Here is a 128767-nt window from a genome sequence, read left to right as displayed (position 1 = left end):
CTGGATTCCAAAATCTAAAAACAAATCTTACAACCCCCACTTTTTAAAGGTAGCGCATATTTACCGAACATGAGTTAGGATGCAGAGTACAAACTTCTTAAATAGACCATAGAAAAATTCCCATTTTTGTCTCAACACCTACTATACTAAGCATAGAAAACATCACATCTCTGCTGCCACACTTACTTTATTTTTTTAAAACAAATTTCGTATTTCCCTTTTCCCTGCTCTTATGGGAAATTATTTTTATGTTAAATGAATGGGCAGAAAGGATCACATATGGTTCTGGTTCAGCATACAACTCAACGTGCATGATGTCTTAGAGATGGCCTTGAACTGGGGAGAGAAGGGCCCCATGTTTAAAGCTAGAATAAATACTTAAAGACGTGATCTGTGAACACCAGCGGGACAACTGGAGTGGCTAGGGTGGCTGTCCCTGGAACCACCTCGTCCACACCTGGAGCCTCCAGACCCTCGTCCCGGTGCCTCGGTCCCTTCCCCCAGAGCGTCCCATTCACGCAGGGCTTCAGCCCCGGAACCTTCAAAACTGTGACGCAGACACAATTCCTAAATTACTGCACACCTGTATCCTTCAAAGGCCCACCAACAAGACAAGACTGCCCGATTCCTGACAAGAGGAAATGGCGAGAACACTAAGTAGGTAGCCTAGGGAGCCAATCGAATTTGGCGCCTATGTTCCTCGCGAGACTTCATTGATGACGTAATCCTCACGTCTTCTTCGATTCTCATTGGCTGCCTAATGCTTACACTAAGCGTCGCTTTGCAGGAGCCAATCCCGGGCAGCAGCAGGGGAGGCGGGGGGCGGGACACGAACCCGGAAGCGAGGTTCGCAGCGGAGACTTTGCCTTCTGGTAGGTTGGCAGCTGTTCTGGGTTCTGAAACGCGCTTCCTGGTAGCGGCTTGCGGGCTGAGACCTGCCAGCGGGCACTCGCGAACGAGGTCGGGCTGCGTCACGGACCCTAGGTAGGGCCGAGGCGGGAAGGCTGCAGGCGGACTCCGGGGCTGTGAGCGAGCAGCGGGTGGCGGAGTTGGCACTGGTGGGCTCCTCCCGCTCTTCCCGTACCTTTGTTCCCTCCTTCCCGGCTCGTGGCGCGTATCCCGGCGTCCCCGCGTCCCCGCGTCCCCGCGTCCCCGCGTCCCCGCGTCCCCGCGTCCCCGCGTCCCCGCGTCCCCGCGTCCCCGCGTCCCCGCGTCCCCGCGTCCCCGCGTCCCCGCGTCCCCGCGTCCCCGCGTGCTGCACTGAAGACAGCGCTGCACTTTTGAATGAGCAGATCTGCCTTGTGCGCTGCGCCGCAGGGGACTTGACCTCGGTGAGTTCACCTGGAAAATGGGGCTCCCCCGTCAGTGACTTGCTTGTGAATGCAATGTGTCTTTCAGTCAGCTGGAAAACACCCTAAATAGGAATCGTGAACGTTTCTTTTAAACCTTGATTCATGAAGATGCTACTGAATTTGACATCTTACATTAAATATACCAGCAAAGTTTGAGGTATACTTTTTCGCGCCTTCAAACAGTAAATCCAGAACTTATATGAGGGAAGATTTTTGTTGTTGTTGTTTTTATAGAAAGGAAAGACGGTGGGGAGAGATCTGTGCTATAAGGTTACAATATTTGATAAATTACAATTGATCCCAACATTGTAAATATATGAATCGATCATATGACCACTTGCCAGAAAATAGTTTGAGAATAAAGGATAAAGTACAAAGTTCAGGAGGACTAATAAAACACAAAGCAGTAATGATGGGGTCTCTCAGTGGACTGGAAATCTGGACGGGATATGAAACCCTTGAGTTACAGGGCCAGAGAAGTTACTGATCTTGAGTGACAGATTAATAACAACATTATTAATTAATATTAATAATAATAACAGACACTAATAACATGTAGTACATTATGATTGAACACTATTGAACTTGTGAAGTGAGGTAGAACAAAATCAGTACCTTGGGGATATGACTGACAGTCACTACATCATCTATTTCTTTCCAGCAAAATTAACTGACAGGGCTTTAATTAAATCTAATGCTACAATTTTTTTTTTTCAGTACTGCAGATTGAATCCAGGGCTAAGCAGGCACTCTACCACTTGACCATGCCCCTACCCCTTTTGTTTGTATTTTGTTTTTAAAATAGGGTCTTGCTAACTATCTGCGCTGGCCCGCAATTCTTCATCCTCCTGTCTCCACCTCCACTGGGATGCACCAGTACTTCTGGCTAAATGCTACAAATATTTCATAATGCTTGCTATATACAAGTGACAAATATATTAGATATGATCCCTGCCATTAAGTTTAGAATCTTTTAAGGAGCTAAAACAAAGTTAATTGTGAAACAAGATGAAACAGCAAAAAGAGGAGAAAGCAGAGAGAGATCTATTTGGGAGAATCAAGAAAGTATGAAACAGATACCATTTAAAAATAGCCTTGAAAGACTGGTAAGATTTCAACAAATATAGAGACTGAGAAACGGTATTTTAAAAATAACTTACTGTCATTATCTTTAGCTGATTAAGGCTTATATGCTGTGTAACACTTTTTTTGTTTCTGTTGTATATCTATGTGTCTACTTTATTAAAATCTCAAATGTACCTGTATTTATTAGCTATACTTTAAAACTTTCAAGCTTTCATCACTCTTATAAGCCAACAGATTAAAGTAACAGTTATAGCCATAGAGTTAGTAAAAGAAAACAACATAAAAATAACAATAGCTACACCATAAAGACCATGGATGGCTGAAATCTATCAAGTACAATATTTAATATGTTTAATGAAGATCGTGAGAAAACCTTCAGAGTTTTGATAGAGTTTATTTGTACATGTTTGCAAGATTGTTATCTATTGTGTTGATAAATCCTCAATTACTATTTACTGATAATCTTCATGTTTTTGTTTTCAGATCTTTATGAGTAAAATAAAGCAGATATAATTAATCTCTAGAAACATACCTTAGCATTTGAATTTTTTTTATGTAGAATAGTACTAGAAATGGAAAAAGAGAAAATAAATGATGATGAAAAAACAGACCCAGAGAATTCCTTGGGTTTTTCTGAACACTTTAACCAACTTGAACTGTTGGAAACACATGGACACCTTATCCCCACTGGTACTCAAAGTCTCTGGGTAGGCAGTTCTGATCAAGATGAGGAACAAGATGAGAAAAATGAAGAATGGTATCAACTGCAAGAAAAAAAGATGGGAAAAGATCCAAGCAAATTGCTGCTTTGGGCTGCTGAAAAAAATCGGGTAAGAAAAAGAAAAGAAAAGGAACCATTACATAAAGCATTGGGTTTGGAGATAGAAGACCTGCCCCTCTGAATCTCTTTCTGCTCTGTATCTCTTTCTGTTCTGTATCTTTAGGAAATGCCGCCATGTCTGAGCCTCTACTTTCTTATCTGTAAAAATGGCCATTATAATGTCTGTCTTTTTATTCAGGATTGTGATAATCAAATGAAACAATGTACATGAAAGCACATATTAAGTTACAAACTGTCATTTTAGGCATTGTTTGTGGGATTGAAGGTGATTATAAAGATAGCAATTAATGGTCTGTTTTAAATCATTTGTACCAAGTCATTAGGACCATCTTACAGTTAAGCATCATTTAGGATAGGTAGCATGAAAATTAACACTTACTAAATACTGACTTTATCAACTGCCTTACTACATTGTCTTACTTAATCCTCACCAATCCCTAGGGAAAGGTAAGGTTTGTTTTCACAGAGCATCCAAGTACAACTAACACCAAAAATCAGTTCATACTTTGCCATTTCCAATTCATTTTACTTGGTTCTCCAATGTCTATGTTGATAAACTAAAACGGTTTTAAATTTTTGTTCTTTTTTGTTGTTGTTTTGACAGTTCTGGTGTATAAAGGCCTCACGCTTGCTAGGCAGGTGCTCTATCACTTGAGCCACTCTGCCAGCCTAAAATGTATTTATATTTTTAAAAAGTCTTTTTAATCCCAGAGCACAGTACAGCACAACATAAGTCATAGATGAAACTGAAAATCGCTGCCTGGTGGCATGTTTCTAAAGTTATATAGAAGGAATTGAGCATTTTAACCTCTGGATTTTGTTGTCCTTTTATTCTTTGGTTAAAATAAGTATTAATTTTAAAACTGTTTTCTTTTGTTTTAGCAAGGATTTACTTTAGGACAACAGTATAAAGTAGTGAAGGGGGGGTGGGGGGGCATTTCCTGCTCTCCACACAGTAAATGGGAGTAAAGACTACTTAAAACTCTTATATACGTTGTATATTGGTATGATAGTACTATTATAAAAAAAGTAATTATGTTTCTTTACATAAAATATATAAAATACTAAATACAGGTGTTGCCTGCATTGTTGTTCTAGGGCCAAAGCTTCGGGAAGTAAGCCTTAATTGAACCATGAATAAATGTATGGTTTTATATTCAGGCAATTACATTCTTTGAAGCAACTGAGTGTAGTTAACCCCAACTTGTTCATTATTAAATCAGATGCCCTCTGCCAACAAAAAGGAAATCTTAAATTATTTTCATTTTAAAATCATCTACTAACAACTTTTTTTAAACTAAAGTGGATCTGAAACCACAGTACAATTTAATTTTTGTTTATTATTTCACTTTGAGTTGGGTTTGTAAAAGACCTCTTTTGTTCTTCTCAGCTTACTACAGTACGGAGACTCCTTTCTCAAAAGGCCACTCTTGTGAACACTAGGGATGAAGATGAGTATACCCCTCTTCATCGAGCAGCCTACAGTGGACACTTGGACATTGTCCGTGAGCTGGTGGCACAGGGGGCAGATGTTCATGCAGTGACTGTGGATGGCTGGACCCCCCTGCACAGTGCTTGTAAGTGGAACAACACCAGAGTGGCTTCTTTTTTACTTCAGCATGATGCAGATATCAATGCTCAAACGAAAGGCCTCTTGACCCCTTTACACCTTGCTGCTGGGAACAGAGACAGCAAAGATACCCTGGAACTCCTCCTGATGAACCGCTACATCAAACCAGATCTGAAGAACAACTTGGAAGAAACTGCATTTGATATCGCCAGGAGGACAAGTGTCTATCACTACCTCTTTGAAATTGTGGAAGGCTGTACAAATTCTTCACCTCAGCCTTAATGGTTCTGGTAATTTTCTTAGGTGTCTAAATACCAGTGCCTCCTGTGACGTATGAAATATTCCCATAATACAAACTTGACATGAAATGTCTCACTGCAGAAGCTCCTGGATAATCTAATGTGCTTCCAAGTGAATTGCCTGACCTCGCTGTCAGTATGCATTTGACAGTTGTTTGCATGCATCTTCAGTGATTTTTGTAGAGCTCGTGATCTTTATTAGAAGTAATTTTAACTTACCTATTGACATGGGTAATACAGAAACTAAAGATATTTTTTGGTGCTGATCCCAGGAAATTGTATTTTTAAATATTCCATATCCTGGGTTTTTGTTGCGTATTTAGGTGGTCGACATGTATTTTTATAACATAACTCACAATTTAAAAGTCTTAAATATACTGGTACAGTCCAGCTCTCTTCTCTACATTATCACATTCTGTTGGTTTCATTCTAAACAAGAGAAAGTAATATATTTGTAACTTGAATCAGTATAATTTTTTAAAAATTGAAAAGCCTAGATCTTTGTATTTTAGAATATAGACCATTTTCAGGAAAGCAGTTAGCTAGGTGTTTAATCCATGAATGCTACGAACTGCCTTCTCTACCATAATTTGCACAATTCTGTAAACAGTCCTACCTCACCCTTATCAACCTACATGGTTCTTACTCTTATGATAGGTCACTTTGACTTTTAGACATGCACACAACTATACCTTAGTATAGGAGATCAAAATAATGTTATTGAACTGGTTTTAGCTACCTATTCCTGCTGGGTTCAGTACTGCTCTTAAAGACTCTTAAGTTCCAGGAAAGGTTGATTTACCAAGGTCATCATTTTACACAAACTATCACAGAGGCAAAGTGACAAGGAATAAGGAATTCTAAGAGTGACGGACAATTATTTTATAGGAACTAGAACCCAAAAGTAGCTCATGCTTTCTTACAAAACCATTATGTGGACAGTGACCGAAAATAAAGTGCAAATTCTGACAATAAAAAGGCATGTATTCTCTTTTTAACCTATGTATAACTTTGCTGGATACACAGCATATTTATCCAAATACCTTGCGTTTCTTTAATATGTACTCTCTTGGGCTCTCTGGTGTAATTTTCCATTATCTACATAGACACACTGGCTATTCCCAAAGGGTCTTCACTTAACTTTTCCACAGGAGAGCTAAAATCCTAGGGAAAGGAAACAAAATCTGTTGTCTTTCCTTCAATATATTTTTTAAAGTCTTGAGCCAGTTCATATGACTCAATCACATTAGACTAAATAATAATGACATCTAATCAAATGGATGTGACAGTTTTATGGTTAGAACAGTATTGGATCATTTCAGAAAAACTATAAGGTAATACATGAACTGAATCACTGTGACAAACAGGATCTCAAATGTTACAAGAAATTCAGTTATTTGGTTATCTATTGCTAGGACATTCTTGCTTTCAGAGTATTTGTATCTGTGATACAAGGGCCTTGGCAGAATGTGAAGAAAGGCTAATCTGGCCCAAGTAAAAGATACCAAATAATAAGTACAGGCAGCAGATAGTGACAGTATAATAGGACCCCATCTGTCTGAAAGTCATTGAGCCTTTTACTCCATTCTTACTTGGGAATGTGCTGCATCACGATTTTATCCAAACTTTCCATGCAAGTTTGGGGCCAAAGACCCTACATATTTCTGATAACAAATTGACATGTGACTGCTGTTGTTTTCAGGGCTCAACACTCACCATGCCTATGAGCAAACTGCATAAAAGAGAATTCGTTTCTCCTGGAGGGCAGAATTTGTATAGTTTGCTTTCTTTATGCTTCCTTGGCATTTATAGACACCTCTGTCCTTGGAAGGCACTCACTAATGGCACTTTTGGTTATATTACACCTCCCTATATTTTCCAGTTCACATAGGCTAAATAGTTCAGTTTACAAGCCAGATTTTCTCTAATCTTGGAACGTATATCCAGGGACTTTTTTAAAAGTTAAATCCGTTTTTCGTAACTTAGAGCTAAATTTTGATGAACTATATGCTTGAGGAAGAGGTGACTTTTATTATTGCTCAAGGAAGTCATAATTCCAAGACCCATAGAGAAACTAATTGGCTGTGCCTTTATAAATCTCAAATACATTTCTCTGGGGAGCCTTATGGGCCACAATTCAGCACAGGGATAGAATTTAGAGTCTTTATACTAGAAATGGGAGCACATGCATTTATTTCTATTTGTTGTATTCATCACTATGCTAGGAGATGATGACCAAAAGAACTGCAGAGGCTACCCTGAAACTTAGGTTTCTTACCAAAATGAAATCTCTGAACCCAATCTGTATTCCCCATCAACACATGTATCATCTTCTCACTACCACAAATGGTTCTGTGAATTTATGGAATTACCTATAAAATATCACCAAATCACCAATTATTTTGTTACTGAAATTAATTTATCATTAATTTGGATGCATTAATACTTCCGGGATTACTAGATGGCTATTAATCTTTATGGTGCTTTCTCTAAATGGAATTTAAGATGTATGTTTACTAAATTCAGGAGACAGGAAGAAGGATTGAATGTAGCCTATTGATGTTTTGAATTTCTGGGTATTTCCCTTAGAAACCCCCAAATTTTACTTCTGATGATCTAAGTAGAAATTATCTAAATCAGTGCTGTCATATAGAAACATAATACTCATTAAACCACAATGAGTAAAATTAATTTTAAATATCTAGCAAAGTATACCCAAAATAATCATTTCAACATGATACATATTTGAAAATTAGTAAGATATCTTATATTCATTTTGTAGTAAATCTTCAAAGTACAGTGTATATTTTACAGCACATTTCAATTCAGACTAGCCATGTTTTAAGTTCCAGATAGCCAAATTTGACTAGTGATTACTCATTGAGGAGCACAAGTCTAGATGACCGAGACAGTCCCTGGAGACATTAAAAAAAAATGGTTAAGATAAACATGAAACTTTGAAACACATGAATTTGGGTTTAAATCCTGATTGCCAACTATCTGTGACTTGAGCTAATAACCTCAGTTTTTTCAACATATAAAATGAGCAATATCTTGTTGCAGTGTTGCAAAAGAATAAATACGCTATAAAGTGAATAAAGTACTTACTACATGGTAGGTATTCCAGAAGTAGTACTGAGTGGTTTCCTTACCCAATACTTTGAGCAGAAATGCATTCCTGTTTTAGGTATTGGATCCTTGAACATTGAATTAGGTAGCTGTCTCTTTACAATCCTGTAGTTCTCTCTCACATCCACCCAGTGAAATTATCAACAAACAGCTTTTTCAAGAATGTAAGCAGCTCCATTCTCAGAAAAAATGCCTACCTAACTTTCAAAGGTAGGCGTTAAAGGCCAGGTATCAAAGGTCTCACTTCAAAAGAAGAAAAAAACTCAAAAAATAAGCAAATCAAGCAAAAGAATTTGAGGAAATAATTGCAGTAACTGGAGGGAAATGAGATTCTGAGAGAAAACAGTTCCAGACCGAATCCCGAACCTTGAAGGTTTATTTCTCATCCTATATCCATCTTCTTGGTGCCTTTTAAATGAGTTCTTTAAATTCACACCTATTTTTTTTTCCTTTTTCAAGATAAGTTCTTTATTATTCATCACTTTCAAATGCCATCAAATTCTATAGCACTTTAAACAGAATGCAGTTTTAGTACGTTAGTTATATTTCAATGAAATTGATTTTTTAGTGGTTTTTTTATGACATGATCTCTGTAGCCCAGGCTGAGATCCTCCTGCATCAGACTACCAACTGCTAGGATTATAGGTGTATGTCATCACACCCAACTTCAGTGAAGCTGATTTTAAATTTAAATATCCAAAAATGACTAATTTTATCCTTTTGTTATTTTCAATGGCAAGCAGTGATACATAATGACCTCTTCTAGGGGGTATATTTTCATGAGGTATTCAGTGTCCTATGTCTTACTAAAAAAAAAAAAAAATTGACAATTCAGCCCTTTGTAAGGAGTAGTTTCTTCATTAAATAATACAATAGGAAAAAAATAATTTAGACAATTTGTCACCATTCAATAAACTTGGGAAAATGTCTAATACATAAGAAGGATTGGGTTGGCTTTTAGAGTAATTTGGATAATTACTGTTAGACTCTAAAATAGGGAACAGTGGGCATAGCATCAACTTCTGTGAAGAAATGATAGCATTTTAAATAGTCAATTGCTCATTCAATTAAGAAGTAGGCACACAGAAAGGGGAGGGGGGAGGAGAGAAGGTGGGGTAATAAACACTCGAGTCCCTAAAAAAAAAAAAAAAAAAAAAAAAGAAGTAGGCACACAGATTGAGATGACTTCTTTCTAAATCTATGGAAATAGACAATATAAAACAATTCACCTAGATTTTTTCTAAAATACTATTAAATAGTAATATATCAACTTTACTAAATTTTTTACAGGAAAGATTTGGTCTTGAGTTTTACCTTCATCAAGTGGACATTTTGGTTTTTTTCATTTAATTCAAATGAAATAATAAACCAGCATCCTGTTTTTATTGTTGATTTGTACTTTTATGGAAGGAAAAAATAGAAAACATATTCCATGTTTAAAATAGTACAGTTATAATTACTTTTATCAATTTACTCCCAAGAGAATGTGAAGTAGTGTATAATTGAAGACATACATGATAATCAGAAATAAAAAATTCAAATAGCATTAGAAGAAAAAAGGAAATAAAACCATTTAAATTACTATAATTACTGCAGTTGACAAACTACCTCCAAGTTTTTGATGTTGGAGAAAAGAGGAAAACAATAAATGTATGTTTCTTTACTATTTGATCAGATAAACTACATTGTTTTATGAGTCAAATTTCAGACTAGTTTATTTTTTCTAACTAAAATATACTTATTGTAATTTGTGGAGGTATACTTATAAAAATTCACAAATCTTGATAAATTGAAAAATGACCAGGCCCATGTTAACTCCAATCAGAACAAGGTATGGAAGAGAACTCCCTCCCCCAAACCTACTTTATTCTCCCCTTAGTGTTCCCTCAAAGGTAATCCCTATTCTAACTTCTACCACCATTATTTCATTTTTCTCTGTCTAAATAGTCATTGGTACATCTGTATGCTTGGCTTCTTTTACTAAACATCAAGACTGTGAGATTCATCCACATTTCTACATGTAGAAAGGGTTTCTCCTTTTTCAGTGCTGTATTCTAAGAACATAGAATAATTTATAGATACATCTTATTTCTGATTCTCATGTCTTTGGACTGTTTTCAGTTGGGGCTTAGGAATAATGTTGCTCAGAGAATTCTAGTACATGGTTTTCGTGCACATCATACATTTCAGAATATGCCAATATTAGGACTATGGGTACTTATATTCTGCTTTAGTAAAATGTACCAAAACAGTTTTTCAATCACTTGGTCATACCAATTTATACTTTTTTATTTTGAGACACAGTCTCCTTTGGAATGTTGCTCAGGCTGATCTCGAACTGGTGGACTCAAAGGATCCCCCTGCTCAGGCTGATCTCGAACTGGTGGACTCAAAGGATTCCCGAATATGGGACTACAGTTATGTGCCATCAGGCCTAGCTCAATGAACCCTCTCAATAGCAGGGAATGAGAGTTCTGGTTGCTCCATGTCCTCCCAACCCCTGATACTACCAGTAATAGCAATAGTTTTCGATCCAAAAGTTGAGATTTCTCGACATTAGTTTATTTGATTATTTGTTTGATCACGTTGTGATCAGGATGCGGTAGGCATAGCGCTGCGTGAAACCAGCGACCTTACCTGGCCACCAGTACAGTAACTGCGCCCTCTCCCCTTCCCCCTGGTTGTTCTGGTGGTGACCTATCCTTCCAGCTTTGGAGCCAGGCTTTTCTGAGTTCACATTCCAGTCGAGCCACTTCTTAACTGTGGGGCCTCAGGCAATTTCCTAAGCTTTTGTGAACCTCCATTTCCCTAGGAGAGAACTGAAAAACCTGTTTCAAAAACTGGTGTGAGAAACAGATGAAGAATTAATGGAAGGTCCTTTGCTTTGGTCAGCTCCCTAGCCTCATCGCCTTCTTTTTTTTTTTTTTTTTTTTTTTTTTTGGCAGCACTGGAGTTTGAACTCAGGGCCTCACACTTGCTAGGCAGGCACTCTACCACTTGAGCCATACCACCAGCTCCCGCCTCATCGCCTTCTTTGGCGCAGACGTCCCACTAGGGAACAGGTTGGCCCAGCGACTGGAGAGCATCAGCAGTCACTATGCCAACCGGAGCCGCCTCGTTGCCTGGCAGCAGGGCGGAGCAGCGCAGGCAGGGCGTCCCAGCGCCCGAGACCCCGGGCATGAGGCGGCAGGAGGCGTTGGTGGTGACCGCGGCGGCAGCGCCCGAGGGGGGCCAGGACGGGGAGCACCCTCGGCAGCCCGCGGGCTTGGGGTGCAGGGCGCGCGGGGAGCCCGGCGGCCCCCAGGAGCCCCGCAAACAGTGTGAGTTCAGCTTCTCGCGGTCTCTGCGAGGGAGGGGCGGAGGGCGCGGAGAACCAGTGAGAGACCTCAAGATCTGGGCGGGAATGATAGGAGCCACTGTTCCAACAAAGGCAGAGGTGATGGCCCTCTGACAGAAAGCATCTGTCCGTGTCCCCAAACCAACCTCCACAAAGGGCACCTGAGCTTTAGGGTCTGAGCTCCAATCCAATCTGTAGTAGCATTATTCTGAAAACGACTAAGTAGAAATACGTGTGTGTGTGTATTGACATATTTACATGTGCACGTTATAGATAAAACATTTATATATTTATGTGGGTGCGTGTGATATTTCTCCAATTCACTTACTTTACAGATCAGGAAATTGAGCTATAGGCCAAGCGGAGGAAAGGACTTCGGCTCTTATCTCATGGACTCTTAAGTTTATAAACTATTACTTGATCCCTTTAGAATCTTAGAATTATGTACCACATTTCACCCAACTTCTGTTTCCTCCCTGGTCTGCCAAACATACAAACAATATTCAAATAAATAAAGACAGTTCTGTTTTGCAGCAACATCTATCAAGTTGTAACTTGAGTCCTAGCCAGGATGCAGTTCCCACTCACATTGTCTCATACATTTAGACATTTCAGTCTCTTGCACCCCATAGATCTTCAGCAGCTGGTGAGGAATGAGAGGAAAATAACTGGACCAAAGAGGAACACCAGCAGTTTCCAGCCTCCTATAGGGCCTCCTTGATTGTCTTTCTCAGAAGAAGTGTAAGGTTTTTGAGGCTTCCTGTGCCCTGACTGGCCCAGAGAGGGAGTATAGGACCCAAGCTCTCAGTACTTGTGCTTAAGTGGACCCCACACTTTCCACTCGCCCCAGACCTCATCAAAGAGTTGCAAACCCACTGCTCCTGGTGAAAGGGGTCTCTTCCCTCCACAGCACCAGCCCCCATGTGACAACCATATCTGATTCCTTTTATTACCACCAACATAATGCAGATACCTTACTTAGAGAAATTAAACTCAGTGTATTTAGTAATGGAGAGTCCTTACTCCTACTTAAAATTTTATCTAGCAACTTCACCCACTAAAACACTAGTTATCAAAAGGTTCTTTAGTTCCGAGTTAAAGGACTAGCCAGGGACTCTCAGGAACTGGACTTCATCATTGATTCACCAGTTCAACATTCATTGACTCACCAACTGCCAAGCATTGGAGAAGTTGCAGGGAAGGAAGTGGATTAGCACAGATGTCCAAACTTTCACAAGCTCACAAAATCAGAATAAGAGAATACAAATAATTTTTTGCCCCACCTTCTTTCAAAACCTCTTTTTAGGTAGAGGCTCCCATTCAATTTTCAGATGTCTCTAAGGGCTGGCGGAGTGGCTGGAGTGGTAGAGCACCTGCCTAGCAAGTGTGAAGCCCTGAGTTCAAACCCCAGTACCACCAAAAAAAAAAAAAAATCTCAATTTTCAGATGTCTCTACTGTCTCTATTCCCTAATCACAAATGTACTCTAAAATATACATAGAGAAGCTCCTTTCTAGATAACATACAGGTGGCTATTTGAGCACCCACAAATCCATTATAGAACAATTCAACCTTCACATCGATTAATAGTGCTCTCACAATTCTGATAACATTCTCCAACATTTGCTTGTTTTAAGTTTTTTGTTGCTCCTTCAATTGAGCTTTTGGGAACAAAGACTACAACCGCTGGTCCCCTAACATTCACAATGCTACATTGGCAGATGTCCCTAGAGCGCTATCTAGTGTAACTGTACTTAGCTCCGTACACATTTGCTGGACACCTCTTAATATGCTAAGCTCTCTTATAGGACTACTGGGTTAAAGAGACAATATCCCTGCCCTTGTTGTGCTTATTGTCTACTAAAGAAGACAGATATTAAACTAATAGCCACACAAATAATTATATGTAAATGAAAGGAATCTGTATGCCAGCTGCAATAAATTTTAAAAAACAAAAAGAAAAAAGGAGGTAATAAGACAAAATGACTTCTATATTGTAGAATCAAGGAAAGTTTCCCCACAGAACTAATATTGAAGCTGATACTTAAAATTGGAGTAGAAGTTATACAGGGAAAAAATGACAGACAAAGGCAGTTCAGACAGAGAAGACAGGATGTACAAAGGTGGGAATGGACAGAAGGGACAGGTGGCTGGAGCTCAGACACACAGAGAATCTAACAGACAGGGTCAGGGAGCACACTGGAGTGTGCTTTTGGTTCCCAGTAATTCTGTCCTCTGGAATGCAGAAGTGTACTTAAGGTATTTAGAACAAATACCAGTCCTGGATTATAGGATCAGGTTTAAAGGCCAGGAAAAAGCTATATGTCCAGAAATGGTTTGCTACTAGAATTCAGATATAATCTTTCAAAATGATAATTTAAAATGCTGAGGTATTTTACACTCCAGATGTATACTGCAAGTTCCCTGTACACATCTGTCTTATCCTTTGCCCTGTACTCAGTAATGAGCCAAATGCCTGGCACAATACTATTGTAATAAGAATTTATTGACTAAATGAGTGAAAGTTTTCTTAAAGCTTATGAGAAAGTTTTGTATATTTCTTCATAATACCTAAAAGAGGAACCTAAACTTATCCTACAAGATGGGGAATTACATGAAAGTATGAAATCCCCAGAGAACCAAAAGTTTCAATGGAAGAAATGATTCCAAAATGGTCCCGACAGGGCAAATTTTCTGATATTTCTATAGAATAATATTTTTTAAAGGTATTCATGTTGTGATAATGGTGAGAAGGTTGGGCAGAATTTCTAAGAAACCAATTTTGTTAATGCTTTTACAGGGAAGAAATTTTTATATTGTGAGCCACATAAGAGAATTAAGGAAGTACTGGAAGAAGAACTTTATATTAACAGAGATGAATGCCACATTAAAAATCCACCTGCAGGTAATCTCAGTGACAAATTAAGCATATTTATGAAATGAATATAAAATTGCCTATTTAATGGCAGGGTGGGTTTTTGCTTTAAGAAAAAACTATTAACTATGAGAAGAAAAATGGGTTCCTGGGAAATTCTTAAACTACTCTAAAGTTATTTTGACTATGTCCAAATAAACATTTACATGTAGGGAAAAGTGAACTAAAGCAATAGCATGTACTTTGTTGACCCACTTTTTGATGGAGTTTTTTTCTAATTAACTACAAATCAGCCACGCATTGTATCCCATGCCTATAACTCCAACTACTCAGGAGGATCACTTTTGGAGGCCAGCCTAGGCAAAAGTTAGTAAGGTCCCATCTCAACCAACAAGCTGGGTGTGGTGACACATGTAGGAAGCACAAATAGGAGGATTGTGGTCAAGGACAACCTGGACAAAAAAATGAGACCCTATTTGAAAAATAACTGAAGAATAAAAAAAGGGCTGGAGGCCTGACATGTGACTCGATTGTTAAAGTGCCTACAAGTGCAAGTCCCTGCGTTCAAACCCCAGAACCACCACCCTCCCTCCCAACAACAACAACAACAACAAAAATGGCAGGTAGAATTTCTTCCATATGCTTAAGAAATACCATAACATTTTCATAGGATAAAGGAATGACCAATAACAGCGGTTCCCAAACTTTAGAGTGCATCAGAATTTCCCACGACCTTATGCAGTTTACCTTAAAGCAGGTCTGAGGTAGGACCCAAGAATTTGCATTTCTACTAAGTTCCCAGGTGAGGTTGATGCTGATGGCACAGCAGACTAAGGCATTTAAATAGGTCACATCATCCAAGGACTTCTTACAAACACCTAGTGTGTGTTACATGCTCTGGGCATTGATAGCTATCATTGATGATTCATGGGAAAACAGGTTGCTCTAGGAACCACAGAATCCCTCACAGATGTTATTTTAGAATTTCTGGCATCTCTCATTTTTACAGTTCCTTCTCAACAGTTCTTAGGTGCAACTTCCATGTGACTCAAGTCATCAGGTTTTTATTGCAGTGCTCTTAGGTACCAGCAGTTGCTGGAAAAAATGAAAAGTACCATAAAATAGAACCCCTGTGCTGAGAAAACTTGCCATTTTCCAAGGAGGACTGTACTGGGCAGGTGGGGTCCTAAGACAGATGTTGCAAGCCCAGAGGTACATCATTTGGCACTCCATGAAGATAGGTAGGTGACATAGAAACGCCTTTGCCTCTTCTCCTGTGGTTCATTCTTATGAAAGAAGAGACCAGTAAAGTGGCCAAATTTGCTCATTCAATGTCTTCAAGGAGACTTTTAAAGTCTATTTTGAAATCTAGGAATGGATGCAGAATGACCTACTAAATTTCTTCCATGAATCCAGCCTACATGTACTATTTTCCTCATGGTTAAAAAATATTTTAATATTTTATAAGCCATTACTATTATAGTTTAGACTTATCTTCATTGTTTTAAAAGACTATGTAGAAGCCACAACAAGCTACTGCTACTTGATGTTATGCCTTTCTCACTGGATATATTTGATTGTGAGACAGCCTAAGTGAATAGGAAATAAAAATTCATTTTTCTTCATATAAAATGGGCTACATTCTTATAACATCCATCAGAGGACACACAAAGGTATTATTTTAGCCTAGAAAAGTCTCAAAGCTAAAAATAAATCCAGTTAAGTTCTATCTTTAAAGGAAAAAAAATTTTTTGTGGGTAGCCCCATATCCTTTGCCAGAATAAGGAACTAGTACCCACAGAAGGTGTTGCACTCTTCCAGCCTCATCTCAGTGTTGGCAGCCCTGAGCCAGCAGTTGGACCTTCAGCATTTGTGCTGATACATCCCTCCTTTGAATGCCTGGCCACAGCTTCTCTTCCATACACATGTAGTTACATGCACCCAGATTTCTGCATAAAACTTTTAAGGACTCGAGTGGCTCCTACAGCAGCAGCTATATGGAAAGAATAAGCACACACTTGAAGGTCAATGACAGTGATTCCTCCATGATACCTCTTTGTCAGCATCTGACACAATTGTTCACTCCTTCCCTATGAAAACATGTCTACAACTTGGCTTCTGGCTTACCATGGTACATTGTCCTGGTTTTGCTCCTACTTGTTTGGTTACATGGATGTCAACATAATTGTAGAGCCTAGGAGTCACAAAACATAAATCAAAATTCCTTAAATTATTCTTCCCCTGGTCATCTCTGAACAAGGGAAGTACAGAAGATGTGGTTCAAAACTGACTTTTTAAACTGTCATTTCATGATTCACAGTTCACAAACAGCTAAAAGGAACAAAAATATTTTTGAAGGGTGAGTTTACCTTCCCTATGAGACCAAGCTATGTACCACTGGCTAGAGTTTTTGGCACAAAGAATGGTTTTTTAATTTTGAGATTTAGGATAAAAACACACCTAAAAAGGTCTCTGAGTGGAAGGGAATGAGGGCATGAGAGAAAGGGGAAGAAATTCCAGAACATTTTAGGGAAGGTACCTGCAGCCCTTTTCTTTCTCAGGCTAGGTATGCCAACACTGAGGTCTGGCTGTTCTGTTCCCTGAATTGTCTTTCTTACACTTCCTGAATGCACATGCCCACAGCTGAGAGAGTCAGTTTCTCTGAAAAGAAGCAGGTTCTTCAATAGGCATCTGTGCTTTCTTCTAGACCTCTTTTCCTCCAGTTGAAATATCACCTGTAACTTCTTCACCCAAACATATCACATAAAAGTAGTGCTGGTTTTTCCAGAAACCTCTATTTCTGACTGCAATAAATACTTGTGCATAAATATATTTGGCTTTGAGATTCTTAATGCTTTTCTTAGTATTTGCATTTATATTTCAGGTATTTTCTCTACTATTTGACTAGTGCAATTATTCCATCTAATTTGATGTGGTTGGTCTTCAGAGTTCTGCTTCTGGGTTTTAAACTGCTTTCTATTTACCAGATCTTCCCATAGTATGGAACAAATCTACATCTATTTTTTTTTTGTTTCTCACAGGGTGTGGTATACAGGAGGTGTTTCATAAATGCTTGTGGGCACCTGACTTTGAAAGCCCATTGCTAGGGGCTGGGGAGCAAGGCTCTTGCATCTCAGGATAGAAGACAAAAAGGGCTTCTGTGGCAGGGTAGGATTTAGGTTAGGTATAAAGAACAGGTTCAACTTTGTAAGGTCTTGACAGATGGAGATTGCAGGGTCTTCCTTGAAAGCCTTTAGAGAAGGAAGAAACTAATCTTCCTAGATAACTTCACCTATTCTACCCCCAAGTGGGAACAGAGGGGTAAATACTGACATTTGGCATGGTGAGTCAGCTCAGTGACTGTACCTCGAGAAGTGAAATCTGAGTTCATGCTTGCACAGTAAACTCTCTGTCCGTGTAAAAATAGTACCAACCATTTATTAAGTATAAAGAACTTTATATCCATATTATCTGCATCATACAATAATTCTTCAGGGTAAATATTATTTCCATTTCAAAATAAGGAAACAGACACACAGTTTCCCAAACATGGACTTGCCCAGTCACAGACTGAAGTTAGTAGAACTGAGACTAAAACCCTACTTCCCTTTGAACACAAAGACTGCACTACAAATCATCACATGGGATAGGTTCTTCTAGAAGGGGAAACAGAATGTCAGTAGAGGATGTCAGTGGGCAGTCCTAGGTCTGTGAAGAATATTTGGCATTAAAAGTTTAGGCTAAGAAACTGGAAAAACAACTTATGCCAACTAACCTGAACTCACCAACTCACCAACTTATTTGAGTTGTGTTGTGGTTTTCTGCACAGAAGTTTACAAAATGTTTGTTGACTTACTTGCAAGACTAAAAAAAGTGACTTTTAGGATATATATCCTAAAAAACGTTTCAGAATACAAGATCTATAATTTTCCATGTACTCATGTGTTTACATCACTTTCCAAGTGTCTTAAAATATATGATCCAGTGAGTTTTTGTTACTTCTTTCAAGGGGAGACTAAACAGCATCTAGTTCATAGCTTTGATTCTTGGACCTGTTAGATGAATTGATGTGATACATTTTGGTTTTCTTAACTGTGGAAATACTTCCACTTACTGCAGGAATTAAGTCAGAGTTAGAGAAGGCTGACTGAATAAATTCTCTGTATTAACTTTAATGTTCTTGATCTTTCTCTATTTTGTTAAAGATGCTCCAATACAGGCCCAAGGTAAATTGCATAAAAGAACTCAAGTGGTTTAAGTGCATAGGAGATAATTGGATGCATGAAATGGAATAAAAGATTAACTAAATGCTGAAGACCTTGGGTAGTTTGATCAATCAAGCCAAATAAACCTCCACCCCAATACAACATTTACACCAAGTAAATACTTCAGAAACAGATTGTGCTAAAAACAGAATATGCTAATAACCATCATCTTGATTTTGAAAATATTGACAGTGGCCCTGGAAGGGATTTGGAGCATTAAAAGAAATCTCCCCGTGGGAGGCTTGAGGCCACCAGGACCGCCGGGCAGAAACAATTTACTGCCACAAGCCAAGTACTACTCAAGGCATGGAGGACTGAGAACTAAGACCTTGGCACCCTGACTTTCATGGACACCCTGAGGGTACTGCGCAGTTTACAAACCAGTGGTATATATTTTGTTTAAAGATCTCAGTCAAAATTCAACCTTCCCTTGACTCATTTTTCTTAGGTTACTTTCTGTTAAGTCACAATAAATTACAGTGTAGCTAAATCAGTAACAGTTTGGCTAACCAGTGTACCCCTATGGATACAATACAATTGTATACCCAGACTTACACTCCTTACTTTTCCCTTTACTTCTTGTCCACAAAAGACATTCTAGCACACATTCAGCCTTTGTGGGTAGGAATCCTGCACTGTCCTTTCTTCTAGATGGATGGTCTTTGTTTTCCAGTGGAAATGAAGAAAGGGAGATGAGGGAATTAAAGAAGAACAAGGCAAGTGCTTTGCTTGGCTCCCTTAATTTCACCATATTCTAGGTAAGAAGCCACCAGGCTGAGTGCAGCGTATTGCTCCTCAACAGCAAGAACCTTTGAAACAAAACATTGCTTATTCCTCACTGTTACACTGAGGGTCTGCCAGCAATATTTGCAGCAGGGTGTGTGGAAGGCAGAGGTCTTGACATGGAACCACAGTGCCCAGATAATGTACGATATGAAACTCAGTACATGAGTACTGCAAATCACATGTACAGCTGGGAAATGAACTTGGGTAAAAGGAAAGAAGTCAGCAAAAGCCAAGCACAGGTACTCTTAACCAGCGAATCATGATAGCAAATGCTATATAGAACTGCTTATTCTAGATTCTTAATATATGTGATATGTGGTATTTTATTTAACCATTACACAATCACATAAAATAGGTATGATTCATTTTACATATCAGGAAACTGAGGAAGAGAGACATTGAATAATTTATCTAGTCACTGGGAAACAAGGATGGAACCTGTCACAGGGTTATGATTAAGTAGTCACAAATTCCTGGGCTTTGGAAAGGCAGGTTTAGGAATCTAGGAGGCAACTGCATTCATAACCCACAAAGATACCATTGTTCTAGAGTAATGGCTGATTCAACCCAAGTCTGGGCTGCTTGCCTATTGGAGACTGTCTGAACTTACCACTCATTTTGTCGGATTCCATTTGTAATGAGTAAATCCATCATTCCAAGGAAACTCATAAAACAATTTATTTTAAGGATGAATGGTTTCCTAAGTGCATATTCTGACTAATTGAAAAACAAACTGCCTTTATTTGAAGACATATAAGATAATCCATCAATAGGGATCATATGACTAAAAATGTGTTTGAACATTATTGCATTGCTTTCCTCCATACTGTTTAGGGGAGACTTGTTCCTGGTTCCAACTTTTTGCTGTTTATCCACATTACCTTCCTAGCTGCCCCTAGCCCTCTATTCCTAGTCTATGCCAAGCCCTTGCTTAATGTCAATAACCATTAATGACATGTTTTAGTTTCATCTCTGTATATTTCTGGCTTCATTTTTCCCACATGGTACCAACTGCTACTATGTACTATGCAATCACAACTGCTAAATTTACTTGACTCAGACTGATAATTAAGATCCAGATATTTCTCATTATCAGTGAAAAAGGAAAACGCTGTGCATAGAAACGTCATAGATGAACAAACCCCACACACAGTTTTCAAAAAATGCCCTGCATAATTCATGAAGGTACAGACAATGTCTCTTAGCATGGTACCTCACACAGTAGGTGCTCAGTTGCTATTTGTCATGAGAATGACCAATGAATAAATGAACCAGAAAGTGAATGCTGCTTATCAACTTCGTGGTCAGAATATTTTTCTGTTAACCCACAAACATTTCCCCCTCCACATCCATATATGGTTTTCTCTGCTATTAATCAAAATGCAAACAATAGGGGGGAAGCAAGGGAATCTGCCATCTCCAGTGTGTGAATTAGGAAATTTCGCATATATTTTACCTATATTTGGCACTAAATCTTTCAAGGAGAGATTTCCTGTGGATTATGGTATTTCCAGGAATTTCACCATGCAGTATGTTTCAGTTAGACAATTAAATCAAAACTTATTGTGTTTTTTCCTATTTGCTTGTGCTTTTTATTTTCTTTTTTATGAGCTGTATGATCATGACCATATGACTGTTCCAGCATCTAATACACATCATGTACAATAAAATTTAGGGTCATGATCATCCATTTGTAGTTCTAAACCATGTTTTGGTTAGAGACCATGAAGTACCCTCTGATTTCATCATACTCACACACTTTTGCATGCTTTAATCATTTTCTTCTTATTCTGTGCCATATAATAAACCAAAACCAAAAAAGAAGTCATCTAGCAGAACTAAGTTTGAATGTGCCTATTAGTCACATGGTTATCTTATTAAAATTCAGATTCTGATTCTGCAATCTGGCATGGGTCTAAGAGTCCCCATTTTATACCAGCACTGAGATGCTGCTGATACTGCTTGTGTGAAAACTGTGCTGCAGTAATGGGGGTCTGGAAGACTGAGTAGTGGTCTTTCCAGCTACTGGGCACATGGGTTTGACTTTTACATTGTTCTACCAAATGAAATACTACTGGGAAGATGAAGCCAATTTTAGATTACAATAGGGCTGAGATTACATAGCATCTCCTCAAAGTAAAACACTTCTTTGCTCACATACTTTTTTTTTTAACTCTAGGATAACACGAGTACAGTTTTCCACTGAGAAGGAACCTCTCTCCCCTTATGTCTGCAGAATACAGAAGAAACCTAAGCTTGCTTCTTCATTTAAGATGGATGAAAAATGTTTATTAGTCTGTAATATCTATTTACAAATTAATCCAAAGCAATGAAAGACTATTTGTAAAGTTTGCTAAGTACCTGCAAACAATGAAGAAAAATATCATACTTATATTTATTTTTCATAATTGGAATACATTGGGCTTCTAATTCAGCTTGTTCTATTAAATATGTGCAACAATGATGAAACAAAAGCACATTTATTGAGTCTTTATTTCAAGGTAAGCACTACAAACCTTAAACGTTCATTATAGTATGATATGCTAATCCACATTACAAAAAGAAATAAATACATATATAGATAACTATTAGTAAATGAATAATATTAGGTGAAAGGTCTTTGACTCAGAAATAAACATATTTATACCACTTTGATACTTAGTTGAACTCATCATTTCTCTAGACGTTTACTAAATAGCAAGGAGCCAGGAAAAGTATGGAGATGTACATATATAAGTATTTTAACAATACTCTGGATTAAAAAGAAGAAAAAAGTTTTCTTTCCCCCAACTTCAAAATATATATACGTATATATGTAATTTGTGGCATAGAAAAATGGAAAATAAGGAAATATAAAGAAAAAAGTCATTCATATTTTATTTCCAGAAACAACCATTGATAACACATTGATGTATTTTTATTCTCTTTTTCTCTACATGTGTTACTTTAAGTGTTTGAAATCACATGATATAGTATACATACTTATGATCTCTTTAACATTACAGTACACACCTTCCCACTCATTTCTAATATAAAATATTAACTAAAATGCTTTATAGATCTGTGTCATATTTATTCATTTACTATTCTATTTTTGGATATTTGCATTTTCCCAATATTTCGTTTTATAGATACCCATTGTGATTCACTTACACACAGATGCACACACATGAACACATGTACACACGTTTGCAGGCACACACACATGCACACACATACACACGTGCATACACATGCGCACACACACTTGGAAAGTTCTCCTAGTATTCTAATTATGCATCTTTCATTCTCTTTCTCCTCTAGGATAAATTCATACTAAAACTTCCTCCAGTTCCCTTCTCAACTTCCTTACTCTTTTTTTCATGTAATAAAGTAAGTCTCAGATTTGTTGTCTGGGTATGTCCTACCTCTACTTAAAATTATTTATACCAAGAAATAGTCAATAATTTCTTGAGTCAAGACTCTCCCAGACTCAATATAAAAATTTCCATGTAGCTGATTCACACTAGATGAGACCTCACTTGCAGACCAGTTCCAGCCACCACCATGCTTATGGGACACTCTCATCATTGCTGTGTTGAAATCAGTGTTGCAGTCCAGTGGCTAAAACTAAGCTATTACATCTCAAATTAGTCAAGGAATAAAACACCAAAAACTACCTCGAGTTAGGATTAAGCATTGACTATTTGTACAAATCTAAAAATCTTGAGCTTCTAAAAATTCTCACCATCAACTGTTTTGTTTGTATGCTAAGATATCACACAGAAGTGCAATGGGTGTGAGTACTAACTTTCATTCATTGATTACAAGTGATGTCCTGTTCCCAGTGTGACTTTCAACATGCCCAGGGATTTACTTTCTTACTTCTTCTCTACTCTTACTGATAAACAAGTTCCTGCTGTGTATTTTCTGGCTTGATGCTTGGGCTGGCTGGTCTGAGCCAGTGCCTTACCAGCTTGAACACTACAAGGACTGACTTCATAGCACTGTTTTCTTCGCTAAGGCCTCTGTCCTCGTTCCACTCTGGTCCCTGATTGCTTTAAATGCTGTTCTTCATTGCCTCGTTGCCTATTTTCCCAAGTGGATGCAAATACAGGGTTTTTCAGGCCAGCATTATTTGCTTGTTTTAGTTAGTTAGTTAGTTGCTTACGTAGTTGGTTAGTTAGTTAGTTAGTTGGCAGTACTGGGGGTTGAGCTCAGGGGCTGGCACTTGGAGGTAGTCACCCTACTAGGTGAGTCACACCATCACCCTTTTTGCTTTGGTTGTCTTTGAGGTTGTCTCATTTTATGCTGGGGTAGGCCATTGTGATCCTCATATTCATGCTTCCCCGTAGCTGGGATGACAGATGCATGTCACTGCACCCATTGGCTGAAATGGGAGGGGGTTTGGGCCTGGAACTTCAGTCCTCCCAATCTCCTGAGTGGCTAGGATTACAGGCTTTAGCCACCATGCCTGGCCATGCCAGCATTCTTTATAATAGTGAATAACTGAAATCACTTAAATGCTCAATGTAGGGCATGATTTTTAAAAATTACTGTATATAAAATGCAACTATTTGGTTTTGCTTTTAAATTAAATAAACATCTTAAAAGCTTAAAATCAGGATTGCAAGGACATTTCTTTAAAACAATAAAATGTATAGCCATTTCATACTTAATGATTGAATACACTATAAACATTTCTTCTAAGGCCCAAGGTAAACAAAATTGCTTCTTTTCCCAAAGATGTTTGCAGCTTGCTCACCTTCCTCTTCATTTTACATCCTTGCTGGTCCCAGGGATACTAACTGTAGGCGGCATTTTACACTCATTTCCTAATTGGGTCAGAGTCATGGCAGAAAGCATCTGTAAGTCAGACCAATTAAAGATTATAAGTAGAAAATAAAAAGCTCAAACAAGTGGGAAAACTATTTCGTGAAAGCTGCATCCAATGGGCTAAAAATATTCTTTATGAAAGTCTTTATTTTAATTTTTGGTGGGACTAGGGTTTTGAATTCAGGGTTTGGCACTTGCAAAGCAGGTGCCTTACTCTTGGAGTCACACCTCCGGTGTATTTTGTTCTGGTTATTTTGGAGATGGGGTCTTGAGATTTGTCTGGGCTGGCCTCAAACTGCAATCCCCTTGATATCAGCTCCCCAAGTAGCTAGGATTGTAGATGTGAGCCACTGGTGTCCAGCTGAGTCTTATTTTTAAAGGGCTCTAGCCCCTGGGTTATCTTGACACATCTTTCACCTCACTGAAATACGAATACAGAGATGGAATATATACACCGAGGAGGTTTGTGTTTTGTTTTAACAAAAAAATCGTACATATTTTATAGCCCACGTTTTCACTTAGCCAGATATTGTGTAACAGGTGCTTGTTCAGCACGATTTCATTACATGTAATGATATGCTTGTACCACAAATTGCTTAACCTTGTCTCTAGTAAAAGGCATTCAGTTTGCATCTGATTTTTCTAAATTTGAATGGATATTTGGCAATTTAATGGATATTTCACCTCTTCCTGCCCATGTGATAAAAAGAAACTCCTTAGAGTTTCCTCACAAGTTTATACTCTGGAAGGAAGAAACAAGAAACCAGAATGAAAATAATGCAGCCAAGTTGAGAGTTAACATTGCCTATTTAAGAACTCCAATGTCCTTAGTTTGCAGAATGTTTCAGTGGATTTATACTACTGTACACACACACACACACACACACACACATACACACACACACACACACACACACACACACACAGGACAGGGAATTGGTGGTTAACATGGACAAACCTGGGAGACATTTTGTTATGTGAAAGAAGCCCACTCACAGATGCCGCATGAGTCCTTTTATACGACGAATTTAAAGTACTCAAAACACAAAACTGACAGTGAAATGGTGGTTGAGTAGGGTGTGGGGGAAGAAAGGAAGAGCTGCTAACAGGTATAAAATTTCAGTCATGTGACTGGGTGCCTGTGGTTCACATCTGTAATCCCAGCTACTCAGGAAACAGATCAGGAGGATCGGAGTTCTAAGCCAGCATGGGCAAATAGTTTGCAAGACCCTATCTCGAAAAAATCCATTCCCAAAAAGGGCTGGTGGAGTGGTTCAAGGTGTAGGCCCTGAGTTCAAACCCCAGTACTAATAAAAAAAAATTCAATCATGTAAAATGAGTTTTACAGATCTATTGAGCATTGTGCTTACAGACAACAATATTGTAATGCACACTTGAAAATCAGCTACAAGGATAGATCTCTTGTTCTTTAAACAATAAAATAAAATTCAAAAAAAAAGCAATGGACTAAAATGATGTGAATACACCTCTTTGTGAATGCTCAGGCTTGTTGACTGGTGGTTTTCCCCTTCTCATTTTGTGCTTTGCAATGAAAGACTCCATAGTCATGCAGCTAGTTTTATCTGGCTTAATTACAGTTCTTGCTTGGAGGACATGTGTATGGGCTAAAGCACTTCCTTATAATTTATAGTTCAGCCTTGCATTTCTATAAAGCAGAAAAAGTAGAAACTACTGGGTGGATGACTCATGTTGACCCACTGATACTTGTTTCCCAATTTTCCTTGATAATACGACAAATCTTGCTTAACAAGCAGAGGAAGAGGAGAAAGTTGAAAAGACAGGTGACTTAAAGAACTTTCTAGCTGGGCACAGTGGTTCAGGTCCATAATCCAAGCTACTTGGGAAGTGAAGGCTTGAGCCTAGGAATTTGAGGCCACTCTGAGCAACATGGTAACATGCTGTCTCAAGAAAACAAACAAATCGACCTAATTTTCTGTTCTGATAATGATACTTTATCACTACAGAAGTAATAAAGGACAAAGTGATAAGGCAATCAAAGAAATGCTACTATAAGAAGGGCTTAAACAGCTTTTACTAAAAAGCACTGACTCCTTACTTGGGCCCACAAATTAACCAAAAACAGGAGAAAAGCTTGGTATCTCTGTCCCCATTTTGTACCTGTTGTCCTTTGCTCTGAGACATTCTCTCCTGCAGCCACCTTGGAATCAAGGAAGGACAGGAATGATAGATAACATCTTCACGACAAGGGGCTGAAACTACCTGTAAGGAATACCAGGCTTTGTAGAATAGAGCACCCCTCAAAATTAGGCCAATTACTTATAATAGTGAAGCTACACCCTGAAGCAGAAGCAATCATGTCTTGGGAACCAGATTGCTCCCCTCAAATGATGACAGCGGTAACAACTTCTCCAGAACCCTCAAAGAACAAGGACTGAGATAATGGCAAAGCAGGCCCCACCCAACCATTAGAACACACCTTTGACTGCAACTGTTTAACAATGCATACCTTTGTCCCCTACTTTCTTTGTCTATTTAAAGCGAAAGCTCATGTCTGTACCCTGAAGATGGTTGAAGATGGGCAGAATATTTACTCTGCCTCTTCCCATAGTGTGTCCCAAACTGCATAATAGATTTTCTTTCTCTGCCCTTCACCATGTCTCTTTATTTAGCATATGGGAGCAATTGGCCACCTGACATGTAAAAGCCCAGGAATTTGGCCCTAGGGTCCAAAACTCTGTTCTCACTACTTTGAAAGGCAAGTGGGCAGGGTAAACTTCAGAAGGATGAACACACACAGCTAACATCAACCTTTGGACTCTTCTGGAATTGCTCTGGAGCTATAATTTAAATGGGTGGGGTGAGTGTGATAGCTATCTTGACCTGCAAGGGCTGAGGTTTGTGTTTTTGTTCAGTTACACCCTTTGTGACTGGCACATGGCTGGCAAACATTATGGCTTTTGCAGGTTTGTAAGGCCAAACAAGAGCTGACCCTAATGTAGCTCTGCAAATACCAGTATAAAACAATTCTCAGTGCTGTATTGCTCGGAAACACTTTAGAAGTGGCTCTATAGCTTGATAATAACAAAGAAGTCCTACTGTAATATATAAAAGTAAAGAATATCTAGAATATTTTATCCTTTAAAGGAACACAGCAAATGATGGGGCCATCATTTAAATCTTCTAACAATCCTCATCACATTTCTGAAAGTACAAATTGGGAAATGGAGCCCAGAAAGTCAGAGGCAAAAACAGCAGCTCTGCAAATGGGTGGTTTGATGGTATTTATGCCTTTCATGGAAAAGTTTGTGCTTGATGTCTTGGATGTTCCAGGACAGTAAGTATGAATAGTGAGTTATTTCAGGAAAGAGGCCTCTGCCCTTTTGGCTCTCTGAACAGCACCATGGCAGTCAACAAGAACAAACACCTTACAAAAGATGGCAAAAGGGAGCCAAGAAGAAAATGGTTGATCCATTTTCTGAGAAAGATTGGCATGATGTGAAAGCACTGGCTGTGTTCAGTTTAAGAAATGTTGGAAAACACTGGTCACAAGTACTTCAGGAACCAAAACTGCACCTGATTGCCCTCAAGGGTTGTGTGTTTAAAGTGAGCCTTGCTGATCTACAGAATGATAAAGTTGCATTTAGAAAAATTTTCAGGGCAAGGACTGTCTGACAAACTTCTATGGCATGGGCCTTATCCATGACAAAATGTGTTCCATGATCAAAAAATGGCAGACCATGGCTGAAGCTCATGTTAATGTTAAGATTACCAATGGTTATTTGCATCATCTATTTTGTGTTGGTTCTACTAAAAAACACAACTCTCAGATATGCAAGACCTCCTATCCTCATCATCAACAGGTCTGCCAAATCCAGAAGAATAATGATGGAAATCATGACCTTAGAGGTACAGACAAGTGACTTGAAAGAAGCAGTTAATACATTGATTCCAGACAGCACTGGGAAAGACACAGAAAAAGCATGCCAATCTATTTATCCACTTCATGACGTCTTCATTAGAAGAACAAAAATGCAGAGGAAGCCCAAGTTTGAATTGGGAAAACTCATGGAGCTTCCAGGTGAAGACAGGAACTCTGGAAAAGCTAATGGTTGAACAAGCTGATGGATATGAACCACCAGTCCAAGAATTTGTTTAAAATCAGTATTTTTAATGGTGACAAAAAGTCCTATGTGTGAAGGAAAAAAAGAGGCTTTCTTTTTATGCAGGGCCCAAAGATGCTGCCAAGATAGCAGAAGTAGTTCCTGCTATGCAGTTAGACGGCAGGACAGCATCTGTCTCTCACTAAGACCAAAAGTTTATTGAATTGCACTAGAAAACACATATTAAACACAAACCAAAAGTTCTTTTTGGAGTGATTGAAAATAATCTTTTTTAAACAAAAATCATCTTATAGCCTGCATTATTAATATTATTTCACTCATGTATCTTGCAAGATTTCTGGGATGTGGCTTGTTTGGCCACAGAAAGCTGGACCTGGGACAATACAATTTGACTATCTCACTTTTTCAGAAACTTTTTCCTGTTGCTGTATCAATAGGTAGCAGTTAGCCATGAACGATGAGGATATGTGAAGGGAACCTAAAATGTAAGAAGAGATCACAAGGTCTTCGAGAGGAAAACACTCACAGGTGACCAGCCCACCCAGGTCATGGGATGTCAGGAGATGCTTTTGAGTCCCCCAACTTCTCAAAGGTGAGTCTACGACTACAGTTCCTGGAATAATAGATCTTTACTTAACAAAAGAAAGATCCAGGCCCCCTCTAGGGGTCAAATGGATCCAGTAATCATTTGTAAAATTCTGTAAGCCCACCCTAGCCTCCTGTTGTGTACCTGTGACAGCCCCAAAGTCTAGACCTACAGATAGGAATTTCTCACAGCAATCCTAATAAATACTCATATCCCCAAAGGCTAATATTGTCATCCTCACCCTAGAGTACGCCTGCTTTCATTCTGTTGAAAATGTATTCTTTTCCTAATAAATTTTGATATCACTCTAACTATGGTTACTTGTCTTGCCTGAATTAGAATCAAGATAGTTATGCTGACCTTTGAGTAACAATATGAGCAGTATGCATTTACTTTTCTATTCTTTGTGCTACTCAATAGTCATTTGTGTGTCCCTAATTTTGTTCACTTTAATCCAACAGGTATTTCTTAATATTCCAAGTGTCCCATGCCCTTTTTATAGATCACAGGAATGAGTGTGATGGATGGAGCTCATTCAAACCCCCTGTTCTGTGCTGACTGGCTGCCTGAGAGGAATGTATTGGTCAAGGTAGAACTACCTGACCTATCAGGGAAACATCTTTGCTTTTTCTTTTCTGTGGTGTGCCCTGGGTGTGAGAAATGGGGTGAGACAGCAGGAGGGTAAGATAGTTAAGGTCTTGTTCTCTATCTGCAGGGAGTTGGACGGCCTGGAGTTAGGCTGTAGCCATGCAGAAACTCTGATGTGGGGTAGATACCACAGGGAGTTCAGGCCAGATATGTTTGAACTGTATGAGATTTGTGCTAATTTATTTTACTAAGGACTCAAGTAGACTTGGGGTGGAGAAAGGAGACAGAACCTGAATTAGATTGGGAGAGGCCACTAGGATACTTTCTTGTTGTTGTTTTTTACCTTATGTTTGAGTGGTGTAATACTTATCTTCGTCATCATTTTATGGTTCAAGAACTTTTGCATTATGTGCAGGACTGCAGAAATGGAATTGCTTCATTATTGCCTCATGAAATTAATAGTGATGCTTATTCACTCACCTACTTATTCATTTCATAAGTATTCATTAGACATACAGCAGGCACTTGTAGTGTGTGATGTTGACATGTTTATTTCAATGTGAAAATGATTTTTTCTTTTTTTTTTTCCAGTACTGGGGCTTGAACTCAGATCTTACACCTTGGACCACCTACCAGCCCTTTTTTGTGATGCTGTTTTTGAGACAGGGTCTCACAAACCCAGGATGGCTTCGAAGCACGATCCTCCTGATTTCTGCCTCCTGAGTAGCTGGGATTACAGGTGTGAGCCACCGGCTCCTGGCTGAAAGTGATATTCTTTTGGGTGAATCTTGTATTCTATCACTTTTGCATAGAACTGACAATCATCTCTATTTTAGGAAAGGGTAGTTAAAATGTCATGCAAATGTTTCCAACATTAGCCAAAATTTTACTGTATATTCTCCTGAGCATCCAAAATTCTTGCATTCCATGTCCAGTCCAAGGCCTCCGTTTCCACCCAGAACCAGATTCATAGGAAGAACTTGAATGCATACAGTGGAAAACTACAAAGTATAATAACATGTCACATTGACTATGACAATTTTTGTCAGGTGAGAAATCATTTTGCTTGCATAAATAGAAAAAAGCTTTGTTTCAGGTTTATTTTTATCAAGGATTTTATTTATATCTCGGATTTAGCATAACAATGAATGAATTATAGATTTGCTATTAATCCTACACATTTCCTAACAACCTGTAATTAGTCCTTTCCATATGTATTTGCACAATTATATACCTGTGTATAATTGTGCCTGATAAAGGAAACAATCCCACCTATTTGCTTTTACAGCCACACTTGCTCACTGGCCCCTCACCATTTCCAAGTATATAATGGTGGGAGGAGCTCTGAGTTGCTCTTTTCTCTCTTCAAGGAATAATAAATGAAACTATACTTAGCAGATCAATTTTCAGTAGCACAAATCTCAGATCTAACCACTCCCTTTGTAAGTCGCCTGGCTGTCACAGAGCTCATGCAGACAAAGATTGGCTCTGACTGGAAACTTGGCTATCAGAACACATTTTGGGGCTTTCATAGGAAATATCAAATTTCTCTGGTAAGTAGCACTAGGGTGGGCTTAAAATAAACTAGGGTGGTCTTACTATCAAATGAACTCTTTCCTTGGTAAGGAATAAAGAATGAGTTTGAATTGTAAGAACTACAGTTGGCCTGGTTGTTGTTCCCATGGAACTGTATCCTATGTATGATTTTGGAACTGAATAAGACATTGTGAATTGATTGTTCACTCACCTTGATGCATTAAGCCTTGAATTATGGAGCTTTCTTCTCCACTACTTCATCAGCCCTTAGGATCCCAAAGCCCTTCTTTATACCTGACTTTCCTGTGTCTTCATGTTTGCAACTGAAAGCCACTTCTTTCTATGCAAGGTTTTATGGAAACTATCAGGCCTTAAAATACCCATATCAATGACTTTTTGTTACCAAATTTGACAGCAAGTCATTCACACAGCCAAGATCTCTTGATATCTACCTACTTTCTAGGGGAGAACAGAGATACTGAGAGAAAATTTCAGTAATACGTTAAGAGCCACCATTCATTCAATGAGCAGTCAATGAGCATTGAATGAGTACTAGACGACATGCTCTTACTTTACTAAAACCTTCCAAGGACTCTACAACCTTCATAGCTGAAGTACATCTCCTCGAAGTCCACCCCAGCAATTGCTTATCTACTGTCCTAATCCTGTTAGCCTGGCCTTGGGGAGGAAGGCCAGCAAGCGAGCAGGTTTACATTTACAAAATGCCTCCCACCATGTGCCAGGCACATCTTAGGCTCTCGCTCTGATGACTTACTTAATTCACACAGCAGAGAAGTGCATCAATGTAGACTTTAGAACTGCATTAAAAAGAAAGCCAATGCAACATTCTTTCCTTCTTTGGATTGGAAAAAGTTATTTGGGCCTTTATAGCTTTTTTATAATTAAAAAGTGAAAAATTACTGAAATTTCTACTTTCAAATAAAGTAGTATCTCTACTACTATTTTTCAAATAAAAAAGTTTTAGAAACATTATAGCCTACTGATTGTGTAGGAGAAAATGTAACTAGGTTGATGGGTACAGGCAGAATGCCTAATGCTGCTGCTGAGGGGTTGATAGGCAAACCCACCTGAAACCACTATTATAGAAGTGTTTACACTCTGCTCTTGATCTATAATAAAAACGTTCCTAATAATAAATCCAGATGGTGGATAATATACTGCAGGTATCTTTTAAAGTTAGAAGAAAGGATTTTGAATGCTTTTGCCATAAAGAAATGATGTGTGAAGAGACAGATATGTACCCTGATTTGAACATTACACAATGTATACATGTTTTGAAACATCACATAGCATCCTATAAGTATGCATAATGTTTATGTTAGAAATTTAAAAAATAAGTACATAAACATAAAATCCAAATGGCAAATCCTGGTTTATTTTCTGTACCAATGACACCCGTTAACAGTCAGCAGGATGGCCCCATTCCCAGCTATCTCTCTCCCCTAACATCCTATAGTTTATATCACATTCTAGGGTGGACCCCAGAACACACAGAAGGGATTTGCTGAAACTTTTCTAAGACTGCCTCCTCTATTAGGGTCAGCAGCCCCACCCAGGGCCTGTTTAGAATTCCACAGAATAAAAGATGAGAAAAATAATGAAGGCCCTGACCCAGAAATTCAAAATTTTCTCTAGCCTTAGAGAAAAAAATTCCTCAAGTGACATAGATGTAGAGACCTGATTATTGCCTCATTGATAAACCTAAAGAGGCCAGCCTGTACTTGGGTACGGTTTAGTCTAGCCTGGGTGCAGTAACATTTATCTTAGTCATCATTTTATAGTCCCAAATGTTTTGTCTAATGTTCTTGAGTGCAGAAATTAAGTAGACTCTTAAGTGCTTAGTAAAATTAATAGTGGTGTTCATTCACTTATCTCACTGAGTAGTTAAGTTCAGTTCCCTGAAGACAAAAGCCTCAAGGACCATATTCTTATCTTTGGCTTATGAGTCCTCACCCACTGTGGTGATAAGGAATGCTGTCAGCCTGCAGTCAGAAAAAATATCAGGTGAAAGGCTGTGCTTCAACTACTCAGATAACATTTCTCTTTCTTCTGCTGTGGTTGTAGGCAAAGGGAATGTTCCGGTAAGTAGTCACAATGAAAACTTGGTTTCACAAAATGCACCACCTCTGCGGGTCCAGGGTCGCGGGGCTGACTCTGTACAGCTGGCCTGTTCGGGTCCTGGCCCCAGCAGACGGGTGCCTCTCGGCGGCTCATTCCAGCCGCCTCTCGGTAGCTGCTGTAGGGCTGGCTCCCTCCCTCCGGCGGGCGTCGCTGGCGGATAGCAGGACCGTGCGAGCCCGAAGTGCCTTTGGTCAGTGCCTGCTCCTGCTACCACCCGGCGGCAGCTTTTAGAGGGTCTCAAGCTCCCTCACGTGTGCTAAGTCTGGAAAGCTAGGCTTCGGGCCACTCTGGACCAGGTCCCGGGCGCAGCTGGAAGGCAGGTAACGGCAGAAGGCCCAGATAGTGGACCCGCAGTCGAGGATGAGGCGCCTGTGGGGCGCAGCCTGGGAGCCCCGGGGTTGTGGACCGGGCGAAGAGCGGACAGGGGCGCAGCCGGAAATGCCCGGAGCCAGGCCCGCGGGACTGGAGAAGCGCGAGGCAGGGCGGCGCCTCGCTGCGCTCAGCGCCCGGTTCACCTCGCCCTGGCTGCGGGAGGAGGGGAGCCGGGCCCGCGGGCCTTTGGATTCCGGGACCGCCCCCTCTCGCTCCCCGGCCAGCGGTGACCGGCAGAGGCAGCCGCAGCCTCAGCGACAGCATGAGACCCGGTGCCGCCCTTCCCCGCCGGCGGACGCGTGGCAAGCGGCGGCGGCTGGGCCCATGCGCTCCACAGGGGCGCCGTGGAGCCTCGTCGGCCGCCCGCAGCGCCGACGCCGGGGGCCGCCGCGGGGCGCGTGGGCGCTGACGGCCGCCGGGCTGCTGTGCACTGCACTGGCCGCCTACGCCTGCTGGGGACAGCTGCCGCCACTGTGGCCGTCCCCTGCGCCGCCGCGGCCGGTGGGCGTCCTGCTATGGTGGGAGCCCTTCCGGGGCCGCGGGGGCGCGGCCAGGCCGCCCCCCGACTGCGGGCTGCGCTTCAACATCAGCGGCTGCCGCCTCCTCACCGACCGTGAGGCCTATGGAGAGGCCCAGGCTGTCCTTTTCCACCACCGCGACCTGGTGCGGGGTCCCCCCGACTGGCCCCCGCCCTGGGGCGTCCCGGGGGGCGCGGCGGCGGAGCTGGGGCTGCGCGAACTACACGGCCAGGAGGAAGCGGGGGCCGCGGCGGCCGAAGCTCTGGCGGCCTCGGGCCCCAGGCCCCCGGGCCAGCGCTGGGTGTGGATGAATTTCGAGTCGCCCTCCCATTCCCCGGGGCTGCGAGGCCTGGACGCTGACCTCTTCAACTGGACGCTCTCCTACCGGGCCGACTCGGACGTCTTCGTGCCATACGGCTACCTCTACCCCAGGAGCCACCCCCGCGAGCAGCCACCAGGCCTGGTCCCGCCGCTGGCCCGGAAACGGGGGCTGGTGGCCTGGGTGGTGAGCCACTGGGATGAACGCCAGGCCCGGGTGCGCTACTACCACCAGCTGAGCCGACACGTGCCCGTGGACGTGTTCGGCCAGGGCGGCCCAGGGCTGCCGGTGCCCGACAGCGGGCTCCTGCACACGGTGGCCCGCTACAAGTTCTACCTGGCCTTCGAAAACTCGCAGCACCTGGACTACATCACCGAGAAGCTCTGGCGCAACGCGTTGCTGGCCGGGGCGGTACCGGTGGTGCTAGGCCCAGACCGTGCCAACTACGAGCGCTTCGTGCCCCGTGGCGCCTTCATCCACGTAGACGACTTTCCCAGTGCCTCCTCCCTGGCTACCTACCTGCTTTTCCTGGACCGCAGCCTGGCGGTCTACCGCCGCTACTTCCACTGGCGCCGGAGCTACGCAGTGCACATCACTTCCTTCTGGGACGAGCCCTGGTGCCGGGCCTGCCAGGCTGTGCAGACAGCTGGGGACCGACCCAAGAGCATCCACAACTTGGCTGGCTGGTTCCAGAGGTGAAGCCACCCTCCCTGGATTTGAGCTTTTCCGACTCTGCTCTCTCCAAACACCTGTTTTTACCCTGGGATAAAGGTGACTTGCCAATTAACAATATTTAGCACAAGGATGGAGTGGGAAAATTCGTTGGTTCTCGTGATTTTTTTCACAGCTAGCACTTGGGCTTCCTCTGCTGTGATGGGCATCAGTATTGGGGTGAAGAAGGACCCTTTCTTACCGGGTAGTGTGAAGAAGTAGCTTAGCTACTAGAAGCTGGGCGGCGGGGGTGGGGGGTGAGGGCGGGGTGGATTTTTTGAATTTCTTCCCCTACCAGGAGTCTTATGGCCTGTGAAACCTCCAAGTATCAAACTCACTGCTCCCATACTCACATTTGCCTGGATTAAGGTGAAGCAAACCTCTGGTTTTAGAAAAAGCATTGGTGTGAGAATAGTGGACCGATTGTGTCTACAAGTTTGTTTGTTTCTTTTTTTTTTTTCAAATTTGTTGGCCGGATTCCTCAAACCCTCCTATCCTGGGAAAAGTGAGGAGCGCCCTTCAAGAAGCCGTTAACTTCCTTAACAAGCACTGTTTGTTCTTCCACCCTATGAATGGAAACAAGAGGGTAGATTGTCCTTGGAGGAAGATATATGGTTGTACCTCACTTTGCACAAGCAATGTATTCCTGAAAAGCGGCATTTAAATCAAACCCCCAAAATCCAGCCCTAAGGGAGTTCAGTATTTAATGGAACTCTATGGAGAATCCCTTCATAATGTGAATAATCATCTCCTAATTTATTTCTTCTTTATATTTTCCTATAACCTGGATTTTAAAAAAAACCGTTAAAGTTCAGAGAAAATAAAGCACAAGCAACTTTCATCTCCCCCTTTTCCTAGCAAACCAGCCTGTGTTGACAAACAGAAGAGAAGGAAGCCACAATATCACTTCCACAGTTAATTTGTTTCATGTCTTTGCTAGACCTGAAATTTAAACTGGAATGTTATTCCCTCAGAAGTGCCAAACAGTGAACGAGATTGCATTGCATTATGGGATCATGAGTTTCTAGTGTCTGTTAGTGGCAGATTTTTTTTTGTCAGTGTTTATTCAAATGTTTAGATCCTGGGGAACAGAAGTAAACTAGTGCCTGCAATTACCTGACTCAGGCCTCCCTCCCAGTCTGCATTGTAGTACAGCAAATTCTCACATTTCTGGTGTCTTTGAGACTATGCTGTGGGACCAATCTTGAAATTATTTGCATTGACATTACAGGTTGTTGAGTGAGCAGCTTATCCAACCGGATACTGTCTGCCTGCTCTGTGCCAAACACTGGCTAGTGGCCCTGGGGAAAATTAAAAAAAAAAAAAAAAAGATGTAAGGCATGTCTTTTTCAACATACACTCTTACAACCTACCACTGCCAAAAAGTGAATAGTGACTTTGATAAAACAACTGTCAGCTGGGAATGGTGGTGCACAGCTGTAATTCCTGTTTTCCAGAGGCTTAAACACAAGGATCTGGAGTCCAAGGCCAGCCTGGGCTACATAGCAAACACATGATAATTTTAATGATGTAAACCATAAGTCAATGATTAGAAAGCCATTTGATTTAAAGCCTGAAATAATGGGAGTTTATCCCCAAGCTTTTATGATAAAGACCCTCAGTAGTTATTGTGTGTAAGGTCCAAGATTAGTTTTATACAGAGTTCTGCTTTTGCATTTGATTAATACAGTTATCTGAGTCAAGTTTTACCTCTATGTACATCTATTGCATATATACTTAAAAAGTTCACTAAAAGCTAGGTGCTTCAGTTTTTTTCCCTTAAGAGGAGAAATTAAAAGCTATGGATAACATTTCCTCATTAAAGTATTATAATGTAGACAGAAAAAATTGCAAAGTACCAGTTATCCAATAAACATAAAAGTTCTACTTTTAAAATGGGTACCCGATATTGCCCAGTGATCTTGGTGTTATTGAGGGTCTGCATGGTACAGTAAGAGTTTATGAAAGTAATTTGGTTTAGATTTGAACTGGGTGACTTTGGACAAATGAGTAAGAACCTTAAGCTATAAATGAGAGGAAAATACTTAAGCACTCCTTGTGAGCATTTCAGGAAATAAGTGAATATGCCTAACAGTGAACACTCCACTTATTCTCTGTCCTCATGAATAGGTGATAGATAGATTGATTGATTGATTGATCCTTGCAAGGATTTTAGGTTGCTTTCATATCCATTTTTATGTCTGAGATTAAATCTCAACGTATATGACAGAATAAATTTGAAATAAAAGATGCCTCATATCATGTATTTCAAATAAGTCTCTAAAGCTAATCCATTTTCAAGAATTCTTCAAATTAAGCTTGCATTTGGAGATTGGCATTTATGCTCTTTTGAAAAGAACTGTTTTGGTATGCTATACAGCTAAATTCCTTGCCACTGCTCTTTTAGTATTCCATTAAAAACCAGCTACCTATTCACTGAACATTTAGTGTGAGGAAGAATGCACATAAATGTATTATATATTTCCTATCATGGTCATGCCCTATTTTAAGACATAAACTTTTCTTTCAAATATATTACACATTTCATATTTTAGCACTGGATGACTTCATTACATAAGAACACCTGGAAGGGTATTTGCATCAGAAGGTGATCTGACTTTCATGCAGTACTCACATTCTTTCCAGTTTCTAATTCCTGACAATAGAAGGAAGACAGGGTAGCTTCATGAAAGTACATAGCTCTGTCACTTTCTGCTCCTGTGGCCTTAATAGGCAGGTAATTTTAACTGTTGACCATTAACTTCCTTAGTTTAGTTTTTTTGTGATGGTATAGAGTTTGACCTCAGGGCCTCATGTGCACATGCTCTACCACTTGACCAACACCTCCAGGCCTTTTTCCTTTTTCTATTTTTCAGGTACCATTTCACCATCTCTGCTCTAGACTTTTAAAGATGTAAAGATTTTGGTAAACTAAGCATCCATTTAAAAATATAACCCAAGTGGGCTTCTTGGAAGGGATTTAGGAGTTGGAGCTTAAGAATCCTGGAGACATATTCCTGGGTTCCTCAGCAAGCTTGGCAGCTAGTCGTCTGATCTTGGCAGTTATTTACACTTTTCTGTGTATCCACAGTCATCTCTCATTTATAATAGTTTATGAAGTGCTAAGAGGATAAGATACATGAAGCATTCAACACAGCACCTGTCACAAGGGAAGCCCCTAGAAAATGTGATTACCACCAGTCCCTTTTACAAAGGGAGAAGCCAAGGTCCAGACCCTCTGAAGGACTTCCCTAAGTTATGATAGCAGTGATACAGCTAGCCATGTCCATGAGAGTCACAACACCCCTGAGCCTCTGTCACTTGAGCTGCAAAATGAGGTTGGACAGAATAAACTCTTGGGACTGTCTAGTTCCACTTACTATCCTACTAATTGTCACTCTAGGGCTTAAAGAACTAATTCCCCTCCCAATGTGCCTTCCTTAAATCCAAGGATGAGTTAATTCATAGGAGCAATAAACTGGCAGAAATCCAGGCATCAAAAAAGGAGAATTTGAATGTAAATGTGTGTGTGTGTGTGTGTGTGTGTACACATTGCACAATGAAGGAGAGGAGCCAAATCTTTGGTAATTAGTTTGGTGAATGATCACACGGCATACATTTCAAGTCATTGTTGTATGTATCTCAGGGACTTTTATGCTACACATTCTTTTAAGAAATCATGTCTGTATACATATTCAGATTGCTTTGACAAAATTATTAAAGTAGTGAAATGGAGAAATGACTCCTTGTTTATAAAGTATACCCCCATGCACTGGTGTGTTCACCCATGACCCAAGGAGTATCTGTTGGTTGGGGCAGTTTCTGTGAGTTCATTCGTTCTAGATTGGCAACTGAAATGTGGTGCTTTAGCTCTTCTGAGTTACACCAGGTCCACCTTGTTTTTTCTTGCCTGGCTTGTTCCCTCTAACCTGGTGTCTACACATCTCCAAGGGTATAGGCATCACTCTCCTTTCAGTTCAGTTCATTCTCCTAAATGCTCTGATAGCCTCTATGTACAACCTCTAGCTCCTGTGCACCAAATCAAATAATGTCTTATTTTTGGCAGTATTGGGGTTTGAACTCAGGGCCTCATGCTTGCTAGGCAAATGTTCTACCACTAGAGCTATGTCCCCACCCAAATAATGCTATTTTAAAGAGGTGGAATTAAAAAAAAAAAAACAGGTGAAATAAAGAGGGAACACAATGATGGGCAGAGAGTAGGAAGGCAAGCTTTATTCTTGACAGGATTCTCCAATTGTTGAAAGGGGAAAATCTGAAGTTGGAATAAACATTGAAGATTCTTTTCTCTCCTACCTGCCCTCCTCTAGTGTGCGCACACACACACATACATTCAAATACAGACTTTGAAAAATGGCCCTGACCAGCTGAAGGTAGGAGCAACACTGTCAAGGAAAGACTCAGTAATAAATGAGTTAAAAGAAAGTGCAGCGTAATGGAGCAGGTGCTGAGTAGTGATTGGCAATGAAGAGGGAAAAAAGTAAAAGTAAGGTTTGGCGTCAACAAGTTCAAAATGTTTGAAGAGAAGGTGAGAAGATTAGATGGAAGGAGAAGAAACTAAAAAGATGAGAAAAGTAGAGGAAAGAAAGGGTTAAAGGACAACAAGTAGGATAAAGCAGAGACATGCTCAGAGAATGAGGGTACTACTGAAAATGCACCATTCATGATGTCCCTTTGATGAAGAGAAACCTTTATCGCAGCTTGAAACTAACATCTGTCCGCAAGTGGGAGTGAAATCAAAATGTGTGACCTCCCTGTCAGGAACTTAGCAAAGAGTGAACTAATATCTCACCAGAAACATCAAACTGTCGATTAGGAATGCATCTTTCATCTTGGGAAAAAAATTACATTTACTGCCGTTTTTTCATTCCTTGCTAGCATACTTCATCTGAACTCAGTATCTTCTTTTAAAGAAATCTCTTTTCATATAGTTGTAATCACCAACTTACTCTTAAAAAAGAGGAAAATACGTAAAGGACTTGGTTTATTTAATAAGCTAATTTGGTTTCCTGTAAAATTTTTATTATAAATCTATTTCACATAAGATTTAAAGAAATGGATTTTTATTATGACATCCATTTTGAGATCTTGATGTAATGTTTTTAAAAATTACGGAGTCTCTCCCAGGTAATAATGACATAAACAAATTATACATTGAACAGGGATATATTATTATTGGCTTTTGTTACTATTTATGAAATATGAATTTAAATCTGGGAATGTATGAAATTATTTTTTTAAATTAAAGAATCTTAGTATGCTGGAAATGATAATCCCCTATTAGTGCTCATAAACATCTTCCTATGAGTCATGTTTATAAAGGGGGAGAAATGGACTATTCAACAGCACTTAACACATTTCCTGGGGTCAGGCGTGGTGATGAACACCTGTAATCCCAGGTACTTGGGAGATGGAGTTCAGGAGGATGGAGTTTCAAGGCTAGCGAGGGGTAAAAGTTAGAAAGACCCCCATCTCAATCCACAAACTGTTGTGCACATGTCTACAGTCACAGCTAGGTGGAAGGCATAAGTAGGAGGATCATGGTCCCAGGTTGGCCCCTGGCAAAAATGTGAAACCTATGGGGGGCAGTGATCCAAAGCAAAAAAAAGCTGGAGGCATGGCCAAGGGGTAGAACACCTGTCTAGGAAGTGCACGGCCCTGAATTCAAACCTCAGCACCAACAAAAAAGTTTTTTTTTTTTTTCTAGAATGCTTCTATTGTAGGGACTGGCTAAGGAAAGACTGCAATAATGTTTTAGTCAGGGAACTGCACATGTGGACAAAGAATCCCAACAGATGCTAAATGCTGCTATGACAACGGTCTAGGACAGAAAGATGCACTGAGTCACACGTAGAACAACCTGACTAGAAACCTCAGAATCTCCGCGATTGCACCCCAGGAATGGACTTCTTCCATCACAAGCTAGGTTCCTTTGACATTATTTGTGAAAGTACAAAGGCTGAAGTTTCTGGGCTCAATACAATGTCTACCTGATTGTTTTCACCAACACTACAGTTAAAACAAACGCCATCATGAAGCACCGCCTTCAAGATGACTGACCTCCATAGGGGTTTGTTCCCCTAGCAACTAGGAACATCTGCCCTACCTTATGGTTTTTTTTTTATTCTCGTGAGGTTACGTAAACGTTTTAGAAGGCTCTATTCCATTAGCTGAATCATCCACCTACAATTATCTTGGTGATCAAACAGTAAAGCCTTTAGATAATCCAAGGCAACTTTTGGCTTACCAAACCTTCTAGAAAGGTACACATATATGACTTTTAACAAAAGCTTCTTTGTCAGAAGCTGTTGTTCACTGATTTTTTTATTGTTTTATTATTCATATGTGCATACAATGCATGGGTCATTTCTCCCCCCTGCCCCCACCCCCTCCCTCTCCCCCCACCCCCTCAATACCCAGCAGAAACTATTTTGCCCTTATTTCTAAATTGTTGAAGAGAGAGTATAAGCAATAATACGAAGGAAAAAGGGTTTTTGCCGGTTGAGATAAGGATAGCTATACAGGGAGTTGACTCACATTAATTTCCTGTGCGTGTGTGTTACCTTCTAGGTTAATTCTTTTTGATCTAACCTTTTCTCTAGTTCCTGGTCCCCTTCTCCTATTGGCCTCAGTTGCTTTTAAGGTATCTGCTTTAGTTTCTCTGCGTTGAGGGCAACAAATGCTAACTCTTTAGGTGTCTTACCTATCCTCATATCTCCCTTTCATGCTTTCGCTTTTATCTTGTGATCAAAGTTCAATCCCCTTGTTGTGTTTGCCCTTGATCTAATGTCCACATATGAGGGAGAACATACAATTTTTGGTCTTTTGGGCCAGGCTAACTTTACTCAGAATGATGTTCTCTAATTTATCCATTTACCAGCGAATGATAACATTTCATTCTTCATGGCTGCATAAAATTCCATTGTGTATAGATACCACATTTTCTTGATCCATTCGTCAGTAGTGGGGCATCTTGGCTGTTTCCATAACTTGGCTATTGTGAATAGTGCTGCAATAAACATGAGTGTGTAGGTGCCTCTGGAGTAATTTCTTATTTATGATGCTCCTAACACATGCAGGATGCCGTACATCTATACTTCTCCTGATTACTACCCTTCAGTTAAAAGCATTGTGATTGGCGGCCTCTAGGATGCCTTCCTTTGGGCTCTGTCTCCTGGTCACTGTCATGCACTCTTCCTCCTAGGAGTTTGGTCTGGATGTAATGACTCACCTCTAATGACTAGGTTTAGGAGAAGTGAACAGGGACACTTCTAAAATTATATTAAAAAAACTGGCTTTCTATCTGCTCCTTCCCTTTCTTTTTCTTCCTTTTTTCTCCCTTCCTTCCTTCCTTCCTCCCTTTCCCTTTCCTTTTCTCTTTTCTTTGTATTGGAACATAGGATAAAATTATATATGTAAGAGATTTCTTTAAGCCATACTATCTTTCCTCCAAACTCTGAGTTCAAACCTAAAGACAGAGTTATATGAGAAATTCGTTTACTCTTTGAACTGTGCCACTAATGTTACTCTCTCAGCTTTTTTATGTTCTAAGAAGAGGAAATTACTATTTTATTGTTGCCTTTAGTTGTGGCTGCCTCTGTTCTTCTCTGTGGTTCAAGGACCTACAGTGCTATCCTCTTCTTGTATGTACTGGACAAGAAATGGTTCCGGATACATGGCAACAATTTTGCATGGTGCCATCCTGTATTTCAAGTCAGCACTACTGTTTGGGGTCAGCACACTCAAGAAGCTTACAGTAGAGTACCTTATACAAATAGCTGGCAAGTCTCTTTGCTTGAAATCATGCCACCTGTTTATTGAGAAGGGTTGGTGTGTTATTAAGGTGATGAACCCATTGCAATACAGGCAACTTTGGCCTGATTCTCAGTTTGTAAAACAAACCAGTAAGATTGACCTCAAAGTTCTTCTTTATTTCCACTTGACTGTGTCTCTGAGTTTTCAGGGAACTACAAGCATTTTGCATGAAGTATTTTTTGAGTTTCACTTTTATAAATGAGCAGCTATTTGTCAGACTCCACACACAAACAAAAATACCATTGGGAAAAAGTGTCTAATAAAAATTCCATTTGTTCCTTTCTTTTTATATTTTCCTATATTGTACTCTCTTTCTTCTATCTTCCCTTCCTTTCTTTCCCTTCCTTCTTCCTTCCTGCTTACTTTCTTTCTTCTTAGACATACTGGAACTTGAACTCATGGCCTTCACTTGAATCATCACCCATCCTCCTCTCTTTCCTTTTGCTTTAGGTTTTGTAGACATCCACTTTGGCAACCTTGTCATTCTGTCATTCTGCTTGGAATTCCATTTATACTCTTGCGATTAGGGAGAACATATCTCACTTTATTTGCTGAGGGTGACAGTCATAGGCTTTAATAGTGAGCAAGTTGAACCAAGGATGCAAAATTCAAGCTTACTTCTGTACATCAGTCATGAGAGTGAACAATTTTGTCTTATTTTTACTAGTACAGTATGCTGCTCTCCAATTGCAAAAAATTGTTGAATCATTTGGGTAACATAGTAAAAGGTTGAAATAAAAGTTCTTTATGGAAGAATGTGATGGGACAATATAAACCAGAAAAGAGAAACTGGAGGGGAGTTTGCTCCTGGTCTTCTAATGTCTTCCACCACTCAACATTTAGGAAAGATTTTTATCACAATGATTAAGCAGTTTAACATCTAATGCTTAATGAGAATTTCTCTTTCTCTGGACCCTTCAATAATGTATTTTTCACAGTTTGTTAAAAAGAGAGACTGTTCATGTTTACAGACTGAAGTAAACTAGGAGGCATAACAGTGGAATCATCCAGAGCACACTGTTCTGGACCAGAAAACAATTGCTTTATAAGACCTTTGAGGACAACTACATATTAGATAGTAATGTCTTCTGACTTATATACAGGGTACTGTGATTATATAAGGGATTGGAAAAGTTTTCTTTTTAGTGGTACTGGAGTTTGAACTCAGAGCCTCATACTTGCTAAGCAGGTACTCTACTACTTGAGCCATTCCGCCAGTCATGGAAAAATATTCTTGTTTTGAACAAATTCATGCTAGAATATTTAGAGGTCAAAAGGCATGTCTACAACTTCTTTGTGAATGGATCATAAAATACACACATATAAAGAGAAAATAATAAAGCAAATATGGCAAAATGTTAACTGGTGAATCTCTCCAAAGGTTTATGGACATTCTTTGACCTACTCTTGGAACTTTTCTGTAAATGATAAACTCTGTAAAATGATAAAGACTATAAACCAGGTATTTGCAGCAAACCTCAAAAATGGAGACATTTCAGAGATAGTTTCTCTAAAGTCAGTGATTTCCAGGTCTCACAGTAACCTTCAACATTGTACTATGTGACCATCCTGGTAAGACAAGTAAATGGTATACAAAGAACAAGAAGGGATGAAACAAAATTTTTGTTATTTGTAGTTGATGTGGCATACAAATTCAATGAAATAAAGACAAGCTATGAGAACCAAGATCAGCAGGCTTGACAATATCAGTTTTACACTTTGAACTACCAATTACCAGTAATCATCAATTACAAGATATAATGAAAGCAAGACACGAATTGCAATAGTAACAAAACCATAAACATTTTTGAAGTATACTAAAACAACACATGAAACTGTTGACAAAAATGAAATTCGGTTAAAAGACATAAAAATAAATGCAACAAATAATGTTGTAAAGATGGAAGTTCTTTTCAAATTTATTTATACATTCAATACAGTACTGTTGAGATTTAAGCAAGCTCTTAAACTCATGCCTGTAATCGCAGCTGCTTGATAGGTGTAGCTCAAAAAGAACAGGGTTCCAGGCCAGCCTGGGAAAAAAGATAAGGAGACCTCCCCCTCCCCCCACAAAAGAGCTGTATCTGTTAGTGTGCCTGTCATTGCCACTACACAGGAGGCATAAGTAGGACGTGCAAGTAGGAAGATCTCTGTCGAGGACGGCACCCAGACAAAATTGCAAGACCTAACCTCAAACATAACTGAAGCAAAAAGGGCTAGTGTGTGGCTCAAGTGCTAGAGCACTGTGAGGCCCTGAATTCAAACCCTAGTACCAAAAGAAAAAATCCTTGACAAACTTATTTTAAAATTTATACAGAAGAATAAAGCTTGTAAGTAAATGAATTAGAAGAAAAAGAGCAAGGACTTGTCCCACCACATTTTATAAACAATACAAAGAAGTGATGCACAAGAACAGAAATGGCAGATGCAGACTAGAACTGTGAATCTATGGTAATTGGTCGTCTGCTGAACGTGCTCCACAAACCATTATCATTAAATAATTATTAAACTATTATTAAAAGCACAGACTTTAATAATGATGGAAAAATGGCCGAGCTTAGGGAAATAAAGTTGTATCCACGCCATGTACACACGTGTTTGTGTGAACTCCTGAAGGGTAGAAGATAGTTACTGTGAACAATAAACTTACAAAGTTAATTTTAAAATCTCCTTACCCATGTAAGTTTAGAACAGACAAGTTTTCCTTTTACAAAGTCCCTCAAAACAATACAGTTTAAAAACTGCTATATCTGACTACATCAGAATGAAAAATTTTGGTTAGACATGTCAAGTCAAAATTAACAGGTGATGGACTGTGAGTTAATGTTTGAAATATAGAGGAAAAAGTAAGGTACTTTCATAACGAAAAAGATGAGAAATGTGTTTTTAAAAAGAGCAACAATCTCCCAAACTGTCACATTGTTGAAGAGGTGCTTACCCACACTAATGAGAAAAAAAAAATAACTGAAGAAAAGTAACACTGGATTCGCAAAAAACAGAGATGCTTCAGGCCAAGTTTGGGGGGGTGGTGAGGGCTGGTGGAAAGAAAACCGACGTCTAGGTCCCTCTTTTCACGTGCTCTGGACTCCACCCCCGCACCCTGGCGCCCCGCCGCCCACACCAGACCTAAACCTCAGTTCCGACCTCGGACAGATGTGGGGGAGCCCAGCCTCCACCCATTTCCACGCTGAAGACCGCTCTGGGACTTGTGCGCTCGTGGGGAGCATGAGTGGACGTGCCCGCACCAGGGCTCGAGGCCAGGACCGCAGCCCCAGGGCCACAGAAGTGGGGCACTGCCCGGCCTCCTTGTCGGTGTGTATGGTGCTGACCTGGCCTCGTCTCAAACTTCCCTACCTCTGTGTTGGGCCTGAGTAGGGCCGCCTTCTGTGTGTATCTACTCCTATCTCTGAAAGCGCTTTTTCCCTACTTGGAGTCTTCCTGAAGTTTCTCACCTTTTTTCTTTCAAGGGCTCTGAGTAAGGGAAGAGCATTGGAGGCACTGGATCATTGCTTTCTGAGTTTCAGTTGCTTGATTTGGTTGTAAATTGCCTGGTAAAAAATTGATGTACCTTTATTATATAGCATGAAAACTAACACATTTGCTCTTGCTAACTGGTACATAAAAGGAATAATTGCAAACATGTGTGGTTTACATTCAATTACTGTTGTTTGAGCAAGGGCTGCTTAAATGGGCCCAGAATAAGCAACTTTTGAGTGTCAACTTCATACTCAGGGTTTGGAGCAACCTTTCAGACTTAGACCAAAAGTACTCGACTGAGTATTTTGTGATCATTTTGCCTTTAAACTCATGAAGTGGTCTTCTGACCTTAACTTCTTGGACAAACAGAAGTAGTTAGTGAGAAAAAAAGAAAATTTTAATAGTTCTCTCTCCATCTATTTTTGAGCTAATTTGGCCAAGATTATTGAGGAAACTCATCCTCTGGGCTGGTGCTCCATTTATGTTCATACCCGTGGGCCATGAAGGCCTGAGGCCCATGCATTACTGTGCCAGGACCACTTTCATGGACTCTCTGAGCACAAGGATCACATCTCTGCCTCTTACACTTGAAGGGTTTGACACTGTGTCAGCTCATAGTACTAAAAGCTGTCTGGTGAGCCAGGAAAACAAGCTCCTCTATATCCTTTGGTCTAAAATGGACACTTTTCTCATCTCTCAAGAGTTTTAACTGTTTAACAATTTTGTTTCCCAGATAATCTAATAATTTAAGACATGATACTGTTCTTATCTTTTGATAACATTTTTGTTTGTGACATATCTTAAATCTGAACAAAACTTTTTTCCCATTTTATAGACCACATCCGTTGATCTGAGTAACAATGACGCGTCTTCTAGCAGTGGCTTCATGGGAACCAGCACGATTTCACAGCAACGTAAGTGCAAGTCAGGCTGTTTTGCTTTCATCCCATTCCACCTGAATGGAATGGAAATGACTTCCCCAAACCCCAGAGCAGGGGCCAGTTTTTTGAGCATTCTGTTCTCTTTTTTGAGGGATGTCCATGGTCATATTCCTTTGGAACTCCCTAACACAGAGTGAACTGCTGAATTTCCTGAGTGTTTGGTAGATGGTAATCCATGGACATGAGGAAGCTAGTTTTCTGATTCTTTCTGTTAAGTGAAGAATTTTGAAAAAATACTCTTAAAAATCTTATGGCAATGCTATTGCCTATCTGGATGGTAGAAATATGGCACACATGCTGCTTCTGTCTCCTCTTCCCGTCCATCCTGAGCTACAGTCCTGTTTGATGGCAGCTCTCTTCCCTGCAACCCAGATGTGATCTCAGGAAATTGGTCAACATGCTACTCCCAGTAGCCACTACCACACAATGTGGTTTACTTGGGCTGCCATAACAAAGGAACACAGACTAGGTGGCTAAACAACAGAAATTTATTTTCCCTCATTCTCATTATTCTCTCTCCTCTCTGGATATGGCCGCTTTGTTTCTGGATTCACAGGGTGTTTCCGCTGTGCACTTTTGTGTTCTAATTCTTCTTCGTGTAACATCAGGCCATCTTAACCACCTAACTGTAACTAACTTCTTTAAAGACCGTGTCTCCAGATTACAGTAAGTACTCCAAATTCTGAAGTCCTCGGGTTTGGATTAATATAGCGCAGAGTGACAGGCATTACTGTGTTCTGCTCACGTTTTAGGTGAGGAAAGTGTATCTCCTGGCGATGTTGGAGGTACTGTCATGGAAAGAGCTGTGAAAATGAGCCGGAGCTTCATGGATTTGGGCATCTGTACCAGAAAGAAATTGGCACATGTGAGAGACTGTAAAACAGGTACCCAGTACTCATGTTACTTATCTTTTTAGTGTTACCAAATTATACTTTAAAAACTTTTATTCCTAGATCTAAAATAAATAAGTTCATATATTCACTTAATAGATGTTTACCGAACATTTGCTATGTTCAACGCATTGTCTATATACTTTAGGTATCTTAGCCTTAATTTTCTCTTTTATTGATAGAAACAATATCTTCCTCAAAACCACATCTCACTTTTGGAAAAGATTTTGTCCTTATACCTGAGGTAGGGTTTAAAAGGGTGCTTCTTTTCTTCCCCAGCCATTATTCTCTGTGGAGAATCATAACCTTTCTGGATTCAGCTGCAGAAAGGAAAACATGGTATGGGTAATTCTTTACCCACATTCTGGGATCACTCCTGAAATTCCATGCACAGTTGTAGGCATATGTGTTTTCTGGGAAGTAGGTCTGTTGTTTTCTTTGGTTCCTTCTTCACTGATGCAGATCAGTGTTTTTCAAACCCTTTTTTTTAAAGCCAAAACAAGAACAAGAAATGGATATGTTACCATCCAGCAAACACATGCATACACATGCAGCTGCAGAAAAAGTTTCACGAAATAGTACTTACCCTCCTACATTCCAGGCACTGTGGTCCACTATGCAATAAACATGCTTTTGTGTCACTTCCTAATGATGGGACCAGCTATAGTTTGAAAACACTGGTGTAGATTATTTCAAAATATCTCACCAGTTGCTACATTTTCTAGCTTGAGTTGTCATCCTCATTTATAAGAGCAGCTATGTTGCCATTTCCTTGAAATCTGAGAAAACAAAAGAAAGCTTTCCTTTAACTGAAGTAGCACAATGACTCCTTGCTCCTTCCAAATAAATACCACAGGCTGAGGCCAAGGAAACCCTAAAGTACACAGGACACTTTTTCTTTCTCACCACTTCAGGGGCTCATGTTTCTATTTCCTTCAAGAAAAAAAGAAAAAGTAGTGTCTATTTGATGTCATTTCTTTTCCTCTAAGAAACTGAGTGACTCTATAAGGAAAGGCAAGAACAAAGTCCTAGTACCCTCCTAGATTCTGGCAAGGGTGGGGGTGGGGGAGCTTATGCTACCCTGAGCACTAACTCTCTATGACATGGTCATTGATTTTTAAATCATGTCCCATTGATTTTTAAACTGTGAATTAAAATTTCTATAGGAGGAAAGTTTGGAAACACACATGGCTTCCATGTGCCTGCAGAAATTAGAAGCCCAAGTCCTGTCTGCTTTCCCACAGGACAGAAACAGTCCCTCCCCCTCTCCCAGCCTGCCTGCCTGCCATCTCTTAGTCCCCGAGTCTTTTTCAGATTTGCATGGTGATCAAACTACTAATAGAACTTCACGATTTTCAGAAGGATGGTTAACTTTTGATTATCTGTAGTTCTCAAAAGTGGGGGGGGATGTATTATTGGACAGTTTCTTTGTCATCTGAGAACAGCACATTTTCAGGGTAGCATGTGAAATTATTACTGATTGGACTTGCAGAAAAATAGAGCTGGAAGGCAGGCTTGGGAGGAGCCTGGGAAATTAAGTTCAAGTGCATCTCTTCTCCCAAGGTCAAGGATGTCAGTGTCTATTCCATGTTGCTCTGAGGCTTGCTTCACACACGATCCCAATTTAACTCCCAACGGTGTTATCAGGCTTCAAGTTTAAGAGATTTTCTTGCGTCACTGAGTAAAAATTCTTGGTTTATAGCAAGTACTGTGCAAATGTAAATTAAAGTATAAAGTTATGTGATTAATTTTATCATGTTATGATTTTTAAGGAAATAATTCTGTTTTTTTGTTTACCTTCCTTAGGTTCCAGTGGAATACCTGTGAAATTGGTTACAAATCTGTTTAATTTAGATTTTCCCCAGAACTGGCAGCTATACCAGTACCATGTGACATATATTCCAGATTTAGCTTCTAGAAGGCTGAGGATGTCTTTGCTTTATAGTCATAGTGAACTTTCCAACAAACCAAAAGCATTCGATGGTGTTATCCTTTTTCTCTCACAAAAGCTAGAAAAAAAGGTAAGGTGTGGTCAGTCTTTTCAACATGTGTGTGTGCATGCATACACACATGCTACCATGCATGTATTTAATGATGGGTTGATTGTCATGACAGTGGGAACGAATATTTCACTAACTCTTCTCACTTTCTTCTGTTCACTGGCTTGAGCTCAGAGACTTCCTAAGACATCATCAGTAATTGAGTTCACCACTAAAAGGCTGATGGCATGGCATTTAAAAAATAACAGTTGTAAGTGTCCTTAAAACATGCGTGGTTTTCAACTTTTCCTCAAATTGGCAAGACGCTGATGAATACCACTTAGCCTGGTATTTATTCTGCTTTATTGCTTCTGCACAGTTGTGCCTGTGTGTCCAAGTAATTTCACATCAGTCTCTGAATCTAGGACTGCCATTTCTTTCATGACTTGCTCCAGCATATAAAATATGAGTCAATGATACCAGTTCTACGAGTCTTTTAAAAATGTGACTATTGGAAATGACAGTTGAATGTTTCAGATTCCTTTATCCATTTTTATGCTTTCAGCATTTTCATTCCTGAAATAAAGAAATTGGTATTGATGTTTCATCATATGCTGTACTCTAAAATGATCTTGAAATTAGCACAGGGAAAGAAAAGAACCGGTTTTGTATGAAATCTTCATCAATATATTTTATCAATATATGACCTGCTGCTCAGTTATAGTTAAAACGTATTCTGAAAATGATACTGCAACTCACCTTTTATTCGGATCTTAATATTGACTCAGGCTGCATCCCTTCCAATTCCCTACTCATTTCCTAGGGTACTTATTTTTGGAAAGAATCTCTCCACTGATTCATTCATTGTGTTTCCAAATACGATTCCGGAAATCCTGTTCAGCTGCCTCCTGACCTTCAGATCCCATCTGTGCACTGAGGATTCATACCTATTTGCTACTCTCATGTACTTATAAAGTGCCTACTGTGTATTTAGTATCGTGGAAGAAACAGATAAATGAAGCAGGGTTCTTCTTTCAAAAACTTTTTATTTAGTAAGTGCCCTAGTAGTAATTAGGCTTTTTATTATGCTAATATTTAGTGAGCATTTGCTCACTACAGTATTACGTTTCCTGATTGGTCCCAGCATCTCTCTCTTGAGAGGAGCAGATCTACACTTTATATATAGATCTGAGCAGGTACTCCCCCACTAGTTATACTGTTATAATGTCTACCTGACTACATTTCTTGACTGTTTACTTTGCCAGACTCTTAATAGCACCATCGAATTTAATCCTCTTATCAATCCTGGAGCCTGAGAGGTCCAAGGTCGACATACCGAGCTTAATAAAAGGCAGGGTCATCCTTAGCAGAGCATTTTAGTGGGAGACATAATTAGTTTCTTGAGGATGATTTGGATCAATGAAATGGACAACAGGGAGGGGGATTCCTAGGCTGAAGGGGGCAAAAGTCCAAAGATAGGCAGTGAAGGATGTATTTTAGAAAATTTTGGTAATTCAGATTTAACCACGACACTGTGGAAGTTATGCCTCCATAGGTAGGGAGGATTTTAAGTGTCCTGCTGAGGAAAAGAGCCTGTCCTGTATGGACCATTGAAACCTTTATGGGAGCGTTTCCATGACAGCTGTGTTAAATTAGTTACTCTGATCACATCCTATTGGTGTATTCTCAGAAAGAGGTGGGAAGGTCAATGAAATAGTGTAACCAGGATGTCAAAATGGCTTGCATAAAAATTCTAAGCGCCACTCGTTTAACCTTCCTGAGCGCTGCCTGTGCTGTGGATGAGGATAGGATTCATGCCCTGCCCTGTTTAGTCTTCACAACCCTGGGACTTTAGTTGGACTTCCTCCCACTTTAGAGATGGGGAGTCAAAGTAATTTGTTGCATATCACACAGGCTACAAAAGGCAGTGCTTTCTGATTCCAAACCATGTGTACTTAAGCACTGTGGTTAATACTGGTATTGGAACAGCTGAAAGAGATTAGATACATTGCGAGTATAAATCCACTAAGACTTGCCAGCTGGTTAGACTGTGAAGGAGAATGGAAGTTCACTTTGAGGGTAGCAGCCTGGGGTTGGAGAGTCGTGGGGCAGGAAGCAAAGGAGCCTTTGGTGTTTGGTGGGGGAGAGCAGGGGGAGCCAAGCAGTTTGATCTTAGGTGCCTGTTGGGAAATGCAGGTCCTGAGTCCATCTGCTGACACTTTCCGTCAACTCCTTACACCAACATCCTTTGTTGTCTTAATCTTTTGTCCAAAAACCCCTGCCAGGGTTTGAGGGCAGCAGCCTCTCCTGCCTACTAGGCTTTTCCTGATGTTGAAGAGCTCTTCCTACAACTGTTCTGATTATGTACAGTTTTATCTGAGGCAAGAGATAATCACAGTGAAATATTTCATCCCCTGTGAAGGAACTGGTTTTTCTTTATTTCCATGCAGTGGTCAGCTCCTGTCACAGATTCTTGGTTCAACTGAAAAGTGGTTAAACTGCACTGTAATTATAGAAAGTAGTCACAGAATGCCATGTATGCTTACTAATTAGCTGACTTCTAAAATATTACCCTTTAGAAAAATCTCAGAGTACTGATTGATATTTATTGACCTATTTTTGAATCCTTGTATTTTAAAAACCTGTTCTGAGTCCTACCTGGTTCAGAGCCTGTTTTTAGTCAGGGAACTGTTATAGAAACCTATGCATGCATTTGTTACATTGCTAAAAGATGGTTCCAGGGTGGAAGAGCCCTAAAGATTTCTCCAAGCCTATTGTAACCTTTACAAAAAAAAGAATAAGGAGGAAAGATTTGTTTTAGCTCAAACATTCAGAGGTTCCTTTGCAGATTTTAGAATTGCTTTAACTTCTCCCTTCAGTTTTACTTTCCCCTTGGTCTGTCTCCCCCCTCCTTTGCTTTTTTCCTCTGTGATTCTGCTTTTTGAATAAGCTTTCGAAAGGCTGTCCTTGGAAATCCATGAACTTGGGATGGGCAGGCAGTCCACTAACAAGTATCTGGGCCTCTGTGAACCTCCTGAAAATGGTTGCATCATGTATTCTTGTGGGGGGATGTGTGTGTGATTTTTATGGGAGAATTCTTTAACTTTTATCAGCCTCTTGAAGTACTTTATAACCCATGTCCCCTTCTGCCCCCCAACCTCCCAAAAAGGTCAAGACCCATCATTCTGGAATTCTCTTTGTATCAAATCTTTGAACCACGAGTCTGGCTTTGATTTTTTTTGTCATGAAGTTAGAAGGTAGAGACATATGTTGCTTTTTTAGAAATAGTAAACTGTGGAGGAAATAAACCCCTTGCAAACATAATATGAGCATTAGATTATTAATCATGTATAACACTTGCAGTTTTGCTTTTGTTAATGTATATTAAATTGTGATGGCTTTATAACATCTGCATTGTGCACACTTGGGGCTAATCTGTAGCGTGTATTTTAAGTACCTCTTTTTCCAGGTCACAGAATTGTCAAGTGAAACTCACAGAGGTGAGACTGTAAAGATGACTGTAACTCTAACGAGCGAGCTGAACGCAAGCTCCCCTGTGTGCATCCAGTTCTTCAATATCATCTTCAAAAAGTAAGTCACTTCAAACGCAGATTTACTTTGGACTAATGATACCTTTCAGCATAGAGCCTGGGTGTTAAAATGATCAACCATTTGCAGGCAGTGCTCCAGCAATTGTTTAGGACGGTCTTCACATACTTTCGTGCATTCCTGCAGTAATGTATAGCAATCTATCACAGCCTCTTTTTTGCACAAAATCATTATTACCCAGTGTTATCAGAACTGGGACAAGGAATTTAAGGTCATTCATTGGTAGCAAAGAAAATACCTTTTCCTTTTCTTCATTTTCTGTGCTCCATCCCACCTGAGTTCACTGTGTTTGACTTAGTCACCTGAAGGATCAGTTTTTCTCCTGGCTGGCTGATTTAAAATGAAAAAGGCCATTACCATCTGCTTTCTGCTCTGGCCCCATCTTCAGCCCCATTCTGTCCATGTACACATGGGACAGAAGGAAGGCTGCAACTAAGCTTTTTCAGTGTTCTTTATATTGGTCCAAGGATCAAGTGTTCTGAAGTCTCCTTAGGGTAGGGGGAATTTAATCAAGTACAGATTCTCTGGCCCCTCTTTGCACTTAGTAAGCAGAATGTCATGGGTAGGGTCTGAAAATCAGTAATTTTATCATGCTTTCAGAGGCTAGTAGACACTCTAAAGCATATGAATGGTCCTCTGTGCTGCTGGTGTGGATCACTATTATGAGAGCTCAGAAGCCTTAGACATCACCCCTTTGCTCAAGCAGCTGCTGGAGGGGTTGGAGAAGTTTTGGACTTCTCTTAGTAGAGACACATAAAGACACATTCCACACAAGATGCACTGTTTCATAATTCTGCCTGGATATTTTTTCCACTCTTTTGATCAAGTCTGGGCTTTGTTTTGGCTCACAGCCACTCTGGCACGTGTCCTCCTGAGGGACTGTTTTTGAATCAGCTGACATTCGGAAGGTTGCTTTCCAGTGGCAAAGCTTTTTCAGTTGTGTCTTATTTCACTCCGTTCTCACGTGAGTGCCCTGAGGCAGGTACTTGCTACTTGAATCCCCATGTTATAAATACTGAGAATAGAACTCAATGACGCTTGATGGCCCAAATTAAAATTGGAACCTCTACATTCTGACTCAGAACTTCCTGTATAACACTCACCTACATGTTACTGGACAGTCTCCTGTGGATGATGTCTCAAGTTCCAGAGTTGACTGGGGCAAACAGTTGCTGAAGGGGCATCAGATAGAGCTTCCTCCTCTCAAAGGGGAAGGAAATCAGAGGAGCCTCAGACACAGGTTACCTTACCCTGTCTGGCTAACCAGAATGTTACAGCAACCTCAGTTGTAATGGGTAATTGACCACATATTTATCATTTGTGTTAAGCTCAAAGAGATGAAAATAATTTCATTTAAATCATCCTCAAGTAAGAAGTGATAGTTCTTATATGTACACACTCATGTATATTTAGTATCGGGATGTTCCAGTGTTTATGAAGAACACATTTATACTTTCTATATATTTTATTATGGTCAGCTTATATATAAACTTAGAAATACCCTGTTATTGACTAATATTTACCAAAGATTCAAAAATATATGCTTGCAGGATCTTAAAACAATTGTCCATGTACCAAATTGGACGGAACTTCTATAAGCCTTCAGAGCCAGTGGAAATTCCCCAGCACAAGTAAATTTACTTATGTTTTCTGTTCTTCTTAAATGGCTGTAGTGTGAGCAGCATAGTTTATGATGCAATATTATGCTAGTCTGTGTCCTGTGAAAGACTGTAATTTGAAATGCAATGGGCCTTTATAATTTTTGAATATTTTTATAAAATGGTGAATGTGAGGTTTGAAGCCTGTTTTCTTATGTTAGTTTGCTAAGTCATTATCATAGATTCTAGAAGGAATTCAGCAGCTGAATTTTCTGTATATAACAAGTAATAATGAGAGCAAAATAAGCTGCATTGTATTATAACCCATAGCTGCTGTTCTCTGCTCTTATTAAAAGGAAATTAGCACAGCCATGGTGGTTGCCATGAGATCATTGGGTAAACAGAGGTCAGACAGCCGAGCCAACACAACTACCCCAGTGAAAGGCAGAACTGTTCTGAATACTTGCAGCGTGCTCTCCCAACCGGGAGCTGGATGCCACAGGGAACGTGGTCAGCTCTGCCTCTAACTGGTTGGTACTCAGCTCTCCAGAAAATTGTGATCAAGTTAAAGATAACAGGGAGACGTGCAAAAAGGATAGAAGACTGGCGTGGTAAAGGCAAAATGACGCGGGTCCCATATGTTTAGTCAGTGTGTCAGAGTGGTCTCCACATGGCGTCTTATTCATTCCTGTCCCTTATCTCTGCCTGACTTAGGAATGTTTGCAACCCAGTGTAGTGCTAAGGGGCAGCAGGCGCCCAGTACATATGCTTGTCCTGAATGAAGCCTGCCTTCATAGCACAGTGAGCTAAGTCCTCTAAGTATAAACTGGAATTTTTTTTTAAATTGTCTATTTTTTCATGCTATCCTCCTGATCCTCCTAATTTTCATGTGATCCTCCCAATCTCTGCCTCCTGAGTAGCTAGGATCGTAGGCTGAATCACCAGCACCCTAGCCATTTCTTCTTCTTTAAGATTTTCAGTCCATGTAGAAAGGATCTGATCTCTTATGTATCCATAAATGGTTCATATTTATTAGTTTATTAGTCTCATTAAATCTTTCTCTCTCTCTCTCTCTCTTTTTTTGATAGTACTGGGGTTTGAACTCAGGGCTTCATACTTGCTAAGTAGGCACACACAGTAGGAGTTCTACTGCTTGAGCCACACCTCCAGTCCATTTTATTCCTGCTATTTTTTGGAGATGAGGTCTCGCAAACTATTTACCTGCGCTGGCTTCAAACTGCCATCCTGCCAATCTCAGCCTCCTAAGTTGCTAGGATTATAGGTGTGAGCCATGGGCCCAGCTCATTTATTGGATTTAGTCACTGTCTTCAGCTTTGATGTGGTATGATTTTCTGACCAATATGTTTGCATGCTTGCACATATCACTCCATGAAAATATCATTTCTGCAGCTAACTCCTAACCAGAGTTGTCCAGTCTAGAATACCAGTGGTGCTAAGGTTGAGAAACTCTGCTTTATAGTAATATTTTTTATCCTAAACATAGGTTCAAAGACACTCCAGCCAAAAAAAACCTAGTTTTTAATAAGCAATGAGAAGAAATCACACTAAAGAAAAAAGTTACTTCTAAAAAATTAGAATGAAAAATTACCTCTTAAAAATCTGTATTGTTTTTCTGGTACAACATTTTAAACATTAAATTTTAATTTTTCTCTTACTGTTTTTAATTGTTTTTTTAAAGATTATCCCTTTGGCCTGGGTTTGCCATTTCTGTATCACATTTTGAAAGTAGGCTCCTGTTTAGTGCTGACGTGAGTTATAAAGTCCTCCGGAATGAGACCGTTTTGGAATTCATGACTGATCTCTGTTACAATACTGGCATGTCCTGCTTTACCCAGATTTGTGAGAAACAGCTGATAGGGCTTATTGTCCTTACAAGGTAAACGTCTGCATCTACATAATTTTTCTCTATAGAATGGATTGTTTAACAGTGTCTGGGTACAAGAATTTTATTGGCTAGAATACAGGTCTGATCAGTTGGCTTTCCTGTGCAGAAGATCTGGCAACTCTGTTGTCTAGGATTCAGTCTTCCTCATGTGACGTTATGGACTGTCTCAAACTGACATCTTGCCAAATTATCTCTCGCTGTGCCCTCACCCTCATTCTAACAGCCTTTGCTGCTTTAGTGCCTCTGGCTGAGTTCCCTACCCCCAATTCTGCCTTTCAAACCTTCACCTCCACAAAACCCAGCTCTCATCTTCCTGATGCCACCCTTGCCAATTTAGTTGGAATCTGCCTGCTCTCAAAAACACTTTGCTGAGAGGCCTCTCTTCATGGCCAATATATTGCATTTTATTATTATGGTACAGAACATGAGACCTATAACTCACTTTCTCTATAAAGTTTTGAGATCTTTTCAGCTGAGAGCATGTTTCACTTGTCTGTAAATTTCTGAGTTTATCTATGTAGAATTTGCTCTTAATGCATATTGTACTGACAGGTACACTGGCTGATGAGATGACTTCCTCAGCTCAAAAAAATGCATCAGATACTGTTGCTAACCCACAGATCTAGTTTAGTGGACATGCTATCCTATCCTAGCCTGGCTTTCCAATTACGGTTGCTTTTCTGGGTTATGTAGGAGGGAGTGAGACTGGTTAATACTCTATACTGCCTAGGGTGGGAAGGCCTCCCTTTAGCCTCCTGTCAAGATCTTGACAGATTAGCTTATCATACTCTTTCAAAACAACTTTTCAAGCCACCCAGAGTTCTGGAGAAACCTGCCTTGGAGTTTTCTGTCCGCAGGTCAGGGCACATGAGGACACTCCTGGCTGCACAGAGCCAGCCAGGAATGAAGGAAAGAGGTGCTTGGAGTGGTCTTAGCCAATCTATTTTACAGTTAGGCTGAAGGCCCTCAGTGGGAGGTTAAGTGGGATAGCAAAATGGTGTGTTTGGTCAGTATACTTGGTGGTGATTTTATTAGAACCTGGGAGCTCAAAGAATCTGAGTGACACCAGAAGCAAACAGGAAAGTTTAGTGCAATGCTTCCTCATTTGAACATTTAATAATGATTTACCTGAAGTTAGAATGTCTATTGGTGAGAAAAACACATTGTTGTCTGCCGACTTTCTCACCACATTTATTGGGATACAAGATAAGAATTAATTAATACTCTTCTCAAGCAAGAGCTGATCATTAAAAACAAAAAAAAAATGACTATCGTACATTACTATGTTCCTTAAGTTCTGACATTCTGCCATGGATCTTACACCTTGAATTAAAAGTGTGGTGAAGTAGCTGCTTATTTAAGATTATTTGGAAGACTTTTTGAAAAGGTTCTTACATTTACCAGATACAATAACAAAACCTACCGTATTGATGACATTGACTGGACGGTGAAGCCCACACATACCTTTCAGAGGCGGGATGGCTCTGAAATCACCTATGTGGATTACTACAAACAGGTAGGGATTTGTGTCTTTTATCTCCTTTCCTCTTAGCTCAGAGAAGTCTCCTTAGCTCTTTCCATTCCAGCAAATTCCCCAAATTGCCAGGATAAGTCTGCCTCCCACAAAATTCTCTGACTTGTTTCTTCTCTATCCCTGGCTTGACTGAGATCCTCATTGTCTGAGTAATCTGTAAAAAGCATGTCTAGGGCCAGGTCCAGTGGCTCAAGCCTGTAATTCTAGCTACTTGAAAGCTGGAGAAAGGAAAGATCATGGATTGAAGTCACCCCAGGAAAAAAGCTTGTGAGACTCTATCTCAACCAAAAAAGCTGGATATGGAGCATTGCTGTCATCCCAGCTATGGTGGGAAGCATAAATAGGAGGATTGCAGTCCAGGCTGTTGTGGGCATAAATGTGAGACCCTATCTCTCAAAAATAACCAAGTTAAAAAGGGCTGGGTTGTGGCTCAAGTGGTAGAATGTCTGCCTGGCAAGCATGAGGCTCTGAGTTTAAGCCTGAGTACCCATATCTGGTAATGTCACTTCCAAACTTAAAAACATTTCCATGGCAGTTTATTGCCTTAGTAGACAAATATAATCTCCTCAGCAGAGTTTTCAGGGCCCTTTATGCTCTGGCCACCCCCTGTCATTAAGCCTTGTCTCTTACTTCTGTCCTATCCCTTCCCCGTTCCTTGGCTAAGTGTCTCCCCTGTGCATTTTCACACAAGTTGCTTCTTCTTCCTGAATACTCCTTTATACAGACAAACCCTAAATACTCTTCAGTGTTCATTTCAGCTATCAGCTTCAAGGGAGTCCCATGGCACTTTTTCCGGACTCCCTGCCCTGATCTTAGCTGTATATCAGGTCACTTCAGGGAGGACATGGGTGGTCTGAATTCTGTTGTGGACTTGGGTCTCCCTAAGGCCTGACTTGAGCTCTTGTATTTCTGGATTCTTTGCACATAGCAGATGTTCAAGAAACCCTTATTGATGGAATCTCCTAATACCTCTTGAATCCCTGTTCCATTTATCACGATTACCCTGCCCCCCACTTTCCATGTTCAGCTTCTTTCAGAGACACCCTCTCTTTTCACCTCACAGGTAAATTTAAAACAAAAATAACAACAATAAAAAGATCAGAAACCCTTTCTTGATCTTTCTATACCTGCAGGAAAAGCTCTCTTTTCCTTCTTAGTTAACTTTGGAAAGTCCTCCACACTAGCTCCAAGCCCCTTCAGTTCTTCCCAAAGCAGCAGTCTGGTATCTGGCTCTGTTGTTATGGAAACGGCTGTAGGAAAGTCAAAGTCAGTTATCTTTATTACCTTATGCCATGTTTGGTGGCATTTTTTTCTTTCCTTATCAGTAATTATTTTATTTCTAATTGACAGATAATTGCACACATTTATGAGGACAGTGTGATGTTTTAAACATTTAAACATTGTGTACTAGAGAGTATATGTTAAATGAAAGAAGCCAGGCACAGAAAGACAAATGCTGCAAGATTTCACTCTTGTGTAGAATCTAAGCCTCTGAGCTCAGAGAAGAGTGGAGTCGTGATTACCAGAGGAAGGCAGGCATGGGAGAGCAGATGCTAGATACAAAGGCACAGTCAGCTAGGAGGATTATAAGAGGAATAAGGTTTGTTCTACAGAAAGAGTGATTACAATTAACACTGTTGTATGTATATTTCAGTAACATTTGTCACTTGTGACCACTCCCACCTGCCTGACCTTCTCTCTTCCTTCCTTGACTACTGAGTCACACCCTGTGGTTCTCTCCCAGATTTTACGTTATTCTGTCTTAGCCTCTTTTGACATTTGTCTCTCTTCCTTTCCCCTCAAAAGGAACCAGTATTCACCATTGATCCCACAAACCGGATCTTTTTGTTGTATTTGAGATCCCTCAAATAGAGTATTTTGCATTACTTTCATTACTAAATTATGTACTCATCTTCATCCCCAGAGCATATTTGCATGAATGTCCTGCAGGTATATCAGATTAAAAATAATTTAAGCTGAATTATATTGTCTTTTCCAATCCTATTTCTTCTGGGGGGAATTCTGCTCAGCTGGGAAGTTCTTTTGCTTTCTTCCTCTTCTCCACCCTTATCTACTTATTCAGTTGTCACCAGGATGAATTCTGTTCCTTTTATCCTCCCCAGCCTGGTCCTAATCCAGTAATGATTCCCCCATAGGGTAGGTGTTGCAGGCACCCCATGTGGTCTCCTCCCCAGCTCTCTCTCCACCATGACCCAACATTCTCACTGCTACTAGACAGATTTTTTCTGCCCAGAATGTGATTAAGAGCATAAACTCAGAAATGAGAGGACCCTGGCTCTAGCTATTAACTTTGGGAAAATCACTAAACTTGAAGGTTAAAGATGGACCTAACTAATCTTGCTGCTAAGGGAATTTATTTGTCTGCCATAATAGTGTAGAGTAAGCATTGAACCAGACAATGGTGATACAGAGCCTTTACCCCAGTGCCTGCATGTTGTAAGCACCGAATGAACCCTGTGAATGGTGGAGCCCCTACTCCTCCCTCACTATCCTCCCCTTCTTCCTCTCTAGCATCACACAGTCTGACCCCACCATGCTCCCCTGTTTACTCACTAGAGGTTAAGTGGTCCTTAGTCTTTGTGCACATTTACTAGACATCTGCATGAAGCCCCTCCATCACTAGGTCAAATCTTAGCTTCAAGGTCAAGTCCTGTGATGTTCTTTCTGACTTGCTTCCTGTCATACATGTTCTCTAGAAGCACCACATTGCTTCTAGAACATGTTTTCCTTGTAGAACAGGGAATCCTGAATGCGTAATGCCTGACACAGCATCTTGTGCATAAAATGTGCTCTGTGTTTATTAAACTCACAGGTTTCTAAACACTTGGGTTTCTTTCCTACACGATTGTATTTTTTTCTTATTTGAAAAGATGTATTTGAGGACTTGTGGTTTTTCTGAAAAGGGAATCATGGTAAAATCTCATTCACTTTTTTTGTAGTGAGTTATAGCACACTGCAAATATTTTGTAATTAGGTAGAATATTTTGTAAATTTGTGTCAAATTTTAGAATGTCCTCTGTCCAAGGAAAGGAACACTAAATTATTATGTAGTCAATTTTTAAAGTAGAAGACATTTTCTTATGTGAAGGCTGGGGAGGACTGAGAGATAGAACAGCTTGAAACATCTAACCAGTATTTCCAGGTTCTTGTCACTATCAGAGAAAGAATTCAGAGATGAGACAAAGGAAGTTTTATTACAGAGAGAAAGTACACACTCAATGGGTAAGAGTCACATTTCCCAAGATTTTGGATAGCTCGTCCCTGTAAGCAAACTTTAATGGAGGGAAGGGTTATTTGAGTTAAGATGAGGAAAAGGTGGAGAATTCCAGGAGTAGGTTGGAACTTTCCAGGAATAGTGTTTGCTCCCCTTTTTCTGTCATTGTATGGAGTTTTTGAGTGTGTCATGGAGTCATTTGTATGATGGGAATAGCCAATTTTGCAAGGGTGACAGTATGGAGATGCCACTGAAATGAAGCAGGGACCGTTAGTGGTTGTCTCTGTTGGTTATATTGGTCCCAGCCAGTTTGGGTGGTCTTGCTTTTTCTTTGATTGGTCATGCAATGTCCTGCTGTAATACAGCTCTATGCTTGCATCAGCCTCGAGTCACTTGATAGTCTGCCTCTTTTTTTCCCTATACCTATCTTGTCTACCACATTATCAAGAAAAATATTTGAAAGTCCTAAGAAAATTGGAGCAAGGGAGAGTGTTAAAATCAGCTGAGGATAGCTCCTTCACGGGAGGAGTTCTTGATCCTGCCCCATCCAAGAAGAAGACTCTCTTTCTGGAACTTGCCCAGCTGTCCTGGAGCTGTTTCCTGGAACTCTCCTACTTCCATGTTTTCTTCAAGGCCCTTTATTGTACTTTACTTCCTTCGCAAAGCCCTCCCCAGTTTACCAGCCACTAGACCCAGTACTCAGTGGTGTAACAAGCAGAGTTAAGGGTTAAACCTGGCTGTGCTAATTTCCAGTTATGGAATCTTGGGAAAGTTGTTTGATTTCTTACCAGTGTTTCCTCATCTGTGAAGGGAATGATAACAGTGTCTATCTCCTAAGTTTGTTGTTAAATGGAGAAAAATATGTGCTTAGTATATCATTATTTGTGGTTCTCTGGTTTGCTTTGAAGATAATGTAGCTATGAGGAAAGGCAAGGCCCTTGCCTGTTTTATTCCTTTCTACTGCAGTTCCTAAGGCTTAGTAAGACTTGGTAAGCATGCCACACATACTGAATTAATGAAGTAATGTATAAAAAAAGCTTCTCAAAGCTGTTTATCCATACTGTTAGTCGTACTCATCACTTTAACAAGTGATTCCTAAATTTAAGAGAAAGGCAGTTGTTGATGTGAGCACTACACAGTGCCCAGGCATTGTGTAAATTACAATTCCAGTTGTTCTGCCATTAGTGTTGAGTAAATTATAGAGAGTGAATGTTAATTTGAACATTTACCTTTGGAAATGAACTTTTGGTCTGGCAAGAATGCTGAAATTCAAGTTTAGGAAAGAAAAGGGAGTAGGGTATGAACTGACAATTACTTAGGACTCTATGAATTAGACACCATCCTAGTGGATTGCTGGATAATTCTGAGCTTCTGTTACCCTCATTTCATAGATGAAGAAAGGTAACTTCCCTAGTGTCACAGCCCAAGTAAATGGAAGAGCTGATGATCAAATTCATATTTGTTAAACTTCTGATCTGTTTCCCTGTAACATTTCAGATGTTAGTAGTCCTCTTTTTGAGCTCTAAGGTTGACTCAGCATAACCCTTGCCTCTAACTTACATTCACACATTTCCAAAATGAATTTGGGTGTTTATGACTGGTTATTTAAGCATTGGGCATTGTGCCTTAATCATCAATGAGGAAAATGCTGCCTTTGAGTCATATCTCTTGAGAGGTCACTGAACTGTGTATAGAACCAACTATTCTATATATTTTTAATTGTATTTTATTTTTTTAAATAGAGCAGACTATTCTAAATCTGGATAAAACCCAGAGAAAGCATGGACATGACCTTTTTTTAAAATGGTATTACATTATAAACAATAATTAAAATCATAAACCTGGTACTCAGATACAAAAGATGAGTCCCAGAAAGTTATAAGGAACTGAAAACCAGGGATATTTTTTCTTCCACTAAAAAAAAAAATTATTGTATTCATTTGGGAATTTGTTTCTTTCTTATAACTAAGGATGTTCTTCTTATAGTGTTTCCACATTAACTTTTCCCTCATTAATCTTGCATTTATAGCAATACGATATTACTTTATCTGACCTAAATCAGCCAGTGCTTGTTAGTCTGTTGAAAAGAAAGAGAAATGACAACACTGAGGCTCAGATTGTTCACCTGATGCCTGAGTTCTGCTTTCTAACAGGTAACGTTAATCTTTTAAAACTCTGCTGGGCTGCTGATCACAGACTCCTAGTCTTCACAGTGGGCAGAACTTCCTTAAGTTAGCTGAGTGCTACAGCATCAATTAAAGTCATGGAGGATGGGCCTTTTAGACATTTATTCAGTAATATAGACAGGTGGAAGGGCAGAATGCTCGTTGGAATCCATTTCCTTTATCTCATGTACTCTACTTGTTACCCTGATGTAAAATAAAACTCCAGGTATTTCCCTAAAGCCAAGCTGCTTTTTGCTGTTTTTTGGACCATCACTAGTATAAGAAGCAATATGACTTTTATTTTCATCAGGTGTATTATTAGAGTGATGCCAAAATGATCCTTGGTTTCTTTTTTGCATGAGTTTTGAAAGGTGATCCTCACTATACAGCAGAACCTGAGTAATTGTCCTGAGTACTTTTAGTAATGCTTACTTGACTAAAAAAGAGGGGACTTTCTATATTTGTATTGCTTAAGTCACTATTGATTTATACATTTATTTTGCCCTTAGAAAAATAAATAAAATATAATCTTTGAAGAGAGGGATGATCGTTGCTCTGGTGTTTGGATTTCATGTGGTCATCAGTCACACAGTTCACTAAGCACGTCAGATGTGACTAATTCACTGAAAAACCGAAATGAGATGTGCTGCACGTATAAAAACCAGACTGGCTTTTGAAGGCTTACTATTAAAAAAGGAAACTACCTGAGTAATGCGTCTTATATTGATTATATATTGAAGTGATAATATATTGAGTTAAATTTGAAATAATTTCGTTTGTTTCTTTTGGCTTAAAAAAAAGTCCTGGCTACTAGAAAACTTTGATTGGCTGTGTGGCTTGTGGCTTGCATTTCCATTGGATGGTGCTCTCCAGATGGTGAATCTGATTCAGCTTGAATAGAAAAGTTTCAACTGTGTTCCAGATGGGCTGGGATTACATTGCATGTGCTCAGTTTCCCTCTATTGTTTTGGTTTGCATGTCACAGGTCTGACTGAACAGGCAACCTCTGATTTCCACCTGATGAAGGCTGTGGCTGAAGAAACACGTCTTAGTCCTTTGGACCGGCAGCAGCAGCTGGGCAGGCTTGCTGACAATATCCAGAGGTACTGAGTGCTTTGCTGAGACTGTGTATGCCCTGTCTGAGGCCAAGTGTGTAGAAATGGATGATTTATATGATGCTTTGTTCCTTAATGAAAATACCTACTTTTGTCAGCCCAGAGCAAGGCACTGAAACATTCATGTCTAGTGTTTAGCGGTTCACCCAAGATGCTCAGGAGTCATGGCAAGGTTGAAGAGAAGGGATGGAAGGATTTGCACCCCATTTCAACTGGACAGCTCCACTTTCATTGTTTAGTGAACTGAGGTCTGGGCAAGCCTTTGAATGAGGGAAAGAGTTACCAATAAAAAACAAAAATAAACAAACCACCCCAAACCCCTCCAGGCCCCTGATATTCAGTGGCGGGATAGGGAATGCTTAATTCTTGATAAAACAGCCTCATCAGATGAACTTTCCCACTGTACAACCTTAGACTTGAGATGCCTTGTCCTTCAGTTCAGATCGCCTGATTCTCCGACTGTATTCCTGCCCTCACTTATAACAGCTTCTATAACCTGTGAAGAGAGAATTCAGTATCTCCCTGTTCTCCTTTCTGACTTTGTAAAACCACTGATGTGGTGTGGTGGTTACTGGGCACTTGAAATGTGGCTAATGGCACATCCTGAGTTGATAAGATTTTGGCTGTATTAGGATAAATAATATATATTTAAAAGTAATTGTTGTTTGTTACTTTTTAGTTTTTTAATGTGGATACCATACAATTTTAAATTGTGTTTGTTGGTCTACATTGTTATAAAATGATCATTTTTCTTTAAAACAATTTTTAAACATGATGGAGGAATTTGGAAATTTACATAAACAAAACAAAGAAGAGAAAGGGAGAAAGGAAGGGAGGGGGAGTGTGAATTCAGTAATTATTTGTTTAATACATGAATGAATCATGACTGAATGAACATCTATGTTTTTGCTGGATATTTCCAAATGCATACTTCTTTATAGGAAAATGGCCTGGTACTGTACATCGTGTTTTATAACTTTTTCACTTAAAGGTTTACTTGAGCATTTCCATATTATACTGTGTCTCTCAGTCATGCTAGTGGCTCACGTCCTCCTCATAGTCTTCCTGCTACCCTGTCGATGCTGTGCATCATCTGAAGCTTAAATCCCATGTCCCCTTCCTTTGTCATCTTCCATCCACTCCCAAGCCAGCAAATTCAGATATTCTTGGAGATATCACCACATCCAGAGGCTCCAAATAACAGTTTGTTTTTAGGAATAATAATATATTGCATTTATTAAGCACACAGAATGTGTGGTAGCACTTTTGGGATACTGTCCCATTTAATATTTACATCAAGTCTATGAAGTAGCTATTTTTGTTATATCTACATCTAAAATGTAGATATAAGGCTTTGAAAGATTTAATAATCAAAGTCAAATATTATTAAAGGTTCAATGTAGGAGTTAAACCATGTCAGTTTGGCTCATTTTCCACAGTGTGCCCCAGTGGAAGCCTGTCCCATCTCTGCACATCCCCAAAAGGCACAGCTATCTCAGAATTCTTTTGAGCAGGAAAAAATTTTAGGAAATAGGAACCAGGAATCCTAAAGTCAGAAAACGTGCCCCCAAATAATCCAGCAAGTTATAATTATATTTCTAATGATTAAAAGTTAAGGAAGTAAGCTCACTAATGATTTAAAACAACTCTACCAACAGAAACAAGATTGCTCGTTTTGAGCTAGAGACCTGGGGACTGCATTTTGGAAGTCAAATGTCTCTGACAGGCCGGGTTTTGCCTTCAGAAAAATTATTAATGCAAGACCACATAGTAAGTATCATGATTTTATTTCCATTTGAAATTATTTACTTGAGTATGTATAAGTTTGATCATTTACTAGAGTTATGGGGGCTTATGATATTTGATAAGTTTCTTGTTGGCCTTGTCCCTGCCCTCCCTTTGTCCTAAGACTCAAGTAAGCTCATCACTGATTTTCCTTCAGTATGAATTTACTTGCTTGGACTTAGTGGCACCCAACGGACATGATTTAAGTTTGTCAGAAAATGGTATTTCAAACCATTCTAATTAAAATTCACTCACATGACTTTTTTTTAAGTGATCATTACCAGAGAAAATTCTATTATCTGGAGAAGGGTAACTCAAACAGATGATAGTTCTTATTATCAGAGTTTTAATAGACATGTCAGTTATACCTGTTAATCTTTCAAAGTAAAATGATGGGTTTTTGGCATTAAAAAAAAGTGAAGAAACACACAGACTGCATCCCCAAATGTGACACTTGGACAGAGGTGTGCTGAAACCCGAAGAGACAAATCTTTTGGGCTTCAGTTCAAGAAAAGAATCTATTATATGCAAAAATTGTATGTTATACTTCACTTTTCCCATTTTGCCCATTTTTAGAACCGGATGCAATTCAGTTCATTTAAAAAAGTCTCTCTTCTTTATTTGGTATAATAAACTCACATGTCTAAACTAAGTAACTAAACAATGAATGTTTCATGTTGGCAAGGTGGGGGATTGTTTTCATCATTTCCTTTTGATAATCTATCCAAATTGCCAAACCTTTATTGGAGAAGCTGAAGACAAAACTAATTTTCGAAGTAAAACAACCATTTTTAAACTGCTGTAATGTAGACTCCCTTCAGAGTCTTGGTCAGGAGTCAGTAAAGCTTCAATTTCAGATCCACATGTGAAACAGGACTTAGAATACTTAAAACAATCCTTCTCATCATCTTCATAAGTGAAGTCATATTTGCCAGAGCCCATGTGTGTGCATGCATGTGTGTGTGTATGTGAAGAGGGGGTCTCCTTAGGAGAAAAAGCATAAAAATGGAATTACCCATTCAATCCCTAGAGGTAGTAACTAGCTAGAGGTGACTATATCATCACTTCTGGCCAGCTCTTTCTGAAACTAGGTCCTAGGAACTGAGTGAAGTTCCAAAGGTCCAATTCCTGGATCCCAGTCTCCATAGGATGTCAGCAGGCAGTGTTGAGAGCAAGAGGGCTGTGGCTGTCTTCATATGAACAGGAACGAACCATTTATAGAGGACTAGCACCTCCCTCTTGTTCTCATGTTAAAGTCCCCTCCTGGAGCCAAGTCCCAGCTCACCCACCAAATGGCAAGGCATCACCAAGATGGTGGTGACTAGAAGTCACAGTGCTTGGTACAGGGTACCCTGGCTATAACATCAGGCCACCAGTGTACTAATCCTGTTACTGCTGCTAACTGGTTGGCTCAGCCACAGCTTTGAGTCTATCAAACAAAGCTATTGTGTTCCTTCTTAAACATTAGTGGTCTCATCTTTGCTTCCAAATGTAGCTACTCCTAGCACAATGTACAGTCTTAACTTCCTTTTAGGGCTTGTCAGTTTTCGTATGGTGATCTAGAGTATCAACAACCATCGTTTTCAATTTGAGATAGCAGAATGACTGAAATAAGGAAACAAAACTGGGTGAGCCACTTAGGATAAAGGTCAAAGATTCTTAGGGCTGGAAGAGAACCTTAGAGATCTTTGAATCAGAAACCATGCTCTGCACACAGCCAAGACCCATGAGTTCTTATTGCGGGTTCTGCACCTGGGTCCTGCAGACCTGGGATGATTCCTAGATGCCTCCACCCCCAGAAATAACACGTGTTCTGTTTAGATGTGTGGCGCACATGTCTGTTTTACTACTGTGAATAGCATATTGTCTTAAATTGCTCTGTTGTGACAATACTAGCCATCTTCTTACTATCTTTATTTGATTGCCCTTTGAATAAATTTGTTCAATCCTTTTATGCTCTTTGTTTTTCTCAGTGTCATCCTGTGTCTGCTGCTAATTGGTCCAAGGATATACGAACTTGCAAGATTTTAAGTGCACAGTGTTTGAATAAATGGCTAATTTTATGTAGTAACAGAGCTGAAAATGTGATCGAGGGCTTTCTGAACTGTTTGAGAAGAGTTGGAAGTTCCATGGGATTTAATGTGGGCTACCCTAAAATGTGAGAATACACTGATTTTTTTCATATATTAATTTGGTTTGGCTAGAAGGTAGGAAACAATGTCTAATATAACTACAAAAGCTTCATTTTAGTAATGTTTCCTAATACAGTGTGAAGAAGTTAATTATAAGACAATGGATTTTTTAATGATTAAATTATTTTGTAAAGCTAAAGTATATTTTATCTAGAGATACGTAAAACTTTGTTTTCACAGGTCTTCTTAGGCAAGTCTCATTATTCAAAATCTTCAAAATCTTATAAATCCTTAATAAGTCCATATTTTGCTTTTCAACTTCTTCCTTTTTCATATCAGTTATTTGTAAAACTTAATAACAAATAGGACATTAAAAATAAAATTTTATTACTTGATAGATTTTATGCCTCAAAATTTAACGTAAAAATAAGTCTAACTTTTTCTGATTCTGTCACTGTAATATAAGATTAGTCATTTATTTTCTGATGAAACCAAAGTCAGGGATTTATTCTTCGGCCATTTATCAAGAAGCTGTTGCACTAGATACTGTATAGGTGCTGGTAGTGAAACGATGAAGAAGTTACTCTAACTTAACAAGACATCTGTACGTATACAAGCATACTCAAAATGGAGTAGTTTCGCTTTAGAAAAGCCATAAAACTGGTCATGCCTGACTCTATGGAACTTGATATACTTATAAAGGACAATGGCTACTTCTTTTTCTTTGTTTTAGTGGAAGTACAAGTGTCATAATTGGCAGGGTGGGAAGTTAGTCTTTAAACATATGGTTACTAATTAATTACATCCACAGGACAAGTATTGAAAACCATAGCTATTCCCAAGGTCTCATTTTATACCACAGTTTAGTATTCTCTTATCAAATCTGTTAACAAACCACCTGGTTTGAGTTTCCCCTGCTCCAGTTTCTCTTAACCCATGAGCTCCGTACATTAGGAAAAGATGAGGAAAAAAGAGCAGTCTGCACATCTCAGCCTGGCATCACAGGCTTTTCCTTACAGTCATTCAGTGAACAAGTCCATGCTGTGTTGTGTCCTTGCCTTCTTTCATTTAAAAGCCCATTTTTTATTCCAGTCTTCTTTTTTATTCACATATTCTAGTTGTATAGGAGGAATACATTGTGACATTTACATATGTGCTTACAATATATCTTAGATTCACTCTCTGTTATTCTCCCTCATCCCCTCACCCCTTCTTAGAACATTATTAGCTGGTTTCTTTATTCTGTTTTCATACATTAATACAAAATACAGCCACCATATTCACCCTCTCTTTCTGTCCTCCCCCTTCTACTAGAACCCACCCCCCAGAAAGGACCTGTTTTACTTTCCTAGCCTTCATTTTTTAAAAAAGTGTATATTGATAATCCAAGGGGGCTCACCATGGAATTTCAGACATATATATATGGTGCTTTAATAATATTAAACCTCTTACTTACTCTCTCTGCTGCCCTGCTCCCCTATAATTCTCTAGCCTATGGTGCATTGCACTGAATTATCTCCATACACAGATGGCAGTGTTTCAGAATTTTCACTCTAACATTCTCTTTCTCTCTCCCACCTCATGCAGTCCCCTCACTGAGACCACCAATACAGTCATGGTCTCTCTCTCTCTCTGTGTATACGTAGATAAGATTATGTATGTATTTATGTGTATGTTTATCTTATAGGTGTAGCTTGCACAGATGAGGGAGAACATGCAACTTTTCACCTTTTGAGCCTGGCTTACTTTGCTTAAATGATGTTCTCCAATTTATTCCAGTCTTTATCTTACCTATAAAGTATCCACTTATGTTAGCTGCATATGCATAGCTTCTTTCATTTAAAACATTTTCCTGATGGTTTTAGATAGAAGGGACAGAGAAAGCGGCTGACTTGAAGTACAAGAATTTGAATTGAAAAAGTCAGAACCACCTAACAGCTGAAAAGTTCCTTCCGGCCATGTATGTAGCTATGTTGAAATCAGCAGTCGGGTTACCAGTCCTGCCACCTGCTGGGCAAGTTTTAAAAGGCCACTGAACATTGAGACAGTCCAATCATGTCCACATAAAAGAAGCTGATTGTGTACAAAGAAATTAGATTTTAAGCATAGGTGTGTGTGAATTGTTGCTGTGGTTTCTGGCCCATAGCACAATGGTGCACACTTGATAAGACTAGCTGATTGACTAAGGCTGGATATTCCAGGCTCCACACAAGCTACCAGTATGCTTAAAAACCAAAAGAACCCAAACAAAAACAATCCTTTCTTTTTCCTGAATTGCGCAGATGAATTTAACTCAAGCCTGATTTTATTTTAAAATTGTCACAGAGATTCAGTGCTAGAGAAATCATGGTGTGCTTTAACCTGAACCCTGTTTCAAACATTTGATAGTATGAGTTTTAATTTTCAAAGTTCACTTTCAACACAATTTTGAACGGAAATATTAAAGGAATTCTGTACAATTGAAAAAGTCATTTTTCATCAATACTGTGATAGTAAAAATGGTTAGTAAATATAACGTGTCTTGTACTGGGAGAAGCAATTTTAGACTCAAAAGAGTTTCATTTTTCTCTGATTTTTCCTAAATTTGCTATCTGTTATGTAGCATAAACGTACAAGAAAATCCAGCTGCCTTCCTTCGAGCCATTCAGCAACATGTGGATCCTGATGTTCAGTTGGTAAGTGTAGGATTTTTTTTTTGATTTTTGATGTTTTCTTTTATGTCTAAGCCTTAAAAGAAGGGCTCTGAATATACTATATCATTATATGTTTGCACTTCACTCAAAGCACCCAAAAAAGTATTAATACCAGTACTTTAATTGATTTTTTATCTTCCTGATCCTAACAATTTTTTGTTTTTGTTTTTTGGGGTTTTTTTGGCAGTACTGAGGCTTGAACTCAGGACCTTACACTTACTAGACTGGCTAGGCAGGTGTTCTACCACTTGAGCCACTTTTCCAGTCCCTCCAATCCTCACAGTTTTTATGAGTCTCTTTGAGGTCTACCTAATTTCCAATTTGGGGGGGTCATCTTTTACTTAAGATTTAAAAGCAACTGATTCCCATGTCATCCCATAACTGTCAAGATACCTGTATTCTCTTTAAATTTTAGGGGTCTCTTGGAGCATCTAGGTCACTCTTAGTTGTTCCAAGATCCTGATGCCTCTGAATTCTTCCCAGCTTTGTGTTTGTTTTATAAATGGCATTTCCTCCTGCCCCACACCTCCCTGTGGGACATCTGGAGTTGCCTTGTTTCCCAAAGTTGTTCGTGCAAGCGAGTGTGTGTGCAAGCCTGCCTGCATGCGTGTGTAGCTGACTTTGCAGACTGTTTGGAGCCAAGGCACTATTACATCGCACTCCACCTTTCCAGACAAGTTAAAATCGACATCCCTGAACCACTCCTGTTTCCTAGATAGCTTTACTCTTCCTCAGGCCTCTGCCTCCTCTGATACTGCATTGCTTTTCCTGCCTGCTCCATTTCCCGTTCTCACTCCCTAGTTCACTCAGCCCAACTCCCAGCAAGTCTGCTCATATCTCATGCAAACTGGTACTTTTCTTTTAGTTAGACACAAAAATATTCGAAGGAAGGTATATTAAATAAAGAGCATTCTCACCCTAAAAGCATGTATTTTTTACTTGAATTGAAATAAAACTTTCAGAAAAGTTGTAAGAATATACAGAGATCTTTAGCTATGTGTCAGGGAGATTAAAGAGGGTACACTCTACCCTTCCCAGAATCCCTGACATTTTGCCATATTTGCTTTATTACTTGCTTTTTTTTTTTTTTTTTGCCTGAACCATTTGAGAGTAAGTTACACACATGATAGCCATTACTCTTGAATAGTTTGGTGAATATTTCCTATAAATGAGGTCACTGTCCTGTGGAGCCATAGAACAACCAACTAAGTATAAGAGGAAGAGCTAGTGAGAGGAGAATTTGAGGAGACAAACAATCAATTTAGGAGAGAAATAGGGAGGAAGGAAAAGCCAAGGGAGATGAGGCTTTGCAGAACAAAAAGGCGAGTGGCATTGATTACTCTGTCAGTGGCTTAAAGGCCACTTAAGAGAATTGTAGGCATGTTTATGTTTGCTTCTTGGCAACAAAGGAGCAAAGGATGTTTAGAGAACCATGCATGCGTTTTGTTTTCAAAAAGCTATTCCCAAACATAAGTAAACCCATTTTATCTTATGTTGTTGTTTTGCCTTTAGGTGATGTGCATTCTGCCTTCTAATCAGAAGAACTATTATGACTCCATTAAGAAGTATTTAAGCTCTGACTGCCCAGTTCCAAGCCAGTGTGTGCTCACTCGGACCTTGAGTCGGCCAGGAATGGTGATGAGCATCAGCACCAAGATTGCCATGCAAATGGCCTGCAAACTTGGAGGCGAGCTGTGGGCTGTAGAGATACCTGTGAGGACTCTTGACAGTTTTCCCTTTCATGAGCAATCAGGCAATTAATTTCTAAATCAGGTTGTGAGATACTATCAAAAGATTACAGAACTAGGGTCATCCTTTTGACATCGTTGGGAGGTTGACTCCATGACTCCCTGAGGATACCAAAATTTGCAGACCTAGTCTCATATATGAAATGCTGTGGTGTTTGCCTAGAACCTACTCTCATCCTCTTGCATACTTTGAGCCATCTCTAGATTCCCCACAAAAGCTAATACAATGTAAATATGAAAGCTGTGGATATGGAGGAGCTTTGCTAAGCTCACCCTGCAAGGTATTCCCAAAGAAGCCAAAGTATAGCCCCTGTTCTCAAGGAGTTCTGTTCAGCTACTAACCTATACTAGTTCATTAAAGAGAGTCCAGCCCATCATAGGCTTGGGGAGGGGACTTGATTTGGATCCTCCCAGCTGCTATTTTAGCTTTCAACAGAGTACTACCTCTCAGAGTAGCCTTGCACTTTATATGGGGGCTCCCCCGAACTTGAAGCAATGGCATAGTCAATGATGTGAATCTCACAGCTTGGGTAGGAACTGATAAAATCCTCTGGTTTCCTGAACTGTAGCCACTGCAGAAGGAAGAGAGGAAAATGAGAAATGGGAAATCCAGCCCATTTCCTGGCACTTCCATAACTATGAGGATGAATTGTTATGCGCCCCACTCCCCATCCCCGGCCTGGTGCATAGCTAGTAAAAATTCCTTAGCAATCCAAAGGACAGGAATGCAGTTTCTCTCCAGAATCCTTCAGACCAGAGGCAAAGGGTAGATGGACTAACTACTTTCCTAACATCTCTTCAGCCACTGATGTCCCTTGCTCACTTCCATGGAAGGTTAGGGTAATTTTGCAAAATATGTATTATACTCTTCCCTACATCTTTAATTCTGTGGTTTCTGATTTAATCATCAGCCTGATCTGGACATTGATCTCCCTGACACATAGCTTAACTTAAAATTTTTACTAACTGAAAACAATTTTTAAATGCCACATCGATCATTGTTTGGGGAAATACTTCATCCCATTAAATAATGACAAATTTAATTTTATAGTTAAAGTCTCTGATGGTAGTTGGTATTGATATCTGCAAAGATGCTCTCAGCAAGGAAGTGTTGGTGGTTGGATTCGTGGCCAGTGTGAACCCCAGAATCACCAGGTACTTTTACAATTACCCTAAAATATTCTTCAATTAGATCCTTTTACTTTTTGTTGTTTTGTTTTGAGTTTTGAGGCAGGATCTCACTTTGTAGCTCAACCTGCCCTCAAACTCCTTATGTAGTCCAAGTTGATTTTAATGGTCATAAATCATACTTACATATAAAAATGTGTTTGATCATATTGGGGTAATATGTGGCCTCATTAAAAAATTTTATACATTAATTGAGGCAAGCTATTTCTTGTAGTTCAGTCATGTTCCACAAATTTTGGATGTGTGGGAATTCTTAGGCATTTATTTTCTAAATGTACCGTCCCAGGCAGTGTACTAAGTGCTTTAAATATATTATGTCAGGCAGCTGAGCTTTGCAATCAGATTGCCTAGCATTATATCCTGTTCTGCCACTTATTCTGCAGTGGAGGCCTGCTGAACTAACTTTGCTGTGCCTCTCCTGGCTATCTGTAAAGTAGTGCCATATCAGAAGGCACTTATGGGAGGTGCATGAGGCAAAGTGCCCAGAGCATTGCCACCCATAGCAGGTGTTCAGTATCTGCTTGCTGTTACTGTTACCATTACTAATACTCACAAGCACTTGATGTGGTGGTTTTTCACACAGATATTAAAACTGTAGGCAAAATTATGCATAGTATCTTAAACAGTGGCTTATGGTATTCCTTAAATTGTACTTCTTAGAATTGCTTCAGTATTTGTAACTAATATATTTTGAGATTGTCGCAGCTGCCTATGAGATGTTTTCTTCCTGGCTCGAGGTATTTGATTTATTTCATTAAATTAGTGTCAGGTGTCTATTTGGGATTGTGGGAGACAGGAAATGTAACACCATGCTTGCGTGGTTACAACTCATCTCAGGCTGTGTAGAATTTATTTTCACAAATAAAGTAGGAAGTCACTTTAGTTTTTTCTCAAATAGTTGCCATTTATGAGAAAATTTCCTGTTAATGTTTTTCTCCAGTTTATTGAAGTATAACTGATGTATAATAATTGCATATATTTACGTTATGATACATGTACCAAATTAGCAAACACATCACCTCACAGTTACCTCTGTGTGTGTGAGTGTGTGTGTGTGTGTGTGTGTGTGTGTGTGTGTGTGTAAGAGAGAGAAAGAGAGAAAGAGAGAGGGTTTGGTCAGAATACTTGAAGATCTACTGTTTCCCTCAATTTCGTGACTCTCAGGTTCATCATGTCATTGTTAATGGCAGGAGTTCCTTCTTTGGAGGCTGAATAATATTCTGTTGCATGTACATATCACAGTTTCTGCATCCATTTATCCATCAACAGAGACTTAAGTTGATTACATATCTCAGTGCCATGAGGGTCTAGGTATTACTTTGGAATGTAGATTTCAGTTCACCTAGATATATGCCTAGGAGTGGGATTGCTGGATCATATGGGAGTGCCATTTTAAATTTTTTGAGAGACCAATTGGATCCTTTAATGGTTGTGCCAGTACACATCCCCACAGCTATGTATAGGGTTCCCTTCTCTTCCCCAGTACTTGCTGCCTTTTACCTTTTTATAATATCCATCCTAACCAATGTGAGGTAATGTCTCACTACACTTGTGATTAGTGTTTGTCTAACAGTTAGTGGTGATGAACGCTTTTTATATATCTGGTAGGCATGTAGCCATTTGTATGTCTTTGGAAAAATGTATATTCAGGTCATTTCTCCATTTTCATAATTGTGGTATATTTCCTGTCTGTCAGATATTTGATTTTTAAATATTTTCTCCCACTCTGTAAGCTGGTGTTTCATTTTGCTGATTAATTACTTTGCTGTGCAGAAACTTTTTAGTTTGGTGTATTCCCACTTGTTCATATTGTTGTCTATACTTTTCACGTGATACACAAAACCAATCATTGACAGGCCAATGTTATGGACTTTCCCCTCTAGTAAAAGGATCTAATTTCTTTGTTTGTTTTGGTTTTTGTTATTGTTTATTTGTCCCTTTTTTTTTTTGCATGTAGATACCCAGTTTTCCAAGAATAATTTATTGAAAGGCTTTCTTTTTCTCATTGCATTCTTGGTGCTTTTCTCAAAGGTGAGCTTGGTGATATAATTTGAAGTCAGGAAGTGTGGTGCCTCTGCCTTTATTCTTCTGTTTAAGATTGCTGTAGTTATTTAGGGTCTTTTATGGCTTCGTACAAATTTTGGGATTTTTTTTTCTATTGCTGTAAAAAATGCCATTGGAATATTAGTAGGGATTGCATTGAATTTGTGGATCACTTTGAGACGCATGAACATTTCGGCAATATTAATTCCGCCAGTCCATAAATATGGGATATCTTTCCATTTATCTATGGTAGCTTCAATTTTTTTCAGCAGTGTTTTATAGTTTTAAAAGTATTCTTTAGTGTGTTACGTTTTTGATGTTATCATAAATAAGATTTTTCTTAATTTCTTTTAAGGATTCTTTTAAGGATAGTTTGTTGTTAGTGTATAGAAATACAAGTGACTTTTGGATGTTAATTTTGTATCCTGCAATTTTACTGAATTTATTAGTTTTAACAGTTTTTTGGTAGAGTTTTGGGGGGTTATCTGTAAAAAGATCATCTTTGTCAATTTGGATGCCTTTTATTTATTTCTTTTGTCTAGATTCTCTGGCTAAGACTTCCAGCACTCTATTGGTGTGATAGAAGTGGACATCCTTGCCTTGTCTCTAAAGCTTTCTGCTTTTCACTCTTAAGTATGATATTAACTGAGGCTTTTCAGGTGTGTATATTGTGCTGAGATACACTCTTTCTGTGCCTGATTTATTGAGAGTCTGTGAGGTGAAAGGATGTTGATGCTTTGTCTGCCTCTACTGAAATGATTATGTGATTTGTCCCTCGTGTTGTTAGTGTATCACGTTTATTGACTTGCCTGTGTTGAACCATCCTTGCTTTCCACGTATGTGATCCTTTTAATCTGTTACTATATTTGGTTGGTGGCCTTTTTTGGAGACTTTTTATATATCTATTTATTCATGGATGTTGACATATCATTTTCTTAAAGTCTCTGTCTGGCTTTGATAACAAGGTAATGGCCTCATAAAATAAATTTAGGGTTCCTTTCTCTTCAGATTTTTGGAAGAGTTTGAGAAGAATTAATGTTATTTTTTCTGTGAACATTTGGTAGAATGTAACAGTGAGGCCGTCATATTTTGGGTTTTCCTTTATTGGAAGTTTATTATTATTATTATTATTATTATTATTAATTCAACCTCCTTTCTCATTACTGGTATGTTCAGATTTTCTATTTCTTTATGATCCAATCTTGCTAAGAATTTATCCATTTCTTATAGGTTATTCAATTTTTGGGCAACTAATTGTTCATGGTCATATGTATATAATCCTTTGAGTTGTGCAGTGTTTCATTTAAAGACAGTATTTGCCAGTACTGGGGTTTGAACTCATGGCTTTGAGCTTGCTAGGCAAGCCCTCTGCCACTTGAGCCATGCCTCCAGTCTATAATCCTTTGAGTTTCTGTAGTCTCAGTTGTGATGTCTCTGGTTTTATTTACCTGAATCTTCCCTCTTTATCCAGAGTTTTATCAGTTTATCTTTTCAAAAAAAACTAAACCACCCTGTTGATCGTTTAGTGGTTTTTAGTCTCCATTTTATTTATGTCTACTCTGATTATTGTTACCTTCCTCATTTTCTTAACCTTGGGCTTAGTTTGTCATTTTGTACATCCTTGAGGTATAAAGTTAGATTGTTTACAAGCCTTATTTTTCCTCATGTGGGAATTCATCTCTACAAACTTCCCTGTTAGGACAGCTTTTATGGCATCATGGGACTTTTGGTATGTTCTGTCTTTGTTTTCATTTTTTAAGATACATTTTAATTTCTTTATTTCTCCTTTGACACATTGGTAGTTCTGGTATATTCTATCTAATCTCCACACATTTGTTATCTTTCCAGTTTTCTTGTTTTGACTTAATTTCATGTTATTATGATCAGGAGAGATGCTTGATGTGATTTCAGTCTGCTTAATTTTTTTATGGCTTACTATTACTTGTCCTGAAGAGTGTTTCATTTACCCTTGAGAAGGAGGTGTATTCTACTGCTGTTTGGATAATATTTTGTAAACGTCTATTAAATCCTGTTGTTATAAACTACAATCCAATTCCAATGTTTCTTAATGATTTTCCATCAATCTGTCAATTGATAGAAGTGGTTTATTAAAAATCCCCCATTACTTGCCAGGTGCCAGTGGCTCATGCCTGTAATCCTAGCTACTCAGGAGGCAGAGATCATTGTTTGAAGCCAGCCCCAGGCAAATAGTTCTTGACATCCTATCTCTAAAAACCCATTACAAAAAAGAGCTGGTAGAGTGGCCTTGCTAGGCATGTCTGCCTAACAAGTGTGAGGCCCTGAGTTCAAATCCCAGTGTTGCAAAAACAAAAACCAAAAAAGAGAAGTCCTCTATTGCCCTTATTGTATTCCTATGTATTTATCCCTTCAGATCTTTTAATGTTTGCTTAATATGCTTAGGTATTGTGACGTTGGTGCATATATGTGTACAATTGGGTCTTCCCCTTGGTGGACTAAACTCTTTATCATATACAATGACTGTCTTTATGTCATGTTAGGTTTTCTTTTAAAGCATATCTTATCTGATGTAAATATAGCTATACCTGCACTCTTTCTGGTTGCATTTTTCATGGAACATTTTCTTTCATCCCTTCACTTTCAGTTTGTGTGTGTCCTTAAAGCTGAAGTCTCTGGGAGGCATCATTTAGTTGGTCATACTTTTTATCTGTATAGCCATTTGTGATTTTTGATTGGAGAATTTAATCCATTGACTTTCAAAAGAATTTTTTTTTTTGGTGGGACTGGGATTTTATGGCTTGAGCCACACCTCCAGCCCCATTTGAAATAATTTTTGATAGGTTAAGGGACATACAATTGCCATTTTCTTCATTGTTTTCTGGATGTTTTGTAGGTCTTTTGTGTCTTTATTTCTCTCGGTATCTTCCTTTGTTATTTGATTTTTTTGTAGTGATACGCTTTGATTTCCACTGGTTTGAATCTAAAAATGTCTCCTGAAGGCTCATGTAAAGGTTTGGTTATCAGCTGCTGCTTTTGAGAGGTGAGGACGCTAACTGCATCAATGGATTAATCAACTGATGAATCTGTAACTGGATGGACTAGTAGGAGGTGGGACCTATTTGGAGGGTAGGTCACTTGGGAGCATGCCTTTAAAAGGTATATCTTGGCCCTAGACCCTTTCTATCCATCTCTCTGTTTCCTGGGTGCCACAAGGCAGCACCTTTCCTCTGCCATGCTTGTTCACCATGGTGCTTTGCCTTGTCACACATGGGCGCAGAAGCAATGGAACCAAGTGACCATGGTCTGACTCCTTTCCTCCTTTAAGCTGTTTTCTCAAGTATTTTGTCTTTGTGTAGCTACTGTAGGTTTTTGCTTTGTGGTTACCATAAGGCTTACCTGAAACATAGTTTTATGTAACAACTGAACTTCCACCGCACATAAAAACACTTCACTTCACTCCCTTTTGCCATGCCTTTAGATTTTGGTGTCACAATTTACATTTTCTTGTGTATCCATTAACAACATATTGTAGCTACAGTTAATTAAATTCTTTTTTACTTTAACTTTATACTAGAGCAATAAGTGATTTATGTATGAACATTACAGTATTAGAGAATTATGAATTTGACTATATGCTTACCATTAGCAGTGAGTTTTATACTTTCATATGTTCATGTTACTAATTTAGCATCCTTTCATTTCATCCTGAGGAGCTACCTGTAATATGTCTGGTAAGACAGGTCTAGTGGTGGTGAGCTCCCTCAGCTTTGTGTGGGAAAGTCTTTACTTTTGAAGGACAGCTTTGCTGGTAAAATATTTGTTCAAGAGGTTGTCTTCCCATCATTCCACTGCCTGAACTAAATGTTTTTTCTGAGAAATCTTCTCATATCTGAGGATTGCGTTATATAAGATAAGTCAGCCTCTTTTCATCCTATATGTGAAATTCTGCCTTTGATTTTTAAGTTTGTTTATAAGGTGTCTTGGGAGTTGTTTTTTGGGTTGAGACTATTTTGAGGACTTTTGACCTTCAAGTAGGTGGATGTCCTGTCACTTCCTAGATTTGGGAAGTTTTCAATCATTATTTCTTCAAATAAACTTCCTGTCCCTTCTCTCCTCTTTGTGAAATTCCCAAAATGTGAATTTTAGCCTTTTTTATGGCATCCTGTAAATCCCATAAGCTTTCTTTATTAACTTTTATTTTTAAAAATTTTTTCCTCTGAATTTTCTTCATTTAAAAATCTTTTCTTCTTCTTCTGAGAATAGACTCTTCTACTTGATCAGTCATGCTATCTGTTGCATTTTTCATTTCATTTATTGTATGTGTTCACTGTAGACTATAACTTGGTTCTCTGGTGATTTCTCTCTTTACTGATGTTCTCCTTGTGATGTCATTGCATAGTCTATCTGTGTTCTCTTGTAGCTACCTGAGTTCCTGTACAACACTGCTTTTGTATTCTTCCTCAGGCAACTCACACATTTCCATTTCTCTGGGGTTGGTACTGGAATATTATTGAGTACCTTTGGTGCTAGCTATCATGTTTCCTTGAAATCCTGCCTTCCTGTCTTCATATATGAGAAATTAGTCACATCTTCAGTCTTTACTGACTGGCTTTGGGAGAGAAATGCCTTCACTAGTCATCCTGGCCAGGCATTCTAGGACTCTCAGACCTCCTCTATGGATGTGTCTGTGCTGGACCTCTTACTCCTTCTTAGGACAGTCTTAAGTTCTGTACCTTCTCTCAATCTCACAAAGGCCAGATACTGAAGGCCTCCCTTTTGTCTTTCATGGAGTGGTACCCACAAATGCTCACATTTCTGTCGAGTCAAGTCAGCTGTCTACACAAGACACTTACTCTCACTGTCTGGGAGTGTGCTTGGGGGGCCAGCTTGGAGTTGATGGTGAGATGTGTGGAGCATTAGGGGTGCCTGTGGGCCAGTTGTGAGTGGGCTTCGGGCAAGGTATCCTAAGCAGGTCTTGGATGGCCTTCCTGATTGAGATAATGGAGCAGTTGTATGGTCTGAACTGCTCTTACTTTCTCTTACAATCTCCCAGCTGTTCAGCTCAGTGTTCTGGGCAGCATCCCACAAGGCTGGAGGAGCTCAGGTGTCCACTCTCTACATGATCACATTCCCCATGGAAGAAACCATAGACCAAGGGATCTCTCTTGGCATTGTACTATGTTGCCTTCGGGGAGGGATGATGTAAGTAAAGTGAATCTATTCCTCTTTCCCTTCAATGCATCTACTTACAGACTTTTACTGCAGCAATGTGCTGTTGGAACTTCTCCATCAGACTTGTGACTCACACTGAGGTACTGTCATCTATGGGTAGTTATTAAAAATCTCTCTCTCTCCCCGCCCCCCCTCGTGTGTGTGTGTACATGTGCATGTGTGTTTAGGAGGGAATGTTAGAAAGCTCCTGTTCTATCATCTTGGTTATGTCACTAAGGACTTTCAATTTGATAGCAACATTCCTAATTGTAACTATTGTTATATAAATTTAGAGAACTATAATAATCTTGGCACACCATGTTAGTCAGTTTATGTTGTGAGAAAATACCTTAGGACAACAACTTACAGGAGGAAAGATTTATTTTGGCTCATGGTTTCAGAGGGTTCAGTCCATGGTGGTTTGGCCTGATTGCTTTAGCCTGAGCTGAAGCTGAACACCATGGAAGAGAGGATTGGTGCAACAGAGTTGCTCATTTCATGGCAGCCAGGAAGGAAAGTGAGGGACAGACCAACAGACAAGATACAACCTTTAAAGACATTTCCCTAGTGACCACTTTATCCAATAAGGACCCACTTCAGAATTGCCCATTCAGTGGATTAATTCATTGATGAATTTAGTGCCAATTTAGTGAGTAGGTGATCCAATCACCTTTCAGTAGCTCTCCCAGCTGGATACTAAGCCTTCAACACATGGCCTTCATATCCAGCTGAAACACATTCTGTCATACTCTTTATCCTCAAGTGCTTCTAATTTATGATTTTTATCAAGAGAACTTCTGAAATCTAGATAAGTGAATCATATTAAGATGGTTATGTTCAAAAGAATTACCTGCAGAAATGGAAGTTCATACTTGGAAAGTCCTTGAGTATTTTGGAAGTATAATCTACTGTTAAACTAATATATTCTCTGATAATAAATAGTAATAATGATATCATGATCTCTACTACTGTTTACTATATACGAAGTGCTGCTGAAAGCATTTTACATATTTTATTGCATTTAATTTTTGTCACAGACCTAAGAGGTAGTAACTACATTACTGTCTTACAGATCTCATTAGTACAGCTGAGGAAACTGCAACTTAGATTCACATAGCTGCCTAGTGTACTGTCCAGGATTTGAACTCTGATATCAACATATGCTTCAGTTTTAATTAACAATAAATTTATTCTATATTGGGGTACTTCTTAATATAATTATGAGCACATAGTATATATGATTCTGAATATTGATTTTTAAACATAATATTTATTTCTTAATTTAATATTAATGCACATTTCTATTAGAAATTTTCAGATTGAACTTTACTTTTATCTTTTGCTTATTTTAGGTGGTTTTCCCGCTGTATCCTTCAGAGAACAACAACTGATATTGCAGATTGCTTAAAAATCTTCATGACTGGTACTAAAAATATAGCAATATGGGTGGGCTCCCAAGGACTGTTCTTCTGACTCCAAATCTACATATTTATAGCAGACCAGATGGGTGGAAGCAAACTTCCTAATAAGCCTATCAACTCTTACCCAGGTGGAGATCCCCAAATTTGTGTGCAGACTCCCACAGGGTAATAGTCAGACTATGTAGCATTTACATTTGACTGTGTGTGGTTAAAAAAAATCCTAGAGGGAGGAAAGTTTGTAGCTGCTGGTGGCCCTGGCAAGCAGTTTGAAGGCCAAAGAGACCTACTCTGGTGAAATGAGCATTATGACATAGCAGTGTTAAGTCTAGACAAAGGAGATGGACCTCGGGCTCAAAGATAGGAACACTAAAGGCAAAGTGTTGTGTAGCAGAAGAAGATGGGAGAGATGGCAAGTGAGAAGGAGGCCCTCTTCACTGTGGGGTGCAGTGCAAAGACAGAGCAAGGGCTTCAGCTTCGTGACTTGTCCTGGCCAGGTCAGGCTTTGCTCTTGTTCCCTAGCAATTTGACACATGCAAATTCCCTCTCTTCCAGTCTGCATTTTCCAATCTGTCAACCTTAGGGGAATTATAATTGTTTAAAAGTGAACTTAGTGATCTATATTGATAATAGTCTTAGATATACAATTATCCTCTATCAAACTGAAATGAATTTCCTACATAATAAACTCTTCTAAAAACAAATCATGCAATAGATGCATGGAAAGAATTGTTGCATCTTCTTATTACTTCTCTTCATTTCAAAACCTGGTAAATTTCTTTGAGCAGTTATTAAAATTTTCTCTTGTGTAGGAGAAACTGCCTACTCATAGGCAGTTTCTAGTTAAGAGTGGATAGAAATGTTTTCAGAATTCATATTACCAGTGAGAATTAGAATCAAATTAGGTGACTTGTAAAGAGCTGTTTCTAAAGGAATGGGAAAGTAATTTCCTTATATTTTCATATTTATTCTCATTAGGGAAGAAAATGATACAAACTTAGCTAGGTCTGTATTTATCAGGAGGACTTGGAGAAGCTAAATTAGTATTAATTTGGTTTTAGGCGCTTATCTGTTGCAGGAATTAAATTTTGATTTGTTGTTTAAATATTAACATTTAAATAAAGGTACATGCTAAATTTAAGAATAAATTATGCCATAGGAACTATGATTGCTCAAATAGTAGGATTAAAGGATGCTGCTAAGGTTGTCTGTTTTATATTATTGCAAATACAACCTAAATTAGGTATTACCTTATTTTACTATGGTCTGAAACTGCAAAGTTTTTTCAACATTGAAATATAAGGGGATGTTAGTTTTCTTGTCATTGGACTAGTCTTTCTTTTCTCATTAACACCAACTTCTGCAGGAGCACTCAAAAAATGGTACAAGCACAACCATGATTTGCCAGCACGGATCCTTGTGTATCGCGATGGTGTCGGGGATGGTCAGCTAAGAGCGGTTATTGAATATGAAGTCCCACAACTGCTGAGCAGCGTCACAGAATCCAGCTCAAGTACCAGGTGTTAAGTTGTTGCTCTTTCTCTGACATTCCCACAATATAGCACTTCAGCTGCAGCTGTGAAACACAAAGCATGAAAAGATAACTTTTATTTTTTTATGCAATGAAGTATTGCTGTGTTTTTCCATCACGTCCATCTATGGATTTTCCTTAGAAGGAAGGGTAGTGGTGGTGACCTAACAGAAACAGCTGATCAAGTAAGCTATGGGGGTCCCAGGTGAGTCACCTAGAGAAGGCAGGCATTTTGCAAAGCAGCTGCCATAGACTCATGGGAAGTCTGCAGGGCTCCTGTCAAGTGAAGGGGCTTTATGCACATTAATGTACCATGAAATAAACCAAGCTGTGCTTTCAGATTTGAGGTCTGAATCAGCACACAGGGCTGAGGTCTTTGGATTAACATGCAGTCAGGGTGCATCATGAAAGATGGAAATCAGATCATCTTGAACACAAAGCACCCTGCTACCTTGGTGCATTTCTAGATTCCAGGTTTCAGAACAAAATTTTCTTCACTGACTACATGAGGTGGTAAACACAAGAAAAACACTAGAAATGGAAAATGAGGGAAGACAGTAATCTCAAGGTGCCACCTCTGAATTTTCAAAAAGCATCTTATTTCCAAGCAGTGCACAGAGTACTGTATGGTTATACCACCATCACCACCATCAACCAAAGCTTCAAGGTCATGAGTCACAGAGCACTGAGTATCGACCTCAGGCAGTCACTGCTAGAGAGGAGGAAAAGGTTAATAGTTTGCCGGCATTCACATCCAAACCGTTAGAGGCAAAATCTCCCTCCCCACAACCTCAGGCAAATTATTGAAAATAAAAACACGTAAGAAGGGAAGCAGGGTAAGTTCAACAGCCGATGAGGCCCAGGAAGTTACTTTTCTTGCCCTAAAATATCAATTTTTAAAAGTTCTAGTGTTGAAAACATTCACAATAAATTTTCAAATTACAGAACAAGCAGAAAGCTGTGTAGATTGGTTTCAGTTCTCCCCTCATTTTTTGCTGCAGACTATCCGTGATTGTGGTCAGGAAGAGGTGCATGCCGCGATTCTTCACAGAAATGGACCACACGCTGCAGAACCCCCCACTTGGCACCATCGTGGACTCAGAAGCCACACGCTCTGAGTGGCAAGTGCAATTGGGAAATCAGCTTTGGTGGCTTTCGGTATGTGGTGTTTCGGTTTGGCCTTACTTATGCTGTGCTCCTCTTCAGGTACGACTTTTACTTGATCAGCCAAACCGCCTGTCGGGGAACTGTTAGTCCCACCTACTATAATGTCATCTATGATGATAACGGCTTGAAGCCTGACCACATGCAGAGGCTAACATTCAAGTTGTGCCATCTGTACTACAACTGGCAGGTGAGTGAAGGTTGTTTACTGAGCAAACATGGCACTCCCTTGTTCCCCCAGCTTGTCTGCGTACTCCTAGGCTTGGCACAAAGCTGACTTTTTATAGGGAGGAGGGAATGCATGGCTTCTGAAGTTCATAGCAGGGAAAACAAAGTAGCAGTAACTGTTACAATATATCCATCCTGACTTTCTGAGGGACTTCATCATTTGCACTATCTCAGGCAGGCCTGGGAGGAAATCAGGGTTTTATTAATTCATGTTACAGATGAGGAAGCTGAAGCTCACACAGATGTGCCTGGAGGAAAGTGTCAATGGCCGTGGGTCTGTTCTGTGTTCCTGTGTACTGGGCCACCAGCTGTTCTCAAAGTCCAAGGCCAGCGTTTGCTCTGAGCCTTTAGAGGCATGAGGTCACAGGAAACTCAGATTAGGTCTAAACTTAATGTCTTCCAGCTTCTATACCATGAAGCAAACTGGCCCTCTGCCACCTTACCACTGAACTTAAGTTCCCAGTGAGAGAGGTTTGCCCTTTGCTGGTTGTTTTTTAATTACTGTTCACCTAAAATCACATTCTATTGTACAAGTAACCAAGAGGTGAAAAAATTCATAAAGAATGAAATTGGTTTTAGAACAAGTTACCTCTTAATTATCTTCCTTACTTTCCCTCCTCAGGGTTTAATCAGTATCCCAGCACCATGTCAGTATGCACACAAGCTGACCTTTCTGGTGGCACAAAGCATTCATAAGGAACCAAGTTTGGAGTTAGCTAATTATCTCTTCTACCTGTGATGCAGCAACCATTCGCACCGCCAGAGGAAGAATCTAAGGAGTCGTTGGTATACTTCACTCAAATCTGCCAAAAGTTCATGGCTGTCATTGGGAAAGGGGTTCGAGTTTAGCTTTAGCTTCTGGGGAAAAAACACCCAAACATCTTAATCTGAAAAAGTTCAAAAGAAATATATGATACTTTATTTTTTAAGTTATAAGCTTGGGGTAAATTCTCAGTGTGCTATGTGGAATTAAAATATACCATCGACTAAAAGAATCCCACAAAGTTAAGTATCTTCTAAGATAATAAATGTTTGTTTGCATGGGGTTTTTTTGACGGTAGATATGTAGAGTCTAATCCCACTCTGAATTTTTCAGAGGTTTTCTTAAATACTGTTGTAGAGCATCTTGTGGAGTGTTTTAAATAATTATTAGAAAATAAAGAACATTCAGAGTATCATACAACATTTACTGTTATTTGAATTTTAAGTCAGCATTACATGTGAACCCCGTTATTGAAGTAGTTTTAGACCACGTCACCGTCAATCTTTGTTATATTACTGAAACTGAACTTGGTGTTGTTAGGGAACATTATTTCATGCGACCACCCTCAGAGAAAGCAGAAGCTTGTCTACCTTCACCTGAGTTAATTGTGTCCATACACTCAGCCTCTGTCCTTGTCAATACACCACGTCTCTCCTCCTCCTCTGCACTAAATCCCATTCCCCGTGAACTATGAAGATGCTGCTCTTAAGATTCTTTCCTTTCTTTTTTGCATCATCAGTTTTTCTTGTGCTAACCCCTTCCATTGATGTCACAAGTATGTTGTTATTTCTCCCCTCTTAAAAAAAGAAATAATTTATCTCTCTAGTTACTGCCTCATTTCTTAGCTCCTCTTCATAGAAAAATGTCTCAAAAGAACAATCTATGCTTAATGCATCTAGTTCCTACTGAAATTTGAATTTCATCCCAATCACATCAAAATTGCTTAGACAAGGTCACCAATGACCTCCACTTTGCTAAATGTGCTAGTCTATTGTCAGTCCTTGTTTTACCCATCCCAGCATTTGACCCAGGTGATCTTTTCCTCCATCAGAAACACTCTTCACCTCACTTCTGGAATAATACCCTCTCCTGGTTTTTCTCTACTGCATTGATCACTCATTCTCACTCTCCTGTGCTGTCCTCTTCTCATTCTTTCCATGTTAGAATGTCTAGGAAATGACATGGCTATGTGCAAAAGATATTTTGATGAAGGAAAAATCAGAGCTCCAAATTCTTCCTGCAGGTGAAAGGTAATGTGGAAGGTTGCAGTGAGCAGGCCATGGGGAGAAGGGCAGGTCCTTCCTGAGGAACAGGGAAGAGCAGATCACCAGAGGCACACCATTGCTGCAGTCCTGTCAGATTATACTGGAAACATTATTTTGGGGTGAATATGATGAAAGCACACTATGTGCATGCAGGAAAATATCACAAAGAACCCCCCCTGTACACTTAACATGCGCTAGTAAAAAGCAACAGTCACCCAGATAGAAAAGCACCAAACATGGGTCCACTTCAGAAATAGTAGTGATAACCATTGTGGGGCATGAGGGTAGAGAGGGGAGTTCCTAGCACAGTGCCAGGCACTTTGCATGCACAGTTGACATCCACAACAACTGTTTGAGTTAGGCAGCAATGACCACGTTTCAGGTGATAAGGCTAAGGACTGAGGATGTGATGTAATTTGCCCGAGTTGATGAGATTAACAAATTGTGGAGCTAGAGTGTGTCTTTCTGCTCATTTGACAGCAAAACCTGTGAGAGGAACCACAAGACTCCATTGCCTTAATAAAAGGTACTGCAAGATTTGGAACATTTCTCCCAGAGTTCTTCTGTAAAGGAGTGCCTTATGTGAAGAAGTAGGTGGGCATTGCGTAGGAAGTGTTTGAAGACATGGCCCTGCTCTTGGACAGGGATGTCGTCTTTAGAGATTTGTGTAAATCTACATGCAGTGTTCTGATTAGGCAATAAAGATCTGTAGAGTAACCCACTGGTACCCAACAAGCATTGCCCATGCAGTGACTACATACCATCCTAACCCACCAGGGGGCGCATGAGGCTTGTCCTCTGAGCAGAGCTCATCTTTGCTGTGTTGAGTGGTGCAGTAGCTGGAGAGTGAGCTTCAAATAAACTCAGTTGAGAAATCTTTGTTGGTGCTCAGGTTCCAACACATTTAGCTGTTGGATGGGGATTCCTCCCCTGTGACCCAAGTAACTGAGTGGGGTTGGAATGGACTACAGGTGCTCAGCCTTGGAAACAGAACTTTCCACATTGAAAAGTTCTGCAGGTGGTTCTGACCGTCCAGCCAGGGGTGAGACAGCTGGTCTAAATGATATCTAAGGGCCAGCTCTCAGGTTACACAATTGCCTTCCTCCTCTGTATTAATTAGCTTTCTTTATTAAAGTGACCACGGACAGAAAGGAGAGGAAGCATGAGACAGGCTTCAGAACAGCACTGGGTTTGAATCCTAGAACCACCACTCAGTAGCTGTGAGATCTTGGGCAAGTTACTTAACCACTCTGAGACTCACTGTAGCTACTTGTAAACATTCCTAACAATGTCCACGTTGTAGAGTTATTGTAGGGATTGGAAATGTCAAACCTAAAGGACATGGCCTTAATAAAGACAGTCATATTATTGGGCCTGATGAGAGGAAAAGAGATAGCAAAATTCAGTCAACAAATAGTGAAGGGTATATATTTTTTGCCAGGTTCTGTAACGGATTCTGAATTCTACCATTCTGCTCAGGGGAAAGCTTAACAGCTCTTCTAGATAGAAATAGTCTACCACTTGCTGTTTTATGGAGAAGATTTTTGGTTTTGCTTTTATTTTGAGGGATGGAGAGGCGACTCTGGAAGAAAAGTTCTTAAAATGCATTCCTGCTGTTAAGTGGTCTGGTAGACTGAGGCTTTCCCAGAGATGCACTGTAATTCCTACAATTCTTCCACCAGCCCCTCTCCCGCTCTCCTTTCATGGACGTAGATTGGTGTTGACATCTTAAAGCTCTCCCTGCTTAACCCTACTCCCTTCTGCCTGTGTCCTCCATGTCTGCTGCTTCAGGGACCCAGACTGAAACAATTTTCTTCACCATGAAGTCAGTTTTTAGTTTTTAATAAAAATAAATCTAAGGGCTGTGTCATGGCTCGAGGGGTAGAGTATCTGCCTAGCAGGTGTGAAGCCATGAGTTCAAACCCCAGTACCACCAAAAAAATATATGTGTAGTCTTAAAATGTCCATCAACCAAAATAAGAAATTTAAAAGAAAACTATTTACCTTGAGACATCATAAGTTTTCAAACGTTGGGCTTTGAGTTAGCAATTTCCCGTGGGAAAATCCACTCTTAAACCTTTCTGACGTACTCCATGATCTCAAACGTGCAACACAAACTCTTGAGAGCTGTCGTCAGATGTCTGCAGTTTCTCCTTTGATTGCCCACTGTTCAAGAATAATCCAGCAGCTCTTTATGGGACTGAATCAACATACTTTTTCTTTTTTGGCAATATTGAGATTTAGACTCAGGGCCTAAGCAACACCGTCCAAGGCAGTTTAGTTTTTAGGTTATTTCTCAGACAGGGTCTCACTCTTTTCGCCAGCCTCTGATCTGGGTCCTCCTTCTCCTGCCTCTCACACAGCTAGGATTACAGGCATGAATTACCATGCCCAGCTTGTTCTTCAAGCTAGGGTCTCACTAACCTTTTGCCTTGACTGGCCTAAAGTCACCATCCACCTAGCTCTATCTTCCAAGTAGTTGGGATTACTGGAGTGAGCCACTGCACCTGACCCTAAGATATTTTCAACTTATTGAAAAAGTCTTTTTAAAACTTAACTTACAAAAGAAATAGGTGTATATTAAGAAATATTGGGAAAATACAAAGAGGTAGAAGATTAATCACTATTACAGCTATGGTTCCACAGTTTGACACCTACTTTCCTCTAGTCCTGTGCTCATACCATGATACGAGTATGGATTTCATCTTCACAGATACGACATCATTGCTCTTTTAGTACAGAATTTTATAAGCATAAATTTCATGACTGAGTGATACTTTGCTGTGTGGGTGTAACACATTACTCTCTCTCTTTACTGCATCTCTAGGCTGTGTTCCTAATTTCGCTTTGCTATAAAAACATGGCATAGGTTTTTCCTCTCAGGTATTTGGAATGGGTGCATTGGGTTGTTTTTCTAAAGGTGAAATTATAGAAAATCACCAATTGAGGTGATTGGCACACTTTGTTAAACTCACTCAACGACCCTCGCCTCGCTCCCCTGGTGGCACCTGCTGAGCTTTGTCTGGTCCACAAAAGAAAAATGCTCTTCTGCAGAGCAGGTCCTCACTTCAGTTTTTATTAGTATTTGATTATGAAATCAAATCTTAAGTAAAAATCTTTCATAATACTTCATAGCCTTTGTACCTTTTCTTTGTGTTTTTCTTGACAGCTTAAATGAAGACTTTATGTTTTATATTGTATCCTAAAGATAGCACTCTTCGTCATCCATATGTTCCAATTCACTGTGTGCTCTCAAATGTTGTTTACATTGCCTTATTATTATTATTATTATCCTTATATTATTACTATTTGGCAGTACTGGTGTTTGAACTCAGGGCCTCACACTTGGTATAGGCAAGCACTCTACCACTTGAGCCATGTCCCCAGCCCTTTTGCTTTAGCTCTTTTTCAGGTAAGGTCCTGTGCTTTTTGCCCAGGCTGGCCTTGGACCATGCTTTGTGTACCTGTGCCTCCCATGTGGCTGTGATTACAGATGTGTAACACCATGGCCAATTTGTTTGTTAGATAGGGTATTACCAACTTTTTGCCTGGGCTGGCCTCAAACCATGATCCACCCAATCTCTGGCCTCCCAAAGAGTTGGGATTATAGATGTTGGCCACTATAGTTGGCCCTTGTGTTGCTTTTTAACCTACACACATTTAGAGTTTATATATTCAGATAATCACTATTCCCTGTACAATGATGAAAGTTGAGCTAAAATGCTAAACCTAGAAAATCTGCCCTTGTCTAGAGATTTGAGAAATATTATTTCTTTTTCCTCTTAGTTTTCTTTAACTCTGTAAAATCATCTATGATATATTTTAGTGAAAGTGAGGCTGTACATCATGCTTCCACATAATTATGGGGAGTACTTAGTGGATTAAGGAAGAATAGAGTAGAAATATTACAAGTGAAAAGTAGAACCATGAAGCAGAAACCTCAGTCAGTTTTCTGAGTAGTGGAGGAAAAACAGATGAACAGAGTAGAAAGTTGACAGTCTGACTTTGGAGAGCAACGTGGCTATAAAACTAGAGCCGGCCTCACTTTGGCAAGACTCTAGAAAGAAGAAACAGAGAAAGAGTGTTGTACTCTAAAACATACATGGTGGAACCAATGAGTCCTAAGTAAGGTAAATAAAGATATTCATGCCCAATACATTGTGATAGAGCTAGAGAAACTCGGAGGGAAGAGCTATAGCCTGCACAGGACACTGACCGCAGGTTTGAGGTGACAGGAACAGGCCAGGGGAGTTGCCGTGATGTCTTCAGAGCCCTGACAGGAAGAATGATGAAGAGAGAACTCTACGTGACAGTAAAGGACCTTCCAGAAATGGATGAATAAATTAAATTTCCAAACAGGATAAGAGTTTATGCCACAGACCCGTGCCGAAAGAACAGATAAAAATGCACTTCCCAAAACAAAGAACAAGCCCGCTGGATGAGCAAGGATTGGCACGGAAGCCAGCAAAGTATGCTGCAAGTCTAAGTCACTGTGGCTCTTTAAAAATACTTTCTCCTGTTAATAAAGAGTTGGAAGCCAGCACAGGTAAAGGAACACAGGGAGAAGAGCACATTTAGAGGAATTTAAAAGGATATCAAGGCTTTATCTTGTTAGGAAGGGGGCTAGAGACATCAATTTCACCTTTGATCAGAAGAAAAAGTTTATGCTTCCACCCCTCCCACTGGAAAAACTTAATTTAAAATGTGTGATTAGCTTCCAAAAGAACAGACCCACTATGACTTTGAACTCAGTGGAAGGGAAACAAAAAGGCTAAAAGTTTGTTAAGTATTTTAGTGGGGTGTTGTGGCCCATACCTGGAACCCCAGCCTTTGGGAGGCTGAAGCAGGAGGATTGAGAGTTCAGGACCAGCCCACACAAAGTGAGTTTGAGACCAGCCTAGGCTACTTAGTGAGACTGTATCTCAAAACAGAAGGAACGAAGGGACAAGGAGGGAGAGGGATCTGGTTTGCTGTACCTGGGTGTTTGTCTTATTTGGCATGGTCGTGGGATCAGTGCCTGAGACTGACTGGATGTTAGCCATTTGTGATTGGCTGAAACTGCTATTTGTTACAAAAATAGACTCCTTAGGTTGCAGGCTGTGGTTAACCACTGAGGAACGCAAAGCAGAGACAGCCTTAGGCTAATGGCCTCCTACTTATTTCAACTGACAGGATACAATCAGTTCAGTAGAGGACAGGAAAAGAGAGAAGGAGGAACAAAGAAAAAGAAGATGGTAAGTAGAAAATAAGATGGCAGAAATATAATAAAAAAAACTTTATAAATATTTCAAAAATTAACCAGTTATTAATGGAGACTGAGATTTAACCTAAAAAATCTAGCAGTATATTAAGCCTAGAAAGTTAAGTAAAAAAACTAACAAAAAAAAAATCATTTTTTGAATTAATAGCCAAAATAGAGCTGAAATAGCAATATTGATATAAAAAAAGAATTAAAGGATTAAAATAAGGATATCACATATTTATAAAATGTAGTTTAAAAATCTCAAAAAAGTGCAACAAGCATGAATAAAATATGTATAGTTTAACATAGCTTTGAAAAGTACAAATAAAAGAATTTTGCAAAGTGAAGTTTACCAATTTCTTTAATTCATAACTAAATAAAGACACTTTAACATGTCTCTTAAAATGACACAATCACTAGAAATGCATAGGTAATTTTGAAGAGCAGTTATCAGGCCTGGTTTAATAATAGGCTCAGGGCAACCTCCACAATCCAAATAACTGCTATCCTACAGAAACATAAGTGATTTGTAGTTTAAAGAAAGTCATGCTGGAAGTTTTTAAAAATTAACAAAAAGCACTGTATACTGAAAAATGTGCAGGAGAAAGTTAAATTGGTGTTTACAGGAAAACTTGCAGTACTGAATGAGTACACTAGAAGATAAGATTGAACATTATTTAAGAACTTAATGAAAGAAAGTGAGGGACAATAGAGAAAAACTCAAGGGAAGCATTAGGAAATTGAGAAAATTACACTACAATGAAAAATAACTGAATTTTAAAATACAATAGAATGTACAAAAAACCTAATTATTGTTATTGTGGAAATTTCCAAACATGGATAAAAGTGAAGAATATACACACGAACCCTATTTACTTAGCTCCAGTACTTCCACGTGATGGCCGGTCTTAAGTCATATATACTCCCAGTCATCTTGTCCTCATCTCAGCTGTAAAACAAACCCCAGATACCTTGTCACTAAATCTGTTTTGTGGGGAAGAGGGGAGGGTAAAATCTAGCAGAAAAAAGTTTTAGAAAAACTCATGAAAGTTTTTAGAAGGCATAAATAAAATAAAATTAGGTATTTAAAATTAGCAAAAGAGTCAAAATACCATGTGAATACTGGAATACCCTTAAGGCCATTCTTTTTGAAAGTTTGAAATAAAAGTATAATTTTTAAGAAAACATAAAATTAATGAAACTTAACCAAGAAAAAAACGGGAAAACTTTTTGTAGTGTAGTAGGTAAGTGCAGATTCCACCAGAACTCAGACTGCTACTTACTGTGAGCTGCTCAAGCTACTTGATCCCACTTGCCTCTGTTTCCTCATATGTAAAATGGAATGACTACAATAGTTCATAAGACTGTTGTGTTGATTAAATGACTATTAGTTGTTGAACTTTGTGGATTAGAAGGGAGTCCAGCACTGTGTAATATTATGTACTGCCAATATAGTAATAACAAAATAACAAGAGATTGCATCCATACTCAAAAATGTCTTCCCTAAAAAGGAAAGAGAGCCACAAATATTTACAACTAAATTTTACTAGGGTCAAAGAACAGATAATTCTCTTCTTATACAAATTGTTCCAGATAATAGACAATGACAAAGACATCCCACTTATTTTATGAGGCAATATAATTTGAATCCTAATCTAGTTAAAGACAGTATGGGAAAAAAAACCTACATGCCAACTCCATTTATAAACGTAGATACAAAAAATCTAAGTAGAATACTTACACATCCAATTCAGTATAGAAGAACACACATTTAAACTGTGGCCACATGTGCCCAGAGGTTTAACTTCAGGAAATCCTTCAGTGTAATTACCAATAGCACATTAAATAGATCCACACGATTACTGCTATAGGCACAGACAAGCATTCAGGAAAATTGAGCACTCATGGGCGATTTAAAATGACAGTTCCTAACAAAGAAAGCTTGAATATTCCTTGCCTGAAAGAAGTCATCTAGAAGAATCCTACATCACATAATAAATTTGAGTATCATGAAAGAAGGGTTTAAAAGCTTTTCCATTTAAGTCAGGGACAGACAAAGATGCCCATTACCACACCGTTATCAATACTAAACTAGTCTATAAAGCATTGGGTATGCAAGGATTAAAAAAGAAGAGACAGACTGTCACTTCTTTATGGTATGGTTGGCTTTAGGAGACCCTACAGAACTATTCAACAGAATAACCTCACAGAACTAATAAACTTATCAACAGAAGGTGTTTAGCAAATACCTTCAAAAACCAACGGTATTCTTAGTAGCCAGTATTTATACAAAGAAATAGAAAAAACTAACTTAGCAATGAAAATAATTGGATGTTTAAGAGTAAATAAAAGGTTTGTGAACATTTTTACTGAGAAACTATCAAAACTTTATTGAAGAACACACAAGATGACCTTTAAAAATAGACAGATAAATGGTGCTCATGAAAGATTCAATAAGGTAAAGTTAATCCTCCCTCAAGAACATCTATAAATGCAATTCTAATATAATCCCAACATGGTTTCCCATCAAATTTTATAAACTTATTTTAAAATCACATGGGAGAATAAAAGTCCAAAAATGCTCGCTACAATTCTGGAAGAGAATAACAAGGAAAGGTTGTGTTTTACCAAATATCAAAGATTCCTATTAAGCTTACTATCTTTGGTCTTGGCTGAGTCATAGCTAAGAGATAAGTTGAACAGGTAGAAATACCACGACAAGTCCCTGCATATGTGGACACTGGTCACTTGAGAAGCTGGCACGACAGACCAAGGAAAAGATAAGCTGTTCCATGGATGGCACTGGGATGGCAAGTCTTCCTGAAGAGGAAGAAAATGAAAGACCCCAGCCTGAAATCCAACAGCTGGAAAAAAAACACTGTAACTATCTATAATATCTTAAAGTAGGGAAAACCTTCTTACTCACACACAAAAAAGCATAAATTACACAGGAAAAGACTGATACCTCAGAATGTCAAAATGTAACAATAGTTATGCTAAAAGACAAATAGTATATACAAATAGACAAAGTATATTTGTAACATACAATTGGAAAGTTTGCTCAAAATACAGTTTAAAATTACTCAAAATACAGTTTGAAAATGCTTTCAAGTTAAGAAAAAATGAATAGGACAACACTAAAGAAAAGTGAACATGTAATTCACAATGAAAGGAAACAAAAGGCTAACAAGCTCACCAGTAATAAGGGAAATACCAATGAGATTTGATTTCATTCTACAAGTTTGGGAAAAGTTATGAAATCTGTCAATGCCAGTTTTTGAGCTTAACACTGCTGCTCGGGGTTGTTGGGAGGCCCATGCTCCAAACACCAGCAGATCCACTTCAGAGAATTGCTTGTACCTTGAAACAAAGGAGTATCAGGCATGCTGTGGCCGTACTGTAGAACACTCTGCAGCCTGTGCAAGAAATGAGCTAGCTAGGACATGTGGATCTCTACAAATAGTTCTCAAAAATAATGCGTAAAATATCAAGTAACAAAGTGCTGGGTACATAATGTTACTTATAGGAAAAACTTAAATACACATAAAATATGTACAACGCATTTTCCTAGTTTTATATGTGTGCATGTACACATGCAGAGGCATTAAAGGAAAGGTGAAGTAGAATTTTGCACACTAAATGCAACACAGTGCTTACATCTATGAGGAATGGAAGATTGTGAGGTTATAGATTGGGATTTAATTTCATTTCTATTGGTTTTTTAACCACACTTTTATAAAAATGGTAACAACTGTCAGTTTGGGGCTGAGACATGCACATGTTTGTTGTATTATTCTTTGTTCTTTTCTGCAATCTAAAGTCTTATCAAAATTAAAATTATAATTAAAGTCCAAAGAGATAGCTCCAGTTTAGTTATGAGAAAAACACCCAACAAACAAAGAACATCCTGCAAAATTTCTAACCAGTGTTCCCTAAAACTGACAAGATCACTAAAAAATAAGTGAAGACTGAGAAGTTGAGGGTGAAATACTACCTTGGAGTTGATCCTAGAACATAAAAAGAACACGAGGTAATAACTAAGGAAATCTAAATAAAGTATGGATTTTTGTTAACAATAATATATCAGTATTGGTACATTAATTCTGACAAACACATCATAATATTGTAAGACAATAATAATAAAGTAAGCTGGATATGGAGTGCACAGGATTCTGTGTACTATCTTTGCAATTTCTTTAACTCTAAAATTATTCAAAAATAAAAAGTTAATTTAGAAAACAAAACAGGTCCAGTATTATTCCTATTGTGTGTGTATACACAAAGAATCATCAGTCATCTGGCCTGGATAGGAAGATTACAGAGTGGCTTTCATTTCTCTTTTCTTCTTCTTTTTCTTTATTTTCCCACTTTTCTAGTTACAATGTGTACTTTTCAAATTGTTCCCATCTAATGTATGGAAAACATGATATAATGATGTTTTTCAACTGTCAGAAACATGAAGACCTTCATACTGTTCCTATCGGCACATGGAATTATTGGACCCATCCTTCTAACACCTATTTCTTAGATTTTGCCTGGGATTCTTGTTAAAAGTGCAAAACTCTAAAGTTCTATATAAGGAATTATCAGGGAAAGAGTTTGAGAATTTATTTCAAAAGCCTCCAGGCAATTTTGTGTGGGATGTGGGGTGTATATGGGTTTGTGTGGGGGAGTGTTAGTTGATTCAGGAAAGTCTAGGAAACTGACTCAGCTAGTTCTCACTCAAACTTTAAGACTGCTCAGTGTCAGCTCAGCTGTCAAGCATTCTATCCTATCTCAGGCACGTAGAATCTCCCTCTTTGTCCTCACGGTACCACAGATTTCTACATCGCTCTCCTTGCAGTGTATTGTAGTTAGTTGTTTACCTGTATGTCTCACTGGCTGTTTTACAAATCTTTTTGTGATCTCATCACATAACAGCCCATGAAAGGCTCTCAATATGTATTATTTGGATAAATACATGAATGGCTGGATACACAGGCTGTTTTTAAATACATGAACATCTGTCTTCAAGCTCCTCAATAGTGGGATTCCTGGTTGCTTTATAATGTGACACCAGGCTCTTCTTTATAAAGTGAAGCATGGTGATATTCAGTTTATTCCCAAATATCTTCTTTTAGGCTTGGATAATGGCTTGGATAATTTATACAGGAAGTATAAACGTATTTGACTTGTCTAGGAAACTACCCAAATCCCAACTTGCATTCAGTGCTTACCAGGGTCAGGCTATCAATACTTAGAGCTGTGCTGTTTTCCATGGCAGCCTCCAGCCACATGTGATCTTTGAAGCTCTTATTAAAGTAACAAGAACTAAATGAAATAAAAACTTCAGTTCCTTGGTCACATGTTTCAAGTGCTCAAAGGCCTCGTGCAGTTGTGGCTTCTAGGGTATGAGAAATACAGACATAGAACACTTCTGTCATCACAGAGTTTCAATAGGAAAATTTTTACCATTATTCCTCTTTATCCAGCAAGATCCAAATCAGATGGCTTCACTCATCCCTCCAAACCAAGTTCTCATTGTTTTCACAGTGCCAGGTATATCCTGAGCACCATGAATTCAAAGGTAAAGATGTGGTTATTGCCTTGGAAGACTGTAGAGCAGGGATTCTCAACCAGGAGAAGTTTGCTGCCCTAGGGACATTTGACAAAGTCTGGAGACATTTTTGGTTGTTTTAACTAATGTACATGTGTGCATGTGTGGTCCCTTCCACCAACATTTTATCTGGCCCAAAATGTCGATAATATCAAAGTTGAGAAACTCACTTAAGTCTTTTTGGGGATAGACACATATCAGTAGATAATACTAATATATTAAAGAAAGCAAAGAGAGAGGAAGAGGACACAGAGATGGCATCGGGAAGATCCCTGAGGTGTGTGCAGAAGAAACTGGATGGCTAGTCACTCCCTCTTTTGCAGTCCTATAAAACTTTTTCCTTTCTGATTTATACCAATTTAAAGTACTGTTATGAACTTTAACAATTGGTTTATGTATACTTCTTCCCTGTTGGACTGTGAAATCTTTGAGTGCAGGCACTCAAATAAAAAACTCATTTGAAATGCCCTCTAATAGAATGAACCAAGATGAAGATAGATAAGCAGGGCTTAAAGATCAGATAAAGGAATTAGAACATTCAGATAAAGACAAAGAAAAAAATAATAAGTACAAATGCAACATGCAAGACCCCTGGGACATCCTTAAAAGACCATACCAGGGCTGGGTGCATGACTCAAGTGGTTAAACACTTACCTAGCAAGCTCAAGACCCAGAGTTCAAACCCCAGTACAACCAAAAAACAATTAAATAAAAATTAAAAGACCAAACCTACAAATCGTAGGCATAGAAGAAAAAGAAGAGATACAAGCTAAAGGTATCAGAAATATATTCAATAAAATAATAGTGAAAATAATTCCCCACTCTTGAGAAAGGGATGGTCATCCAGGTATGGGAGACTTTTAGAACACCAAACAACATTATCGGAAAAGACCCTCTCCATGTCACATTATAGTTAAACCATTAAATGTACAGAACAAAGAATATTGAAAGGTGCAAGAGAGAAATGGTAAATCACATATAAAGGCAAACCCATCAAAATAATACCAGATTTCTCAACAGAAACTCTAAAAGTAAGGAGGGCATGGAATGATATATTTCAAGCTCTGAAAGAAAATAAGTGCTATAGGTTAGCAATTACAGTATCCAGAAAAATCTGACCTTTATAACTCAAGAAGAAATAAAAACTTTCCCCAGTAAACAAAACTAAAGGAATTAATGACCACTAAACCAGCACTGCAGAAAACATTCAGAGGAATTCTACACACAGAAGAGGAAGAAAAACACAATGATGAAAATGTGCAAAAGAATAAGTCTCACTAGACAAGTAGATAAACAAATGAGGCTTTGGAAAGAATCAAACATCAAAAACCATCAACAAAATGACAGAGATTATTACACACAATGATAACTGTGAATGTTAATGATTCAATTCTCTAATTAAAAGACATAGACTAATAGGTTGGATTTAAAAAAAAACAAGAAATACACCTCAATGACAAAGGCAAACATGGGCTTAAAGTGGAAGGATGGAAAAGATATTTCAGCAAATTGAGACTGAAAGCAAGCAGTCTTAGCTATATTATTATCTGACAAAGCAGATTTTCCAAATAAAATTAGTCAGAAAAGACAAAGAAGATCATTTCATTTTGATAAAGGGAACAATCCATCATGAGGAGTTAACAATTACATACACTCTGAACATTGACACACCCAATTTAATAAACAAACAGTACTGGACAAAACACACAGATTAGACTACATGTCTTCAATACCCTACTATCATCCAGACAAAAAAATCAACAGAGAAAATTCAGAATTGAATAACACCATATATAATTGGACTTAACTGGAATCTACAGAATATTCCACCCAGTATTCTTCTCAGAATGTGCATTCTGGAACTGTCTCCAAAATAGATATTTCAGGACATAAACCATGTCTTAAAAAATACAAGAGAATTGAAATAATCTCCTATGTTTTATCAGGCCACAATGGACTAAAACTAGAAATAAACAACAAAGGAACTGCAGAAAATATTCAGACACATGGAAAACAGAAACACAGTGTTGGTCAGTGGGTCATCAAAGAAATAAGGGAAGAAATACAAATTCCTAGAATCAAATGAAAGTGAAAACAACTTACCAGAACCTTTGGTACCCAACAAAGGCACTATAAAGAGGAAAGTTTATATCTATGACACCTACATTAAAAAAATCAGAGAGCTCTCAAATAAACAACCTAATGATCACCTCAAACTCAGAAAAGCAAGAACATGCCAAATGTAGTTAATAGGCAGACAAACAATGAAGATCAGAACAGAAAGTAGTGAAACGGAGACTAAAAATTATAGCAAAAATACATAGTGAAACAAAAAGTTGGATCTTTTTATTTTCCAGTACTGGGGTTTGAACTGAGGGGCTCACATTTGCTAGGCAGGAGCTCTAACACTTGAGTCACTCTGCCAGCCCTTTTTTGTGATGGGATTTTTCAAGATATGGACTTACAAACTATTTGCCTGGGCTGGCTTTAAACCATGATCCTCCTGATCTCAGCCTCCTGAATAACTAGGATAACAGATGTGAGCCATGACTAAAAAAAAGCTAAACAAGATTGAAAAACCCTTAGTCAAATTACACAAAAGGAAGAAGGAGAAGACCATAAATAAAATTAGAGATGAAAAAGAGATCATGACAGATACCAACCAAATTCAAAATATCATCTGGGAACACTTCAAAAACTTATCATCTAATAAACTGGAAAATCTAGAAGACATGTTTAAATTTTTAGATTCATACAACCTATAGAAATTGATCCAAGAGGATATCACTCACTATAATAAGCAATGAGGTTAAAGCAGTAGTAAAGGGTCTCCCAACAAAGAAAAGCCCAAGACCAGATGGATACACTGTCAAATTCTGAACTGATACCAATGCTCATACTGTTCCAAAAATAGAATGCCGCCAGATTCATTCTACGAACCCAGTATTATCCTAACACCAAAATCAGATAAGGACACAACAAAAAAGGAAATTATAGACCACTTCTTTGATGAGCATAAATGCAAAAATTCTCAATAAAATACTAGCAAACCGAATTCAATAACACATTAAAAATGTGTTACACACAGCATGATTAAGTTGGTTTACACCAAGGATGCAAAGATGGCTCAACATATGCAAATCAATACACACAATATAGTACAAAACAGAGGACAAAAATCACTTGATTGTCTCAATAGATGCAGAAAAAGCCTTTGACAAAATTAAACATCCCTACATGATAAAAGCCTCGAAGAAACTAGAAATAGAAGGAATATACCTCAACATCATAAACACGGTATACAAAAAAATTATACCAATGTACTAAACTCAGGAAAAAATAAAACCATTACCTCTCAAGTCAGGAATGAGACAAGGGTGTCCACTCTCTCCACTCTTACCCAATATTGTGCATGAATTTCTAGCCAGACAAATAAGGCAAAAAGGGATACAAAAGGAAAGGAAGATGTCATGTATCCCTTCTTGCACATGACAGGGTCCTATACTTAAAAGTCTACAAAGACTCCACCAAAAAAACTCATAGATCTGATAAACACTTTGGCAAAGTAGCAGGATTAAAAACACACACACACACACAAAAATTTATCTTATATAATAACAATGAACAGGCTGAGAAATAAATCTGGAAAAAATCCCATCCACAACAGCCTCAAAAAAAAAAAAAAACCACCTTAAGAAGAAGCTTAATGAGGAGGTGAAAGATCTCTGCAATGAAAACCATAAAACATTGAAGAAAGAAATTAAGAAGATTAATATTGTGAAAATAGCTATACTACTGAAAGCAATCTACAGATTGAATGCAATCCCTGTCAATATCCCAATGTCATTCTTCATAGAAACAGAAAAATCAACGCTAAAATTCATATAGAAGCAGAAAAGACCTGAACAGCCAAAGCAATACTGAGCAAAAAGAGCAATGCTGGAATACCTTACTTCAACTTATACTACAGAGCCATGATAACAACAGGGTGTAGAGCAATGGAGTGGAATAGAAGACCCAAAAATAAGCACACAGCTGCAGCCACCTGATTTTTTATGAAGAGCTGCAAACATGATGGAGAAAACACAGCCTCTCGACAAGTGGTATCGGGAAAGGTGGCTATGCACGTGTAGAAGACGGAAGCTAGACCCCCTATTTCTCACCCTGTCCAAAGATCGATTCTAAATGTATCAAAGACTTTACTGTAAGACCTGAAACTTTGAACTACTATAGAAAACATATTGAAAACACTTGAAAATAGAGTAATAGGAAGTGACTTTCTGAATGGGACTCCAATTGCTAAGGAAATAGGCACAAGAATTGGCAAATGGGATGGCATCAAATTGAAAAGCTTCTGCTCCACAGCAAAGGAAGTTCCAGAATGAACGGTCAGCACACACAATGGGAGGAAGTTGTTCACCAGACAAGGGATCACTATCCGAAAAATATAAAGAGCTCAAAAAATTGAACATCAAATTAATAAATAATCCAGTTAATAACTGGGTGAATGAATTAAATAGTTCTCAAAAGAAGAAGTTATCAAAAATACATGAAGAAGAGTGCAAAATCTTTTACAATAAAGGAAATGGAAATCAAAACAACACTGAGATGTCATGTCACCCCAGTCAGAATGACTGCCATCAAGAAAACAGACAACAGGGAATGATGGTGAGGATGGATAGAACCCTCACACACAGTTGGTGGGAATGCAAATTAGTGCAACCACTGTTGGAATCAGTATGAATGTTCCTCAAAAACTAAAACCAGAACTGCCATATGAACTGCTATACCACTCTTGGGAATGCATACAAAGGAATGTAAGCCAACATAAAATAAGAGGCACCTGCTCACCCATGTTTATAGCAGCACTTTTCATAATATCCAAGCTGTGGAATCAGCCTAAGTGCCCAACAACAGGTGAGTGGATAAAGAAAATGTGGTACAATCAACTATTTTTCAGCCTTGAAGAATGAGATTATGTTGTTTGCAGGAAAATAGATGGAACTGAAGATCACCAGGCTGAGCAAGGTAAACCAGACACAGAAGGACAATTGTCACATGTTTTTGCTCATTAGCAGAATCTGCACCTAAAATGAAAATGTGACATGGCTGATAAGGGGGATTGTTTGAGGGAAACCAAGTGAAGGGAAGATGGGAAAGGAGAGGGTGATGGAGTGACTGTGATCAAAGCACATTGTATTCATGTATGAAAAGAGCAGAGGCACATTTGATATGTGTGTGAGGGTTTAATGAAACCACTGGAAACTGTAGAAAAGGTTGGGGGTTGAGAAGGAGCAGTGGAGGGTGAATTTGACCAAAGGGCCATGTAAGCATGTCTGGAAATGTCACAGTAAACTCCATTGTGCAATTGATAAAATAATAAGAAAAAATAACTTCCCTCACTTCTCCACAAGCACAAGTGCATCGTGATGTATGCTCTTGTGAATTATTCTGCTACCTAGAGAAGTAACTCCTAGAACAAGGCACAGCAATCTATTTGGTAAAATTTGTCAATAGAGCTTGTATTTTCAGAAAGAGTGCTGTCCACAGGCTGCCGTTTCTGAGAGGTGAGTTAGAGGGCTTAGTGGTTTAAAATGCTCCATCCCCAGAGCTGCTTCCCTGACTGCATCACTCAATCATGAAGCACAGTCATGTCAGCACTAAGATGAGAGTGGCAATTCTCTTCATGATGCAATGGTTCCAAAGCCAGGGAACAAGAGACACCGCCACCGAGAAGAAACGCTAGGCTTATTTAATGTGGTACAGCTGGTTCATTGCCAGTATTTGGTGATGTTAATAAATACTGCCTGGTCTTTGGTTTGTATTTTTCTGACCTTCAGGACGTTTGTACCTGTTAGGCTACTGATTCATATGTTTATTAAGTCTCATCGTGAGCTAGCTAGATTTTTAGGTTGCAAGCCATATTTTACACCAAGTCAGCATGTACAATATATAAAGACTTATAAATAAAAAAAGAGGCCAGGTATGGTGGTGTGTATCTTTAATCCCAGCACTTAGGACGCAGAGGCAGGAGAATTGTAAATTTGAGGTCAACCTGGGTCACACTGTGAGACTCTGTTTCAGAAAACAACAACAAAAAAGGAAAGGCTAAAGAGAAACAATTCAATAAAAATATAGGCAGAGGATACAGACAGGCAACTCACAGATGTGAAACCCAAATGTCCAATAAATATCTGAAAAAGATGCTCACCTTCCAAGGGACTGGGAAAATGCTAACTAAAAAACAGTGGGATGCTATGCCATGCCCATTACACCAGAAAAATTAAAATCTGAAATACTGAAAGCTGTTGAGGACTTGGGGAACAGGAGCTCTTACGTGTTGCTGGCGAGAATATAAGTCGGTACGACCATTCTGGAGGGTCATTTGGCAAGGTGTAATATATACAAGGCTCAAGGTTGTTCACCACAGCACCAAATAAATGTCCACCAGCAAGAGTATGGATAAGTAAGGTGGAATACTACTAAGCAGGTAAGATGAATGAAATATGTCAACTGATACCAATGTGCATGTGTCTTTAAACATACCACCAGGCGAAAAATCAAGTGGCAGAATTAGATGCATGACATGAAAGTATGTACATGTGGTGCCCAGTGTACATTGATACATGTGTAATAAAGCTTTTTAAAATATAATGGCAAAAATCACATACTAAATTCTGATAAAGAAGAATGGAGTGAGAGGCCAACAAAGACGACTTCTAACTCTATCTGAAAAATAAAATTCTAATTCATTTTTACGAGAAGCAAAACTAATAAAGTGTTACCATTTGTTTGTTCCAGATGGAGCAGAATATTCTCTGTCACCCTTCAATCCCTGCTTCACCTCCTGCTGTGCCCCAGGAGGCTGACCTTTCTGCTTCTGAGCCCTCTGGCTTCCTATTGTTCATCCAGGCAGAGATGGAAGTGGGGAGGAGGATGCTGAGTACTTATTTCCCCAGACCCCTCTCTACAGAAATGAGAAATGAGCGCTGTGGCTTCTCTTACTTGTTCCCTTGCTGCATATTTTCTATCAGGATCTCACTTAATACAAAGATATTTGTATTGTTTGCTATAGATTTCTTTGCAATCTGTACTTTTTAGAACTATAAAAACTAAGAAGGATTACATGCCTGTAATCTCAGCACTCAGGAGGCTGAGGCAGTCAGATCAAAATTCCAGACCAACCTGAGCTACACGGTGAAATCACAGCTAGCCTGGGCTATAAAGTGAGAGCTTGTCTAAAAAAACCCCAGTAAAATAAAATAGTGTTTGAGATGCAGGAGACCAAAAAAGTGTGCAAACCTTCCCCTAATCTAGGAAGATTTCCCCAAATCTAGGATAATTTGAGGAAGTAGACCTTAAAGATAAAGACCTTCATGCTTATGTTTTTAGGTCATGTCTCACAGGAGCCTTTTTCTCTTACCAAGACACAACCTGGGGCATTCACCCCACCTGTCTAGATTTGATGTTTGATAGCATAATTACTCTAAATCTGAAATGTACTGTTCGGATTTTTTAGATGGACATGACAGAGATGGCTCACTCTGTCAACCTTTGAGCCAGATGTTGGAAGTTCAGCGACTCATCGGAGCCCAACCTTGCTCTCTAGACTTTATTGACAGGTGCAGGACATTGCCTGGCAGAACAGGTCATTTCAGTGTGAAGTGGGTCTGATAAGATGGAGGTTTGATCAAATCTCAAGAACATAGAGTAGAACTCAGGGAAGGTTTCCTTGCAAAACTGAAAACAATACTGAGATTCACCAGGCATGTGTACTTGTCACTAGTTCCAGAAATGGTATTGGACACAGTGTATACAGTCCTAATATGGCTCGTGAGGATGCTGGAAAAATCTCCACAATTCAGAACAGTACCATCCAGTAGCATCTTCTGTGATGGTGGGAAAGTTCTATTTGGTGTCTTTAGCCACATGTGTTATGAAGCACTTGATATGTGACTGTGGTGATAAAGGAACCTAACGTGAATTTTATTTAATTTGACTTAATTTTAATTTAATTGATTTTAATTTAATTTTGAATTAATTTAGCTATAATTAATTCAGCAAGTGATGGTGACCATACTGGACAGTGTGGTTTTTGGAGGGTCATAATCTACTAGACACCAGGTTATAATTACAAGGAACAGGAATTCTGTCTTTTTTTTTTTCATTTAGTGAGCACTTTTTGAGAATCTAATGTATGCTGGAACCATGATATGGAGATGACAAAGCCTTGTCCATGAGAGTAGGAATTCTAACTACGTTCTGCAACACCTAGAACCTCCAGACATATTTAACCCTAGAGGAAACAAGCCTAGTATGGCCCACTCTGAACATTAGAACCTTGACTGTGATTGTAGAGACCACTGGCCCAGGTTTACAAACGAACACAAAATTGTCAGTGTTGGAAATTACTCGCTTCGAATAGGATGAAGAAGGATTTGCTGGTAGTACACCCACTGCCTGGGTGAGAGCCACCCCGTTTTCACATCACTATTTACACTTGTGGAAAGCAAGTGTGCAAGATCCATGAGGGATTCTCATGTCAGGTCCTCATAAGTAAGAATTATGAGCTCTTAAGCAGCGTGGCTGACGTTGAATTCCTGCCCTGCCTGGAATTATCTTTCGTAAGTCTCACGCTGCCATGCTCTCATCAGAATAGAGCAGAGTGGTCTGTGCTGGTACACTCCCTTCCTCTGGGCTTCTGAGCGCTAACCCTCCCCTGCTTTCAGCACTTGCTGGAAGAAGCTCTCCCCAGTCACTTCTAGGAAAAGTTTTTTAAGATGCTGCTGCAGCAACGTCCTAAATTGGGCCCTCTGCACCTGGTCCTGCGTTCTCAGCAGTGCTGGATTCTTTCTGTGGGGTTGGCCTTCTCAGAACAAGTCCCTGGTGTCCTCAGCCCGTGGCACTACCCGTGGCGCACCATTAGACACACCCTACTCTGTTCCTTCTGTTGCCAACCAAAGGGCTGCTGCTAAATTACGCACAGATCTGTGGGGCTGCCTGGTGCCATGCAGTGGACTCCTGAGACCTCAGCCTCTTTCTGAGAACTGACCCCTCACCCCCCTCCATATGGGGACCATGGTGGATTCCCAGCAGACCTGCTCTGTGGCACGTGTCTGTCCACTCTGGCCACAGGTGACTTCAAAGACATAAACAACTAGCCCAAGATTCCTTCTAGTTTAGAACTGTAGAAGGAAGAGAGAGAGAGAGAAAGAGAGAAAGAGAGAGAGAGAGACAGAATATAGAGAATATGTGTGTGGAGGGGTGGGAGGTGGGGGGGTGTAGTGAAGGGATCTTGTAGCCCCTAATGAAACGACTCTAAGTTAATCAAAAGGGAATTTATCCTGGGTAGTCCTGACCTAATCAGGTGACCTTGCAAATAGGTCTTTTAGGTCAGGGACTCACTCTTTTTTATTATTATTATTATTATTATGCTGGGTTGGGGTACATTGTAGTACTTAAAAATGTTGTTACAGTATATCAAATATTTCATACTTGAATTCATCCCCTCCACTGCTCTCTTTCATCCCCCTCCCCTGACTCTTGGAACAGTTTCAATAGGTATCATTTTTGCATTTACGTACATGGATATACATGATTTGTACCATATTCATCCTCCTACCCCTTTCTCTGTCACTGCCTCCCTCCTACCGGTGCCAAATCCCCCCCACCAGCCCCTGAGCAGAACCTGTTCTGCCCTCCTGTTCTCTGATTTTGTAGTAGAAAAAGCATAAAACATAAAAGAGAAACATGGCATTTTTGCTAATTTGAGATAAAGATAGCTACACAGGGAGATTCCTTGTGTTGTTTCCCTGCCTATATGTATTACCACCACAATTGGTTCACCTCTACCAGTCCTCTTCACTCCTCCCTAGACCCCTTCCCATGGTGGCCTGGGGCAGTTTAAGATTTCTGTATTCATTCCTGTAGTGAGCACATCAACAACATTCACGTTTTGGTTTTCTTCCCTTGCCCTATCCCTCCTGTGCATGTGGCCCGTGTCCCATTATATTGCTGCATTTGTTTTAAGTCTAACATCTGCATGTGAAGGAGAGCATGCGGGTTTCCGTCTTCTGAGCCTTTCTAAGTTCACTTAAAATGATGTTCTCCAGTTCCATTCCCAGCTGGCCTCAATGAGACCAGAGGCATGAGCTATACAACTCTGAGACGAGGATTTCTGCCAACAGCTGTGTGAGCGTGGAAGACTCCAAGCCTCCGGATCTGACTCCCACTGCAACAGAGACCCTGAGCCTGGACTCCTGATTTACAGAAACTGTTTTCAGTTTCAAGTTGTTAAATTTGCTGTAATTTGTTATGTGGTAATTGGATGACTGAGTTGTTTCTTATTCTACCCCTTTCTTCCCACCTTTTGTCTTTAAACCACAGCCAGCTCTGCCTTTCGCATCCATCTTTCATGGCTCTACTCATTGGAATGGACTCTAAGAAGCCAGATTTGCTGCATTTCTACTTCTTTCTTTTCCACCTCAGCCATGACCGAAGGTTCTTCCTTCACTGAAACATTCTGAAAATCATTCCTCATGGAACCGATGGCTTGTCGTAGGAATATCTCAGTCACTGGCATCAGGGAGGAAGAAGCAGAAGGGGAAGTGTTTAGGATGGCCTGACCCGAAGGCTAGAGCAAGTTTGAAAGTGCCCTGCCCCAGAACTCAGTGCACAATATTCGCAGGAGATTTTCTCACCTCTTGTGGGGAAACAGGAAAAGACTCGGCTTTTGAGGAAGAACCCCGGCTCCTTTTCATCCCAACCTGTTCACACCTCCAGGCACCCTTGGCCTGAGTCCACCATGTCACAGGCATCCAAATGCCCCACCAGAACTTCTCTGGAAGCCATGAAGACTGGGAGACATGTGACTTGGATACTGGGGCTGGGTAGCCAATGATTATAGAAGATATCCACACGATGTCCCACAGCTTCCAGATTATTTTAGGCTCCATTTGTCATTTAGTTCATTCAGCAATTCTGGAAGCAAAGCAGTCATCACTCATTTTGAGATGAGAAAATTGAGGCCTAGATAAGTTAATGACTTTCCCAAGATCATATGGTTCACTAGGTTGCAGAATCAGGACTGGAAGCCAGGTCCTTCCTTGCAGTGTGTCCTGGCCCGCTCATTCTTTCCCCAAAGAAGTCCCACAGGCCTTCCAGTGCCAGGTGCTGTGCTGCATCTTGGGGATGTGGCAGTGAGATGGCAAGTGTGGTCCTGAACCACCCATCAAATAGACGGCTGCAAAAATAATTGTTAATTAAAATGTGATTGTGAAGGAACTACACAACTCTTCTACAGTTTAGTTGAAGGATCTCTAGATTAGTTGGGAGAGTTAGGGATGTCCATGACACAATATCATGCATTAAGCTAAAATCTGAAAGCCAAATGTTGTTAGCCAGGAGACTGACGGTGGAGAGAACATTCCAGACCCAGGGAATGGCCTGGCATCTTTGTGGAAAAGAAAAATATGTTAATGTGGCTATAGGGTAGAAAAGGGAGGAGTGGGACAAAGGGAAGCTTCAGCAGGCAGCAGGCTAGCAGTTCTGATTAAAGACTTCTACTGTGAGTTGACAACAATGGACGACTTAAATGTTGTTAAACTGGGGAGTCACACGTTCAGATTCATGTTGGAAGCAGGCAGGAGATAGAGGAAGGCAAGTACTGAAATGGGGAGGAATCGGGAGCTACTGAAATAGTCCTGGTGAAGGATGGGTGTGGGGAGTATAAAGTCATTGCAGATGTAGGGATGCACTGTGGCCAGTCAGACGTGATGACGGTGTTCAGCTCATCATCTCCAGACCAGGTCTTCTACTTACAAAGACAAAACCAGGTCCTTCTACACAGTCAGGTCCTACTACTACAGTTTCAGGTAGTAAAAATAAGTAACTTGTGAGACTGCAGAAAAGGGTCAATGTCATATTACATGAAATGTCCAAAGTACTGTCTCAATGTGGAGCCATTGGACTTACCAGTGGGTAAATGGTTTCAGTGACTGAAAGCCAAGACTGCTGGTCTTGACAATGACAAGAGAATTACTTGGGGAAAAAATTGTCCAATTTTCTCCTCCATTCTGGGGGAAGGAGAGTTTGTAAGTAAGTAGTCAAGGTATACTGAGAGCAGCAGATGGGAAAGAAAGGAGTGGGTGGCATTTAGTTTGTGTTTACTGTAGACCCAAACTCAGTAGAGAACAACCTGACCTTGGGATGTCAGGTGGGTTTAGATCCTGCTTCTCTCATTTTTACCTGTACAAAGTAATGTCTGAATCACCTTTTCTCTGTCACAGATGACAATAAAAGCTGATTTTTAAAAGCCCTCTACATCACAAGTCACACCATTAAAAACTAACACAGTCCCTGGCACAGAGTACTGGCAATGTTGTCAGGGGAAAAGGAGTTTTAGGTATTTTTTGACACTTTGGTCTAAATGGAAAACACCTTGCTCTCATTAGCAATAGTGAAGAATGTCAAGTTGAAATTGGAGGCTCCTAGCAGGAAATTGGACTTCCAAAATAACCCACAAGAATTACTGGGTACGCACTATGTGCCAGTCATTTCGTGATGTGATGTGCAGACCTATAAGGGCCTAACACACATGCATACAGACCAGCGGGTGAGTCATAAGGCATACCCACTGTAAGAGGATATAGGAGGATCAAGGCCTGGGCAAAAACACAGACACTTTTTGAAAATAAGTGGATTAAGTGGTAGAGTGTTTATCTAGCAAGCTTAAAGCCCTGAGTTCAAACCCCAGTACTGGAGAGGTCACATACAAGAGAGGGAGAGTAAAAGAAGGTGAATATGGTTGATGTACTCTGTCTACAGGAAAGAATATAGAATTTTTAAACCTGTTGAAATCATCATAAGAAGGGTGCTAAGGCAGAAAGAAGAAAAATAGAGGGGATGAACAATTTTGGTATGATACATATATACATGGAAATGTCACAAGAAAACTCCCTATATAGCTATCTTAAACATGCAAAAACGTCATTTTTTTCTTTTACAAAATTGGAAAACAGTAGGGTGGAACAGGTCCTGTCTGGGGCGGGGGGGGGGTTGGTCCAGGTGGGGAAAAGGTGTGGGAGGGTGAATATGGGGCAAATACTGTGTACACATGTATGTAAATGCAAAAATGAGACCTGTGGAAACTATTCCAGGAATGGGGGGAGGGTGGATAAGGAGAATGATATATTGTAAGAACTTTTGTAAATGCCACAATGTACACCCACCCAGCACAACCATAAAAAGAAGGGGGAAAAAACCAGTACTGCAAAACAAACAAACAAAAAACAAAGCAAAAGAACCCTGGGCTGAGGGTGAGGGGGCGAAGCTGGGTTTGGAGGGAAAAGAGCAGGAATTTAACAGACGGATGAGGAAACATGGAAGTAAGAACTAGCATTTGATTCAGGAACTGTAAAAGGGCTGTGACTTACCTACTCACAGGTGGAGGAAGCAGCCAGAGCCAGCCTTTCATGCTTTCTGGCCTGCAGAGCACTGGCTTTCTGTTCTCAACACCTTCCCACCATCACTCATGAGTCCACTGTTAGCTGGTTTGGGTCCTTGTTCAAAAATAGATACATACATTCGGCTGCTGCTAAGTGTTCCCTGTTTAAAGACTAAGACCACCTGAGTTCCTGGCTAGAAAGCCCTGCTCTTCCCAGTTCTCCATCTTCCTCAGTCCCTCAGCTCCAAAACCTTTACCCAAAAGGCCTAGCTAAGTCACTTATGTGCTTGAAAATTCACAAATCTGCTGGCTTCCAATGCTGCCAACTTGATTATTTTTGTTTCAATTATAATTTATTTTCAGGATACGTTAGTAAGAACCTTTGGCAAGCACCAGAATGAATGGGCTAGGCTTCATATTAGCCAGGAACTGGCTTTTAAATTCGAATCTGTTTTTCCTTTCAGATATAGCATTCTGAGAAAGCAAGGAATGTGTCTTCTTTCTTCCTTTTTTAAAATTAAACTCACCCAGATTGGCAGGAGCCATGTGCGAGATCCTGCACAACTCAGCCCCAGGTCCGCAGAGACTGCATGCCTCTCTCTGTTACTGGCTGGCGTCTTAAGTGAGTTCCCAAGATATTTCTCCAACCCCACAGGTAGGCATTTTGTGCCTTGTAGGGTATTATGTGCTATTGTTCTTGGGAAGACACTTTGTACACTCCTGCCCAAAGGCAGAGAAGAGAGGGTCTCTAGAAGTCAGTCTGGTATCCATCATTCCATGTAATTGTGGGAGGTTCTAGGAGCTAGAGAAGCCAGTAATCAAGGTAGCATTTGCACAAGATGTACAGTGGAAATCAAATATTAAAATTTTTTAGAGGAAGGAGCCTTGGGATGCCCCAAATCTCAGCAAACTTGACCATGCCTGAGAAGTAGCCACTGGCAAGGCTGCTGCTCCAGACAGGACCTCAGAGAAGCATCTGTGAGCGAGCGGGATGTCAGGGGTCTGCAGAAGGTCATGCCATTGGCTAATTTAACAGAATCAGAACAAACAGAGACTTGATAGGAACCTCGTGGGTGTAAGAATGAAGGGAATGGATCTTTAATCAAGGGTCCAGAGAATCTAAAGCTATGTATTAAGCCAAGGAAGGTGCATCTTTGTTTTCAGGAGCAGCACTCTGGATCCAAAAGAAGTTACCAGAGTCTGGGGCAGGACCTCAGCAGGCTTGTACTTGACTCCAAGGCTGCTGCTGTTTGCATCCCAAGAACCTCATTCTGGAAAGAATTATCTCAAGGTGGATATCCTCTTTAAACCCCAAGAAGAGTTTTGGGGGCCTAGTGGCCCCTGTGCTATGGGGAAAGCTTTAAATGGAAGATCTTTGTTCTCTGATCTGGCACTCACCCAGGCAGGCTGTGTTGGGAGAGTAGGGGGTGGAAGAAGGCATTCATCATGACTCCAGTTGGAGTCACCAGCTTGGAGAAACTGCCACCATTAGCCAGGGATTTAGGGGAAGTCTTTGGAGTATAATGAGGAAGGTAGGGAAATCTCTCAGGATAACTTCCAGGGAAATTATCAGGGAAAAAAACACAGTAGAAAAAGAATAGAATGATACCATTTGAAACTGGAGAAAATTTGCATGATGTCTGTGGGGTCTGAAGTAAAATGGAGTATGTTACACAGAGGGAATTGGAAATGATGTCATTGGGTATCATTGTCATCTCTCTAGACACTCTTCAATTCTGCCATCCCAGTGGTTATGCCACTCCTACAGAAGCCACTCAGAGGCTCTAGTCACTCCACTCAGGAAAAGTCCACTCCTAGGTATAGCTCATGGCCATCAGTGCTGACATTATAGAAATGTGGCACCATACCTGGCCCTATTTAATAGGTATTTCATACCTGTGGTTAGAAATTTTGAAAACATTAGCAACTATACAGTATTAGTCAGCTTTCTGTCACTGTTACAAAATACCTGAGATGAATCAACTTCAAGGAGAAAAGGTCATTATTTTGGCTCAGAATTTCAGAGGTTTCAGTCCATGGTCTCTTGGCTTTGTTGCTTTAGGCCTGTAGCAAGGCAGTATGTCATGGCAGAATGTTGGTATAACTGCTTACCTAACAGCAGTCAGGAAGCAAAGAGAGAGAGAAAGGCAGTGAGCATCCCATTATCACCGTCAAAGGCACACCCCTAATGACCTAACTTCCTCTTGCTAGGCCCTACCTCCTAAAAGCCCCATAGCCTGGCAACCAAGCCTTTAGCATATGAACTTTTGGGGGACATTTAAGATCCAAATCATAACACATGAATAAAATAAAATTCTCCCAGGATTACCCTGATTGTTGATGTGAGTCCTCAACTGACCAAGCATTTTTTGGCTATCTATTATATCCCTCTTTCTGTCAGAGCACCTTGGTTCAAGGCAGCCCTCAACCTCTATGGCTTCATTTTCTTTATTTGTAAAATGTAGTTCATACTTGAGATTTTGTTCTCATAATAACTGCAGTAACTTTACTATTTCCACACAAACAAAAGGAGATTGTCTACATTTCTGAGCTTGTGAATGTCATACTTTGGATTAGGTTAGACTGAATCCAAGCCCATTACCTTCATCAATTGGAACTGTTAAAGTACCAAGTTCTGAAGGTTTCATTCAAGCCAGTAGTGAGATTCAGAGCTCTGCTCGTCACCAGGAAAACACATTTCTAAGCAAGAGTAGCAGGGCCATTGTGGGCACAGCTTTTGCACTGTCAACCAAGAGGTGTCCACACAGGTGGCTGCCTCAGGACATGAGCAGTACCATGGCACAGGGCTGGGTACCTGCACTGAGTCCAGTCCTGTGCCCCAGGCTGAGCCTGGAACACCCACCAGTTGTGGAACACCATGGAGACTTAAATTGCTTCAGGTGGGCTGTCAAGCCACACTGTGCACTGAGCCACAGAACTGGAATAGCACCCACACGTGTGCTCTTGAATTTTCTCTGCGATGCCACGGGTAAAGCAGAACAAGAGTAACAGGATGTATGTGCTGCTGAGCAGGTCAAAGCCACTTACTCCTCTCAGGAAAAGTGCTTTCTCCGACAGCAAAGCAGGAGGAGCTATTGGCAGACTGGCTGCAGGATGAGGAAGACTCTGGAGGAGAGGGTCACTTGGGAAATATATAGGCTGGTTACACATCACTTTAGGTAAGTGAAGAGAACCAACAGGGGAGAGTACAATATCCCCACACAAACTCAGAGCAAGCAACAAGGGCTCTCCCCACAACAAAGAGAAACCATAAGGAGAAAGGGTTGTGAGGAACCCGTAGGAGCTGAATTTTAATAACTGGCACTGTCACCCTGGTAAACTGGCATTTCTGTGGAATATGTGAAGCATTTCCATATGATTTTCCCATTTGGTCCTCACAACCACTTTGTGAAGTTGTTATCACCACCATTTTACTGATAAGGAAACTGAGGGTGAGTCTTGGCCCACCCTTATCAAGTGCCAAAGACAGGACCTGACCTCCACATCAGCCAGGGCTCCTGAGCTCCTTCAGTAGGAGAAGCTTCAAAGCTCCATTAGTAAAGAAAGATGTCCTAGAGTAGCAGTGGAAAGAATGACTAGGAAGAAACCCAGGAAAAGGATGGTGACTCTTATCTTTGACCTTGTAGGGATGGCTCTTGATCTCTCAAAATCAGGCCCTGCCCATTCTCCAGTCTTCCTTCCTTCCTTCTCCCCCTCCCTTCCTCTTTTCCTGCCTCCTTCCTTCCTTCCCTACTTTCTTCCTTCCTTCCTTTTGGGCAGTACTGAGGATTGAACCCAGTGCCTTGTGCTTATGTGATCTACCACTGGGGCTATACCCCAGCCCTTTTAGTAGTAGTAGTAGTAGAAATTTTGAGACAGGATCTGGCAAACTTTACTAGGTCTGACCTCAAACTCACAATCCTCTTGCTTCCACCTCCTGAGTAGCTGGAATTACAGGCTGGCACCATCATACCCAGCACACTCTCCAGAGTCTTTCCCATCCATTATCTTTCATTTCTAGCACTGACAACTCCCAGCTTGGCCATTATGAACCACTTCTTGCTTTGCTTGCCTGAAGACCATCTTCTGGCTCTTTTCCCTTGACTTGTTCTTATTCAGTAGCTGTCTTCCAGGAGACCCACCGCAATCCTCTGCCCTGAATTCCCACACCTTCCTTGTGAATTCTTCTCTCAAAGAAATGATCAGTTGGCTATTTACTTAACTGTCTCAGTGATTCTGTGAGTGCCCACTTTCAAAAGAGATCCCTAGGGATTTCTTCTCTTCTGCGGGTCAAACCCTAGGTGTCTCCGTCTTTGTCTTTCACCAGGTGGCAACTTCACCTCAGCTCCAGCACCTGACAGTCCTACGTCCCTTGGTGGTCAGGAGCTTTCTAGGTTTTATGCTGCTCAGAACCCTTGCTCGCAGGGGCTGGCAAGAACCTAGCCTGCCACTTGATTTTATAAACAAACTTTTTTGTGATAGCCGCACCCATTTACTTGCATTTTGCCCACAGCTGCTTTTGTTCTAAGAACTTGCTACAGAGACCATTTGCTCTGCCTAGTCAAAAATATTTACTATCTGGATCTTTACAGAAAAGTTATCACCCCTATTCTGCGGGCTTCCCATAGTACAGTCATCTGTGTTACATAGCAAACCACCCCAAACCCTCCCTTTTTATTTTCCCCTTTCTCTGTCTCTCAATCTCAATTGGCTCTAAGGCTTCCCTGAGGATGTGGGTGCTATGAACTGAACATTTGTGTCCTCTCACAAATTTATGTGGAAATTCTAACCCCCATGTCTGTGTGGCATTTAGGAGGTGAGTCAATCACAAGGGCTCCACCCTCACACCTGGGTAAGTATTGAAGAGGCCTGAAAGGTCACCTTTGCTCCTTCTGTCATCTATGAACCAGAAAGCAGGCCCTCACCAGCAGCTAAATCTGTCTGCCCTTGATCTTGGACTTCCCAGCCTCCAGAACTGTAAGAAATAAATGTGTGCTATTTACAGTCTCCAGAGTTCTGTAACAGCAACCCGAACAGACAATGCCAGGAGGTGCCTACAGTTTTGGGATGTTCCACAATGTTTGCTATTACCCTGTGGTCGAGATCTTCATAGGCTTCAAGCCCATGTTTGGGTCTGCTTGGTGGTCCCAAGATCCCAAGATATGCCTCTGACTAAGGCCAAAAATGGGCCCTTTAAGGCTTATATGGGGAGAATGCCAGTGCTCACCATGAATAGCTCTGCCAACCAACGTTTGTTGAGGAGCCAAATAAACACTGGAGGCACCCCCAGACTCATCACAGTGTAGGTTCTCACCCCTGGTGTCAGGTACTGGGTCTGTGTCTCCTCTGTTCCTGTCATTCTTTTTTTGACCTTTGCCACTTGCACCCAACTTTCCTGTCTGCACTCCCCTTGGGCTGGGAAACTGTGAACTCTGCTGCTGGAAGCCTTGGAAAAGGACCCCTGCTCACAACATCATGTACATTCTATAAAAAGAAAAAGTGGAACAGAAGATGATGCTGGATTCTCGCTCCAAAAGAAGGGCAGTTTCCTTCTACTTCAAAAAAATCTATTCACTAAGGCACAAAGCCAAGTCCCATTTGAAATAAAATCCTTCCCCCAAATTGCCATATTTCAAATTGGAATCGCATCCTCCTCCCTCAGCCCTAGCCCATTGCTCTCTTTCTTCTATATGGAGCTGCTGTAGGGAAATGTGAACTCCACTGATTAAAAGGAGCCTGTGATGGGCCCACCACCACTTAGTTCTGTAGAGACACATCCAATTAAAACAGACAACATTTCCAAAGACCCCAGCTGGGCTTCTCAGCTCCTCAGCATTTTTTCACCATATCAGTGTCACTTGCAAGAATTCTTGCTTGCTTGCTTGCTTCCTCCACCCCCATATGAAATATAGGTCACTAACTTCATAATCCAAAAACATAGCCCAGGCTGCTTCCTCTCCTTCCTACCATCTCTGGAGGCAAATATTTAAAAATAAATAACTGGCCCAAAGGCATTCCCCAGCAGACTTCATCATCTGTGGTGAGGATTTTGCCCAAATGCAGAATGGCTGGTGGGACCTGTGACAAGAAAGGAACTGAGAGTTGATTATATGATTCAGGTATGAAATCCAGCCAAGCTTTCGGCCCAGGGGGTCAGCTGAGCAGTTTCACTGTGACATTAACTCTATGCCCTACCTTGCCGGACAAGGAGAGGGCCACAGGCCTCTCTGGGCCCTGTTTTTCATTTATAAAAGGAGGCCAAGTGGCTGGGTCTCCATGCACCCTTGCTGCTTGAGTGCCAACACTTCCCTGTTTCCTCAGAGCCTTTGGAGCAGATGCTTTCCTGGGTTGTATGTCCCCCCACCTTAATCAGCCGAGTATAAATATGTCCAGAAGCCTTTGAGAGAATGTCCAGATCCCAGGGAGACAGAGAGACACCACTTAGCCAAACCAGGAGAGGGAATTGGCTTTCTTCCCAAGCATTGTGCTTGCCATAGAGACAGCACCATTTTCTTACATGAAAAAGTAAAATTCTTTGCTAGAAAAAGTAAGAGACAGAGCAGGCTGGTGGGAGCCAATAGGCTAATTGAGATGTAAATAATATAGGTGGCCCTGTGACCACCTGGAGTCTGATGCCTCAAAGCCTTCAGGCATTTTGGTATTACCTCTCATTCCTGAGCCAGCTGTGAGAGTTAATGGTACCCCATTTTATATGGCAGAGGCCCAGAGAGGTTAAGAGACTTGTCCTGGGTCAATGGAGAGCTGGTATTGGGGCAGGACAGCCTACTCACTGCCATCCAGTGCTCTTTTTCCTTACCTAGTAAGGTACTAACTCAAAAGATGCTACTTCAAACCAAGCTGAGGAAAAGTCACCTTATCTTTTGGGGTAAGTTTTCTGTATCATTCCAGCATTGTGAGTCTACATTGTATTTTCCAAGACTCAGCTTCTAAAAGGCTGGAGACCCAGAATGCTTCCTAGCTGAGAGCCTGCAAATGTAAGGAGCCTGCCTGAGCCTCTTTCCAATATGTTGACAGGCAGTGTGGCTGTGTTCCAGGAGCCCAGGTGTTAGAGCAATTGAGCATCTGTAAGTCACTTCGGCTCCATAGAATGTTCCCACAGTCAGAGAGCCTTGGGGACCACAGTCCTGGTACCTTGAGCTTTCCTGCTTGCTTGCTGTTTGAAGGAATGGCCAGAAAATAACTGAGGATTGGTAGTTCTTGAGGCCTGGAGATTTTCTTCTCTCCTGTCCCATGTGATCTTTCCTGTAGCTGGCTCCAATTGTTCTTGGCATCGTCACCTGAAAAAAGATTAAAAAAAACAGCTATGCCCAGGCCGCTCTGTTCCAAGGAGAATGGAAAGGACAATTCAGCACAGCATCATGGCCCTATCTGGTCAGGGTAAGAGCAACACACCCCAGAATGGCATTTGTGGAAAGTGAAAACTATTTGGAGGAGCTGCCTGGTGTACCTATGAGTATATGAGGCAATTACCCTGCATGAGGCCAATGCCAAATCTGTGTGAAGCTCTCCTGGGATGGCAGGTGGGAGTGACTCAGGAATGGGTGAGTGGAAAGGGAGAGTTATCTTGGCTCCATTTATGAGACGACAGTAATATAACATGGAAGAACATGAGAAATGCCATTGGAGGTCACACATGGCCCATTTATACCACACTCTGTCTGGCATGGCCCTGAGGGACCTCTTGAGTTTGCAGGGCTTAGTCACAGCCTGGTTTTCCTTCAGAAGCCATTAGTGAACAAGAAGAAAGGGCTGAGAGAGGACTATGATGCGTCCCAGCCTCACTGATTTGCAGCTGTGTGAGCTGAACCTTAACCTCTCCTTATTTCAATCGATACCTTATAAAGTGAGGGTTATGACACCTGCCCTGACAAGCTCATAGGATTTTTTTTGAGGGGAAAGAGAGCTTGCACTTGTGTGAAAGCCCTTGGTAAACTGTTGCTATATTTTGGATATTGACTGTCCCCAAAGGCCCTTGTGATGAAGATTTGGTCCCTAGACTAACATTCTTGGGAGGCAGAACTTTTTAAGAAGGTGTGGCCTAGTGGAAGTCTTTGGGCCACAGGGTTTTGCCCTGGAAGGGGATCTTGTGCCCGAGCCTCCCCTCTCTCTTGTGCTTCACGGCCATGTTGGGCAGTTTGCTTCACCATGCAATCACCGTTGTCATCAGCACATCTACCAGAGACCCAAAGCAAAGGGACTGTACAATTTATGACTGTACATACCAAAACTGTGAGATAAAATGAACATTTTCTTTTTATAAATTAATTATCTCAGCTGCTTTGTTATAGTGATGGAACACTGACTAACAAACTGTGAGACAATGGTGTCCAGAGATCAACTGCCTTTCAGCAAACCCTTTGTCACCATCCCATGCAGGAGCCAAAATGTGCAGCAATGGACACTGAGCACATTTCAGTTCAGGGGACAGTTTTCTTATGGAAAGATTTTCTCCTTGATGGAAGCAATACTGGTGAATTTCTTATCTCACTGTGGATCTGCACTTTGGGTAGCACTGCTGTGAACACTATATCATGGATGTCTCTTGCTTCAGATTCCCTTGTCCCAAACTAGACAAAAGGTTAGATCAAAAAGAATTAACCTAGAAGGTAACACATATGCACAGGAAATTAATGTGAGTCAACTCCCTGTATAGCTATCCTTATCTCAACCAGCAAAAACCCTTGGTCCTTCCTATTATTGCTTATACTCTCTCTTCAACAAAATTAGAGATAAGGGCAAAATAGTTTCTGCCGGGTATCAAGGGGGTGGGGGAGAGAGGGAGGGGGCGGAGTGGTTGGTAAGGGAGGGGTGGGGGCAGGGGGGAGAAATGACCCAAGCATTGTATGCATATATGAATAATAAAAAAATAAAAATTAAAGAATTAAAAAATAAAAATAAATAAATAAATAAAGATTCCCTTGTCCCAGGTGCTCTACTCTTACCAATCCCACCAGCTTACCCACCTGTCAAACCCCTACTCATTCTTAAGATGCAGCTCAAGCATCTACCCACAGATCTCTGCTGCAGAATGAACCTCAGCTCCCTTGACCGTCCACTGTGAATGTAGTAGCTATCCCCAACCAGACTGTGAAGTTCTGTTCTTGAGGTCTGTTCATCTCTGTGTCTACAGACTGTCTCAGAGGGGGTGCTCAATGTGTACCTGTTCAACAAATGGAAGTTGAAATATCTGAGTGGTACTTCTCTGCCTGTTTCTTGGCATGTGCCATTAAATCTGTTACAGAATCTGAATAGCTTCCAGGTGTAGTGGTGGAGCTAGAATCCTGCCTGGAGACTGGGAAATGAAGCAAAGGCCTTTACATTTTTAAGATTCTATAGAGCTTTGGTCATTCAACACAGTTGTTATCTGCTGCCATGTGTGCCAAATGTTAGCTTAGTGGAAAGGAACTGGGAACACAGAATGAGCTAAATATATTACCTGGTCTTAGATGATGATATGTCACAGTCTTCCTTGGTAGGTATCAGTGTGCACAAGGTTGAGCAAGGCTTGTCTGTACCTGGAAGTCTACCATTGGGACATCCATCCCATGAAGTTGGGTTGGCCAATCTCCATATGCTGGGGCATTAATAATGTGGAGTGGATCAAAGTCTTTCTGAAAAACTCCCCAGAGCCTCACCTGTAGGTAGAGAAGAGGACTGCTATTCCTAAGATAGGAAGGAGAGATAAGGGCCAAGGAAGGACAAGAAAAAGAGGGAGCAAGGAAAGACTCAGTGTAATTCCCTCATTACAGAGCACACACTCTCCTGGCTACCTTATTCTCTCTAGATCCAGCCCTTGTATGATGGGTCAGTCAGCTTCCATTATTGTAACCAAATACCTAAAAAAATCAACTTCAAGGAAAAAGGATTTCATTTTGGCTCAGGGATTTATTTGGTTTCAGAGGTTTCAGTCCATGGTTGGCCGACTCCACTGCTATTGGCCTGGGTGAGGCAGAACATCATGGCCGCAGGAGGGAATGGCAAAGCAAAGCTACTCAGATCATGGTGGCAGGAAGCAGAGACCAGTCCCTGTGGGCTGATGAACTGATGAACATCTGCCTGGCCTCAGGTATTCTTTCAACTCCCCTGATGCTTCTAACGGCTCCTGTGGGTTGGCCCCCCCGGTATCCCTACCCCTACCCTCATCCTCATCCTACTCTGACCAGCTCTAGCCACTAGTAACTCTGAGTTTCCAGTTTGGATGACCACTTCAGCTCTTACTTTTCTAAAAGGTCTATCAGAATGAATGAATAAGTGAGTGGATGGATATCTGCACCTTCTCTCCTGCTTCCCGCTCTGTCACCCAGTGCTCTTTCCCCATATGGTGGTTATCAGACATGTCCTCCCGAAGCCCCTCTCACTCCACACTTGGCCTCTATTGAAGTGGTCCATTCTCCAAAATAACCTTACCCTGCCTTTCTCTACTCCCAGGTCAAAATCCCTCCCCACCATCAGGGTGCAGATATGGAGACCAGGTGCAGGCAGGGCCTCAGGGGGAGGGTTTCATTCCTGAGTAGCCCAGCAGTGAAAGATTTCTTCCCCCAGAACTGTTATATATGTCATATATGACTTGTCCCAACAAGATATATATGTGCAGCCCTTCATATAAAAGCTTAAGGCTCAGAGAAAAGCTGAGCTGGAAGAGACACATTGACAAGCAAGTCTTTGCTATGTTCTGAGACCCAAGATCTGCAGGTCTTCCTGAACTGAAGACCTCCAATCCACTGCTTCCTTTCTGTTTTCCCAGTGCCTCTGTCAAAACCAGGCCTGGGGATGCAGCTGTCCTGGTAAGATTACTGACAGATCAAGTCCCAGCCTCAAGGCTGTCCCAGGCTTACAAGAAGGCACTTAACTTTTCTCTACCTTCTGTGATCCTTGCAATATCTTTATGAATCAGGCAGGGCAGGTATTAACATCTTTATTCTGTAGCTCAGGAAACTAAGCTCAAAAATGTGGAAATACTTGCTCATGATTCAATTGCAGAATTCTTTCTTCTTCTTTTATTCATATGTGCAATACAATGTTTGGGTCATTTCTCCCCCATTCCTCCTGTCCCCTCCTTTACCTCCCCACCACCTCTCTCTCCCCCCCACCCCCTCGCTACCAGGTAGAAACTATTTTGCCCTTATCTCTAATTTTGTTGAAGAGAGAGTATAAGCAATAATAGGAAGGAACAAGGGTTTTTGCTGGTTGAGATAAGGATAGCTATACAGGGAGTTGACTCACATTGCTTTCCTGTACATGTGTGTTACCTTCTAAATTAATTCTTCTTGAGCTAACCTTTTGTCTAGCTCCTGGTCCCCTTCTCCTGTTGGCCTCTGTCGCTTTAAAGTATCTCAATTGCAGAATTCTTGAACCTACACTGTAGTGCTTTCTCTTATAGACTGAGGTTAGTATCATTGACCAGGGCCTTTCACTCCTTCCTTTCCTTTCTGCCTTCTTTTCGTTTACTGGAATGCTGGAAACAAAGAGACAAACTCAGGGTTATGAGGCTTAATCGAAGGTGATGACAGATGGCTTTGATTAGGACATAGACCCCACAATGAGCTTTGGGGGCCTAGGGCAAGGAGCAGGGAGACAGGGCCATGCATCTTTCAAAAGGACATAGAAGCTTTATATAAATACATGTGCACAGGGGAGGGAACAATCAAAGTCTGTAAAGCAGCACTTGCTTCAGTTGCCTACTTGTATTAGATTCCACTCAAATTCAATATGAAATGCTCCTAGGGGCAAGAAAAACAGGGAGGTACCCATGCCCAGCCCTCTCTCTGGAAGCTTTTTTGAAAAGAGGCCTGCCAGCCTGGTAATGGAAGATAACTGACATTCTTCTTTCAGGGTTACTGGGAGGGGCCTAGACCTGTCCTGACAGTACAGGTAAAGATCCTCGTTCCTCTACCCTGCAGAAGAGACTGGGGCAGGCATGTGCAGGCAGATTCAGACAGGTACTAGGCAACTTTTAAAAGAAAATGAGCCTTAGGCATGAAAGGGAGGGAAAGACTTGGGTTTCTCCTTTTCTAAGCAACCCCCTCTTCTACCTCAGTGCCTCAGCCCCAGCTCCCTCCCACATATGCAACTCCCTGAAGCCCTCTGAGAATTGCCCCACTGGGTGGTGTCTGGCCTGGAGTACTCGCCTTCCTGCACACTGGGTTCTAGAGGCCCCAGAGACATCAGCTGTGGGCCTGGTGCAGGTACTGACCACTTTGCTTCAGGCTCTAGCCTCAATTTCCTCTGCTGTACAATAGGGGAATGGAGATCATTCCCTGCCCAGCCCACTGGCCTGTGGTGGAGAAGAAATGAGATCATCCAAGTGAACGGATTTTGCAAATTCTAAACTGATCACACTGCTGATTATCATATTGATACATTCGGTGCCTGGTTTGGGCAGGAGACCCAGGGAACGAATCCAGATGGAGTCTGGAGACAATTTGCAGGAAATATTCCACAAGGGTATGGAGGATGTGCTGCCTTATCCCAAAGAAAGATGCCAATATAGCATGCCCATGGCCTCTCTCTGGAGGAAGAGAAATGCAATGGAAACTGCTATAATTAGTCCTCTGCCCACTTCTGACAACAGCCAAACAGAAAAGTCAGATCAGAAGCTGGTCCCTCCTCCCAGGAATAACACCTTCCCTCCAGCTCTCACTAATTGGCTCTCAGCTTACATTTGACTGCTCAGCAGAAGGACTAAGTGGTGAAAGAGCTGAGTTTCCCAGCCTCACAGAATGGGGCTCACAAAGAGGGGGAAGATAAGAAATGGCTCATGTCCTGGGGTTGCATTCACACAGCTGGGCCCACTTTAACCACTGGAATATACATGTAAGTTGTCAATGTAAGAGGGCCTAGATACATCAATTAATTCCATAGCTGTGGGGCCATCTTCATGAACCATACAAATCTGGATGGGTTTGAGAACCAATTCAAAGCAGCCTTAAGTTCAAATCCAAGCGCCACCTCTTAGAAAAGCTAATAAATCAGAGTTCCCGGTGTAAGATAAGATATACTTAGATTCAAATTGTAACTCATTCATTTGCTGCTGTGGAGTCTAGAGCATTTTTCTTATCACCACATGGTAAAAAACAATACCACTGAGCTCTTTCCATTGTTGTGAGGAATGAATGTGCATGACTTGTAGATGGTATCCAATAGAGTCTGTGGTTCTGAATTGCTTCACCTAAGGAGCTCATACTCTAGAAGGTAGTCAGGCCAGGTACAAGACTATGATTACTTGTCATAAAGAAATTAGTCCAGTTGCCCAATCGAGGAACCTAGGAGTCATCCTTGACTCACCCCTCGCCAAGTGCCATGTTTAATTCTCAAATATCTTTCATGTTTCCTTTCCAAGGTCTGTTTACCAATTTAACCACTATGATATGCCACCTGTGCAATGTTAGTCTCTTCATTGATCAGTTTATTCATCAAAGATATAACTGTATACCTGACAATTAAAAGGTCATCTCATGAGATAACCAGTCTTTCCAAAGGGAAGGACTCCATGTGATCCCAGCAGCATGGTACTAGGTAAATGTTTCATTTGAAGTCTTCTGCTGCAGTTTCACAGCAATGATTGAGGCTCACCTTAACTTCTGTCACAAAAGGCCCTTCATGAGCCGTTTCTGTCTCTCTCCGGCTGTTCCTTTGGTTTTCTCCATGTGGCACCTTACATCAAGTCAACTTATTTGTTGTTTTCTGGACAAGCCATGGTGTCCCTTTGCAGACGCTATTCCCTCTGCCTTTCATACCTCTCACACTCATCACCTGGGGAAATCCTACCAGGTTTTTGGCTCAGACGAGGTGTTCTTCTCTCTGGAAAGTCCATTCTGACTCCTATCTTCCACCTCGAGGACAGATTAGATGCCCCTCCACTAAGCTCCCAGCACATTTTAGTGATCCTTTTAATTCTTTCACAGAACTTACTACACTTATTGCATCAGCGACTTACTTGACAGTTTCCCCTATAGACAGTGAGTCTCTAGAGGACCAGGACCAGATCTTAACACCATTCGGGTACCCACACTCAGAGTGGTACTGACACATAGGTGCTGCCAACAGGTCTCATGCAGCAACTGGACTTGGGAGAGAGCACATCGCTCTGCTGAGGTGCTACAAAGAGCTGCCATCTTGAGATGGTTTGGGGCCTTTGATGATTTTTGCTACCAGTGCAGATGGTAACTGTGACCAACTCTGATTTAACAGTCCAAATCATTTCTTGAAGGCAATCCAGGGGAAGATTAGACTGATTTGAGGCTACAGTTCATTCTTTGTAACACTTTATCTATTTCTACGACATGGCTCTTGAAAAGGTGATGGGAGCCTAGCTGCTCCCATAATCCCTCCTGCTCAACATGGTGAGACTGTTGAAGCTCTGCTTCAGTCTCAGCCTTCTGCTGATGCTTTCTCCAGGGCTCATCAGCCTGACTCCATGCTACTCATGTGCAGACAATTGCTTTGAGAAGGAAAGTACCTTACAATGTCATGCTTGCATCCTTGTGTTCCCTCTCTTTTAATTCTGACTGCCTGAGTAGCTCCACTTCCCCCTGCTTTCTGCTTGGCAGCTTAGTCTTTGACCCTAAATTGTCTCAAGCTGGCAAATTCCTGAGCAGTATAGAATGTCAGGCTCGCCTCTTCTTCAGACCCCTTGCTTGGCTTCTCCAGTCCAGACTGCCATGGCAACACTCTAACACTCAGCTACTTTTAAATCTACCTTTTCTATTGTTGTTTGTCAGTGGGACATTTGGCCTGTTGCAAATTAGTTGGATGCAGGACACAACTGAAAGTAAAGTTAGTTAGCTGCTTCTCCTTTTTATTTTATTTTGAAATTTCACTTATAGATTTTCACCTAAAGAAAGTTTCTAGGTAGATTTTGAAATGATAAAACTTTGCCTGAATCATACAGTAGAGGTTAATTAAGAAGCAAAGTCAACAGCATACTCTTGGAGTTAGAGAGGAAGGACACCCATTTCATACTCTGGAGATGTCTTCTCACCACTGCAAGGAAAGTGTGCCCCAGACTGAGCGTGAGATAGCAGGCAAGAAGCCACTCACCATATTGAATGTGATTCTAGGAGGGAAAGAGATGAAACAACATTTGCACATGGCTCCTAAAAGCCAGAAATCTCATCATGTATTTTACTTTGTACAGTTTGAAACTGTTGTGCTGGACTTGCTGAAAATGGTATTTCAGTCTCCAAAAATCACACCTTTATAAAATATCTTCTATGCTATTTTGAACTCTATGCAATGTTCCCCTTGCATGATAATTTTCAGAGTATATCTCCATGTCAAAGTAACTCTACCTGCAAGGCATTTATTTCTGTCCTAATTACCTTGGGCTCCATGCTGAGCAAACAGCCTTTTTAGGGGAAAGTCATCATGTTCTTCTAGGAAGGTGTGAGAGCTTCCTCAGGAAAGAAATCAGAGGACAAAAATCCAAACTCCCTTTCTGTTCTCATATCAGCTAGAGCCAGAAGCTGAAAAAGTGTAACTGAGAGCCTCCTTAATCTTCATTAATTCCTCACAATTATCTCTTTTTATCGCTCATGTCAGTTTCCACTGACAGATTACAATCAAAATGGCTGGGAGGGTAGCATATGCCTGTCATCCCAGCTACATGGGAAGCATAAACAGAAAGACTGTGGTCCAGACCAGCCGGGAATGAATGCGAGACTCTACCTCAAAAATAACCAGAGAAGAATGGGCTGGGGGCACAGCTTAAGTAGGAGAGCACCTGCCTAGCAAGCACAAAGGCCTCAAAGTCAAACCACATTACTGCCAAAAAAAAAAAAAAAAAACCCAAAAATCTGGAGGCTCA

The 128767-nt window shown here is 40.2% G+C and overlaps 4 protein-coding genes, 1 long non-coding RNA gene and 1 pseudogene across 11 annotated transcripts in view; 5 read left to right on the top strand and 1 right to left on the bottom strand.

Annotated features, from left to right (window-relative positions):
* The first annotated feature begins 826 nt into the window (after positions 1–826).
* On the top strand, positions 827–6146 carry Ankrd49 (ankyrin repeat domain 49). 7 transcript variants are annotated; one of them, XM_074066889.1, is made up of 4 exons: positions 851–984; positions 1399–1509; positions 2922–3268; positions 4670–6146. In XM_074066889.1, exons 3-4 carry the CDS (start codon positions 3011–3013, stop codon positions 5129–5131), a joined length of 720 nt encoding a protein of 239 aa, XP_073922990.1. In that variant the 5' UTR covers positions 851–984; positions 1399–1509; positions 2922–3010; the 3' UTR covers positions 5132–6146. The 7 variants fall into 7 exon arrangements, with proteins under 7 accessions (XP_073922992.1, XP_073922990.1, XP_073922988.1 ...); XM_074066891.1 differs by lacking the exon at positions 1399–1509 and having other exon boundaries at positions 827–872; XM_074066887.1 differs by having other exon boundaries at positions 1399–3268.
* A 5309-nt stretch (positions 6147–11455) lies between these two features.
* On the top strand, positions 11456–22003 carry C2H11orf97 (chromosome 2 C11orf97 homolog). Its single transcript, XM_020172221.2, has 4 exons — positions 11456–11597; positions 14414–14518; positions 18946–19139; positions 21719–22003. Exons 1-3 carry the CDS (start codon positions 11456–11458, stop codon positions 19092–19094), a joined length of 396 nt encoding a protein of 131 aa, XP_020027810.2. The 3' UTR covers positions 19095–19139; positions 21719–22003.
* A 5733-nt stretch (positions 22004–27736) lies between these two features.
* Positions 27737–28492, top strand: LOC109691938 (small ribosomal subunit protein eS1-like; annotated as a pseudogene).
* Positions 28493–33149: 4657 nt separating this feature from the next.
* On the top strand, positions 33150–35473 carry Fut4 (fucosyltransferase 4). Its single transcript, XM_020172218.2, has one exon. The coding sequence runs from the start codon at positions 33670–33672 to the stop codon at positions 35215–35217; it is 1548 nt and encodes a 515-aa protein (XP_020027807.2). The 5' UTR covers positions 33150–33669; the 3' UTR covers positions 35218–35473.
* Positions 33304–87757, top strand: Piwil4 (piwi like RNA-mediated gene silencing 4). The gene is made up of 21 exons (XM_074059737.1): positions 33304–33499; positions 33571–33629; positions 47375–47453; positions 48233–48364; positions 50177–50391; positions 53819–53940; positions 55509–55589; positions 57256–57453; positions 58867–58978; positions 64261–64384; positions 65382–65499; positions 67170–67281; positions 69270–69454; positions 72031–72103; positions 73634–73834; positions 74921–75024; positions 83643–83713; positions 85075–85228; positions 86241–86360; positions 86446–86593; positions 87254–87757. The coding sequence occupies exons 1-21, from the start codon at positions 33304–33306 to the stop codon at positions 87368–87370; spliced, it is 2721 nt and encodes a 906-aa protein (XP_073915838.1). The 3' UTR covers positions 87371–87757.
* A 30281-nt stretch (positions 87758–118038) lies between these two features.
* LOC141420912 (uncharacterized) overlaps positions 118039–128767 on the bottom strand; it is a 48665-nt gene continuing 37936 nt past the window's right edge. The window contains exons 2-3 of the long non-coding RNA XR_012445637.1: positions 120094–120239; positions 118039–118425 (exon numbers count right to left, since the gene is read on the bottom strand). This is a non-coding gene — a long non-coding RNA (uncharacterized lncRNA). The remainder of the gene's footprint in view (positions 118426–120093; positions 120240–128767) is intronic.

The sequence above is a fragment of the Castor canadensis genome, chromosome 2, assembly GCF_047511655.1.
Source record: "Castor canadensis chromosome 2, mCasCan1.hap1v2, whole genome shotgun sequence".
NCBI lineage: Eukaryota > Metazoa > Chordata > Mammalia > Rodentia > Castoridae > Castor > Castor canadensis.
The sequence above is the reverse complement of the archived record's forward strand: the minus strand, read 5'-3'. Positions and strand labels throughout refer to the sequence as shown.

What these genes read in the sequence shown, in the direction of transcription:
- Ankrd49 (XM_074066891.1), top strand. Translation starts at nt 3,011, where the DNA reads ATGGAAAAAGAGAAAATAAATGATGATGAAAAAACAGACCCAGAGAAT. An exon ending in GGGCTGCTGAAAAAAATCGG is followed by an intron (nt 3,269 to 4,669) that starts GTAAGAAAAAGA and finishes TGTTCTTCTCAG; the next exon opens with CTTACTACAGTACGGAGACT.
- C2H11orf97 (XM_020172221.2), top strand. Translation starts at nt 11,456, where the DNA reads ATGAGGCGGCAGGAGGCGTTGGTGGTGACCGCGGCGGCAGCGCCCGAG. An exon ending in CCAGGAGCCCCGCAAACAGT is followed by an intron (nt 11,598 to 14,413) that starts GTGAGTTCAGCT and finishes ATGCTTTTACAG; the next exon opens with GGAAGAAATTTTTATATTGT. An exon ending in CATTAAAAATCCACCTGCAG is followed by an intron (nt 14,519 to 18,945) that starts GTAATCTCAGTG and finishes AAATATTGACAG; the next exon opens with TGGCCCTGGAAGGGATTTGG.
- Piwil4 (XM_074059737.1), top strand. Translation starts at nt 33,304, where the DNA reads ATGCACCACCTCTGCGGGTCCAGGGTCGCGGGGCTGACTCTGTACAGC. An exon ending in ATGTGGATTACTACAAACAG is followed by an intron (nt 58,979 to 64,260) that starts GTAGGGATTTGT and finishes TTGCATTTATAG; the next exon opens with CAATACGATATTACTTTATC. An exon ending in TGAGTTCTGCTTTCTAACAG is followed by an intron (nt 64,385 to 65,381) that starts GTAACGTTAATC and finishes TGCATGTCACAG; the next exon opens with GTCTGACTGAACAGGCAACC.
- Fut4 (XM_020172218.2), top strand. Translation starts at nt 33,670, where the DNA reads ATGAGGCGCCTGTGGGGCGCAGCCTGGGAGCCCCGGGGTTGTGGACCG.